Source organism: Bufo gargarizans, chromosome 6, assembly GCF_014858855.1.
Source record: "Bufo gargarizans isolate SCDJY-AF-19 chromosome 6, ASM1485885v1, whole genome shotgun sequence".
Lineage (NCBI taxonomy): Eukaryota > Metazoa > Chordata > Amphibia > Anura > Bufonidae > Bufo > Bufo gargarizans.
In genome coordinates, this window is record NC_058085.1 from 287603978 (window position 1) to 287745478 (window position 141501).

The window sequence follows — 141501 nt, forward strand, 5'->3', positions numbered from 1 at the left end:
GCAGATTCGGTTATATCTGACGGCTTGACTATAGATGATGGACTTTTTAATATGTTTGGGGTGGAAGCTGTCCCATTTGAGGTATGTAGGCCGATCAATAGGTTTTCGATACAGGGATGTCTGTATTGAGCTGTCATGAAGTTTTATGGTGGTGTCCAGAAAGCTGACTTCTGTGTGGGAATAGTTGAGGGTCAGGTTTATGGTGGGATGGAATTTGTTGAATTGTTCATGAAATTTTATCAGTTCATGTTCAGCTCGCCCCCGATCTGCTCCTGAAATATGCCTAATATAGCTTAATAAATGACCCCCCACAGTTTGCATAACGAGAAATATGTCAATCTCATCTCAAGTATACGTAAAACTGTCAGTTTAACCAGTACATTTCAACATAAGTGGCCCGCACTTCAAAGAATTGTGCCTTTCATTTCTTTTTTTTAAAAGTGTTTATTTATGCAGTTTTAAAGGTCATAACAGAACATTAGAAAAGACCAAACCACAATAGATACAGACTCATCTCAGTGCATTAGAAGAATTACAGTATACAATTCCAATATGCGGGGAATACATTTCCGCGAATGCAAAACGTACTTTAGCATATTCCAAGGATCAAGTGATATCTTCCACATATATGTTTGACTGAGAGAACACACTCACACACACATTCACTCACCCTGTGATACCAGAATCCCCCCCCCCCCCCTTTTCCAAAGCCAGGAGTCTCAAGTGGTCGCCTGTGCCTGAATCCATAGCCCCCAAATAAGGTCAAACCGTCCCGGAACCCCTCTGGCTGCGTAGGTCAATTTGTAAAACTGGAGATCTGCATTAATCAATTGCACCCAGGAATCCAAGGAGGGAACCTTAGGAGGCTTCCAGTGTAGAAGGATAGTTTTCCGTCCATAAAACATTAGTAGACGCAGAAGCATTCTTCCATATTTAGATGGGTCGGCGTCCCGCACCAATCCCAGCAAACACACTGATGGAGACAGAATCCCGGGGAGCCCCAGCCTGGACACCATAAAATCACAAACTTTCTGCCAAAAGCAATATATAATTGGGCATTCCCAGACCATGTGAAAGAAGGTGCCCCTTTCCACCCCGCATCTGGTGCAAGAGGGGTCTGGAAGTTGAGCCATACGGTACAACCGCACCGGGGTAAGATATACCCTGTGCATCCACTTCAACTGGATTACCTGGTCCCTCGCGCTTATCACAGCGGATTTCCATGTCCCCGACAGTTCCTCCAAGTGCACCGCTTCGAGCTCCGGAATATCAGCCCTCCAGTGCTCAAACGAGCGAGAGAGCGGAGATTCCTGCATTGTCATTATTTCTAAATAGAATAAGGAAATGGGCTTAAGCAAATGTACCCTTCTAGCCACAGATTCCAGCGGGCCGCACTGTAGAGCAAGAGTCAGAGACCGGAATTGAATAGTGCATGCATGTCTCAACTGGAGATATCTATAAAAACACGTATTTGGCAGGTTGAACTGTCTCCTTAAGGCCACAAAGTCGCTAAAGACCCCATTAACATACAACTGGGTGAGATACTTAAGACCCGCCTTGGCCCAGAACTCGAAGTCCGACAAATGAAATAGCTCCTTCAAACGGTTATTCTTCCACAAAGGCATATATGGAGACCAGACTTCTCCCTCATCCTTTTCCCAATGCGTCACCACCCATCGTTTCCATATAGACACCACCACCGCCATAGCTTTAGTATAGTATAGGACCAAGTCACCTCCCCCCCTATACACCAGATTGGCCAGAGACTCGTAAGATCCCGCCAAGGCAGCCTCCAGTACCACCGCTGGGTTATTCGCGTCTGCTCTTATCCACCATGCAGCATACACCAACTGTGCAGCAGCATAGTATACCCGGAAGTCTGGGAGTCTCAGGCCTCCCCGCGTGTACAGGGTCTTCAGTGTCCGTCTCGCCAGTCTAGGAGGTCGGCCACCCCACAAGAAGGGAGAGATCAATCTGTCCAAATGGTCAAAGTGAGATTGCGGCAATGTCACCGGGGCCGCCCTATAGAGGTATAGAAGCTTGGGTAACACAGACATCTTTACCAAATTCACCCTGCCCATCAAAGTGAGAGGGAGACTAGTCCACACATCCAGCTTTCGGGATACTTGCTGGACCGCCGGCATAATATTCAGTTGGTAGAATCTGTTTGTATCTCGATGGACTCTCACACCCAGGTAGACAAATTGTTCCACCACCCTCAGACTCGACAGCGGAGAAATCCCCTCCCCCGCTTCCTCATCAACCAGACAGAGGCTGGACTTACCCCAGTTCACTCTGAGACCGGAGAACCTCCCAAACCCATCTATAATGTCCAACAGGGCTTCCAAGGAGGGACCCGTATCCGCCAGGTACACTAAAAGGTCATCCGCATATAGCGATATCTTCTCCTCTATCCCCGCAATTGTCCACCCTTCTATTAGCTGAGAGGCATTTACTAGTCTCGTCAGGGGCTCCATAACTAGAGCAAACAGCATTGGGGATAGAGGACACCCTTGTCTGGTCCCCCTATGAAGGGCAAAGGATTCCGATAAATACCCGTTCACCCGCACTCGGGCCTTCGGGGCCTGATATAACAACTTAATCCATTTAACAAAGGAGGACGGGAACCCCAAATGGTCGAGCGTCTGCCATATAAAGTGCCATTCAACCGAGTCAAACGCTTTCTCATTGTCTAGAGAGGCGATAGCTCGAGACCCTGCATTGTCATGAGTAACCTGTAGATTAGTAAAGAGTCTCCGTAGGTTAATGTCCGTCGTTTTCCCAGGCATAAACCCCGACTGGTCCGGGTCAATTACAGACAAGATAACCTCCCTCAATCTTCTCGCCAGAAGCTTAGCTAGTACTTTTACATCCACGTTAAGCAGGGAGATCGGTCTGTACGAGCTGCAGCTTTCCGGTGGACGCCCCGATTTATGTATAACCACAATCGTGGCTTCTATCATGGAGTCAGGCAATTTATTACATTCGAAAGCATGTGCGAAGAGCTTATACAACCTCTCACTCTGCTTTTCCAGATCCAACTTATACCATTCCACCGGAAGCCCATCTGGCCCAGGCGATCTGCCCACTGACATACTCTCAATCGCTGCCTTAACTTCCAGCACATCCAGGGGCATGTCCAAATAGGCCTTGTCCGTCGGTGAAAGAGGAGTGACCTTAATCTTCCTTAAGTAATCCCTTATATCTCCTTCACCCAAGGCCAGTTTACTGTCATACAAGTCCGTGTAGTACCTAGCAAACTGCGAACAAACATCCTCCGGTCGAGAAAAGGACTCCCCCTCGTCATTAACAATACAAGTCACCACCGTCTGTGGGGCCTCAGTTCTGGCCAGGAAGGCTAAAGTTCTCCCATTCTTGTCTCCCTCAGCAAATACTACCTGCCTCTGACACAGTAACCTCTTTTGAGTAAACTCAACTAGGTGAAGACGGAGATTACGCTGCGCCTCCTCCCATCTAGTACGATTATCAGACTTGGGATCCTGAGAGAAAACCATTTCAGCAGATGTCACCTCGTTTTCTAGCTTATTCCTAGTAGCCACCAGCTCCTTTCTATGTGTCGCAATTGCCTGCACTATAACTCCCCTTTGAACCGCCTTGAAAGCGTCCCATTCAGTCAGCGGGTCTGAGGACCCCCCATTAGTCTCCCAGTATTCCTTTGCCCCTTCCGTAGCGGCCCAAGACACCGGAAGTACCTCCAGCCAGCGCGGATTAAGACGCCAGAGTTTAAAGGGAAGCCCAACCGGGATTCTCAGGGACACCAACAGCGGGGCATGGTCAGATATACCCCTGGGAAGATATTCCACCTTAGACATCCACGGCAACAAATTCCTGTCCACAAAAACAAGGTCAATCCTAGACAATGAGTCATAAGAAGCTGAATGGCATGAAAATTGGCGAACCCCGGGATGTAGGTGTCTCCAGACCTCAGAGAGAGCGTTTCCTTCCGCCCATTGAGCCAACGCATTACTATGCGAAGCGTGGGGGTACAGTCTGTCCAACAAAGGATCCAGGACTGAGTTAAAGTCGCCCATAATGAGCAAGGGAGCAACAGGAAAGGTCGCAATCTTGCCCATCAGGTCGTCCAAAAAACTTCTCTGAAACGGAGGAGGGACATAAACCCCAGCCACAATATAGTCCTTACCTCTGATAGACGCATGCACAATGACATACCTCCCCAGAGGGTCAGTCTGGACCGCATGTAACTGAAAGGGAACAGATCTAGCCACCAATAGCGACACCCCCCTTGCCCGGTTGCTATATACCGTGTGGTATGACCAGCCAATCCACGGCTTCTTCAACGCCAAGGTTTTCTGTCCCATCAGGTGCGTCTCCTGTAACAATAATACATCTGGAGAAAATTTCCTAAGAAAGTTAAAAACGAGAGAGCGTTTGACCTTATCATTGAGCCCTCGCACATTCCAGGAGATAAAAGTACAGTTAGCCATCACGTGACAGAACCTACCTCGGGCGGCGGAGGGCGACCAGGACCACAGGGCCAATCATGCTCACATACACACCACAAGACAAAACATACAAACAGAAACATTGAAAAAGCAGGTTCAATTAGGTAACCCACTAACTGGTAATAAAGCCCCTTCAACAACATTCCCCCTCCCTGCCCAGACCACCCAACCTATCTGAGCCCAGATCCCCAACTAACTAACAGTAGCAGTCCGTTGCTAAATTAGAGACGTGGAACAGTCTCGAAAACGCACTTCAAGTGCAACAGAGCCAGAGATGAGATAAGGGACTAAGCGCCCCAGCTCCGGCCATTATAAACCAAGGAAAGAACCGGCATCCGTGAAGTCACTAAAGCTGGACCCCACTTTTAGCAGGCCTAGTTCATCCCAGACCGTCCAACCACTCCGAAGCCTCCTCCGCCGTTGTAAAGAATCGGACGGATTCCCCATCCTGCACACGCAGCTTTGCCGGGTAGAGCATGGCATACCGGATTTCTTTGCCCCTCAGGCGGGCCCTCACTGCCGTAAATTGCCTTCTCTGCCGCTGAACCTCAGAGGAGAAGTCCGGATAGAAGGACAATCTGGAGTTCTCAAATCGAATCTCCTGCATTCTCCGCGCTGTCGCCAAAATTGTATCACGGTCCCGATAATTCAAGACTTTCAGGATAAAAGGACGCGGAGGAGCTCCTGGAGGCGGAGATCTGGTAGGGATCCTGTGGGCACGTTCCACCACAAACGTCGAGGAGAGTTGAATAGGGTCAAGACATTTCTTGATGAATTGCTCAGCAAAAAGTTCTGGTGTTGTCCCTTCTGCCTTTTCAGGGATTCCCAGTATACGGATATTATTCCTTCTATTGCGGTTTTCGGCATCATCTACTTTCGCCATCAGTGATTTGACCTGCTGCTGCAGGGTACGCACCATATTGCTGCCGGAATGGGCCACATCTTCCACCTCACCTAGTCGCCTTTCTACTTCTGTGGTCCTCTCACGGATCTTGTCAATGTCCTGTCTAAGGCAGGTGATATCAGACTGCAAATGGTCAATTTTGATCGTGAGTGTGGATTGGCAGGTTGTAATGGCCGCCATTATTTTACTCAAATCAACCTGTTCTCTTTCAGGGTTGTTCCCCACCCCCTTTTCCTCCGTCTGGCTCATTGCGTCAGCAGACAATTTAACCAGTTGCGGGTTACCAGCACCCCCGGTTCTCCGGCCCATGAAGAGTAGTAGTTATAAGGCCTATAGGGTTCTGATGCAGGTTCTCCAGGTGGAACAGGGAACAGATGGAGTACAGAAGGAGTTAATCCCGGCACCCCCCCCGCGCTGGGCTAAAGGAGGGTCCCCTTAAATGGTGTATAAAGGGGTAAGGCCCAGTGGCACACTGAAGGCAGGCAGAGCCCCGAAGGGTTAATCCAGGCGCCCTTTCCAGCTAAGGAAGAGTCCCCCTGAGTACTGAACCCTGGAGTATGGCACAGGGCGTCACAGCAGTACCTTATCGGTGAGTTCCTGGGGTTATTCTCTTCCAGAGCTTCAGGTGGGATCCCTCTTTAATTCACAGCAAAGGAGCCAGAGCCACAGCCGCAGGAGTCCAGTGATGGGAGAAGAGCCGGAGAGCTGCAGAGCTGAGCGCCCGCCCCCGACCTGCCGACCACCGGAACAGAGAGGGCCGCCCTGCCCTGGAGAGACACAGGCCGACTCACCGAAGACGCCGCAGGGACCCCGGCCAGGTAAGTGACCCACCGCTCCGTCGGCTTCCTCTGCAGGCCAGTCCCGCTCCCAAGATGGCGCCCGCTCACCGCCGCAGCCGAGGACCTAGGCCGCACCGCCAGCCACCGGGGAGGATGAAGACGAACGAGGCCCAGAACAGCTCCGGAGATGGACGGCCACCGGAGGGACCCACCGCTCTCCAGAAGTCTTCACGGTGGACCAGGATGCCCAGGATATCACACGGATGGAGCCGGAGCTGAAGGGAAGCACGTCCTCACTCCATGAAGGTTAGGCCACGCCCCCGTGCCTTTCATTTCTGCATGCTGATCGCAGAGAGGGCTGCCTGAAGTAGGTGAATCCCGACCCATTCATTTCTATGGGGCTGTTCACATGAGCGGTGATTTTCACTCATCACTTGTGCGTTGCGTGAAAATCGCAGCATGCTCTATTTTGTGCGTGTTTCACGTAACGCAGGCCCCATAGAAATGAATAGGGCTGCGTGAAAATCGCAAGCATCCGCAAGCAAGTGCGGATGCGGTGCGATTTTCACGCACGGTTGCTAAAAGATGATCGGGATGGAGACCCGATCATTATTATTTTCCCTTATAACATGGTTATAAGGGAAAATAATAGCATTCTGAATACAGAATGCATAGTAAAATAGCGCTGGAGGGGTTAAATTTTTTTTTAAATAATTTAACTCACCTTAATCCACTTGATCGCGCAGCCGGCATCTTTTCTGTCTGTCTTCCTTTGCTGTGTGCAGGAACAGGACCTGTGGTGACGTCACTCCGGTCATCACATGGTCCATCACATGATCCATCACCATGGTAAAAGATCATGTGATGATCATGTGATGACCGGAGTGACGTCACCACAGGTCCTGTTCCTGCACACAGCAAAGGAAGACAGACAGAAGAGATGCCGGCTGCGCGATCAAGTGGATTAAGGTGAGTTAAATTATTTATTTATTTTTTTAACCCCTCCAGCGCTATTTTACTATGCATTCTGTATTCAGAATGCTATTATTTTCCCTTAGAACCATGTTATAAGGGAAAATAATACAATCTACAGAACCCCGATCCCAAGCCTGAACTTCTGTGAAGAAGTTCGGGTTTGGGTACCAAACATGCCGATTTTTCTCACGCGAGTGCAAAATGCATTACAATGTTTTGCACTCGCACAGAAAAATCATGCATGTTCCCGCAACGCACCCGCACCTTTTCCCGCAACGCCCGTCTGAAAGAGGCCTAAGTCTCCGCCTACTATAACCAAGTCCCCGAACATACCGGAGGACATAACGGGAGAACAAAGTGGCGCCCAGGGATAACAGTAGGTACAGTGAGATCCCTGGGCGCCGCTGTATATGTCAGGATACTTAGTTCACAATGTTTTTCAAGGTGAAAGGTCCTCTTTAAAGCATAGTATTGAGGATGTGCGATCCAGTTTCATTCTTATATTGTACTCTACATGAGTGCTTTATTTCTCCCGTATTATGGACCAAACACCTGAACCTCCTGCAGTTTATCAGAAAATGAATTGAGCTCTATAACTCTGGTTCTGATGAACCGCAGGAGGTCCAGGTACTGCATCCATAATATTGGCACGAATAAGTCCCTGTTTTACACTCGTCGAAAAAGCGACTACTGTAAATCCATTTTTTTTTTTTTTTTAAATACGATAATTGAAAATATTCATTTATGGTGACAGTCAGTAAGTGAAAATGTCTTTTTGACTGATGAAAATCTTTTTGTCAGTGATTTTTTTAGATTCTTCTCTCGTGATAATCCTTATCACTATTACTGTAGCATGTAATGGGTATCACTAGAAGTGGTTTGGATATTTTACTCTAAAGATTAGATATGGACAGGATGGAAACAGTGTAAACTGTAAACTTTATTGATTGTTGTGTGTTTGGTCCTGTGATACTGTACGTACACTGGTAAACATCTGGGTCATGTCGTCAAAAAACAATCTAATTAGACACAGAGAGGTGATTAGATGAACAAGTGCTCATCTCCTTTTCTGGAAATAAGAACCTCCATATGTGACAGAGAGCAAGTATGCTTTCTGATTGATGGGGGTGATTGATAACATGAACAGAAGTCCATCTTACATCCCCCCTTGAGTCATGTACAATTATACAGAGAAAGAGGAGGATCTGTATCTCTCTACTCCTGCATCTGTCAGACTAGCCCCCACTGCTCCCGTCCTCCTTCAGGCTGGCTGAGATCACACATCTGGCTGAAGGGGGAGTGTTGTTTTTCCTGGAATTTTTCAGACTGTATAGCAGCTAGAGATGTAACATTCAAAGCTTTAAAACAATACCAGGATATCAATGTTAGCTGCTATACATCGGGAGATACAGCCTTTAGAAATCGGGTCGTGAGTGAGAGCTGCAGGTGTATGCAGCTCTCACTGGGACCTGTTTATCTTACCTGTAACTCGCAATGTATTGCAGCTTCACAGCTAGCTCCACGATCTTGGTATTGTTTTATTGTTAAAAAGCCCTGGTCGTCGTCATCTTGTGGTGTGTATAATAGCCTTGGAACCCTAATTTTAGACTGCTAGTTTTAAGCATATTCAGTACATTGAAAGAACTGCAGAAGTCAGATTATTTCACACGCAATAGTTGTGTGATGGTTGTCACATTCTTAGACATTCCACAATGCCTTTCCCCTTAATAAACATGGTGGTCAGAATACACAACTTCCTTTTCCCAGTAGAAAAACCTGAATCTAAACAATGCTAAAGACCCAATGTTTGTGTTCAGCTGTCTACAGTTGTGTTGATCACAAAGCCTTTTGAGCTAGTGCATTATTATCTCAAAATACATTTGCTCTGATTTGCTATCTTTTTTTAGGTTAGGAAGCTAATTTGCTGTTAAGAGTGAGACCATTTGCAGAATAGCTCATTACTTTTTGGCTGCTACTGATCACCCAGACTTAAAATAGGAAACCCCCCTGTATGTGTTATGCCAAGAAAAATGTGCATACAGATGGCTATGTGTGGACCTTTAGCCTATGATAATCACTAACTACTAGCAGTCAGGATGCAAATTTAATGATATCAATATTTTTCTATGATTAAGTAGGGAAGCAGGAGTGGAGACTAGTTTAATCATATCTCTGCAGTGTTGACCACTGTTATCTCATCTTATTGTTATGTGTCACATTGTTTCAGGCTTTTGTTTTCAAACATTTGTAAAGATGGTGATTTGCGAGCTGCTTCAAAAGAAGAGGGGAATATGGAGAGGAATAACACAACTGAAAAATCTGACTACACAAAGAGTTTGCATTTGCAGTCTGTAACCATGGAGACAAATAGATCTATTTCTAACCTGTAAAACACCAGGTTGCCTATAAGCCCTTATTCACACGTCAGTGTTTCGGTCAGTGATTTCCATCAGTGATTTTGAGCCAAAACCAGGTGCGGCTCTAAACACAGAACAGGAGCAGATCTTTCCCTTATACCTTATGTCTGTGGAGTCTCCACTCCTGGGATTGGCTTAAAATCAATGATGGAAATCACTGACCAAACATTGACGTGTAAATAAGGCATAAAGCTTGTACAGAGCTGCTGTAGAAACGCAGCTTTAAGTGGTGATTATAAATCCACCATAAATGCTATTTTATTATTAGAATTTAGCATTTTAGCACTACTGAATTAAAATATTTGAACCGCTCTTAGTCTTTTCATGAGGTCTACTTACCCAATAGATTCTACAATGCCAGTTTATAGGAAATGGTACCCTGGTAAGGGCTTGTTCACATCAACGTTATGTATTCCGTTATGGTTGTCGACAGGACTTTAAGTTCAGCATAACGGAAACCAGACGGATCCGTTATGCTTGCCCATGTACTTCTATTATGACAGATTAAAACGGAATGCCTCTAAAGGTTTCCATTTTGATTTCCGTCTTATGGATTCCGTTATAACCATGTTATAATGGAAAGCCATTACGGAATGCGGTGATGTGAACAAGCCCTAAGCTAGCAAAACATGCTCACCTGCTTATTATTGGTAGGATTTTTTTAAAACCTACATACAGTTTAAACCAGAAGTTTACATACACTATATAAAAAGACACACATGCATGTTTTTCTCAATATGTGACATGAAATCAGAATAAACCTTTCATGTTTTTGGTCAATTAGGATTACCATAATTATTATTTGCCAAATTCCAGAATGATGAGAGACAGAATGCTTTGGTCCGACATGTGCATATCAACCCAAGAACAAAAGCAAAAGACCTTGGGAAGATGATTGCAGAAGCTGGTAAGATTGTGTCAATATCCACAGTGAAACGAGTGCTGTATCAACATGGGCTGAAAGGCCACTCTGAAGCCATTACTCTAAAAGAAACATAAAAAACCCAGATTAATGTTTGCAACTTCACACAGGAACAAAGACCTACATTTTGGAGAAATGACCTGTGGTCTGATGAAACTAACATTGAACTTTTTGGCCATAATGAGGGGACCCCGGACATTATGGAGGGGGACGCATGGCCATACTGGCATTTGCCTGATGGCTGTCTGCCCTGTGGGATTGTCTGCCCGGTGACAGGTTAGTTATTTTGGGAGGCAATTTTGGCGGGAAAAGGGTTTCCCGCTCTTGTGGGATCACTGGGCAGAGGAATATTTTTGCCCAGTGAGTGTCCTGCAATTGGTGGGATTTTTAGCCTATGTTGTCCCAGGGTTTCGGGGAAGGTTAGCGGAGCCCTGGAGACGAAATCTGATTGGCTTATTGGAATGTTGGGGGGCTATAATTGTCCGTGCTCCGCAGGCTGGGCTTGTCTTTGATCTGAACCCTCCTGTGGAGCCGGATTCTTTGTGCGTTTTACCTTAGGATGGATTTCCTGATGGAAGAGCTGTCATCTCGAGCTGCTGAAGCGGGTGCCCACGGCGTGGATCCAGGATTGTTTGGTGAAGCTGCGTGCCCCGGTGTTCCAGCCAGCGGAGGAGGCATCGGTGACGGCTATCGAGTGTTCCCAAGATGGAGGAGAAGCTGCGGTGTTCGTCCCTACCGGCGAGGTGCGGAGTAAAGTTTCGGAGCTGCCGGACCTGAGGGGTGAGGCGGTGGCGTCGGGTTCTCGCGAGAAGAGCCGAAGACTGAGGTCCCAGAAGAGGAAGTTCTCACCAGCCACTGCGGAGCTTGCGGGGCTGAGGCGGCAGGATCGGAGGTGTGCCGGTGGTAGTCTCGCAAGAGGAAGCCGTGAGATTACGCCGGGTGTGTCCGGAGCGGCAGGAGCGTCGGGTCAAAGTTCGGCAGTGTCAGGGGACAGCAGAAAGAGCCGCAGGCCGGTTTCTAACCCCTCTCTGCAGACCTGTGGTATCGGGTCGCAGGGTCTGGGGGGACCGGTGGAGCTTGTGGGCAGCTTTCTTCAGGAACAGGTGGATTCTGCTTCGGGACCGCAAGCTGGATGGACGAATGCTGCTGCAGCACCTCAGCCTGGATCGTCGGCTATGTCGGGTGAGTGGTCAGCTGCACAGCTTGCCCCTGTAATGTCATCCTCGTCTAGAGTGCTATCTTCTCTTGAGGGTTTGTTACCTCGGTCCTCTGCTCCCCCCCTTCCTCAGATCTCTGATGCTGAGACGGTCCTGCATAATGTTGCTTCTGCCTGGCTCGCAGCTGAGGGGTTGGGGGGTAAGAGAGGCTGACAGTATTGTTGAGCCGCTTACGGTTCAGCGTTTACCTGTGTTAGACAGAAGGGGAGGTATTGCTGAGAATTGTTTGAAAGAAGTCTTGCCTTGTTCAGTATCTCCTTTAGGTTTTCATTTATGTTTTCCTGAGAGATGTTCGGGATTGTTTCAGCATGTTGATATTGTGTTAGAGGCGTATAAAAATATTGGAGGTTTTGGTTGGTTCCAGTACGACGAGAATTTTGGGCAGAAGTTGGCGGTTTATCCACAGCTGCAATGGGGCACCAAGGATGTTGGCTTGTGGCTGAATCTGTTGGTGCCCCAGAAGCCGCCGGTAGTTAGTCAGAGAGTATCTCCGGTGGGTGGTGCTATGAAGAGGGGTCTTTGTTTTGCTTACAATGAGTCGCAGTGCAAATGGCCTGCCTCATGTAAGCATAAGCATGAGTGTGGTTTTTGTGGAGCAAGTCTCCCAATGTTGCGGTGTTTTAAAAAGGCTAATTTGCCATCACAGCCGCTGGCAAAAGAGTTTCTTTTTAAAAGCATCGACGCCGGTAAATCTGGCGAGAATGCTTCCTTGGCTAAACAAGTTTCCAAATCGGCAGATAGCTGATTTGGTGGCCAAAGGGTTCGCTGATGGTTTTGTCTTGCCTCCTTTCTCTGGAAAGGGATGCGTGCTGGTAAAGAATTTACCTTCAGTTCAGCAATTTCCGTGGGTCACTGAATGATGAAATTGATCCGTCTTTGACTAGGGTTTGTTAGACTACGTTTGATACAGCTGTTTCAGTGGTAAGGATGTTTGGTAGGGGAGCGTTAATGGCGAAGGCGGATGTGCAATCGGCATTTCGGCTCCTCCCCATTCATCCGGCTGCGTTTAGCTCGTTGGGTTTTTATTTTCAGGGTTTGTTTTATTTTGACCGGTGCCTTCCAATGGGCTGTTCTATTTCTTGTTTTTATTTTGAAGCCTTTTCCACTTTTCTTGAATGGGTGGTTGCAGCACGGGATATGAAAGGTGGGATAGTTCATTATTTGGATGATTTTTTGTTTGTTGGTCCGGCTAATTCTTTGGTTTGTGCGGAGGTTTTGTCTGTGATTGTAGCAGTTTGTGCGGATTTTGGGGTTCCATTGGCTGAGGAGAAGACTGTGTTGCCTTCTAGATGTATTGAATTTTTGGGTATAGTGATAGATACTGAAGTGGGGAAGTTTAGGTTACCATTGGATAAGGTTAGGAAAGTGTGTTTGTTGATTAAGGGGGTTTTGTTGCGTCAGAGTGTTACAGTTAAGGAAATGCAGTCGTTGTTGGGTTTGTTGGCGTTTTGTTGTAGGATTATGCCCATGGGTAGGATTTTTTGTAGGCAGTTGGCTCTGAGGGTAGCTGGGTTGCGGAATCCTTGTTTGCATGTATCTTTGGACAGGGGGATGAAGGATGATTTGTTGGTTTGGTTGAGCTTCTTGCGGGATTTTAATGGAAGGTCGCTGTGGCAGGAGGAGTTTGTGGACGCATTTCAGTTGAATCTGTTTTTTTGGCGCATTCTGGGACGGTCGGTGGTGTGCTGAAAGGTGGCATGTGTCTTGGGTGGAGAATTCGGTGTTGTCTAATTTAGTTTTGCTGGAGCTTTTTCCAGTGGTGGTAGCCTCAGTGCTTCGGGGTCAGTATTTTCAAAATAGACGGATTCGTTTGCATACGGATAACAAGGGAGTAATGTACGCGGTTAACTGTTTATCTTCCAGATGTCCATTGGTTCTTAAATTATTAAGGCATTTGGTTTTGTTGTGCTTGAAGAGGAATGTGTGGATCAAGGCTGTACATATCCCAGGTTGTAATAATGATGTGGCTGATGCTTTGTCCCGTTTGCAGATGGATCGGTTTCGCAGTTTGGTGCCATCGGCCGACGCTTTCGGGATTCCTTGTCCGGAGCATCTGTGGGGGCTGATCTGGAGTTAGCTCTGAACCTGCTGAGGCGGTCAGTGGCGGTGTCAACATGGCAAGGTTACCTGTCTGCTTGGTTGCGTTGGGAACGGTTTACGGGAGGTTTGTCGGTATCGCCATGGGTTTTGAATGAGTCATTGGCATTGTCGTTTTGTTTGCATTTATTTGAGGAAAGATTGGTGCATAGCTCGGTTTGTCGGATTCTAGCAGGGGTGTTGTTTTTTCTTAAACTGTTTGGGTCAGGGTTATTTGCGGAGTATTTCTTGATTAGGCAGTTATTGAAGGGTTATAAGTCTGTGGGTCATTTGCCTGATGGGCGGTGTCCCATTTCCCCAGAGTTGCTCATAAGGTTGTGTTGTGTTGCAAGGTCGGTTTGTTTTTCGCAGTTTGAGGTGTCATTATTTTGTACGGCTTTTATTGTCTTATTCTTTGGGGCTTTGCGGATTGGGGAGCTTTTACCTCGTTCTCGGTGGGCTAAGGGAGGTTTGGCTTTGAGGCAGGTGGTAGTGCAAGAGGCAGGGGTATCTTTGTTTATTGAGAAGTCTAAGATGGATCAGGCGGGTACGGGGTGCTGGATTAGATTGGGGGCGATTGAGGACAAGAGGATTTGTCCGGTCTTGACAGTGGGGCAGTATTTGGCGATTCAGCCGGAAGGGAGGTTGGATTGTTTTCTGGTTCATGATGATTTATCCCCCCTGTCACAGTTTCAGTTTAGGGCAGTGCTAGCTAAATGTTTGGGCAGGTTGGGGTTAAGTGCACAATTTTTTTCTTCTCATTCATTCCGTATAGGAGCTGCGACTGCGGCAGCACAAGCTGGTTTGAATGAGTCGGTTATAAGGGGGATTGGCAGGTGGTCTTCTAACAGGTATAGGTTGTATGTAAGACCTCATTTGTTAATCATGTGATTTATGAGTTACAGGTGCTACAGTCTGGATTCTGGGCCATTCTTTTGTCCACTGGGCTGAAAAGAGGGCTGCAGAGAGGTGCTACGGATCGAATCTATCGTTTTCAGCTGAGGCCGTCAGGATATACTGGGCCGGAGTTAGAGGACTTTGTTGGTCAGGTTTGGTTGATTTGGTGTTACATTTGCATGATGTTTTTCCTAACCCAAATATTATCATTGTTCACTTAGGAGGTAATGATATAGGTTGTTTGGACACTATGGAGTTAATTTTCCAGATGAAGAGGACATTTTCGGATCTGCATCGTCTGTTTCCTGATACTCGCCTGATCTTTTCGGAAATCATTTGCAGACGCTGTTGGTTAATGTCCCCGGAATTAAAGTTCAAGGAGAAAGTGCGGAAGAGGATCAATCGGGCGATGTTTAAGTTTATGCCTAGGTCGGTTTTTTTTTTCATTCAGACATGTTGCTCTAGAGAGTGGAGAGGCGGGCCTTTACTTTCGAGATGGTGTGCATTTATCAGTGATTGGTTGTGATATCTTCAACCTCAACCTTCAGGCTATGATTGAAATAGCGGTTGGTGGGGTGGGGCCCGCGCCGCCTTGTTAAGGCGGGTTTGGCCGGTTGGGTGAAGTAATGATAGTCGTCCTGTGATGGGATGGACTCTGATATATAGATATATATATTTATGGTATTGGAGTCTGAGTTTATGACTAGGCTCTTAAAAGTTTAAGTTAAGTTGTATTTGGTATTTGTTTAATAAATCAGGCTTTGGCTGTTTACCTCCACTCTCTAGTCAGTGTATTTTTATTTGATGGTATGCATGTTTAATAGTTTTGCAGGTTGGACATAATATGCCATGTATTGCCATGAGGGGACCCCGGACATTATGGAGGGGGACGCATGGCCATACTGGCATTTGCCTGATGGCTGTCTGCCCTGTGGGATTGTCTGCCCGGTGACAGGTTAGTTATTTTGGGAGGCAATTTTGGCGGGAAAAGGGTTTCCAGCTCTTGTGGGATCACTGGGCAGAGGAATATTTTTGCCCGGTGAGTGTCCTGCAATTGGTGGGATTTTTAGCCTATGTTGTCCCAGGGTTTCGGGGAAGGTTAGCGGAGCCCTGGAGCGACATCTGATTGGCTTATTGGAATGTTGGGGGGCTATAATTGTCCGTGCTCCGCAGGCTGGGATTGTCTTTGATCTGAACCTGCCTGTGGAGCCGGATTCTTTGTGCCCCTCCCGCCCGCCCTTATGTATGGTAGGTATTTGGGGCCGTGCCTGATGTTGGGTGAAGTAATGATAGTCGTCCCGTGATGGGATGGACTCTGATATATAGATATATATATATTTATGGTATTGGAGTCTGAGTTTATGACTAGGCTCTTAAAAGTTTAAGTTAAGTTGTATTTGGTATTTGTTTAATAAATCAGGCTTTGGCCGTTTACCTCCACTCTCTAGTCAGTGTATTTTTATTTGATGGTATGCATGTTTAATAGTTTTGCAGGTTGGGCATAATATGCCATGTATTGCCATGACCATCGTTACGTTTGGAAGAAAAAGGGAGAAGCTTGGAAGCCTAAGAACACCATCCCAACTGTGAAACACAGGGGTGGCAGCATCATGTTGTGGGGTTGTTTTGCTGCAGGAGGGACTGGTGCACTTCACAAAATAGATGTCATCAGGAGGAAAGAAGATTATGTGGAAATACTGAAGCAATATCTCAAGACATCAGTCAGGAAGTTAAAGCTTGGGCGGAAATGGGTCTTCCAAATGGACAATGACCCGAAGCATACTGCCAAACTGGTTACAAAGTGGCTTAAGGATAACAAAGTCAATGTTTTGGCGCGGCCATCACAAAGCCCTGATCTCAATCCTATTTAAAATTTATGGGCAAAGCTGAAAGGGCAGGTGCGAGCAAGGCTATCAACAAACATGGCTCAGTTACACCAGTTTTTTTAATAGAAGGAATGGGCCCAAATTCCGACCAACTATTGTGAGAAGCTTGTGGAAGGATATCCAAAAGACTCAAGTCATACAGTTTAAGGGCAATGGTACCAAATATTAATAAAATGTATATAAACTTTTTACTTTGCAGAAAGTAATAAAAATGCCTTAAAACATTCTATCTCTCATTATTCTGGTATTTGGCAAAAAAATTATAATTATGGGAATCCTAATTGACCAAAAACAGGAAAGGTTTATTCTGATTTCATGTTAGATATTGAGAAAAACATGCATTTGTGTCTTTTTATATAGTGTATGTAAACTTCTGGTTTCAACTGCATGCATACACACCAGCCATAACATTCAACATTGTGTAGGTCTACCCTGTGCCACCAAAACATCTATGACTCATCAAGGCACAGACTTCATAAGACCTCTGAAGGTTTCACCTGGTATCTGGCTCTATGATGTTAGCAGCAAATTCAGGATTTTCCTAAGTCATGACGTAAAGTCATGATTTTATGAAAGACAACTGAAGAAAAAACCATAAGTGTAACCATGGTAACAACTCCACCCCCCTAGCCCCTATATAAGGAGCATCACTGGTCGGACACCTCCTCTTTCTTTGCAGTCTTCGACCGGCGAGAAACCTGGAACGGTCAACAGCAGCCTGAACCTCGGCTGCGGAACAACAAAGCGGGACTGCAGCAAGGTGAGTACCCGGTAGCAGCAGACAGGAGGCGATCAACTTAAAAGGAAAAAACGACACATCATGGGAGTAAACTACGAATTTTTAACTCGGACAATTACACAAGCATAATTATTCTACGTGTATTAAAAATAAATAAATAACTAACATAATACATTATTAGATAAACGATAGTCAAGAGACACCTCACAGACCAGTTGGGAGGGCAAATAAACGCAACGGGTGGGAAATACTCGCCTCTGTGTCTTTCATAAAATCATGACTTTACGTCATGACTTAGGAAAATCCTGAATTTTAAATCAAGACACGGAGGCTCATATTTGCAAGTTTAAAGGTGAGAAATCACAGAGGTAAAGGCGTGAGGAACAGGTCTGAAATAGAACTCCCGGACTCAGGACCAATCCGCCAATTTCATGACATCCTCCAAGCGGGCACCGGCCACGGACATAGAGGTAGCCGCTGCCCCACGCACCGAATGCGCGGTGAATATGGAAGTGTCAATACCCGAGAGAGATAAGATCCACTTAACCCAACGGGATAGGGTAACGCTGGTAACTGGGGAAAAAGGGCAACGGAAGGAAATGAACAGCTAAGGGGAATTCCCAGAGCGGAAGGACTGTGGGCGAGACTCGTACTCTCTTAAGCAAGCCACAGGGCATAACTGAAGGGAAGAAGGAAAAGACGGATAAGAAACTGACTTAATGCCAGTCTTAGTGCGTCGAGAGATATTGAACATAACACCCTCCGGTGTAAAATAACGTGCGTCAATGTCCAGAGCCCGGACATCCGAGACGCATTTGCATAAGATTAAGCAAAGAAGGGTCACTAACTTGGCCGAGAGCTGCCGTAGGGACAACATAGAGTTGGGAGGCCAACCTTCCAGAAACCTGAGAACTGTCGCGACGTCGCAGGTGGAAGAGAAACGAGGTCTTGGAGGGCGTGCCAAACGAGAGCCACGTAACAATCTGCACACTAAAGGATGCTGGCCGGCGGGACAACCGTCAAAACCTGAATGTCTGGAGGAGACAGCTGAACGGTACACGTTTAAAGTACCGTAAGCCTTTCCCGCTTCAAAGAGCGATGTGAGGAACTGAAGGATTGCTGTTACAGGGGCCTGTACGGGATCCAAGTCCCGTGAATCGCACCAACGAACCCAGACATCCCATGCAGCTTGATAGGCTCGTCTAGTGCCTGGAGCCCATGCAGACTCCAATAGCTGTCTAGTTGCTGCTGAAAAATCCGAGGAGTCCCAGGGACCCCCGAAACTCGGCATGCGAGAAGATGAAGCGATCTGAAGCGAACCATGACTATGTTCTCCAGCAGGGAACTATCAGTACCATCTGCGCCTGTTGGTGACAAACCTGAGCGAGCACTCGAGGGATGAGTGCGAAAGGAATGAAGGCATAGTGGAGGCAGCCGCCCCAGTGCTGGAGGAAAGCATCCACCACCTCTGCTTCCAGGTCTGGACGCCAACTGAAGTATCTGGGGAGTTGTGCGTTCAGACGCGACGCGAATAGATCGATGGATAACGGGCCCCACAGAGATAAAATATCTTGGAAGACCGTCGAATCCAACTTCCAGTCGCTGGAATCCGAAATGCAACGAGAACTCCAGTCGGCCAAAGTGTTGTGGAGGCCTGGTAGGTATTCCGCCACAACAGATATTCCCCTGGATAGACAAAAGTCACAAAACTCTTTGGGTAGAGAAGACAGAACCTTGGATCGAGTCCCTCCCAAGCAGTTCACGTAACGGACAGCAGAAACATTGTCCATACGTAGGCGAATACACGCTCAAACCGAACCCTGTGCGAAGCTGCGGATCGCAAAAGATCCCGCTAAGAGCTTGAGAGCATTGATGTGAAGATGTGATTCTTCTGGGGACCATGCTCCTCCCGTGGAGACTCCCTGACAGTGGGCTTGGGCTCCCCATCCCATAAGGCTGGCATCCGATTCGATGACCAGGTCTGGATGTGGGTTGAAAATGGCTCGGCCGTTCCACACAGACAAATTGTGGATCCACCACACCAGTTCGTGTCTGGTCTCCGTATCTAAGACAAGAGTGTCTGAGTATGAGGCTCCGGCTCTCAGGTGAGCAATCTTGAGCCTCTGTAGGGCTCGATAATGGAGGGGGGCTGGAAATATCGCCTGGATGGACGAAGTGAGAAGTCCGATAAGGCGAGCCAGGTGACGGAGAGATATCTGTGGGAGAAAGAGAGAATGATGAATTTCCTTGCGGATCGCATTGACTTTGGCTAAGGGTAGGCTGAGCGTTTGATCCAAAGAGTTTATGGTAAAACCCAGGAATTCTATGGTAGTGGCTGGTATGAGGTATGTCTTCTCCATGTTGAGAATAAACCCTAAAGGGATTTGGCCATCTCCAAGTGACCAAGCAGAAAGGGCGGATCCTGGGCCATGATCAGGATGTCGTCTAAATAGATGATTAGACGAACTCCCCTCGCTCTGAGCCAGGCCACCACCGGTTTCATGAGTTTTGTAAAACACCATGGGGCGGAAGAAAGGCCAAACGGGAGGCAGGTAAAATGCCAGGTTTGGCCCTTCCATAAAAACTGGAGAAGATTTCGGGACGAAGGAGCCACTGGGACCGTGAGATATGCATCCTTCAGATCCAATTTGACGAACCAGTCCCCTGGTAGGAGCATATCTCTTTATAGATGGATGCCCTCCATCTTGAAATGTCTGTAACGAACGAAGACATTCAAGTGTTTGAGGTTTATGACCGGGCGGAACTGGCCACCTTTTTTCTGTACAAGTAAGATACTGCTCAGTACCCCCGTGTGAGGATCGGGAGATAACTCTATTGCCTCTTTCAGTAAGAGGGGGAGTGTTTGGGTTTGGTTTGAGAAAAAAACCCCTTGGTATGAGCGGAAGGTCCCTTGGGGTGGATACCAATTCGATGGTGAAACCCTGGACTGTGGAGAGGACCCACTGGTCTGAGGTGATCCTTGACCACGCATGGGAAAAGAGACGGATTCTTCCCCCAACCCGCTGAGAAGTCGGATACGACACACAGAGATGACTTACCATATGAAGGTTGGTTGGTACCTGGGGTCCTGCAGTGACTGGCGATAATTAAAGGAGCCTCGGCCCGTGCCTCTGGGCTGAAAAGTGGATCGGCCGGACAGTCGGCCCCTGAGACTGCCGGCCCTGGAGGAAAAACGTGACTGGAAAACGCGGCGCATGGAGCTTTGCGCCTTATCAAGGGCTGTAAAGGCACCGACATATTTCCCCAGCTCCTTAATGAAAGGATCTCCAAAAAGGAGGCCTTGCGCTTCCTTGCCAGATTCAGATAGGGACAAATTAGCCAATTTGGGCTCTATCTTCATCAATATGGCCTTCCTTCTCTCGATGGCAATTGATGTGTTCACATTGCCCACCATACAAATGTCTCTTTGGGCCCAACCCCTGAGATCCTCAGGGTCAACTTGCGTGCCTGCCACTTTAGCAGCTTCAGCTAAATCAAAGATTTTTGCCAGTGGGCTGGTCATGTCAAGAAGTTTATCTTGGCAAGCTTTTAATGCGAAATCCAGCCCCTTGCGCGGGTTGAAACCTGATTTTGGCAGGAATTGAACCACCTTAGGGTCCACGCTAGGGGTTTCACATATCCTATTGGGGATAAGGGGATGAGGGAATTCCGCCCGCAGCTTGTTGCGAGCCTGTTTGGAGAGAGGTGTATGGATCCTCGCTTCTAAATACTGAGCCACGTGGGTAGCGGGGAGCCATTCTGAGGACCTCTGGTGATGTAACTGGTCAGGGTTAAAAAGAGGGTCACCCATGGGATCTATGATTGCGTCTTTGACGTCCTCCTGTGGCTCTAACCTGGCACCCGTTAACTGAGACGGGTCTTCAATGGCAGGGTCAACTGCTATATCAATCAAATCATCCCCTGAATGGTTGGACCAATTATCAATAGCCTCCTCAACAGACTCTGCGTCTCAATCAGATACCGGATCCGGTAGTGACCGGGCGGTTTTCCATAATCGTGCCCTTTCTGCCGGGCGCGGGTTAGCTCTTTTACGCGACTTATTCACGCAGTCATCGGATGGACCAGAGCCATCATTCATATGTGTTCTGAAGGCAGGAGGGGGCATATCAGAAGTAGAATGAGCCCTAAGGGCCTGGGAGATTGATTGTGTCAGGGAAGCTGACATAGATCCCATTGCAGCAACAATAGCATCTGAAATGGACTGCTGTAGGTTTGGAGCTTGCACCACAGGAGTAGGGGTTTCATTAACCCTGTGAGGAGAGGTGGGTGTTACATGACCTGTGCGTCTCACCTGGACAGAACCGGCAGGAGAAGCAGGAACACTGGACATGGTAGTATATATACCTGGAGGAGTAAGTCACCCCAACAGATAAGATAAAGAACAGCGCTGAGAAGTAAGCTAAGAGGACACAGTGGGTATCATTGTTAGAATGGCACTGTAAAAACGGAGAGAGAGAGAGTGGCTAGAAGGGAGCCTCCTCCTCCCTGCTGTAACTGCCAATAAGCTTTCAGCAAGAAGAAGATGGCGACCGAGAATCCCACAAAGCGCCGCAAGATCTCGGCGCCAGGAACAAGAAACAAAGATGGCGCCTGAAAATCCCGGTACCAACGAGATTACAGAAGAGCAAAGCCCGGGAAACCGAAGCGGGAGGAAGGTAAGGATGGCCGGAGGGCATCAGAAGCAAGAGACACCAGAGGGGGAACCCGATAAGGATATAAGGGCGGCGTAGAAAGAGGGAACAGAAATGCGCAAGTGGGAAAACAAGGGCAAGCAGATTTAACCCAAGATGGGGAGAATAAGGAAAAATGAAAACGCCACAGAAGGGAGCTGTGGGATCCAAAACCGGGCAGACTAAAGAAGAAGCAAACAAAACCTAAGGGTACCGATAAAGTACACCCTAAAGCTATAGAAAAAAAGTATATGTATATCAAAGCACAGTATAACTTTAAAGCTACTTATCTGTGTTGGAGCAGCAAAGAAAGAGGAGGTGTCCGACCAGTGATGCTCCTTATATAGGGGCTAGGGGGGTGGAGTTGTTACCATGGTTACACTTATGTTTTTTTCTTCAGTTGTCTTTGCTGCTATATTTTCAGTAAAGAAAGAGTTAAGCAAATATGAGCCTCTGTGTCTTGATATAAAATTCTGTATGTTGCGCAGTACCGCCTCTGTGGATCAGACGAGCATCAGTGAGCCTTTGCTTTTGCATGACCATGTTATCTGTTCACTAATAGTACTTCTTTGGACCACGTTTGGTAGGTACTACTAACCACTAGCAATCACAATTTGGCTGTTGTTACAGTGGCTCAAGTCCTTACACGTGCCTATTTTCCTGCTTCCTACAGATCAAATATACTGCCAAATATAGCTCACCCCTGTATAGGTGCCATAAGTCAGTCAATGTTATTTCACTTTACATCTCAACAATTTTCTGTTTTTGCTTTTTACTCCCTGCCTTCTTGGAGACATATCTTTTTTATTATTTTGTTTAAATAGCCATAATGAGGGCTTGTTTTTTTGCGTGACAAGTACTTTCTAATGGCATCATTTAATACTGCATAGGATGTAGAGGGAAACTGGGTAAAAAAAACTCAAATTGGAGTGGAATTGGAAAAAAAACGCAATTCAGCCAGAGTTTTAGGGGTTTTGTTTTTATAGCGTTCACTATGCTGTAAAACTGACTTGTGCCCTTCATTCTCCAGGTCAGTACGATTACAGCAATACCACATATGTTTAGTTTGTCTTGTGTTTTGATACTGACCCACATAACTTTTTTAAAGTTACATCTACACAGCTGTGTGGGGGCTCATTTTGTGTGGGTCAATCTATACTTTTGATCACTTTTTATTCATTTTTTTTGAGGAGAAGAATCTATGAAAAAACAGCGAATTGGTCATTTAGATATTTTTTTTTCTGTTATGCCATTCACCATCCGGGATGAAAAAAAAATATATATTTTTATAGTACGGGCATTTTTGGACCCGGCAATTCCTATGATGTTTACCTTTTTTATTATTTATTTACTTTTCATTTTAGGAAAAGGGGATTATTTGAACTTTTATATTTTTTTGTTTTAAAAACTTATGTTAACTTTAGTCTAAATGACTATAACAGGCAATCACTGTATTGAAATTTGTAGAAAGTTATGGAATTTTATCCATTACAATATACAAATATTGGTATATTCCAATGTAGTGCTGCCACCTGCTGGCCTACATTGGAATATAGTTGTAAAAGGCATCTGAGTCTCGGCAGGCCCTGGCCTTTCAGAGACAATGTACGGCTCCCCGATTGCAGCCTGGTGGTGCTGTTCCAGACCCAAAGTGCAGCATTTCCAGGTTTTGCACTCTTAGATGCCATTGTTACATTTGACCAGGGCTTTTTAGGCAAAGTTGCCAACAAGAATTTTTCTTTTTTCTGGACAACTTATCCCAAAATCACAGACAGTCAATATTTTTTTACGGACCAATTGGAATACCATAATGATTGATAAAGATAAGTAATGCAATCTGACTTTTTTTTAATACAAAGTCAGAAATAAGGGAAAGGATGTTACAGCAGTATAGCGCTGGCAGATATCACAGAAGGGAGACACCCCTGCTTCTAAGTGAAATACATCTAGCTTTGCAGCTGAGACAGGGAATAATTAGGCTGAAAAAGACATTAGGGAAGCCCAAACAACCTGCTCTTTCACAGTTATGATTGTAGAAAGAAGCACAGCCATATGCAAACCTTTTTTTTTTTTTGGAGAACTCAAGTACACTTTAAATGTGTGTGTCATTAGCATAAAAGTGGTATGAAAGCCATGAGACTTTATGAACTGTCCAAGGTTAAAAGTATATATGAAGAAGAGTAATGGTCTGAAGACTGAGCCATGAGGGACAATGAGAAGTGAGGTGAAGTGAGTTGTGTGAGTGGGAGACAGTGAATGTTTAGGTTGGTGAGGAGATCCAGGAGCGGGTCATACTTGTGATGCCAAGGAAGAGTTTGTATCAGGAGGGAATGGTCAACTATGTCCAAGGCAGAGGACAGGTTGAAAAGGAAGAGCTCATATGATGTTTGGCGGTTAGCAAATTATTGTTGACATTGTTTAGTGTAGTTTCAGTAAAGTGCTGGGGTCAGAAACCAGATTGTATCTGGTGAAAATGTGAGTTGGATGAGAGTGGAAAGGACAGTTTTAAGTGGACATGTGTATTTGATGCAAATGGGAGAAGTGAGATAAAAATTGGTGTAATGGTTACATGTTTAAAAGAAGAGAAGAAACCATTGGTTAGTAATTGAACAGACAGGATAGGTCTGGGATAGGCATAGTAGAAAGATTAGGGAGGAAGTGGGTGGGTTTTGGGTCAAATACAGCGAGGTAAGTTGCAATTTGGAGAGTAGGCTGGAAGCTTTTAATCAGTGATGGTGGACAAGCAGGATGTAGAGAAAGAGCACTGAGTACTTGTGTAGAGGGTTGCAGGGGCTGTAGGTTGAAACTTCCTCTAAAGTTGTCTTGTTTTTTAAAATAAGAGGCAAAGCCCTCAACTGAGTTGAGAGATGTTGGAGGACCAGAGGATAGAGTAGGGAGTAAAAAGTATTGTTAGAGTTTCTGACAGAAAAAAAGTGAAAGTACTGAAGTACTGCTTATTTGTATGTCATAAAGTTTTCAATAGAGTGGGTATATAGTACATTCTACAGTATATAGTAATGTTTGTAAAATTGATAGAATGTGAAAGTGCTTGGAACCAATGTATCATTATATTAAGAATAAGTTGCAGAAATAGTTAAACCCCTATAAGTTTGACAAGTTGGCTGTCAAGTCCCTTAAATAATTTATTTTGTTTTAATAGTCAGTTGTATGAAAAAATGTAAATAAACACAGGTAATAAATAAAACTTATAGCATAAAAGCTGTATGTTTTTTTACATAAAAAAAAAAGTAGTTTACATCTTATTCTAGCTGTCAGTCATGTTTTTAATGTTCCTTATTGCCATCTAAGGCTACTTTCACACTACTTTCAGGGCTCTCAAAAGTGGTCCAAAACGGATCAGTTTTGCCCTAATGTATTCTGAATGGAAAAGGATCCGCTCAGAATGCATCAGTTGGCCTCCGTTCAGTCACCATTCCGCTCTGGAGGCTGCCTGCAGCGTTTTGCTGTCAGTCTGACGAAGCGGAGCCAAACAGATCCGTCCTGACGAAGCGGAGCCAAACAGATCCGTCCTGGACTGATCTGTTTTCCCTGACACAATCTGGCACAATAGAAAACAGATTGACTTTCAATGGTGTTCAAGACGGATCCGTCATGGCTATAGAAGACATACTACAACCGGATCCGTTCGTGACGGATGCATGCGGTTGTATTATTGTAACGGAAGTGTATTTGCAGATCCATGACGGATCCGCAAAAAACGCTAACGTGAAAGTAGCCTAACAATGTATAAGTAGCGTTTAGTGAAGACCACATTTATTCTCCCAGATATTTAGGGTATATTGTATTGTCATTTGTGATTTCTGTCATTTTCCATTACACTTTTTTTTATGCCTTTGTTTATCATGAGTGTTTCCTTTATTTTATTAACTTTCTGGGGTCACCGCTATCTAGCAAAAATTACAGAATGTTCTACAGATTTCCCCACAAAAGGAAAACAACAGTGTCCCATAGCGTATTTTATGGAGCATTTCCAGCAGGAGGTCATTCTGATAGATATTCTCTTTATTGGCTAACGATCAATTATAAGTAAAACTTATTTGTATAAGAAGTAATTAAAAGTAGCCTGAAATAACAAAAGTTTTTTTTGTCTTAAAGTGAGTTCAAGTCTTAAGTCAGATTCAATTTTTATCAGGGTGAGTTTAAGGATTTAATAAAAGATGGGAGCTGAGGAAGAAAGTTTATTATTGCGCTTCTATGTCAGATTGAAGAATCCGGGTTGATAAACTTAGTAGCTCATGTTTTGTATTCTGAATCATGTTATTTTAAAAGGTTTATCTTTCTACATGATATACAGTTATTAGAGGAGCAGCGCCTATTGGTGTTCCTTTATTTCTTTATTTTAATTCCATGTAAAATTGTGTAATTCCTTGATATTCTTATAGAAATCTTGAATTTTCCTCTTCAATCATGTTCTGTTCTACTACTAAAGCTTGCTTTCATTGAATGATACTGAGATACAAAACCCAAGACACAGCCTAAGAGCCAAGAGGACTCTTTTGGGGAAAAAAATATAAAAAAAATCTACATACAGGGTGATGACAAAACAATAGTCACAAATTATAGCCTTGATATTCCTAACTGAGAGAACACAAATTTATTAACATGAAAATACACTATGGGGCACACTTATTAGGACCGGCATTTTAGACGACGGCCTTTATAAAGGCCCATAGCTGGCGGTGCATCCGCTGAACTTATGAAGAGGCGCAGGCCTCTCCATAACTTTGGTGTAGAAAATGGTCTAAATCTAAAAAAGCTCGGATGATCCTCCGCCAGCTCTGGGGCTTTATTAAGAACAGCGTCTAAAGCGCTGGTCTTAATAAATGTGCCTCTATGTATTTCAGCACAAATTTGAGCGCTGACAGGGCAGATTCCCCTTTACTACAGGCACCATCCTTTTTTAATCACCCTGTATATATATTTTCCCTTAATCTCAGACAACTCCAGGAAAAGCTCTGTATAAAAACTGAGCCTTGATATGGCTGTGTACATGAGCCCTTATTTCTGTGTTTCGACATTGACTTGGACGTCAGCTACCACTTTGGTGTCACCTCAAGTTTTTCGCCGCTTGAGCTGGACTTGGCCAACTGGGTCTCACTTTGGGAACAAAACAAAGGGATGCAGCTGTAAATACAGACACAGGAACCTTGTGGCTTCCAGTACACAGGGAACCAGCTTTGTGAGTGGAAATGTTTGCTATCCAGAGGAAGCCAACACACTAACCCATAACGCAGAACCTAAACTAATATTTGTTTTTCTTCCTGTTCTGTCCTGTCTCATCCAAGACTAAATTTCCTGGCATGGAGAAGATCAAAACATCACCAAGATTCACAATGGGGAATACAAAAATAATGGAAAATAGATATTTTTAATGCATATTTGTTTATTTTAGCAGCAGCAGCCTGTGTTTTTTGCCACGTAGAGATACAAAATGTGTAAAAAATAAAAAAGAGTCAGACTTGACATCTGCCAATTTGTAAATCAAATGAAAACATTTCCAGCATCCTTTCTGGGGGTTTTCATCATTTTGCCTTGGAAGATGCACATATAAATTGTGTTGGACTCACATTTCAGAGCAGCACTTTTGCTTCTCAATACTGACCTACACAGGGTTTGGTACATCAGGGTTAACAACTGTTTTATATACAGGTATGGGTAGAGAGATGGTTGGGATGACTATCAGATCTGGTTTTGGGTGGTGGTCTGGGTCAAGTACAGATCTTAGTAAATCCGTCCTTTACCCTTTATTACACAGCATTTTTGAACATTGCTTATTGTTCTAATAACACAGCTGGTAAGAAAACAAGCAGATGCTTCACTAAAGTGAACTTTGGACATGATCCTTGGACATAGTTGACTCTGTTTCTGGAAAAACAGACCCTCCATTCCAATTAAAGGGGCTGACCCACAAGTAATTTTATATATTATCTTCATTCTTACGCTGTTTAAGAATTATAGACTCCCCTCTGTGTTAAATAGCAATATTCATTTAAAGGTGTTTCCGAGATTTTAATATTGCCGACTAGTGATTAGTGAAGCAGAATTCGATCCATAGTTTAGGAAAACTTAAGATTCTCAACTAATCTGAATTTCTTCGCGCTTCGTGGTAGCGAATCAAGTTTTCCTAAAATGGTGGCTGCGTGTGTTACAAAGCGAAACTAAGTGTAGAGGAGACAAGCCCGGGAATGCAAGATCACCCATAATGCTATGCAGCCAACCAATCCGCAGATAGCCATCTCCTGTGATGTCACCGCCCTATAAAACCCTCATCCCGCGCAGTCTCCGCCACTGTCCTGTGAGCTGAGCATAGGGGGAGACATGGCACTTGCTCATGCGCTAGGGACAGTGTTGCTGAAAATGATTAATAGAACAATTAAATACCAATAAGATGGAATACATTATTTTTCCAGTGCCCAGCATGCCAACCAACACCACCCAGTCTAAACCCCTTAGGTGGGCCTAGTCTTAATGATGACCAATGTCATCTTTCGCTGGTCTTACTTCTTCCAAATCATCCTTCAAAGTCTCCATGTCCTAGAAAAAGCAGCAAGATGCAGAGAGAGGAGGGGCTGGATGATCCTGATGACATATTTTCATCGATATTAGATGATGTGGAAAAGGAGGAAAAGCAGATGGCAGAAGAAGGGCTCCTACCTGTAGGGCAGGACAGCGCTGGGGTTGGAGAGGTGGTTATGCCAGCATATTATGCCCCCACCTAACCAGCCAAACTCCATACCAGCAACAACCCCTGGTTAAAGGTGAATTAAGGGGGCTGCATATCCTTTAACAAAGAAGAAGGACTTTACAGTGCGGTCTTCATTATGAAAGGCAACTGTGGGCTAATTGGCCACGCAGTTCTTCACCACAACATGGCCGCAACCTCTCCGCAGCTTGGCCGCTCCATGTGGCCGTACAGGCAGAGTGGCCTGGGTATACCTGATTTATAGCGATTCGTGACAAATTATAATTCGTAACAAATGAAATTTGTTGCCAAATGTCGGCAAAGCTGCCTAATCAAATTTTTCAAACCTTTGCTCATCTCTATTGACAACCTATCCTCAGGATAGGTCATCAATATCAGATTGGCAGGGGTCCAACTCCTGGCACCCCCGATGATCAGCTTCTTCCTAGACCAGTCACATTCATCTGTCACGTGGCCTAGGTGCAGCTCAGTCCCATTGAAGTGAATAGGGCTGAGCGGTAATAGCAAACAGTCGCTATCCACTGGACTGCGCTATACTTGCTAAGATGCAAAGAGGCCGCGGCCTCCTCAAACAGCTGATCGGCGGGGTATCAGACCCTTGCCGATCTGATATTGACCTATCCTAAAGATAGGTCATCCATATCAGAATCTCGGAAAAACCCTTTAAAATTCCTGACTTTTCTCCAGATGCCAACTTTATTCTCATAACCATAAGCACCTATATAAATAGCCACTTCCCGCTAATGGCTAAAGAATCCAGTGGCACAATCACTTCTGTGAATATAGTCCGCGCTGATAAGGAGGGAACTGGTATCAGTCAAACACACACAAAAGAGGGTCTCTAATAAACAGACCTGCTGAAGGGTTTTCCAGGGCCCTCAACAGGAATCTTATCAGGGACTGCTTTACTGTAAGTTGTGTCATTGCTTGAATGTTTTGTCAGAGTGCTGCTGCTTAGTAAAACTGGGAGTATACACTTGATTTATGACCCTGGACTCATAAGTGTTTAAATTATTCTATAAGATAACATTCTTTAAACAAATTCCTTTGGTTATTTTCAGTCATTATTTTGGAAACCTGCTCAGGCTTTCCCTTTGAGCTGTTGATGTTCTGCTGTCCTCTGTGACCTGCTGCACAGGCAGCCGCATGACGGCCAGTAAGTTATTTATAATGTCCAGCTGCGGAGGACACACCTTGTCCGTCTCATCAGCAGCTTTAAAAAATTCTGTGTACAGCAATTCCTCTGCAGATGTTTATGTGAGCAGATTAGCCTACAAAGTTATTATTCTGTTCACATATTTTCCTGAAAGAGTAGCTTTAGCTTTTAGTGAACCTTTAGGAATGATAGTTTTGCTCCTTTGAGAAGGAGGTCAGTGGGCTAAATAGGCAGAGTATGGGCTGCTATATGGCCGTCTAAATTCTGCTAAAGGAACTATGTTTTTTAATATGGTTAAGACAAAAATGTACTGTCATATAATGGCCATTCTAAAGTGCAATTCTAAGTCTGGATAATAGAAGTAGAAGGGAAAGTTTGCATAATATATCGACTAGCAATGCTAGTGAATTGTGCAGCTCATGTGAATTCCTATGCATTAGAATGTAAAAACGCATAAAAGGAATTTAAAAAAGGCAAACTATAGTGATTGTGTTGTTGACTCTATCACACATACCCTGAATGATCTTTGTGCAGATCATTACAGCCGCTGTAATGGCTCCTGAACAAAAAACATAAATTGAAATTACTCTTCAGGTCATAAAGGACATAGGTAATGTGTACACACAAGATAGCATTCCACTTATTCAACCTAATCTACAATACCAAAAGATATTTCATCAGTAAAAAGTGCCTACCACTTCTATCACAATTTTATGGGGGCTCTGGACATTGCTGTATGTAGCACAAAAAAGCCACTCACCTGCCCCCTACTGCTCTTTTTTCATTGTTGAGGGAATGGATCAGCGGAGAGCAGGTGAGTGGCTTTTTTATGTTACGTACTACTCTGGGACCATATAATATTGTGATAGAAGCGAGACAACCCCTTTGCCTGAGCTCTGCTAGGTCTTTAAAAAAAGAGCAAAGCTTCGCCTGCAAGATGAGGAAGAACAAGCTTTTTTAATTCCTTATACAGTCATGTGAAAAAATTAGGACACCCTTTGAAAGCATGTGTTTTTTTTGTAACATTTTTAATAAAAGGTTATTTCATCTCCGTTTCAACAATACAGAGAGATTAAAGTAATCCGACTAAACAAAGAAAACTGAAGAAAAGTCTTTTCTGGATCTTCTGTAAATGTCATTCTACAAAAATGCCTATTCTAACTGAGGAAAAAGATAGGACACCCTTGCCCCTAATAGCGAGTGTTACCTCCTTTGGCTGAAATAACTGCAGTGAGACGGTTCTTGTAGCCATCTACCAGTCTTCAACATCGGTCTGAGGAAATTTTACCCCACTCCTCAATGCAGAACTTTTTCAGCTGTGAGATGTTTGAGGGGTTTCTTGCACGTACAGCCCTTTTCAAGTCACCCCACAGCATCTCAATGGGATTCAAATCTGGACTTTGACTTGGCCATTCCAGGACTCTCCATTTCTTCTTTTTCAGCCAATCTTTGGTTGATTTACTAGTATGTTTTGGGTCATTGTCATGTTGCATGGTCCAGTTCCGCTTCAGCTTTAATTTTCTAACTGATGGTCTCACATGTTCTTCAAGCACCTTCTGATACACAGTAGAATTCATCGTGGATTCTATGATGGTGAGCTGACCAGGTCCTGCTGCAGCAAAGCAGCCCCAAACCATGACACTTCCACCTCCATGCTTCACAGTTGGTATGAGGTTCTTTTCTTGGAATGCTGTGTTTGGTTTACGCCAAACATGTCCTCTGCTGTTGTGTCCAAATAATTCAATTTTGGACTCATCTGTCCAAAGAACATTATTCCAGAAGTCCTGGTCTTTGTCAACTTTATCTCTGGCAAATGTCAGTCTGGCCTCGATGTTTCTCTTGGAAAGCAAAGGTTTCCTCCTTGCACACCTCCCATGCAAGTTAAACTTGTACAGTCTCTTTCTGATTGTAGAGGCATGTACTTCTACATCAACAGTAGCCAGAGCCTGCTGTAGTTCTCGAGATGACACTTTAGGGTTTTTGGAGACCTCTTTTAGCATCTTGCGGTCTGCTCTTGGGGTGAACTTGCTGGGGCGACCAGTCCTGGGCATGTTGGCAGTTGTTTTGAAAGCCCTCCACTTGTAGACTATCTTCCGGACAGTGGAATGGCTGATTTCAAAATCTTTTGAGATCTTTTTAAATCCCTTCCCAGACTCATAGGCTGCTACAATCTTTTTTCTGAAGTCCTCTGACAGCTCTTTTGCTCTCACCATGGTGCTCACTCTCACTTCAACAGTCAGGAGCACACCAAACTAAATGTCTGAGGTTTAAATAGGGCAAGCCTCATTCAACATGCAGAGTAACGATCTACTAATTATGTGCACCTGGTGTGATATACCTGTGTGAGATCTGAGCCAATTTAAGAGGGAATACATGTGAGGGTGTCCTATCTTTTTCCTCAGTTAGAATAGGCATTTTTGTAGAATGACATTTACAGAAGATCTTGAAAAGACTTTTCTTCAGTTTTCTTTGTTTAGTTGGATTACTTTAATCTCTCTGTATTGTTGAAACGGAGATGAAATAACCTTTTTATTAAAAATGTTACAAAAAACCACATGCTTTCAAAGGGTGTCCTAATTTTTTCACATGACTGTATCTTCAGCTTGGTAGGAGCTGGAGATGTGGGCCTGGTTTGAAAGCTCATAGTCTAAGCTTAAAACAAGACCAGAATAGAAGCATCAGCTCCATTAGGAGATACAGCCTTTAAAAATTAAGTCAGAAGTGATAACAACTGAAAGCAGGTTTCAGCTGATTTTACTCCTAGTCCAATTTCTAAAGGCTATATCTTCCTACCTACAGAAGCTAATCCTGGTCTTATTTTAAAGCTTAGCTTGTTAGCTTTCAAACAAGGCCAGACTCACATCGCTAGCTCCTACAGAGCCCAATATAGGAAGGGTTTAAGCAGCACTCCTGTCTCATACTGTCCCTACTTTTTTTTATTTTTTTATTATATTTTATTGATTATAGTACAAAATTCATATCCATATAACATTTATAATATTATAAATCCTTAAGTCCGTAGGTTTCTAATTTATAAACATGGTTAATAATAATTTCATACAAATACCCATGCTTATGGGGATAATACAAGTCGAATGGAAATCTCACTTGCTGAGAGGAGAGCGGGATTCGCCCGACATCAACAGCCTAATACCGCAAACACACACAACATCTCAATGTCGGAAGGTCCCGCCATCCTCCAGCATTCCTAGAGATACTCCAATGCTCAGATGTAGCTTTACATCCTTCACCAATTACAATGCACATAGAAAAACCGGACTAATAAGATCATCCCCAGACCTCCCCACCTATCCCCCCCCCCCCACCTTGCAGGGAAAAAAAATAAAATATGTATAATAAAGAAGAAAATTCCAGATTAATTAATTAGCCATGTCCCAGTCTTCCCACAGTTTGCCCCACTTTAAGTAGGATCCTCTTTGTCGTACTGTCCCTACTTAATTGCACGATCCGCCCTAATTGACGGCCCACAACTGGATGGCAGTCCCTTCATAAATAAGTCCTGGGCCCAAATCATGAAAGGTAAAGCAGGAAGAAAAAATAAATAAGACTAGTGACAGAATGCCACAGCGGACAGAACACACCCAAAAACCTACCAAGCCGAAGCCAATACCAGGAGAGTTCAAACCAGAATCAGAACCAGTAGTGTAAACCAGGGGTAACCAGAGATCAAAACCAGGAGATTATGTCAAATCCAAGGGGTCAAACACAGGTCAGAGTCAGGGTACAAGCCAAGGTCAGGAATCCAATAGCAACTTCACAGAAACAAAACGCTAGTGTGGTAATCCAGTAGTTAAAACCAATCACAGGCAACCGGTGGCCAGCAGGTTGTCTGTATGAATAGGCTGTGCTTCTGGGTCACATGATGTGGCAGGCATCACATGACCCATGACGTTAGTATTCTCAGGAAGCGCCACCTCTATTTGGTCGACGTTCCCCCTGTTGGATACCCGACCCGTCCCCTAACAGCCAGATGATCTTAGCCAGCCTGGAGGAGGAGAAGGGAGGATAGTGAGGTAGCTGACAGGTTGCAGGGAGGAGAGGAAAATAAAACTCGTTCATGACTCCAGGGGAAGATTAACATGGACTTCTGTGTGTGTTACCTATCCCCTTCTCTCCATCAATCAGAGAGCACATTTGATCTATGCTTGGAAAATATAGGGGTCTCATTTTTCCAGGAAAAGAATGAGAAGATGAGGGCTTGCTCATCGAATCACATCTCTGCGCCAAGTTAGGCCAATTATTGATGCCATGACACAGACATTTACCAGCGCCCAGATCACAGTGTCAAATAGGTCACACCAAACACATGTACCTCCACACAGTAACATTAATAAAGTTTCCATTTTACACTGTCGCTCCTGTCCATAACCTATTACCACACAATGCGGACCACTTCTCTAGTGATACCTGTTACACGTTACAGTAATAGAGAGGAATCTAATATATTAGCCCTCACATATTTATGTCCTCAGAAAAATGAAAAAAATGTACTGGGTCATGGAATGCAGGGACACAAATACAGATTGTTTTGTAAAAAAAAAAAAAAAAAAAGTGTTTTATCATGCAAGTATTAGAATAATATAAACTACATAAATTTGCCATCATAGTCATACTGAACCACAGAATAGTTACCATATTACTTGTACCACACAGTGAATGGCATCAAAATAAACAACTCAAAATAATGTTAAAATTGCTGCTTGTTTATCTTCCTCCTAAAAATAAAATAATACAAATTATTTAATTCACTATGTGTACCCCAAAATGCAAGGTCTTGGGTATAAATCAAAAAGTTATAACCACTGGAACACAGGAGGAATAGAAATGTTACTGGTCCTTAAGGCTAAAACTAATTACGTTAATAAGTTGTTAAAATATACTTCAGTCACTGAAGTTCTGTGCCAACTATATTTACTTCAGACATAAATTCAAAATCTACACTACATTTTAAGGAGGGCTTTTTAGATTTTATGTGCCTGTTTGGGGGAGGGGGGGGGGGGGTTTAGAGAGATGTAAAATGATCTGCTTTTGGTGCTAATTTTTATGGTTCCTACAGACAGATCAATACAATGCATGTGCAAACAAAGTCCAATACTGACTTGTCTTTTGCTTTTTTTTTTTTTTTATAAAATATTTATTTTCTCCATGTACTGAATGTTTGTAAGAACTTCGGTTGTTCAGCCTACAGTTACTCCTTCTGTCCCCCCATACTAAAGCATGTTCGGTAGAGCCTGCATATGTACTCAATAGGCAAAAGGAGTAAGTTCCTGAAAAACACTTCTGGCAGCGGCTTATCTTCCTTGAGAACAAAGGATAAGGCATGTTAAAATCTCTTCTTTCTTACATCTGCCAATGGCCAGATAAAATATATATTACAAAATTGCTGTCACAAGTATAAAAGCTACGAATTGGAAATGTGTCACCAGTGCAGAGTGGTAGAAGGTTTCCTCTTTAATCACACTCGAGCAGTGAACACACTGCAGACAAGGGAAAATTCCTTTTTTTGGATATAAGATATAAATTGTCTCATCTTTCCATTAAACATTGCCTACATCTGCCCTTACTATCCTGTCTGATATTCCACAATTTGTGGATAGGATCTAGAGTGTTCCAATGGTGATTGAACACGATCTCACCTTATTGACCCATGGGTGATGCTTAACAACAAAATGGATGAAGGGTTTATTTCCTTTTTTTGAGATATTTCTCCTTTTCCCCTTTGCGTTTTTAGTAATCACTCGAGGTAAACGGGTTTACTCTCCGTGTCATCGGGATTAGTGACAACATGCCTTACCCTTTGGTACTCATCTCTGAGAGAAATTCTATGGCAAACAAATTTTGACTGATATTACAGTGTAGTTTTATTCATTCTTTTTGAACACTTTGTGTCACATTACATCCAAAATTATTTCAAGCCATAGCATGCGATTATGTACAGTTGTCCCGACGTTTCGGTCACTAATGACCTTTATCAGGGGATCTGCAATCCGTGCGCCCCGGGAGAGAAGGGATGTACTTTGAATATGGAAGAGATCTTTTTATTTGGGGTGGATGATTACTTGTAAATTTCAATAAACTATTCTGGTTTGTTGTTTTAATAACTAGATCTGTGAATAGACCACCACCTACTTGTTTTATGACCCTTGTATTCAAAAAACTAATTCTGTTGGTGTCCTAATGTAATGTGAATTGAAATTCATCCCAAATAAAATTAAAAAGCAAAAAAAAAAATCCATGAGGGTCGTAATGTCGCTGTCACAGCCAGACATCTGAGAAGCTCTGATAGACTTTCTTCAGAACCTCCTGCCTGAGGTTCTTTTGTTTTGCTTTGTCATCTCGTTTCCCTCTCTCAGCTGTCATCTAGTTGCACTGATTGCATCCCTTTAAATCCCCTCCCATACTCCATCATTTTGCGGTTTATACAACTTCCTGGAGTGTGCTGATGCTAGAAGCTGTTACTGCTGCATCCACAGATAAGTCTGTTTTCTTTATTTCTCTTTGCCTGTGGGCTTGATCCTAGGTGACCCTGACTCCCTCCGTATTAAGTGTAGGGAGCCGGTGGTCGTGTCCCCTCACTATTATAGGGTGTTCAGGTGTCATACAGTCGAGGAACGAGGGTATGCAATTTTCTACCATTGAGATTTTTGCATAGGCTGAGCAGTAAGGGAGAGAGCTAGGGCTCTTACAGGGCTTACCCTCCTGTTCCTTAGTTTTGGATCAAGTCAGTCGGATCTTCATTTGTGTCTTCTAGTTTTCTGTAACACCATCCGTGACAGTCACCCCTCCACACGCAAAATATATTGTCTATCGCCCCTCCACACGCAAAATATATTGTCTATCAAATAACGCCAAAAAATACAATGTGTAGTATATAACTAATTCGGATATACAAATTCCTTCTCAATCCAGGCCATATAACCATTTGCGCATATGGCGGGGGCGACATTCGAACCCATTGTGGTCATCTCTTGCCATTGATAATAGGTGAAATAGCTTAAAATAAGAAATATTTCTGTTATAAAACAATGGTAAGCAATTAAAAAACGTTTTCTCTAAACTTTAGAGCCTGTGGGTCTGAAACGTAAATATAAGTTGTAGCTTTTTGTGATTATATTTCACTTATTTTTTTCAGAGAAATCATGACAGATCTGATGATCAAGGAGCAAAACAAAGTACAAACAAAAGTTGGATTCCTTTACGTATATTATGGAATACGTCATGTTCTGATTTGATTCATTTGTTTTTTCCTCTTTATGCTGGTTGCTATGACAATGTAATATCATCAGTAGGTGTCAGGCGGGCTATTTAAAGGGAACCTGTCACCAGTTTTATGGTGTCCTAACTAAGTGTCACAACCAGACAGCTGAGAAGCTCTGACAGAGGCCTTTCAGAACTTCCTCCTTGAGTTTCTGTGTTGTGGTATTCAGCTCCTCCTCTCGTTAGTCTCTCTCAGCTGTCATGTGTTGGACTAATTGCTTCCCTTTAAATTCTTCCCCAGAAGGCTTTTCTGGGCGGCTTATATTTCTTCCTGGAGTATGTGTGCATGCCCATCTGGTTCTCCTCTCCTCTACAAAGTTAAGTGTTATACTGTTATCTGTTATTTTCTGTTTGCTGGATCCCAGGTGACCCTGACTCCCTCCGTGTCTGGTGTAGGGAGCCGGTGGTCGTGTCCCCTCACTATTGTAGGGTGCTCAGGGGTTACATAGTCAAGGTACGTGGATATGCATACCTCCACCATTCAGATCTATGCATAGGCTGAGCAGCCAGGGAAAGTGCCAGGTCTTCTACAGGGGTCTCCCTTTTGTTCCTTAGCTTTTGGATCCAGCGAGTCATTTATGCATGTTGTTTTGCCTTGTTACCTGTACACATTCCGTGACACTAAGGGCAACATAAATAAGTGACTGATTCTTTTAGCAAAATGCTGGGTCACTTTCTTTAATTGACCCAGTCAACATCTTGTATTGAAAAGCTCCAGCTGATAATGATGAGTCATGAATATTCATGAGCTCCTGACTCTCCCCGCCCACCTGCTGCTGAATGACAGTTTTTTTCCATATGAATCAGCAGCAGGTGGGCAGGGGAGTGGCTATAGCTCTGAATTAAATATACGCAGGACTCAATGACATCACGCCGGACTCAAATCAGCTCATTAGCATGCGGCAGCTTTGTGTGTATATTATGAGGTAACCATCTGTCACACCAGTAAGTGAATACATCTAAGGCACTTTTTAGTAGTTAATGATTGTATATAATTAGTTAGATTATAATCAAATATCCACATGACAGGTTCCCTTTAAATGTCTTTACCGTATGGAGGGGCTGTGCTTTAAAAAGGCTGGTATTGAGCTGAAACGTGTCACATGTTCTGATACAAATGTCGGAATAAATCAACTGTAATACTAAGATATGGTGAGTGCCGTTTTTTTTCTCTGCTGTTGTTTTATGGGATACTTTCCCTAAACACGAGCACCACGTATCTGAACACCTCGTGATGGCATGCTCACCTTAAAGACATTTTCCTACATGAACAGTAATTCTAACAAATTTCACAAGTGCAAAGCATATTTTCTAGTAATGAGACTAGCTACGTAATTAATCCACATAGTTATTGGATGACCTCAGCCTGGTGCACATTATTGAATGTATTGTTATGAGGCTGCTTCCTATTTCCTTTTGTTGCCCCTAAAAGGACATTGTACTCCTGACCTAATCCATTTTCTCAGCCTACCATCACGGCTTCCTATGGAAGTAAGTCACTTAGTATAGACTATAATGGCATTTCCCATTATTTCCTTTTGGAAGTCTTGAACATGCAGTTCGTGCACACCAACAAATGTTAGTGATTTAGTAGGTTTTTTTTTCGTGCTCATGTTTCCAGTTCCACCCCAATAATGCAATCCATTAATTGTGGACGACCCGTACTGTAAATAAATGAACTTGAATAAATATAATAATAATCATAAAATTATGCATTTTTTCTTTTGTCTATATTTGAGGTATTGCTATAATTAAGCAGTTATAGAAAGTTATATGATAAATAGCCATGAGACAGCAAATGAGTGTGTGTGTATACACGACTACCTTATGGCACCTTATGGCACGGTGCTCCATTGTGCTGGAAAATGCATTGTTCTTCACCACGACTGGCCAAAAGTTTTGAGAATTACACAAATATTAGTTTTCACAAAGTTTGCTGCTAAACTGCTTTTAGATCTTTGTTTCAGATGTTTCTGTGATGTAGTGAAATATAATTACACGCACTTCATACGTTTCAAAGGCTTTTATCGACAATTACATGACATTTATGCAAAGAGAGTCAGTATTTGCAATGTTGGCCCTTCTTTTTCAGGACCTCTGCAATCCGACTGGGCATGCTCTCAATCAACTTCTGGGCCAATTCCTGACTGATAGCAACCCATTCTTTCATAATCACTTCTTGGAGTTTGTCAGAATTAGTGGGTTTTTGTTTGTCCACCCGCCTCTTGAGAATTGACCACAAGTTCTCAATGGGATTAAGATCTGGGGAGTTTCCAGGCCATGGACCCAAAATGTCAACGTTTTGGTCCCCGAGCCACTTAGTTATCACTTTTGCCTTATGGCACGGTGCTCCATTGTGCTGGAAAATGCATTGTTCTTCACCAAACTGTTGTTGGATTGTTGGAAGAAGTTGCTGTTGGAGGGTGTTTTGGTACCATTCTTTATGCATGGCTGTGTTTTTGGGCAAAATTGTGAGTTAGCCCACTCCCTTGGATGAGAAGCAACCCCACACATAAATGGTCTCAGGATGCTTTACTGTTGGCATGACACAGGACTGATAGTAGATGCCCCAAACAATCGGAAAGAGGCTTCATCGGAGAATATGACTTTGCCCCAGTCCTCAGTAGCCCATTCACCATATTTTCCGCAGAAGATAAATTTGTCCCTGATGTTTTTTTTTGGAGAGAAGTGGCTTCTTTGCTGCCCTTCTTGACATCAGGCCATTTTCCAAAAGTCTTTGCCGCACTGTGCGTGCAGATGCGCTCACATCTGCCTGGTGCCATTCCTGAGCAAGCTCTGCACTGGTGGGACTCCGATCCCGCAGCTGAATCCTCTTTAGGAGACGATCCTGGCGCTTGCTGGACTTTCTTGGACGCCCTGAAGCCTTCTTAACAAGAATTGAACCTCTTTCCTTGAAGTTCTTGATGATCCTATAAATTGTTGATTGAGGTGCATTCTTAGTAGCCACAATATCCTTGCCTGTGAAGCCATTTTTATGCAACGCAATGATGGCTGCATGCGTTTCTTTGCAGGTCACCATGGTTAACAATGGAAGAACAATGATTTCAAGCATCACCCTCCTTTTAACAGGTCAAGTCTGCCATTTTAACCCATTCAGCCTGACATAATGATCTCCAGCCTTGTGCTCGTCAACATTCTCACCTGAGTTAAGAAGATGATTACTGAAATGATCTCAGCAGGTCCTTTAATGACAGCAATGAAATGCAGTGGAAAGGTTTTTTTGGGATTAAGTAAATTTTCATGGCAAAGAAGGACTAAGCAATGTATTTTTTTTCTATATTGCTCATTTTTAATATGTGTAAAACCATAATTTCATTATAAATTTGCCTACATTTGCCTACAATCCAGAAAAGACTTCAGGGAGACACATTGTCAGTGCTCTCATTTAATATATATAATGCTTTAATATATGGGTCAAATTTTAAATTCTAAAACGTCCCCCGTCTTGTGCCTTTGAAGAATGACTTTCCCAGCCCCAGTGCCACCTATGAGTATCAGCCACAGTGACATAAATATGTGACTGTCACAGTTCACCCTATTTTAATAACAGCCAAAGTGTCTCTCTGCTTACATGGCCACTGTCATAATACGACTGGTGGCAGTAGGGACCAGTCTTAGTCCCTGCTGCCTGCACTGTATCTGGTGCATACTGGCACATTCACTCACTAGAGTATAGGCACACCCTTGTCACCCCTTTTTCCAGGAGACAGAAAATTAGTAAGGATGGGTATGTCTAATTAATATGTATGCGTTGGAAGATATATGCAACACGTAGTATTAGAAAAAAGGGTGCCAGTAATGAAAAAGTTGAAGAGGATCTGTTAGCTTAATGTGCTGTCCTATATAATATAGCCTCCTATAATGTGCTGTCCTATATAATATAGCCTCCTATAATGTGCTGTCCTATATAATATAGCCTCCTATAATGTGCTGTCCTATAAAGCAGCCTCTCAATCACCACCCTAAGGGACAGGATGAAGTGGACAGAACGCTATCCTCATGAATAAGGCTACTTTCACATTTGCAATTTCCTTTCCAATTTCAGCTTCAGTTTTGTCCCTATTCATAGTCAATGGAGACAAAACTGAACAAACCTGAACTGAGTGCACCAGAATGCATTCCCTTCCAGTTTGTTAGACTCTGTGACCGGTTTGTGACTAAACAATGTAAATCAATGGTGCCGGATCAGTTTTTTTTTCCGGACAGATTGTTCACTTTCAATATAAAACAACCACATCCTAACGGAAGATTGTATGAAAGGCGTTGTCCGGGTTCAGACGTGAACCCAGACATATCCCCCTTTTCACTCCTCTGGCCCCCTTGACATGAGCATCGGAGCTTTTCATGCTGCGATGCTTTCCCTTGCCCTGCGCTGGATCGTGAAGGGCAAAGGCTTGTTTGTTTATATTTTCACACTGGTAGGAGAAGATTTCAGCCTAGCAATGTTGCCAGTGACATCACCGGCACTGATGGGCGTGCTTTAGCGCTGCTCTAGCTGTTTTACAGATGAGGGCAGCGCTAAAGCCTGCCCATCAGTGGCGGTGCCGGCCTCACTGCTGGGCAGAAGTCTCTGCCTAGTTTACCATATGGAAAGCCCGGTATGTCACTGGATCTCCATACAAAGGCCTTTTCCTGCGCGATTCAGTGCAGGGCAAAGGGGTGTTGCCTGGGTGAAAATAGGGATATGTTCGGGTCCAGCTCTGAACCCGGTCAACACCTTTAAATAAAACTAAAGCTTGTTCCTCCAGTTTTCCTCTGCCGGATCTGAAATCCAGAAAGGAAATCGCATATGTGCAAGTAGTCTAAAGTGGACTCTGAAATGATGTGTTGGCTATTGAGAGTAGAGACGTCTGGTTGGAGTTTGTTGACCTTACATAGGACAGAATATTTAAGTTTTTTTCTGGCTTAACATATTGATGATCTATCCTCAGGATAGGTCATCAATATCCGATTGGTGGGGGTCTAACTCCCAGCAACCCACCGATCAGCTGTTCCCTGCAGCCTCCGGCACCTGAGCTAGCAATCTACATGGAGCTGGAAGAGCAGCTCATTCAGAGTGTAATGGCCATGTCGGGTTACTATTCAAGTGAATGGGAGCTGAGCTTCAGTAACCAGAACGACTACTACACTTTAAGTGAGTGTGCTTCCTGCTCTATTCAAAGTGACAGTTTCGGGCGCCGGAGTGGGGGTGCTTGGTGTTGGATCTGACATTGATAGCTCATCAAAATAAAGGACCCGGAAAACTCCTTTAAGCTGACAGATCTGCTTTATGGCGAAATGCCTTCTACAAATAATTCTTTATAATTCTGTGTTTTCTTGTTTTTGTCAAACACTCTTCTACTGATTTCCTCTAATAGTATAATCTTGAACTTCCTGCTAGGATAATGGGCCCTTCAAACTATTGAGCAATGCCTCGTTGAGATTTCTATGGGAATATCAAAACCCATTGCTGTTTGGCAGAAACGCTGAAATGTCTTTGATGATGGTTGCGAGCTTTGATCTGTTGCCTTGCACAATCCTCCAAGAAGCAGGCATTTCTCTTGTTCATATTTTGCATCTTCTTTCCACATGAATTGCCCATCTTAGTAACATTACAGATAACGGAAAAGAAATCCTATACAGTGAATGGCCTTATACAATCTCCTTATTATAGTTCTCTCCCACCACAGAAATAGTAGATTATATGTATTCACTTCAGTTACATTTTAGCTGTGCATTCCTTCCAATCCATTATAAAGATCAGTATAGATACACTAGGGCAGGGATGGCCAACCTGCGGCTTTCCAGCTGTTGTAAAACTACAACTCCCACTATGCCCTGCTGTAGGGTGATAGCTGTAGGCAGTCTGGGCATGCTGGGAGTTGTAGTTTTGCAACAGCTGGAGAGCCTCAGGTTGGCCATCCCTGCACTAGGGCCACACGTATGATAGTGTCGACAGATAAGTCCCTATACTCCTTTAAAGGGGTTCTGCCATGATTGATATAAAAAATGAATATCAGACATTATATAGTACATGACAATCTCTTTCTAACAAAGCTAGAACCAGCCCTGTACCTGACATGGTGGATCCAGAGATCTCCACATTCACTACTCCAATTGCTCTGCTAGATTATCTTCAGTTTGGCAGCTCAGGGGGCATGTCCTTTATGCTGCAGCTCTCTCCCTATAACTGCTACAGCTTCTAGCAGAATATATGGCTGGTGGCTGTTGAAGATTTAAACTGAGCACGTTCAACCATCTCAGCGAGACGGACAAGAAATAAGGAAAAGAGCAAACAGCAGGTGGCGCTATACAGATACATTTTATTGAATAGCTCACTGGCTAAGCAAAATTTTTACATGCAATTGCAAAAGTATTCAGATCCAGGTGCTGGTTTGAAAAATGTAGAATATGCTTTGTCACACAATCCCTTTAACTGCCGGGGATAACACAGAATTCCCCTGTAAAATAAGCTCTACTGTATGTTCTGTGCAGTCTCACTTGAAGTTTGCATTGCCCATCCCCAGTGGGCATGAAGACATGGCTCCTCTGGACATGCATATTAAAAAGTGTAACTGTCAATTTTTTGTTTTATAAAAAAAGATTCAGTAAAACTTGTACTTTATTAATTTAAATCTCTGCTTTTTCTCACTTTACTTGTACACAGGGAAAGTGTTATCTGTGATTGATAGCTTTCTCTGTGTAAGTGTATATACACAGTCACTGATAGCTACATCCAGGAGTGGTTTTAAAGAGGACCTGTCCCCCCTCCTAACATGTCTGTTTTAGTGACCACTTGCATTCCCCATGTAATAATAATTCTGGAGCATCTATTCTTACGGCTCTGTGATGTCTCATTCCTATATTATTACTGCTAGAAGTTTACAAATAAATTGTCAGCAGTCTGCAATAAAGGTACTGCTGGGTGTTACCAATAGCGGGTGCGTCTGACTCTGTCCAATCAGTGTTGGTCTTCTCAGACTGTGCAGGGACACACCCCAACTGGCAACACCCATCTGTACCTTTACAGAAAGCTGCTAGCAATTCATTCCTAACTTGTAGTAGAAATAATTAAGGAATGGCACATCACAGAGCCATAAGAATAGATGCTCCAGAATTGTTATTACATGGGGAATGCAAGTAGTTACTAAGACAGACATGTCAGGAAAGGTGACAGGTCCTTTTTAAGTTTAGAAAAAGGAGAGATATAAATGTATAGATTACAGGTGTTACTGAATCTTTTCCTATATATATACAGTATTAATCTGCTCAGCTCATCCTGCTCTATGACATGCTGCTTGTAGATTGTACTGCATTTTGTTGTGACAGGTTCCCTTTAAATTGTCAGCATTTTCTAAATTCTGTGTATGTTAATGGAAGAGTGAAACCAACTAGCTATTGTAACAACATGAACAGAATGAGGAACACACAGTTGTTTTTTCCCCAGTTTTCCCCAAAATGTCTCCTTTTTTTACAAGTTCCTCATAGAATCACCCTAGGTATTGTGAGATTTATAGGAGAAAGGTACAAAAAAATCGAAAGAAAGGTATGCTTATTGGGGGTTTCTAGGAGTGAAATGTGTATATGGAATCAGAACCCATTAGTAAAAATATTCATGTGATTATGCCACACGACTGCATAGACATGAGAACCTTCATCCGCAGTCCTGTTGTTAGGGGGACATTTTTTGTCATGAATTCTCAGCTCATTTCTAAGGGTAGGTTCACAAATGGTGGATGCCCTGAGGATTTTTTTGCCCATGTTTGCAGGTGGAAAATCCACTGTGTATCAAGTAAATGAGATTTTAACAAATCTCATACACATGCCATGAAAAAAAAGTCAGACACGCAAAATCCTGTCTGTGTCGACATACCCTTAAAGGAAATGTGTCACCAACAATTTTATGTACCAGAAAGCAACTCCTATCCTTTTTATCTAATCTGTTTTTATTTTCTGATTACAGATTTTTTATTCTATTTCCTGAACAAGATTATGGGGACAGCCAACATGTCTGAGCTGTTCTTAACAGCATTTAGAAAGCATTAAGAAAATTGCTTTACGGCAGCTACATGGTCCATAGACACAATGATCAGGACGGGACCTCCTTGACTTCTATGGGAGAGTTTTCTAGGCGTGTCCTGTGACCTGTGCAGAGGTTATTGTACAAGGAAAGAATAGATAAGTTCTAACAATCCTCTATTGTGAATGGTGGACCTGTCTTATCTATACACAGAGGTGATATCATTACAGGCAGGACTAGAACGACAAATGAGGAGATAACTGCAGTAAAGTGATCTGTACAGACCAAGATGCGGCGCCTATTATTGGGCTTAGTGGCCAGTGTGAAAACTGCAGGATTTTATGGTTTTTGTTTAAATATAGATAGTAACATGGAAAATTAAAAATATCAAGATCAATTCTTAAAAAAATATGTTAAAATGTGATTTAAACAATATGTAATTTTCTGATGACCTATTCCCTTTAAGGAAGGTATCTATTTAACTCCTGGAAAACCCTCTTAATACTTAGTTGCATCATCTACAACAGCTAAATGTTTGGCCTAAGGACAGGCTGTTAAATTTCAAATAACCCCTTTAGCTTTGGAACATCAGAAACATAAAAAAATATTTTGCTGAAGAAGTAATTTTATACCCAAAGACAACCTTGTAAATAGTGATGTATCTATAGGGGCTGCAGATGTAAATAATATACACTTTATTAATTCATAATAATTTTATGCAAATAAAAGGCCATAGTAAAAAAAAATACTGCCTCTAAATCAAGGACATATAAGTGGTATATACAACTATAAACAAAATAAATATACGTCAGTAATCACAAACCTCAGTAGGAAACATGGTACACTACGAATTATGGGGCACATTTAAAGACCAGTGTTTTAGACGTCGATCTTAATAACCCCTATACCTGGCGGTGGATCCGCCGTAGTTATGAAGAGGCGCCTCCATAACTTCAAAGCATCCACCGCCGCTTCTAAATGTAAGACAGCTTCCGAGCTCTCTTACATTTAGACCATTTAATACAACTAAAACAGGCATAGAAAATGGTAAATTTGACGCACCTACTGGCCCTTCTCCTTCCCCGTTACACCCATTTTTTGAGACCTGGTATGAGCGAGAAAAAGTTGCACATTGCGGCGCAAAGGACCTTTGTGTCACAATGTACCCTAGAAATACGCCTAATTTAGGCTACTTTCACACTTGCGTTCAGAGCGGATCCGCCCAGACGGATCCGCTCACATAATGCAGACGATGGGATCCGTTCAGAACGGATCCATCTGCATTATATTGTAGAAAAAATTCTAAGTGTGAAAGTAGCTTCAGACGGATCCGTCCAGACTTTACATTGAAAGTCAATGGGGGACGGATCCGTTTGAAAATTGAGCCATATAGTGTCAAATTCAAACGGATCCGTCCCCATTGACTTACATTGTAAGTCTGGATCCGTTTGCCTCCGCACGGCCAAGCGGACAACCGAACGCCGCAAGCAGCGTTCAGGTGTCCGCCTGCTGAGCGGAGCTGAGGCCAAACGGAGCCAGACTGATGCATTCTGAGCGGATCCGCATCCACTCAGAATGCATTAGGGCTGGACGGATGCGTTCGGGGCCGCTTGTGAGAGCCTTTAAATGGAACTCACAAGCGGAGCCCCGAACGCAAGTGTGAAAGTAGCCTTAGTCATATTTTTATTTAATAAAATTAATATGTATTTTGCAGGACTAGAGATCTAGTACAGCGGTGGAGCACTGCTGCATCCAACATGAAAAGGTATGGACTGGACACAGAGCCGCATTGCCGATACAATACCCTTGAGGTAAGCGCCTATTCACCTTGTGAAAAAGGGAACCATCGCTCTTCCAAAGAATACCAACCCATAGAGATGTATTTCAGCGACCACACTAGAGCACCACTTTACTACCTCAATGCATGTTTCATGATCAGCTTTCTCAAGGGGTCAAGATTCAGATGTAATAGTTTTACCTGGTGCCACAGTATCGTCTGCCACATAAGAAGACACCCGTATTATAAATAGCACGTAGTATGGGGGCTGTGACAGAGTTTGCATTGGGGCCCGGTAGTTTACACCTATGCTTACAAGTCAGTAAATGAAGGGTGTACATACCACGTTGGCAGACCATGCAGCTTCTGGGTGGTAGTTGAAGATAGGAGCACAATTTATGCAGGACATTGTTTATTGTTTGGACCTTGTTGGAGGCTTTGGGCCAAGGGACTGAAAGGGTGTGGAAGGGAGACAAGTAGCAGACTTATGTCCTGGATGGCAATATTAGGCACTGTATTTGGGAGCCTTTTTGATATTTGAACTATTGGACTCTTCAATTGCTCTGCATTCAGTATTGTCTTGCTGGACGACAAACAAAAGAACATGCCATTGCAATATCCCTTTGCTTTAGGTACTAAATGCATTATTATCCATTATTCTTGGTTAGGTTTACATCTGTTCGGTAACAGAGCAGACTACTGGGGTTAGCGTATCCAGCATAACCGGCATCGCTGGTTCCCCATTCGCTGTATTGGGATTCATCAGGAATGCAGGATACAGTAACTCCGGTAGTCTCCCCCTCTGCCGGAACAAACTACCGGAGTTACCAAATGTAGATGTGAATCTACCTTATGCTTTTACAACAATATTAAAGAAGTTTATTTCACTTGAATTGCTTTTTATTCTTACATATTTCTTGGCTATAAAAATATATGATACCTTATGAACGAGTGTCATTGGAACATTCATAGGACAATACTCTGCCTTTAGACTTTATATCATTTTCCAGAGTATAACATAATATGTGGAAGCCATGAAGGTCTTGTGCTTTGAGGTTGTAGCAGTTATGACATTTACTTGCTTTACAAATATCAACATTGTCCTGAAATCGCACATATGTCTATTACATTGTAGTTAAAAGACAGAAACATGCAATGCGACAATAAACTGCAATATAGAGTACAAAATTGCATAATAATAACAACAAGTGCTACACTATAAGTGCGAGATACTTGGCAAATACAGGTCCTTCTAAAAAAATTAGCATATTGTGATAAAGTTCATTATTATCTGTAATGTACTGATAAACATTAGACTTTCATATATTTTAGATTCATTACACACCAACTGAAGTAGTTCAAGCCTTTTATTGTTTTAATATTGATGATTTTGGCATACAGCTCATGAAAACCCAAATTTCCTATTTCAAAAAATTAGCATATTTCATCCGACCAATAAAAGAAAAGTGTTTTTAATACAAAAAAAGTCAACCTTCAAATAATTATGTTCAGTTATGCACTCAATACTTGGTCGGGAATCCTTTTGCAGAAATGACTGCTTCAATGCGGCGTGGCATGGAGGCAATCAGCCTGTGGCACTGCTGAGGTGTTATGGAGGCCCAGGATGCTTCGATAGCGGCCTTAAGCTCATCCAGAGTGTTGGGTCTTGCGTCTCTCAACTTTCTCTTCCCAATATCCCACAGATTCTCTATGGGGTTCAGGTCAGGAGAGTTGGCAGGCCAATTGAGCACAGTAATACCATGGTCAGTAAACCATTTACCAGTAGTTTTGGCACTGTGAGCAGGTGCCAGGTCGTGCTGAAAAATGAAATCTTCATCTCCATAAAGCTTTTCAGCAGATGGAAGCATGAAGTGCTCCAAAATCTCCTGATAGCTAGCTGCATTGACCCTGCCCTTGATAAAACACAGTGGACCAACACCAGCAGCTGACATGGCACCCCAGACCATCACTGACTGTGGGTACTTGACACTGGACTTCAGGCATTTTGGCATTTCCCTCTCCCCAGTCTTCCTCCAGACTCTGGCACCTTGATTTCCGAATGACATGCAACAGTCCAGTGCTGCTTCTCTGTAGCCCAGGTCAGGCGCTTCTGCCGCTGTTTCTGGTTCAAAAGTGGCTTGACCTGGGGAATGCGGCACCTGTAGCCCATTTCCTGCACATGCCTGTACACGGTGGCTCTGGATGTTTCTACTCCAGACTCAGTCCACTGCTTCCGCAGGTCCCCCAAGGTCTGGAATCGGTCCTTCTCCACAATCTTCCTCAGGGTCCGGTCACCTCTTCTCGTTGTGCAGCGTTTTCTGCCACACTTTTTCCTTCCCACAGACTTCCCACTGAGGTGCCTTGATACAGCACTCTGGGAACAGCCTATTCGTTCAGAAATTTCTTTCTGTGTCTTACCCTCTTGCTTGAGGGTGTCAATGATGGCCTTCTGGACAGCAGTCAGGTCGGCAGTCTTACCCATGATTGCGGCTTTGAGTAATGAACCAGGCTGGGAGTTTTTAAAAGCCTCAGGAATCTTTTGCAGGTGTTTAGAGTTAATTAGTTGATTCAGATGATTACGTTAATAGCTCGTTTAGAGAACCTTTTCATGATATGCTAATTTTTTGAGATAGGAATTTTGGGTTTTCATGAGCTGTATGCCAAAATCATCAATATTAAAACAATAAAAGGCTTGAACTACTTCAGTTGGTGTGTAATGAATCTAAAATATATGAAAGTCTAATGTTTATCAGTACATTACAGAAAATAATGAACTTTATCACAATATGCTAATTTTTTGAGAAGGACCTGTAGTTTTGTACAAAATTATTTGAGCCCGTCTGCCGAGCGTCAAGGCGATCTCTGTTAGACGGGTTACTACTCTAAATTCTACCTGTTAGGTGCCATGACGGCTACCATACACTTCAGGGAGTGCAGGTTACACAGTAGGCCCACTCCACAACACCACCGGCGCCAAACGGCTACCAAGGATTGCAGTGAGAGTCCACAAACTATCTCACTCCTGGTGCCATGGCTACATTGTAGTTCAAAGAATCCATGCAGAGGGATGGAATTTTTTAATGTTTTGTAAAAGACCACAGGGAAGCTCCTGACATCTTCTGTTTCCCTATTGTAGACATTGAGAGATGACACAGACAGAGCAGGGCTTTTGTAACGCCCTAGAGGTGCATTACCACCTTTATACACCTCCTCGCTATCTCTTATGGTTAATATGATGTCATCTATGCACTTATTTCTAGGTCCTGCATAATGTGTATATTTATTTTCTATGCAACTGTTATGTTATAATGTAATGTGCCTGGTTCACCAGCAGATGGCGGCAACAATGGCAAAGCTACAGGGACAGAGGATAGAACCTTCTTTCCATTCTCTTCTCTCCCTCTAGGGAGAAGTTTAGTTAGTGAAGGTCAGTCTGGCCTACCCCCTGTCCAAGGGAGGTTGTGCTGCGTGGAGCTAGTCCCTGCTGGGCGAGCCCTGCCTTAGCCAGCAGAGCACCATCAGCTCTGTTGGACTTGGAGGCCCAAGCTACAAGCCTCAGGAGCCAGGGAGAGAAAGTTCCCCTGGATAAAGCAAGACAGAGACAGACCAGATGACAAAGTTAAGTTACAGCATAAAGCAAAGGAAAAGTTCCTTTTTAATCCTGACAGCAAAGCAGAGCTAGAGAGCAACAGATGTAGTAGAGCCGAGTGTGTTTGCCTGCCAGAATTTATGCCAAAGCCTGCTGGTGACCAAGATAAAGTTGGAAGATTGTTGCCTGATGAAAGTAAAGCTGTTATCAAGTTCATCACAAGGTCTGAACTCAATTTATTTAATCATCACCACTATTCAACTACCCTTTTTCTGCAGCGGACGGCTACGCTTGTAGTTCCAGTGGATCCAGGTAGGAGCACTGTGACAAGTGCAACACCACCAAGTGACATTAGGCCACTCTACACCACTCTAGCATTCCTATCCTGGGTACCCCCATATTACAAAAAGAGGGCCCTGTGCCCTTGTTGCTGCAATGCAACTGGCGTCACGACAAACACTTACACCATCATCTTAAAGGGACCCCCGATAGTGCCGCCGTCTATGTTGCACTTTGAATTCGAGGGAATCACACCCTTCACAGCTGGGTGTCTGTCTGTCACATATTTATGCTGGCCATAACCATAAAATATCGGGCAGGCGAACACTTGTTTGGCTGAGGGCTATCTCACCCCCCACACACATGCATGCTTGCATGTGTTCTGAATAAGGAGAGTGGAGTAATGCTGGGTTTACATAGCCCAATTGATAAGTAGATTATCGGGGACGAATGTTCCTATGACCGCTCGTTCCTGACAATCTGCACGTCTAAAGGTGCAGCCGATCACCAGTTGTTTGTACAGGCAAGTTTATTATCGTTTGTGGGCAGCAGACTGTGCAGTCTAACCAGCACTCTACACCCAGAAGAAGCAATGCAGCTGTATTAGTATGAGCGATCGCTTGTTCTCATATTGTGGAAGTGATTGCTGCATGTAAATGCAGTTCTTCACCACTACTGAACGAGCAGCCGACTGTCGGGAAGGAACGCTTCCTTCCCGATAACTGGCTGCTCCTTGGGCTCTGTAAACCCAGCTTAACCCATTGCTGGACTCCTCTGGTTGTTCCTTATCTACCAAGAACGAAAGAAAATCAAGCATGCTGATTCTAACAGCAAACTTCTTTTCCCTTATATCTGTTGTCTTGTATCTATAGGAGGCTCCCTTATCCATTATATGGCCAGCCAGTCACATATCTAACGTGTATAACCAACTTTAGGCAATTGGTTCTCAAGTTGGAAGTAGTTGCATGCAAAGAATAGGGAAGTTTATGGTCAAAAATACTAGAACCCCAACAGAAACCCCGAGCTACCCTATTAGGACAATGGGATGTGTCTGGATCAATTTGAAAACAGATCAAGCATACTGTAGCTGTCTTGGCTCCTTTATAAATGGTAACCAGGTAATAAGAATGCAAAAGAGTAATAAATGAAGAAAAAATGCCTGTGCCAGAGATATCCAGAGCCTTAACCCTACTCACTGGAAACAACATATATTATTATGGGACCTGGCACTAGAGGGGAGAAGTCACAGATTGTGGCGTAACTAGCCATTGTGCCACAATCTGCGCCTTAAATACGCCTAATATATGCGTATTTCAGCTTAGTAAATGACCTCCTATATCACTATTATATTAGTCCACTATAAACGGCACATATTATTAATTAAACATCTAACAAAGACTAATTGTAAAAATCTAAAAATACAAAACCTTGTCTGTGTAGAAAAAGATACATAAAATACTTGAACAGTCTAGCAGAATAAAAATAGCTTTCATACCTGTAAACAATGCTAAAAATATTCAGCTAAAGTTGCTTGGTCATCAAGGCCAACAACCTTCGCTTATTACAAGGCTAAGTATTATTCTTTATGGTACACTATAGACAGATACTATGCATATCTTGTTTTTATTTTCATTATAGTCTATGGTATCTTTCTTTGTATATGATTGTCAGATTCACATGCGTTTTTGTCCAAATTCCCTTTCGTTATTTCTCTGTGTTGTCTCTGCTGCATTTTCTTGGCCAAATTTTACATGAATGTGATGTGCAAAAATTTCATAAGTAGTTAGCATTTTTGTAATTTTTTTTTAAATATTTCTATCATTGTTTAATTTTACCCCGGTGAATCCTGTTGGGTGAAATGTGAAAAAAAATTACAGTTTGTATTTGCAATATGGTTACTCGTAGAAGAAGTGCTTCTATAGAAATAAAAAAATTGAGATTGCTGTGGTTATTACTGTGCAGTTTAGTTGTGACTTTGTGCCACACCTTAACCCTTTCCTGAAGAGGCAAATTCTAGTTTTCTGCGTTTTTTTCGTTCCCTGTCTTCCCAGAACTTTTTTATTTTTCCGTTCACGTAGCCAAACCAATTAAGATTACATAGGATGTAGCGAGAAGTGGGAAAAAAAATTCCAAATGGGGTGGAATTGGAAAAGAAAAATGGGGTGGAATTGGAAAAGAAATGCAATTCTGTCACAGTTGAATAGCTTCTTTTTTTTTTTTTTTACGCCGTTTACTATACAGTAAAACTGATAGGTGCTCTTCATTCTCCAGGTCAGTACGAATCCAGTGTTACCACAAATATATATCGTTTTTATCGCATTTTGATACTGATTTTTTTTTACAAAACGTGAAAAAAAATATCTATTTTTTTCGTCATTTTCTGACCCCTATAACTTTTTTGTAGTTATGTGTACAGAGCTGTGTGAGGGCTAATTTTTGTGGGGTGATCTGAATCTTTCATTGATACCATGGGGTATAGCCGACTTTTTGAACACTAAGTTATTTAATTTTTTGTGGGAGGAGGGGCAACCAAAAAATGGCGAATCGGCCATTTTAACACTTTTTTCATTTCCCCTTTTTCAGTATGGGATAAATATTTTGATAATATGGACGATTTCACATGCAGCAATACCCTTGATGTGTATTTTTAAATTTTGGGGAAAGGGGGGGTGATTTTAATTTTATAATTAAAAAAACAACAACTTTTTTTACACCTTTTTTATAGTTTCCATATGGAACTATAACAAGCAATCATAGGATTGCTATTCTCATAGACTCCAATGTTTCAGTAGAGCAATGCAACAAACAGAGGCTCCGTAGAAACTACTATGCAGCAGCCTCCTGTCTTTCTGAATAACAGGGGCTGCCAAATATATGCTCCAGCTCCTCTGATCACTACACGGGGGAGCCAGAGCATACCGCTTCTGGGTTTTCACGCTCTCGGATGCCGTGAACCTTCAAAAGGAAGATGACTTACCTGCTTCCCAGCGCCAGCTTCCCGCCCTTTCTCTTGCAGGCCTGAGATGCTCCGCTGGGCTCCAGCGATGTCAACATCTTGTTTGACATCGCCACAGCCAATCACAGGCTGAGACGGTGTCTGCCTCCCCTTGCATCATCACAAATGGTCACATGGTTGCAAGGGGATCTGGACACCACCGCGGCCTGTGATTGGCTGCGGTGATGTCAAACCAATGCAGCAGAGGAGCCCAGGCCTGCAGGAGAAGGAGCTGGGAGCCGGCGTCGGAAAGCAGGCATCTTTTCCTTGCAGGTCCAGCGCTGAATTTACAGGAAATGTCAGGAGCTGTAATCTCAAAACAGAAACCTGGTAAGAGCTGGTGGAATGATGAGGTGAGTTATGCATATTGTTTTACCCATTCTGCCGTCAAATAAAAAAAAGTTTCTTGTGTTTCTTGTAAACCAACCCCTTTAATTGGTGAGATCACATTGCACCGGCAGTGCCTGCTGAGCACGTGCACTCTATAATAAGATTTAGTGACATCTGGCCAATGTTAATAAAAATCTATTGAATTTTTTCTGTACCTAATGAAGAAATCTGATTTTGAAACGCGTTGTACCTGTACATGTGATAATAAAGTATATTTGAAGTTGACTGTCTAAACAGCTCCATAGAGGATCTTTGCTTCATATATGTTTCCAAAATCTGTTGGATAGAACACAAGTCAGAGAATATTTTTGTGTCTCTTTACTTTCTGGCTTCCATCACACTGCAGATTCCTGTCTATGTTATCTCCTTTGGTTCAGCTTTGGATGAATCAGCAAACATGACTTGTAGAATCCACTTTTCTCTGAAAAAATAATGTAGGAAGAGACTAAAGCTGGATTTACATGGCCCAACTTTCGGGCTGATTATCAGAAACTAGCGTAACTATGAATGCTCATTCCTGATAATAAGGCGGAGTAAATGTGCTGCCGACCACCCGATGAATTGGTGAAATACGGGCATAATCTTTTGTGCAGCAACACTCTGCTGCTCCAAAACAATGAATTTGTAGGAGGACATATTTGTATGAGGACATATTTGTAGGAGGACATATTTGTAGGAGAACGAATAGTTACGATAGCCATTTCTCGTCCCCAAACAGTGGAGGTGACAAGCATGCAGGTACCGGGAAGCAACAGTTCCTTTCCAATCATTGCCTGCCAGATGCGGCCATCTAAATCCAAATGCAGCTGAAATGAGGTTTTTGCCATGATCTGGCATCACATGATACAGTATTGCAGGATATTAGCACTTATTACCATATTTACTTTTCACACTATCAGATTGCATAGTCTAGTAGGTAGAAATATGTCATAATGTGATATGAAGGAATGTAGAGCATATGATAAGGTGAGGTTCACTTCAATGCTACCTTACAAAGTCATAAGTGAAACAAGTAATTGTGCTCAAGGAAATAGTTCACTGAACGACAAAGCTGAGCAAGTGCGGTCAGATACTCACAGTTGACATCTTGTCTTCTTGCCATTCTCTGCATCTGTCACAGACCTTCATCAAAATGTCTTCCAGCTATGACTCGCCTGCTGCTACCCCAAGTGTGGTTACTCCTATTGTTCCCGATATTGTGCCTGCTTTGTTGCCCCAAATACATTTTTATAAGGCATGCCCTGCACCCCTGTACTGATATTGCTGCCCCTCTTATACTGCCCCCTGTATGATACCCTGTACCCCCTATTACTGTCCCTTCTACCCCGCCTGATGCCCTCGACTCAATATTCATCTCCATCTCTGTTACAGCACCCTTCTGCTCCTCCAGGCTCCGAGGACAATATTATTGTTCCACATATAGTCCTGCTATTCCTTTACATAGCACTGACACCCCCCAAAACTCCTTGTGACTATACCACTACCTATTTTGTGAAAATTCCCATTGAAATGCCAAGGACTACACATGTTGCCATTCTAGGTTGCAAAATGTAAATGTGATCTTTTACATATCATAACGTCTAAGACGACTGCAGTACACGTGTGTTTGAGCTGCAGGTAGCATGTTATAGAGCAGGAGGAGCTGAGTAGATTAGTAAGCAGTTTTGTGACAAAAGGTTCAGTATAACTTGTCATTAATACATTTAATGTCCTATGGAGTCAGAGCTTTGAAGTCAAAGCCTATGTACACCTTTGGAGTCAATTTTTTTATGATTGCATTCTACTCATTTTTTGCTAAAAATCATATTTTCAATTGGCTTTTATTAAAAATATTGAGCCATTCTGTAACAAAGAGTTAACTGTTCTTCTAGCTGTGTGACTGGTACTTTCACTTTGGGCCGGCCATCTAATAACCCTGATCTCTAAACTACTCAGAGGTCATAAACACTTATTTAAAGGGGTTGTCCGGGCTTTTACTATTGATGTCACTGCTGCTGTCTATGGCACTGCAAGCGGCAGCTCCTCATAAAGCTCATCGGCAGGGGTGCCGGGTTTCGGACCCCCGCCGATCTGATATTGATGACCTATTCTGAGGATAGGTCATCAGTACTAAAAGCCCAGAAAACCCCTTTAAGACACATTCTTATCAGTAAGAAGGATTGAGCTTTAATGTGTGTTTATAAGGTCAGAAAGCAGAGATAATGAGTCTGTCAGCTCCTGGTCTGACAGAATATCCACAGGCAGCTACTACAGCATCTCAGCTCTGTACACAAAAAACGATTCTGTATTTTTAATTATTATTGAAAAATCTATTTTTAGCTCAGAATCATTACAATGCAATAATTTAAAAAAATTACCCCTAAAGTGTACATAGTCTTTAAGGAGAGTCTATCTGTGTATACACAGTCATAGGGAAAAGGCCGCCAATCACTGATAGGACCAACTCCTTGACTTCAACGCTCAGAATCAGCAGGAATTTAAATGGATAAATGACATTGTAACGGATCTCCTAGCACCCAGACCGGGTACCTCCGTCGATAGATGCTTCTAGTGCTTCCCGAGGACTCCAAGCACTCCACTTGACACCGTACGCACTGCAGACCCCACGAACCGCCGCAGCTTGGTTGGGGTCTCACCGTCCTCCACCCACGCTGGACCCAAGACCGGGCTTCAACTTCCAGTGGGTGAACCTCTCCTACAGCCAGAGAGCAGGAACAGCTCTTACAAGAGCTAGTAGTTATGCCAGGGGAGTATAGCAAATCTCCAGCGTATATCAATCCCCCAGTGTTGATCAGTTACCCAAACACCAGCCTCAACATGATGAAGGATAAAACAGGCACACTTTATTGAGGGCTACCCGCCCGTATTTATGCAGGTCCCCATCTGGTGGACACGCCCCTAGGGGACCAGATGGAAGACTATGACACAGGACAGATATGCAGTAATTCAGGATACATAGACACAATACATCCCCACAATGCATCATAGTTTCCTCCTCTCTGCCCTGGAGACACCCGAGGAGTAATTCAATTATCTCTCAGGACAAAGGGAAATCGCCAATACACATGTGGGGACAACAGGACAGAAATCACCATTTAAACATACAATGTCACAACCCTTACAGTAAACACAGATATTTAACATATCCCCAGATAGCTCAAGTCTGAGTGCACATTATTAGGTGAATGGCACTCAGACTACACGAATACACTAAAATTAGCTATCTGGGTACCCTCACATAACATAAAATACAATTCCAAAGACAGATTTAAGCTGTGCGGACGGTCTGTCTTTTCCTTTAAAGTTAGTATAGGCCATAATCCTGAGGCAAGAGGCTGGTAGCCAGGCCCCTCCAAAACCCAGTGGCGAGGTTGGTTTGGCCACACATCTCCCCCTCCCAGGGAAGACTAACCAGATACCGGTCGGTATCTGAGTTAGTCTGGCAGTCCACCCACAACCCAATACTGGACCTGTTGAAATTTGGGGCCTGGCTCTGTTCTGTATGTCCCCAGCTGTTGAGGGGGCATCTGCTACTCCTTGCTTCCTTGTTGCTCTTTAGCTTGGAGCTGTAGGTACTTGGTGGGCAGAGGCCGACTGCACTCTGCCCCGATGCCAGCTCTTCCGCTGGGGTATCCTGTGGGAAGTTCGGCTCTGGAGAAGAGGATAGGGGAGGGCAGAGGCCAACTGCGCTCTGCCCAGATGCCAGCTCTTCCGCTGGGATGTGGTCAGGGAATCCTATCCCCAGGACCTTGTTGCAGATCGGCTGTGGAGAGGAGGAATCGCTTACCTCCTCCTCCTGGCATTCCTGCAGGGTTGGTGGGGGATCTGAACCGGCCGTCCAGCATCCCGGTAGGCATGGTGCAGAGACCGCGGTCCCAGCTGCACCATCGGAGTTAGGGGTGCTGTCCCCCTGTGGTTGGGGAGAGAGATCGGTTGTCTCTTCTCTCTTTACAACACACTGCTGCTGGGGAGTCAGACCGACTGTCTCAACTCCCTGAAACTCCGGCTGCCGTTGGGGATCTGGGCCGACTGCCCAGCATCTCTGTAGGGCCGGTGGAGAGACCTCGGTCCCATCTCCACCTGCCATATGGGGTTCCCCCCAGGACCAGTCTATGAGGTCCCCTACCTGTGTAGCTGGTACTGAAGCAGGGGATACTTCAGTCGGGTCTTCCCAGTAAACCTCCACAATATCCTCCCAGCTGAAGGGCTCTGGACCTGGGTCTGACACTCTGCTCTCTCGCTGAGCCCTCTCAATGGAGTGGAAGAGATCTCTGTAGTCCTGCTCCAGTTCCCACTCCAGGGTTGCTAGGTGAGCCAGGTCTTTCTCTACCTCGTGGGGGTCATCCCAATCCTGCCTAGCCTCCCTCTCTTAAAAGATGTTCTGAAGTCAGGACTGTGCAGGGCTCCTGAAGTCAGGCTCTGCAAAGGACTCCCATAACAAGCCAGGACCATAAAACTCCTCTCCCTCTGGCTTGTCATGCTCAGATGTCCAGGGTATATACTGTGCCATATACCACCAGAGCGCCAGGTAGGGCTCCTCCAAACATAGCTCCTGCCATACCCGGTGCTCTAGTTCCTTCACCCATTCCTCCAGGGGCTGCTCTCCCAGGAAGGGCATGCGCAGGGTCACTTGCTTCTGTAATCGCTGCTCTACACTGGGGAGACTCTCACCTCACTGGTATTGTACATTACCCAGGGCCTGGCACCAGATGTCTTTCCTTAATGCATCCCGGCCATCCAGGTCTTCCTCATCGTAGTGGAACGCTATTTGAAGACTAGCCGATTCCATCCTGCTGTAGCCAGGGGCACTGTACGGATACTAGCGTTGCCCTCAATATACTCCACGAACGGTGTCTCCAAGCTGCTTCTCCTCACACTAGGACGCCATCCCACTGCTTGCCACCAAATGTAACGGATCTCCTAGCACCCTGACCGGGTACCTCCGTCGATAGATGCTCCTAGTGCTTCCCGAGGACTCCAAGCACTCCACTTGACACCATACGCACTGCAGACCCCACGAACCGCCGCAGCAGCAGTGGGATCTGCAGTGCGTACGGTGTCAAGTGGAGTGCTTGGAGTCCTCGGAAAGCACTAGGAGCATCTATCAACGGAGGTACCCGGTCGGGGTGCCAGGAGATCCGTTACAGACATGTTTTCCGGAAGCATTTATATAAAGCTAACTGTATGTATGTGTGTGTGTGTATGTATGTCCGCTAAAGGAATCCGCACCGTAGCATTTACAATCACGAAATTTGGCACACAGGTACATCTGGTGTCCGGGAAGGTTTTAGACTGGGTCTCTAGCACATACTGTTCCTGAGATATTCCCCAAAAATATGGCACATCACATGACCTACATTAGCCAATAGAAGCCTGCAGGTCTTTCTCTTCATATCCCAACTGCCATACACACGGTCACATGTCCCTTATAAGCCAATAGAAGCTCGCAGATCCTTAGTCTCCACATACACACAGTTTTACACCAGGTTTCCATAACAACCCAGCCATTTTTCTTCACTGCTGTAGGTCAGCTTAAAGGGGCAGGGCGCTGTGGATGACACTGTTAAGGGAGCGGAGTGCAGAGGAGGTCACAGTTCAGGGGGCAGGCCACCCTCAAAAAACATACTTAAAAACCCCGCCCCCAAGTTTTGGGGGTGGGGTTTTACCAGGCCACGCCCACTCCACATCCGACAGGGATTGAAAAAAATGAAGGTAAAAATAAATTTCTGTCAGCTGCAGGGGTGGTACGGACGGGGACTTTCTCCCTGCAGCTCACGCTCAGACAGCACAGTGCTGACTGTAACCTATGGTCAGTGTTAAGGGGCGGGTGCTGTAGAGGTCACTGTTAAGGGGATGGGCTGTTGTAAAGGGCAAAGTTAAGGGGGTGGGCTGCTGTGGAGGTCCCATTTTAAGGAGACAGGTGTGGGGGGGGGGGGGGTCAGTGTTAAGAGGTGGGGGGCTGTGGATGTCACTGTTATAGTTGATACTGTCGATATCTTTTACCAGCACACACAAACATTAAATGAAATAGATTATATATACCCGTGCGAAGCTAGGACCTTCAGCTAGTATATATATATATATATATATATATATATATATACATATCAGTCTGCTCCACCTCTGTAGCATGCAGCCTGTAGCTTACTTTGCATTTTCATGGTGACGGGTTCTCTTTGACCCTATTATTATAATAACTAGTGGCTGAAAATATGTTTAGTGTAATGGAATAGATTACAGAACTGTCAATACACAGAAGTTATTTTTGGTCCAATTAGATTAATTTCACTGCTTTCAATTCATCTATTTAGTTTCTCTACTGCACCCACTGAATGGTATCCTAAACCATGGTTGATGGCATCTAAAATGTATGCTGTACGCAGGCTATGGTGCCATTTGGCTTGATTGGCTGAAAGGCACCACGTGACCACATTCAAAGCACTTTTGTGTCAAAGGAGTCATTGACGCAGTCACTTGTTAACTCTGCCAACAAGGCTTAGGGGCAATGTTACTTTCATGGAGCACATTTTAAGCAGGTGCGGGCCCTGAAGGAGTGTTCGTATAACAGCTGAGCTAATGCTAATGCAAAAGCTCCTGTCGAGCATTTAATAAGTTATTGTCCCAGAATCATAACTTATCACCTATCCACAGGATAGATGAGAAGTGTTTGATTCCTGGGGTCCGACCAAAAAGACCCCTATCCAGGATTTTAACTATGATTCACTGAGTCCTATAGCAAAATAAAATGGGGCCCCTACCACCTAGTGTAAGTAAATGAAAACAGCAACACACATTGCAATAATTAAAAATGTGTAAAATAGCGCAATTTATCACAAAACCCACATAATTTCAAAAAGCCGCCATATTGTTATTCTCCACAAAAAGGTACAATTTTCTTGCACCTGACTGGTTCCCCTTAACCTCTGGCCCCTATAGCAAGTGCTATGGCTATAGTAATGCCTATGCCCCATCCATTACAAGAACAGTGTCCCCTATTTGAATGGAGCTGTTGTTGCACATATGCACAGCCATAATACCATTGTGTTCCAGTGGTACACTTATCACTAGTGTTGAGCGAAGCGAAACATTCAAGCAGAAATCGGTTCAAAGTTTAGGAAAGCGATTTGCAATGAATCACAAAGCGATTACATGAAAGGGGGAAGTTCGAAAAACACGACATCACCCATAATGCCGTGCGCCCAGCCAATCCGCAGATAGCTATCCCCTGTGATGTCACAGCCCTACAAAACCCTCATCCCTTGCGGTCTCCTCCATTGTCCTGTGAGCTGAGCATAGGGGGAGACGTGGCAAGTGCTCATGCGCTATGGACAGTGTTGCTGATTACTAGAAGAATATTGGAGAGGGAGAGTGCAGGGAGACTAATTCTGCGTCAGTTTTATTTACTTATCCTACATCAGCCATAAATGTAATTCAATACTAATAAGATGGAAGCCTTTATTATTCCAGTGCCAGCATGCCAACCAATACCATCCAGTCTGCACCTCTTAGGGGGACAGGACCATCCTCATCATTTGCTGGTCTTACTTCTAACAAATCATCCTTCAAGGTCTCCATGTCCTATAAAAGTCAGCAAGGTGCAGAGAGAGGAGGAGCTGGATGTTCCTGATGACGTATTCTCATTGATATTAGATGATGTGGAAAAGGAGGAAAAGCAGATGGCAGAAGAAGGGGTCCTACATGTAGGGCAGGACAGCGCTGGGGTTGGAGAAGTGGGTAGGACGATTAATATTCAGTTTTTACTGTCAAATAAAATCACGGACAATAATGCGCTAAAACAATAGATGCAAATATAATAATATATGGACTAAGCCCTCACCCTAATAATAAAATCTGAGACTCATTGTTTTAGTGCATTATTTTCTGTGACTTTATAAATGTAGCCATGCACATCCGCATATTTACTATCATATTGTGCAGGATGTTTTGTATCTTCTTTTCCTTGATTTTACTGTCAAATAACCTGCAGGCAAGAACAGCAATAATATGCATATTGTCTTCACACCTACCCAACCAAACTCCATACTAGCAACAGCCCTTGTTTAAAGGTGCCCTGCGGCCATTAAAGGGGTATATCGCTAGTATATGCCTCCATTGTCCTATAGGTGTAGTCTTATTCTCTCCTCTTATCGCCTCTTCCCACAATCGACTCCAAGATTTCTCCTGTGCATCCCCCAAACTCTGGAACTCGCTACCCCAACACATCAGACTCTAACCTACAGTGGAATCCTTCTAAAGAGACCTGAAAACCCACCTCTTCAGACAAGCCTCCAACCAGTGACCCTGTTGCCTCTATACCGCCATGACCAACTTTACCCGCACCTACTGTGTCCTTCTCCCATTCCATGTAGATTGTAAGCCTTCACGGGCAGGGCCCTCTCTCCTTCTGTACCAGTTTGTAACTTGTCTTGTTTATGATTAGTGCAATTATCTGTATTATGTATGTATGTATACCTCTTCTCTGTACAACGCTATGGAATAAATGGCGCTTTAATATTAAATATTAATAGGTGCAGGTCCCGCAAGGTGGTGGCTGGAGGACTTCGGTCTGGCCACCACCAAGCCGGTTCCCTATAGAAGTGAATGGGAGCATACCACGCATGCACGGTCCCCGCTCCCATTAGTTTCTATGGGGCCGACGGAAATAGCCAAGCCAGCGTTCGGCTATTTTCCCCGGACACATAGAAAATTAATAGAGGGTGGCTGCGCATGCGCAGTGCGCCCTCCTTCACTTGCGGGGCTTCGTTCTCGATATAGGTGCGGGTCCCAGCAGTGGGACCCGCACCTATAAGACAATGGGGCATATCCTAACGATATTGTCCACGAAGAGACAACCCCTTTAACAATGAAGAATAACTATACAGGTGCAGTCTTCATTATTAAATGAAAGGCAGCTGCGTGCTAATTTGCTGCGCGGTTCTTCACTGCAGCTTGCCGCACCCTGCCCGCAGCACAGCCGCTCAGTGGGGTCGTACCCTAAGGCAGAGCGGCCTGGGTATACCTGATGTATAGCTATATATTAATTTAATAATTTGTGATGAATTCATTTGGAACAAATCTAATTTCTTAGCTAACTTGGCTAATTTTTCAAAACTTCGCTCATCTCTACTCATCTCACCTTTCCTGTGAAGAATATAAATGGCCATTAATGTTTGACATATTTTCCAGAATTTCGGCGGTGTAAAATTGATCTGCAGTGCCAGTTAGGAATAGATTTAATGTAAGTGAATTTTTATTGCATTTGTATTGTTTTGTATCAGTTTCGGAAAAATTATCAAAGCTGTTGAGGTTGTGTGAGGTAAAGCAGAAAATAACATTAAAAACCATGTAATGTCAAATCATAAAATGTCAGCACTAAAACGCTGCTTCCCTCTGTCAAAAAGCAAACAATCTTGCCGGTATCATACACATAGAAGACAGTAAAATAATATTTACTCATGAGCTAATAGTTGGAATCTTTGTTTGCAATAGATTTTACCCTTCATTGCTCCCGTTACTTCAGTCTTTTTTTTTTTTTTTTTTTTTTTTACTATTATTCTATTATGCTGGATGCAGAGTGTGTTCTAAGGTTGTGTAATATCTCAGGCATTTTCAGGGGTTCTCTCCTCGCAGAGGTAGTTTCAAGCCATCTAGTCATCTTGGCTTATCGACCAAGGGAGATACATTCCTAAGGGCTGCTCCCTTTTTTTTCAGTCACTCCTGGCCGGGAGCCACCTACAGTTCAGAACAGCCTCTGAAAGAGCCAGCACTGATTGAGCTTTTAGCTCAGTTTCCTCTGTGGCAGAGACAAGAATCCAGTCTCCAGTTCCTCTTCCAGCTGGAAAGCTGGCTCTCCTTAGATAACTGGCTGTACATATTGCAAACGGGGACCTCGGCGATGCGGACAATCATGGATACTGACCGAGAAGCTCATTACTTTCTAGCTTTCGATTAAGCAAAAGAGGATTCCGCAGCCTAAGTTCCAAGTCCCTGTTTTCTGGAGAGAGACACAAGTGCACGGCAAGCTGCAGCAATCTGCTTGTCAGAGGGGGACAATGTTTAACTGGCACAAAACCTTTTCTATCTTGCCGCATTGGAAGAGAGGTAGGATTTATACTGATATTGCACGCTTTTTAACATCTATACAGAATTTCTGGATTATTAACTTTAAGAAATACGAGTTTAGGCAGAGGCATAGCTAGTATCGGTGTCCATGGCTAGGATACAGTGCTATTAATATGACTTAAGTAGAAAGGATCGGAACTCGACTATCGTCCGCACGAGAAAAGTGCGAACTCCAAATCAATAGCAAAGGACCACGGCTTCTTCAATTCATATGCTTAGCATTTATTCCATAAATCTTTACAGTCTTTACCAAATAAATATTAATGGAATAAATGCTAAGCATATGAATTGAAGAAGCCGTGGTCCGCTGAGATTGCTTTGCTATTAATATGACTATCATAGTAGGAAAAAGCAGTGCGCACAATATCTAGGACCGCAGGAATCACGGGCTATCATTTTGGCCAATAGGGTGTATACCCTATACACATCGTGGGCACCACAGAATGAAGCTTGCACCTCCATAACCACCTGTTACCAAGGGGAAAGCTGAGGTGGAATGGTACATTACATGGCACCACCTTAACTTTATATTTTAATAGGGTGTTTTACTAGTGGTCAGACAGCCACTTTAAAAATGGCATGAGACCTGACCCTAAGCAAAGTGACTCCCCCATCAGACCATTAGAGAGTCCAAAATGTAAAGCGCATATCTTAAAAAAAATTGGTTTGGTATCATCATGATAAAAACTATAGTAAATGTCATATACAGTTCTGTATCCTGTATTATGTATGTATACCTCTTCTCATATGTACAGCGCTATGGAATGTATGGCGCTTTAATAATAAATAATAATAATAATAATTCATGGTAATGATAATATGAAGAAAGTCTCAATGGTTTTATTGCTTGCCAATGAACTGGTAGTTAAAGAATGAGAACACTGCAATAAAATTGCTACAGATTTATTAGGATTTATTAACTATAATTTTTAAGCTATGACCCGTCTCATCCTAATCATGAATGAGCAGAAACAAGGGCAAGGCTTTTGAAATTTTGCATTTTTTGACATAATGGAGAATGTGTGTATGTAATATGTGATTGGCCATTGATCTATTCCACATCTATGAACCTGTATGATGTTCCATTATCTAGTAGCTGCTGTAGCTATATCTGCGTCCCAATAATACAGCCTCTAATTGATCCACTGCCAGCAGCTATACTACAGTGACGGCGGCTATGCCATACCTTTAATCTGGTAAAATACTATTTGACTATATGCAATGAAGATGATAAAGCACGTGTCCATCGCGAAACCTTTTTTTTACACTGTATACGGTATTAAAATGAATCTATATAAATGTTTAGTAACTTTTTAATATATTTTAGGACTTTTCTGCTAGTGCTCCTGGGCTATAACCTGTATAAATAATATAGTACATTCACAATTTCTGCTGATTGTCATTGGAAACAATAAGCAAGCAGTTCTAAAGTCGTTGTGATTTTACAGTGTATCATCTATTGTCTTGTATGGGGTAAAGATAAAGAGGCTTTTACTCCAGGAGGAGTGCCATATCTGATGGGCATTGCAGCTCCTTTCCATCCAGGTGACTGAAGCGGGGGTACAGCCTTTGAACAGATGAGGCACTTTTCTCTATTCCTGTCCGCATCTGTATGCCATTCCTAGGCCCCACAAAAAAAGATGGAACATGTCCTATTCTTGTTCGTTTTGCTGACAAGAATGGGACATTTCTACAAGAGGTGGGAAAAAAATGGCGGCATGCACATGGCCAGTATCCATGTTTTGAAGACCACAAAACACATAGTGTGCATGGTCCTTAAAAGAATATGTCTTTGAACATTGCCACTCTATGGTGGAGAATACCTATGGCATCCGTTTAACACATATGTCATGCATGGGACAAAATTGTGGCGTGAACGCATTCAATGCAGTAGAGCCCCTTTATGTAGCTCTCCCTATTCATTATTGTAAAATATGTTAATAATTCAATGGAAATCAATTAAATAAACACAGGCAGGCAGGTTTATATAGCAGTGATTGTATGATTTTAGTAGTGAGCTTGATCAAAGGGATTGTGGAAACGGCAAGGTGCCATTGTTCAAGTGATGTACATCCTGCGCCCCTATAGCATCTGTCTAAACAGGACTGGAAACTCTGTGATGACAGTGACTCACTCCCTGCCCAAACGCCACAGTCCCATAAATGATCTTATCTTTGCTGGATCATAAGCCATGAATTCTAAAAACAACCTTTTGTCTGAAGCCACAAATTAGGAAAATAATCAGATGAAATCCTTTCAACTGTCTGAAATCACGTTACAGATCAGAGCCCTCTGCATGGGATGTTTTTCCCCAAACACGGCTCTTCATGCTGCCTCTTTCCTTTCAAATTCTAAACACTGTTGACAGGTTATCCTTTAATCTTCTTTAGTCCAGTCTTAACATGCTCATACTGTCTTATCAGGCTTGACACTTTAAGATGTGCATGAGGTCTTCTAATAAATTCCACACAGGATGATCTATAGAGGACACGGGTAAAGGTGAGACATTGTATCAATACAATAGGTAATGATGTGTAGTGGCAATCATCGAACCCGACGCTAACGCAGCAGAGACACACTGCCACATCAACACAGCCAAGTGCCCATTCCATGTAATTGTGAGGTTGCTTGAATGTCGTATCCTCAAGCACTGACCTAAAACTCAAAGAGAACAAGGGATTTATTGGCTAAATACACTGACACTTGTCTCAGATCCGCTGTAAATCCCATTATTGGAACCTTGTAGCACCTTCATCTTCTTTTGGCCTCAGTCTGTCTGGTATATGTCAGTATACTATGTTTTTGTGCTGTATGGAATTGCTCCGCTATGCCATACAGAATCATCCAGTAAAAAAGAGTTTAGTGTGTGGTATACATGTTTTAACATGGGAGCTTATGGGTGACGAATGCTAAAATTGAAGTTGGGCAGTGCTCCAAAATATACCTTTTATGGACACTGTAAATGCAATGTGAATACAGCATGAGCATGACTTGAAATTTGCATATAAGTAATAGAAATGGAACTGCACACCTTAAACTTAAAAGGGTGCTGAAGAGGAAAGAATACAATTCTGCTGCCAATGGGGGAGTGTTAAGAAAAGGGAACAATGCTGCTTCCAGTGGGGAAGGCTTGGAAAGGGAGACTATGTGGCAACCACTGGTGCTGCACTGTATTATTTGTTTGGTGCTGCTGCAAAAGAATGTTGTGTTGCGCTTTGGCATTTCTTTGACTCTTCTGGGGAAGACCTTTGTGCTCCTCTGTTGTAATTTTTGGCACCTCTGGGGAGGTTTTTTTTGTGCAGCACTGTGCTGTTTGGTGTTTCCAGGTAGTTATTTTGTGCTACATTTGCTTGGTGTTTTTAGGGTGCTGCACTGTGGTATATGGTCCTGCTAAGGGTTAATATTCACAGTGGCATATGTTGGTCACAGCTGTGAGGCTAACATGGGCGCTTCCTGGTAGTTTGATGGTGGGTTTCCGGTATTACCATGGCTGATGAGGAGGAAAACATTTGAGAATCCCTGCAGAGATTAATGTTTTAGTGAATGTGGAAATTTATGAACAGGGAGGCTGCAGGCAGGGAAAGAAAAACTATTCATATATTTTCATTTATGAATTACGGTAGGTGCACACTAATGTTTAGGATTATTCATCCTGAGTAATAGTCAGTTAAGTAGATAAGGATGATGTGATTTATGGTACCTGTGTATATTGTGAAAGAATAGTAAACAATGTTGTATTTTACCTCTTCTCTCTCACACTCCCTGCTTGTCCTGCCTTTCTACTCCTGATCCTTTCTTCTTTCTTTCATCACCTCGTCTTTCTCCTACTGACAGGAATTCTACTACCATTTGCTTAAGAGTAAAATTCCCCAAAAATGCATTAGACATCGTGGACAGGGTCTGGCTGCATGGCTTCTGTTCCAGGAAGATTTTGCAAACAGAATGTTGCCCAATTTGTCAACAATTAAAGGGGTTATTCAGAAATTTGATATTGATGACCTATCTTCAGGATAGGTCATCAATATCAGACTGTCAGTGATCCAACTTCTGGCACCCCGGTGGATCACCTACAGTATTGGAAGAAGCTCTATGAGGTCTTTCTAGGACAGCATTGTCACCTTACACATGGCCTAGGCAAAGCTAATTCCCATTCAAATGAAAGAGGCTCAGCTGCAATACCAAGCGCAGTCGCTATACAAGTTTGTGAAGAGAGAGTAGTGCTCACCGGAGCTTCCCTCGATCTGATATTGATGACCTACCTATCCTTGAGATAGGTCATCGATATCAAATTCCCAGATAACCCCTTTAAGGATGTTTAGATCTGGCTCTTTTACTATTTTACTTCCTACAATTTGTCAGGTATTACTATAATAGCGGTTGAAGTCCTGGCTATAACCTGATTTAAATTTATTCACTAATCCTCGAACATTTTTGCCAAAGAACTGTTCGGGCTTTGAGAAAAGGAACTATTCAGCCCAAGCAGACCTCAGGCATTAGGGTGAGATGGTGGGCTACTGTAAGCTTTCATATCTAAAGTTCTGTAGGAGCTAGAGATATTGGGGGTGATTTATCAAACTTATGTAAAGGAAAACTGGCTTAGTTGCCCATAACAACCAATCAAATCCTACCTTTCATTTTCCAAAGGAACTCTGAAAAATGAAAAGTGGAATTTTATTGGTTGCTATTGGCATCTAAACCAGTTTTCCTTTACACCAGTTTTGATCTGCCCCATTGTGTTGTTTGAAAGCTAGCAATCTGAGCTTTAAAACAAGACAGAGATTGCAGCATTAGCTACTCTATATCTTTAGAAATCAGGTTGGGAATAATAGCAACTGCATTAGATTTTTAGCTTTTAAACAAGACCAGGCCCACATCTCTAGCTCATAAAGAGTCTGAGATATGAAGGATTAAAGCAGCTAGCTATGATACTCAGCCAGCCTTGGAATGCAGTCACACGAAAACCGATAATTTTGTAAAAACAAGGTTTTTTTTATTATGCAAGTAGTATAATATTTTTTTCAAAAACTACATAAATTGCAGCCACCCTGAAATGAACGGAGCAGCCGCTCCATTCATTTCTATGGGAATTCAAGAGATGGGTGAACTCTGTAGTCGGCTATCTCTGGAACTTCCATAGAAATGAATGGAGCAGCCACACACAGGTGCGAATGGGACTCTGTTCATTTCAGGGGTCTGCTAGAGGTGAGTGACCCCATTCTCCTGATCAGGGGGGTCCCAGCAGTAGGACCCCCATCAATCTAATACTTATAACTTAATCTAATCGGAATACCCCGTTTCAGGCTAAAATTAGTTATGTCACATAAATTTGTGTGCCAACTATATTTACTTCAGACATAAAATCAAAATCTACAATAAAAAAGTGAGAGTTTGGGAGGGTTTTTCCTATATTAATGTTACTGCTGGGGTGTTGGAGTTAATGAACATCTTTATAATCAGAGAATGGAGGATGCCCAGCTGTACACACCAAGACAGGATGAATTGTATGAAGTGGTGGCTACAAAAACAACAGAGTGTGAAGAGTTAAATGCTAATTCAATAGACTCCAGTATTACACCATACACGTAACTGCAACAGGCATAGTGTGGTGGCACCCAAGTACAGCTGCCCTGTTTACTAGGAAGGATATGGGAACATTTCCAGTCAAAACTAAATTGTTTCAGCTTTTGGCTGGAGAGTAAGTTTAAGTTACCTCTAAAGATAATATATTACATTATTTAGAATCCAATATTACACTGTGCATGTTTTATATGTATATATGAATGCATTGCTTGATTATTTTTTTGATCATAGCCCATTCATTCTAAAGCATCTGCATGGATGCACTAAGGTTAAATACATAATTGGTATACGATTATCATGAATACTTGATATCAGTGCACAGAAGAAACAAAAATAACAGATCCAGTATTGCTTAAGTCTTGGCGTGAACGTGCTGCCATATAATAACCTGCTTGAGGTAATGGGCTGTGGTTTTGTACTTGCTATCTTACTGGCTTCTTACCCCATCATTGTTGTAGCTGGATAAACAGGACGCACAAATTTTGGAAATGTAAATGATACACTGTACAGAATAACATAATTGTGTACTGTAGTAGATGGACTATAAAAATGGAATTTTTTTCCAGGGGATAGAAGAACAATGCTTACTTTATTCATCTGAGCCAAAGATGTTCCTGTTCATTATTGAACTTCCTTTTATTCACTTAACTCACATGGAATCCACTCAATCAATTACTTATTATAAAGTCTGTAATTATATTGCCACAAGAAGGGGCACGTGTAGCTTTCAATGTTACAATAGTACCTAAAAATTAATAATATAGATAATTGAGATGCATCTTCTAAATTACAGCCTTCTCTATAAAATAATCCCCAAAGTACCCTATGGCTACTTTCACACTAGCGTTTTGGCTTTCCGTTTGTGATATCCGATCAGGGCTCTCAGAAGCGGTCCAAAACGGATCAGTTTTGCCCTAATGCATTCTGAATGGAAAAGGATCTGCTCAGAATGCACCAGTTTGCCTCCGATCAGTCACCATTACGCTCTGGAGGCGGACACCAAAACGAAACGCTGCCTGCAGCGTTTTGCTGTCCGCCTGACGAAGCGGAGCAAAACAGATCCGTCCTGGCACAGAATGTAAGTAAATGGGGACGGATCCATTTTCTCTGACACAATCTGGCACAATAGAAAACGGATCCATCTCCCATTGACTTTCAATGGTGTTCATGGCTATAGAAGACATAATACAACTGGATCCATTCATGACGGATGCATGCGGTTGTATTATTGTAACGGAAACGTTTTTGCAGATCCATGACGGATCCGCAAAAACGCTAGTGTGAAAGTAGCCTAAGTCCGCTTGGGAGGAGTTGCCTTAGGCCTCATGCACATGACTGTAACTTTGGTCTGCGTCTAATACGCATTTATATAATTTGTACTGGTCCGCAAAAAGATTCGGATGTCATCCATGTGCTGTCTGCATTCATAAGGCCGCTCCACAAATGATAGAATATGTCCTATTCCTGTCAGTTTGGAGAATAGCCAGTTCTAGTAGTAAAATGCTGCTTGAATAAGGCCAGTATCCGTATTTTGCGGATCCGTGGATTGCATACCACAAAATGGACGCGTTCGTGTGCATGAGCCCTTAAGCAGTTTGTTATCATCACTAGTAGCAAGAACTATTACTGTGCGACTCTCATAAAGCTACTGATTCTACTACAAACCAATTCAATTACTGAGTTTTAATGACTTCCTGACAACATCCATACACATTACTAATTCAGTAGCAAACAAGGTCAGATGTTTGTGTGGCTTTTGAATATTACTTCTGAATTATTTCTTAAGATCAGCAGGTGTGTATTGTATTTACTCTGGATGTGAGAGGAAATTCAACATCTCAGTGCAAGGGAAGGAATGTCTGGCACATTTCATTTTCTTCAAGATGATTTATCACATTGTTTCCATGGGCTCTGGTAAAATTCCAAAGAAAAGGTGCTCATTGAACGATGTTGCTTAAGAAGTGTTTTTTTAGGCTTATTTTGTACAAAACTAAAAGAGAAAGAGCAGTATGTTATAAACAGTGACCCAGATTTATTAATCCCGAAGATGGCGTAAACTTAGATGGGCTTTCTAGATTTATTTATTTTATTCTACTATATTCTGCAGCGCTTTACAGACATTATCATCACACTGTCCCCAATGGGGCTACAATCTAAGTTCCCTATCAGTATGTCTTTGGAGTGTGGGAGGACACCGGAGTACCCGGAGGAAACCCACGGTGAGAACATACAAACTCCATGCAGATGTTGTCCTTGGTTGGATTCAAACCTAGGACCCCAGCACAGCAAGACACCAGTGCTAACCATTGAGTCCCCATTTCCCATAGATCTGCATTTATCACATGCGCTGAGGCTGGATGTTAAATCTGGTGCAGGTATAGACACCTTTCTCTGACTATTAGTTGGCTTAGTTTGAGACAGATTTTTACACCAGAATTGTGGCACATCCATTAATCTCCGACCCCCTTATCAAGCATCCTAGGAAAAAGTGTAGAAGCCCTAGATGCACCAATTTGCGTAGACACATTATTAAATCCGGGCCAATGGTTTTTTTTGGTTTGTTTTTTCATTGCAGCACGCTCTGGTGTTTTTATCCCTATTAACTACTGTGCACATTATGTATGCCATATGCATACACATGTCTTTCCATAGAAACTGTTTTAGGCATTGTTCCACATGACAGTTTTGGTATGGGATTTGAAAGAATTTTATTACCAAAATTGGCAGGATTGACTAGCCACATTCCCACAGTAGAAAACTCTGATCTCCACCATTTATCTGTTTGTTTGTTTTTGGCATAGAAAGACTATATAAATTAGCTCTACTCCTGTCATGACTGTAGATGGGGACAGACGAGGACAGTGACTGCCTGAACTAGAACCCTACCTACTTGCAGTGTAAACCATATATGGAAGAACCGCAACTGGACGACAGTCCCTACACTAGTATAAGTGCAGGACAAACAAGACAAACAGTACAAACAACACAAAAGCTGAGTTGTATGAAATGGGTCAGAACCAGATGGGCTACGCAGTACCAAAGCATGAGACAGAGAGTAGTCAGAAGACAAGCCAGGGTCAGAAACATAGAGTACCAATAACAATACAGGAACAGGGAAACAACGCTATTGAGCTAACAAAGACTATCACTGGAAATGGTCTAATGCAATTAGGGGGTTTTCCCAGTCCACGCATGCTGCGGGGAGAAAGCACAGCATACGCTCTGTAACTATGGACGTGGACGCGTCGCTGGGGGGGTGTGGCTCAGCAGCGCGTCTCTCCCTGCATGCGGGTGCCAGAGCTGAGGATCACGCTGCTGGAGCCCGGACAAGTATGTTTATTACAGCTCCAAAGGGAAGAAATCTACTTTGTACCATTCGAGCTAGAAACTCCTCCTGCTTATTGTCTCTTCCTTTTGGATGAGTCTCTGGTTATTCCTTGGAAGAGAGCTAATTTACATACTTTCTATTCGTGTTGCCTCAAGTAAGTCTCCATACACTAAAGGAACTGAAGGATTTCTTCAATGACTACCAGTACATACAGAAGAGAGAACACAAGGATACTCTAGCAACAAAATAAAGATCAATAAAGACAATTATATTATGGGCTTAAAATAAGATAAAATAAATAAACACATAATATAGAAAATACAAATAAACTGATGGTACAAGAAATAGCAAAAAGAAAAGAAACATTAAATATTATTACATTTTAATTGGAAAACATCAAATAATAAAGTCATATCTGGTAACCTCATAACCCCAAAGTTCAGTACTTTTATTACAAAAAAGTTCTTGTTTTTTATGTTTTCTTGTCCAGCAAAACGCAAAGGAGTGAATAAATAGTAATATGACTCAATTATAAAAATTATAATATTCATAATGTGGCAACTAAAATTAACTTTGGGTTCAGAAGGCCAAAAGTGGGGAGAGCCAGAAGGTGTTAATTGAAACTATGGGTACAATAAATTAAAAATAAATAAATAAATACACATATAGAGCTGTAGCATTGAAGTTGTGAACTATACCACAAAGACCCCTACTGAATTATGTGTGAATGTAGACAGCAATAAAAAGGTCTTCCAGTGTTGGTCTGATGCATTCAACAAAGTGCTAAGGTGGATTTAGACTGCCTGATTCTCTGGTAGATTATCAGGAACGACCATTCTTGCGACTGCTCATTCCCTACAATCTGCCCATCTAAATGTGCCGCCGATCACCCGATAGGGTGACCCTGTTGTTTCTAGGCTTCAGATAGTGCTGTCAAAACAACGATTCTGAATGGGGATTAGTGATCACAATAGCGATCCCTCATTGTTATACTGTGAAATCACTGAACGAGCAGCCGACTGTCTGGAAGGAACGCTTCCTTCCCGACAATCGGCTGTATCATTGTGCGGTGTAAACCCGTCTTTAGGGCGTTAAGCGATAAGTCCAATTAAATTGATTGAGAAGGAACAACAAAGAGAAGATCCACAAATAACCTTCCTTTATTGTTTAAGTGTATGTTCTTCAGTATTTGACAAGTTTTTTTGGTTTTCACAGGAAAGAAAAGTGCCTCACATGAAGGTGAAGTAGTGCTGACACACATGAAAAAGCTAATTAATGATTATGAAAATGACTCGATAAGTACTCACAGTATAAATGGAGATCGATTCGATCACACAGATGCGTGTTCTGATTGTCCGTCTGATGTTCTGGCTAAAGAAAGTAATATATGTGAACTGACAGTGTGTGACCCTCTGCAGCAATTCAAGCGGATATACAAGTTTGAGTCAGAGGATTCTGGGGTTGAAATACCAAGTGGAGCCAACTCACCTTCTACTCCTAAAGGTTCTGCAAAGAGTTTTGTGATGCACAGCAGGGATTCGTCCTGTGATTCTGGGGTGCTTAGTGCATCTTCATCACCCACTGTAGGCCACATGGAAATCAGCGCAGGCGCAACTGTACATGTGACCCATACCTTTATTTCAGATGTAGAACACGTGGACCACGGTAAAGAAAATTGTGATGACAATGAAAATAATGTAGAAGATTTTATTGACTGCCAAGAGGAAGAGCTAGATTTACCGCCATGTGGCGAGGAACATGAACCTTCAGCCATCACTTTGTTTAATACAGAGCTTTCTTCTACAATGGAGGAGGAAACCAAAGCCATGGATGACTTTTACAAAGACACTTTTGATGATATCCAGAATTTGCATCAGTTAAAAAGATGCCAAACAAGTGACAGCCTGGACGAATATATGGAAGAATGCTGCAGGCTTAGTGAGGTGAGGCCATTTCTTCAAATGTTTTGTGGATTTAGGGCCTATGGTAGTTTGTTTTAGTTATAAATGGCATGTTGTAACATTAAAGATAGTGAATTATCTTATCATTATGTTCACTCAGCCTACTCTTATTAAAACAGTTGTGGCGGCAGCAGGGAGCGCACGGCGTCATAGCAACCCATGACGCCGTGCGCTCCTGCACTCAGCAGGAATCCAGGCCGCGGTTCCACGGACCGCTCACGGCCGTGAACAACAGCCGTGTGCATTCGGCCTTTCTCAAATTACTTTGTGGATTGGAAGTGCCTACTGGTTGGGCTTCACCCATCATTTTATTACCTAAACCAAGACCATATGTCTCTCAGCCAGACTAAACAAAGCCAAGTAAACAGAGATGTCTACAGGCTGTGTGTTGTAGCTTAGCTCCATTCACTTTAATAGAGCTGAGCTGCTATACCAGATACAACCCATCGACAGATGTGGCACTGCTTATGGAAGAAAAATACCATGTTTTTTTAAATCCTGGACAGTCCATCTCAGTCATTGTTAACTTTTACTAGCAGTGTGCTCTACTTGTTTAAAAAAAATCATACTCACTTTCCATTAGTGGTCTTCTGGTCCCCATCTTGTAAACTTCTCGACAGATGGGGTCACGTGCACCACTGTAGCCAATTACTGGTCTCAGAGGTGATGTGTCCCTAAGCAACACATTATTGTTGGGTCACATGCTATTTGGAGACACAACACTGCTGAAGCCAGTCATAGGCTGCAGCTGTGCATTTGATACCATCTGTCTGGAGGTCCACAAGGCGAAGACCAGAAGCCTGCTGAAGGGAAATGGAACACAGTAGTGGAGAGCTAGCAAAATCTCAAAAAAGTTGGACAACCCCTTTAGACTCATACAGTTTAAATAGCTATTGGCCGAATACTTGTTCAGTTGACAACTATTCCTCCTGATACACCCATACACTGGTATGCTTCGCTATATGTGTAGATAGTCAGGATACCGCCATAAATATTAGGCCAGTCCTGCTGAAATCGACAGGTTCAGTCGACATCAATCTAAAGTGTATGGATAATTTTACAGCAGTATACAGAGCCCCTAGAGTTCTTTATAACAAAGCCATAGCCACCACATATAGGTACCCTCACACATAGTCTAAAGTTAATAAAAACTGGCAATTTCAACCAAAACAGTTGCTTATTGGGTGTAATTTAACAACAAACGACCATTTTAGCCGACCAATGACAACATTTTAGTCCAATATTTAGACAAAAGATCTTTCCTTATAAGAAAGATGGTTTGTGGACAAAAGATATTTCTTTGAAGGAAAGTTCCCAGAAAGATGTTTTGTCTGTCACTGGTTTCATTGAACAGGTATGGCCAATTTGAACAACTGTAGTGGCCAATATGGACTAAAATGTGTATGGCCAGATGATTGTTTGTTCAACCATTAGCTTACTTGTATTTAAAGTGTATGACTAGCTTATAGCACTTGTTGGTTTATTAACAAGATACTATATTCCCCCCTATAAATAATGATTCCATGGGAGAATACTGATGGCATGAAATTAAACGTAGAAAACTTTGTATGAAAGTTGTATGAAATTGGAGGAACATGTGAAATTGTGTAAAAATTGGAGGTACAGTCTGGGCCCATTGGTATTTCTATGGATTCTGTTTTACATGCATGTACAACATGGATAATCTTGTACATGAAGCTTTATAGATGTCTTACAAGCATAATTTTTGTTCATCTGAGGACCTTCATAGCCTTACAGGATAACCAATATGCCTCTTAGATGGACTGACCCTGGTCAATAAATGAATAACTATCAACAATATACAAGTCATTTGGTGCTCGTTTAAAGTGCCATTCACATAACTTTATGCAAAATAAAAGGGGGGAGAACAATACCTTACACAGGGGCAATGTGCTACTGACAAACCGGGTACCGCATGAAAGATTCAGCTCAATTTTGCTCTTTTGTTGAGTGATCATTAGAATTTTTACACGGGCCAGTTATCAGGAAAGAGCGTTTGTAGGATAACTAATTCCCAATAATTGGCCCGATCCTCAGCCCATGTAAAAGGCCTTAAGGTTATGATTTGGTGTAGTGGAGATACACCAAAAAAAGTTCAATGAAGATCTGTAATGCGATCAGTGATGCAAATATCCTGCAAATGCACCATAGGCTTGGTTCACATCACATCCTCTGCCACAACAGACTATCCTAACGGAGATGTAAATGAAGCCTTGACTGGTCTAGTTCTGATACATTGTCTGTCGATCGCACATTTGCAGTTAAAGGGGTTGGGTCATCTCATAAACTGATGGTATATTGCTCGGATATGGCATCAATTTCAGATAGCCCCCATAGTGATGTATGGAGAGCACAATGCGCAGCATGCTTTCTTCCACTATAGCGGCTCCATTCTAGAGAGAGGAGCAGGTTCTAGAGGTGGGACTTGTTGTAGAAATATTAATAGTAGAAATCTGCTCTCATCAGACTTTGTGTAAGGACAGGCAAATCTCTCAACCGCAGTCAGACACAGGTGTTTTCATGTTCAGTTCTGCTGAGCAACTCCCCTGCTCCCGCCCAGTCTGTACACTTTACTATTGGGCGTAACAATAGAAAAGAGGCTGGCCCATCACCCGACCACTTACTTCATGTAACAAGGATGCAGGAAGTGATGACATAGAAAGATAAGACACCATCATTTAGAATAACCTAGCCAGCTAACAAACACATGTATCCTATAACCACTGGAGTTAATTTTATCCAGCCTTGCTCAGTGATCAATGCCAGATAAAGTTACTATGATCCTCATGCATGTTTATTTACAGGACAACGTCATTATCTCCAGCGGCTGATCAGGCGCACTAGAGACAACAAACGCACGTTCCTTTCATATATTGTTCTCTTAACGAATGCATCCACGCCAAGCCAATAAATCCGCGTCTTGCGCGGGGGCCCTAGCCGGCGTCCATACATCAGCCAACAAAACACTGCTCTGCTGAACACATGAGTCCCCCCCCCGGCCCACAGCCCAGTGCTTAGCACATGGACCATTCGCCGACGGAGACCTCTGCGCCCAACAGCTGTGACAGGACATACACGGGAAGATATCCACTCCAATGGTTTACCCTGACACTGAGAGACATGATGACAATACACAATATATTAGAAACGCATCCTAATAAAATTTCCACAACAGACTTAATGGTATATCCTAGCAATATGCCATCAATGTGTAAGACGAGCCAACCCCTTTAAAGGGTATTCACTACACAGCACAAAGCTTTGTAAAAAATGAAAATTGCCACTTTAGGAGAATAAAGTTCCCCCAGAGAAATATCCTTTGTCTAATTCTGAAAGAAGCAAAGAACATTTCTCTGATATTTCTGGTAGCAGGGAGGGGTTGGCCAACAACTTAGCAGCTGATATAGTTGATCATTGACAGGTGGTGCTATTGAATATGTGTGTTCTGGAGAGCTGACTTTTTCACAAAGGAAAATATTTGAACTGCCCAAGTATAGTATCCAAACCACTAAAATGTGGCGGAACTTTGTGGTTAACGGAGGTTATTTTACTGACCAACTAAACCTGTTACTCAATGCCTGTTTACTGTATGAAAGCCAATGTTGTACTAAACTACAAAGGACAATTCTTTTGATATAACTCACTAATAAAGCAAGTGCAATACAATTCACTTATCCTAAAACAACTGATAACAAAGAGGAATAAAGATTTTATTCTATATACAACATCAACAGTGGTTTACATAGAAGAGAGGGGGGTCCATAGCGAAGATTAGTATGGGCCCTTTATTATCGTTACTTATGGTAATTTTCCATCTAGAGGTTCTTACTACCAAATAGATAGCAGGGAATAGAACTAACAAGCCTCTGCCCTCTCTTCAGTGTCCCCATTGCAGTTGCAAGGTCTGCCTTGCTGGTATGTAAGCTCTTTAATATCAGTCAATGTAGACTTTTACAAAGGCATTTATGACTCAAAATAGTAGACCTTGTATGTGATTTAATTGTACCTAAAGGCTATAGACACCTTCAAGTGTATTTTTTTATTATTATTATTTCATTGTACAAATTTTTCGATAAAAATATTTTTTTCAATTAGCCTTTTATTAAAAATTTGGAGCTCCTTTCTCTGTACAGCATTGAGATTCTCTAGTAGCATGTACTGTGTTTTACTGTGTTCTGACAGGCAATTGAAAAAACGATTTTAAGCCCAAAATGAGTAAAAATGCTATCCTAAAAAAAAAATGCCCCTGATGGTGTACATACTCTTTAAAGGGAACCTATCACCATGAAAATGCAGTGCGATCTTCAGGCAGCATGTTTTGGCACTGGATGAACTGAACGGATTTATATATAGTTTTATAGGAAACAATTCAGTGTAACTTGTAAAAATATACATTTAAATCTCCGCTTATTTGAAGCTTAGGAGTCATGTGGGCAGTCCTAACCAGTTATTGACAACTACCTTTGTGTGTAGAGGCATACAGAGTTAGCTGTCAACAGGACGACATGACTCCTAAACTCAGAATAAGGAGAGATTTAAATGAATATTTTAAGAGCAATACTGAAGTAAGAGCAATACTGAATCTTTTTCTTTAAAACTATATATCAGTCTGCTCAGCTCCTCCTGCTCTATAACATGCTGCCTGAAAATTGCACTGTAGTTTCATGGTGACAGGTTCCCTTTAAGGTAATTTTGCATGCACATGTATTATTTCTATTTATTAAAGTTAGCAAAGGAAAAGGGACTGGCGATTGTTAGCGAATGTTGAAAAGTATACCATATGCTACTTTTTAATAGATGCCTCTGTACGGAATAGCAGTCTATGGCACTTTTTCAGAAAGTAGAAAAACAGTATCACTGATACGGTATATACGACCTGAATAACTTAATCTTACCTTATGGCCTCTGTGGGTATAATGGGAGCGTTCTCAGCTTATAGGGAAAGGCAGTATGATGGAGTCTAACTAAAACCTGTGAGTCCCAAAAAAGTTTCCATCTCTTATCACATCAATACTCTATAACAGGCCCTTTACTAAGCATATTTTTTGTATGACTATCACAGACCTATATACACAAGGAATGATCACATACTGTGCCAATAAAACCTTAAAGGGTTTTTCCCATCTCAGAGACTTATGGCATATCGCTAGGATATGCCATCAATGTCAGATAGGTGCCGACTCTTGAACCAGCTCCTGCCTCCAGACTAGACCCCCTGAAGTTAAGGTAGAGCAGCCATGCATGCGCAGCCACCCTCCATTCACCAATAAGGGAGTTCTTAAAATAGCCAAATGCTGGCTCGGTTATTACTGGCAGTCCCATTGAGGTGAATGAAATAGTGGCCATGAATGACTGGAGTGCTCTCCTTTCACCGCTATGGAATTTACAAAAAATAGCTGAGTGCGCTCACTCGGCTATTTTTGGAACTCCATTAGCAGTGAATGGAGGGTGCACTGTGCATGTTCGGTGTGTTCTCCTTTATTCCTATCTCCAGAATGGGGCCGCCTACAGTGAAGGAGAGCACACCGCATCCTGGAAAACACTTTTAAAGAGAGTTTTTATTATCAGGAGTAGTATGAATATAAACATTTATTCTGCCAGATTCTGCTCCTGCAAGCGCTCAGACGGTGGCACTTCACTGTGAAATGCTTTCTGTATTAAGCTGCTTTACAGCCCCTCCCCTCTGCTCTGAGTGATCCGTAGTTGTCTCCCGGTTGGGTTCTAGGCCTGTCACTCAGAGCAGGGGAGAGGGGCTGTGAAGCAGCTCAATGCAGACTGCACTTCACTGTGTAGCTCCTCCTCTAGGGTCTTTTGAGAAGCAGAATCTGGCAGAATAAAAGTTCATATTCACACTACTCCTGATACAATCTCCACAAAATGTAAGTCTGTACTCTTCTTACTAGCTCTTGTGTAGTGCTGTCAGCAGTTTAGCATTGCAGATTCCTCTAAAATACCAATGGACATGATATTATAAAGAATCCTTTAAATAAATATTTACCCATGCATGCTATAAGAGAATGGATGTTTGCTGTCACTGATCAGTGGCATAGCTTTGTAGAGCCAAAAGGATTAAGCGGCAAAAAATGGGTCTTGGTTTCTTGTATATTGACTTGTAATTATTAGGCTGTACACATCATTGTTCCTTAGGCCCAACTGTTCTTAGCTAATGGTTATGAGGCATTCCAGCTCTGTACGTGGCCCCTTAATTAGCAGTCATTGGAGGCCACACATGACAGACAAGCTGGACATAGGACACAGAACACCCATTATATAATACTTAAAGATGATTGTCCATGCAGCCCATGAAGAAGGCATTTCCTTTGTCCAGCCTTGTAACATTTGCATGGTACAACAAGCTACATTTTTCAGCACAGGTTCTACATTGATTAGATTATTTATGTTTCCAGCCAATAAAGGCATCTTTGTTGAGCGAGGCATTATAAGCGGCCTGGCTTCGCTCCAGCTCCCGTTACTTCTATACTTCAGAAGCTCAGGTTTATCCTCTGCGCTGACAGATTGTTGTTTTCTGTTCAACGTGTATCATCGCCGGGCTTTAAAAGCAATCATGTCATTTATCTCCAGAAGAAAAAGAAAACTGTGATCAGAGATATTGCGCTTTGTTAAACATTCATTTAAAAGGACATCAATCTCGCTGGAACATTGTAAACACTGAAATGAAAATTCAACTGTATTAAAGGATTGGACGATGTGTTTACTCTGTTCCGCAATGAGATTACTCCTAGCAGGTCACAAATCAACCTTTCAGAGCAAGAAATCTGCCTTATGCAATATAAAAACTCCCAGCACCCAACTTTAAAACTCCTAGCGCCCCTGCCAATCAGCTGTCTGAAAAGATGGTGGCGCTCCGGTTAGCGTCTAGGCCTCTTCCTTGGCCAGTCATGTCACATTCATTGGTCATGTGGCCTAAGGGCAGCTCAGTCCCATTCTAGTGATTGGGGCTGAGCTTCAATGCCAAGCACAGGCACTAACCAATGGATGGCACAGCTGCGAGAAGGACACAGGACTTGCCACAGCATGGCTGGGGTGCCGGACCTCCGCCAATCTGATATTGATGACCTATCCTCAGGATAGGTCATTAATATCAGAGTCTCAGAAAACCCCTTTAATTCTGGCTGTGGTAGAAAAGTGTCAAAACACGATGCGCACAGGTTGTTGTGCATGGGGCGACCGGTCAGAGAGCCCATGGTGGCTTCTGTCCACTGCTGGATTCGCCTACACAACTGTACCATGTAGCAATGGAAAAAGGTGCCGTAGTCTGATGAATCACATACTGCTGGGCAAGTGTGTATTGCTTACCTGGGGGTGCAATGGCACCACAATGCAATCAAATGTTACGTGACATGCACCCTCTACCAATACATTGTTGCAGACCAAATAATCCTTGATGGCAGTGGCTTCATTCAGCAGGGTGACAGGGTGTTAGTTTGACCTCCAAATTCTCAAGATCTCAATCCAATTGAGCATCTGTGGGATTGGTTGGAAAACAAGTCAGATCCATGGAGGACCCACCTCATGGAGGGGACCTGTCACCTCTCCTGACATATCTGTGTTAGCAACTACTTGCATTCCCCATGTAATAACAATTCTGGAGCCTCTAATTTTATGTCTCTATGTTGTGCCATTCCTCCTTTATTGCAAACTGCTGAAAACTCATTCATAACTTCTAGTAGGAATAATATAGGATTGGCACAACATAGTTAAATGAAAAGATGCTCCAGAATTGTTATTACATGGGGATGCAAGCAGTCATGTCTGGAGGGGATGATGGATCCCTTTTAAAGGATCTTCTGCTATATACCACAGGACGCCTTCCAAGGTCACGTGAAGTCCAAGCTTTGAGTCAGAGCTGCTTTGGAGGAAGGAGGGGGACCTACACAGTATAAAAGGGATGGTCCCACAAAAAATATTCCAGTTTTGAAACCAGAACCTGGATCTGAACACTTTTCTAATTGCATGTAATTAAAAATATATTATAGCTACTGAGTTATTCAATGAAATCTATCTGTATGGCGCCACCTGCTGTTTGCTCTTTTTCCAATTTCTCTGTCCTGCTCACTGAGATGCACATGCTCAGTTCCATCTTTCAACTGCCACCAGCTGCAGCAGAAAGAATATACCCTCTGAGAAAGGACACGCCCCCTAAGCCGACAGCAGGAAATCAATCTAGCAGAACATTTAGAGCAATGAATGGGGAGATTTCTGGATCCATGTGTGGTACAGGGCTGGTTGTAGCTTTACTAGAAACAGGTTGTCATGTAGTAGATTATGTATGACATTATTCATAGGATAACCCCCTTTAATGTTATGGTGGATCAGAGTATAGCATTGCTACAAACTAAGATTTTCAACAAAATAGTAATTACACTTAAAACAACATATCCTAGAGATTCCCCAGAATGTAATAACTCATCCTTTATTGGAAACTGAATAGAAGTATTGGCCCTTGCCTTAGGCTGTTGTCTGGGTCAGTAAAAACAAAGGCATGGGGAACATTATAAGACTGACTGCTTTTATTTTCACATCTTTATCTGCTGGAACTCATATTCACTTAAAACCATCATTTCCTGTGTAGGAAACGGCCAGCGTACTGTTATTTCAGCAAGAAGACTAAAGCGGCGTTACAGCATTATGTCAAACATAACGGGTGCATTGTAGCTTTACATTGTAGCTCTATTCAATCCATTGTGCAATATCTATATATAATATGCATTCTAGGATACAAAAAAATAAAGTAAGCAGCTGGAGCATGAACAGACCCTGAATATTAGAAGATTTACCCTTTAATGACCAGGCCTGAAAGGGCCTTAAAGGGATTATGCAGGCAGTGTATAGTGATGACCTATCCTTAGAATAGGTCATCAATATCTGATCGGCGGGGGTCTGACATTGATATGTTTTTAGTTTCATTTGGGGAAAACAGCAAAGAAAGTAAAAAAAAAAAAAAAAAAAGTTCTTTTTTTTTCTCCAACCTATAACTCCTTATTTTAAAAAATATACAAACTGACCCCAAAATAAATTATTAAAATGGGTTTCCCATTTTAGCATTGGTCATTTTGATATATAATATGTGCAGTTTTTGGTGCATGGGGCGACTATAGCCACTGGTTCAGTTGATGTGGGCTTTTTTTATTTTCTTATATATTTTACTTATTTTTTAACTATATGTCAATAAAAGACCTCTTGGAGACACTATGACATATTCAAAGAAGCTCCAGTTACAGGGGAAAATAGCCCTCTGTAAGGACACTGTGAGAGCTGATCGGAGTGTGCTAAGACCCAGCAGCTCTGTTCAAGACACCCGGTGATCACATGATCACTGGGTACAATAGAGGAAATGACATAGCCTCTGGATAGAGCATCAGTATCTGATCAGTGGGGTCCAACACCCAGGACCCCTGCCAATCAACCGTTTTGAGAAGGCACTAGCACGCCTGTGAGCGCCGCTGCCTTCTCGCAGCTTCTCTAGCACAGCGCCGTACATTGTATAGCAGCTGTGCTTGGTATTGCACTCAGCCCTATTCACTTGAATGGGGCTGAGCTGCACCTAGGCCACGTGACTGATGAACGTGTGGTCACTTGGCCTAGGAAAATCAAAGAGAAAGCTGCAGCGCTCACAGGAGTACCACTGTTTTCTCAAACAGCTGATTGGCAGGGGTCCTGAGTTCAACAGTATTGCCATCCTCAGGACTATGATACAGTTTCATACTCTGGCATGGATGTCAGTATTTTGTAATGCATTGTGGTATTGGGTCTGCTGGGGCGATATTTTATGCTGCACTGTGGTATTGGGTCTGCTGGGGCGATATTTTGTGCTGCACTGTGGTATTATGTTCTGTTGGGGCAGTATATTGTGCTGCATTGTGGTATTTGGTTCTATTGGGGCGGTATTTGGTTCTGGCCCCACCTACTTCTGTTGTCCCGGCCTACATGTGTTGCTCTGTCTTCTGTCCGTTTGGAAGCTCCTACAACATTTTAGTTTTTTTCCCAGGGCTGCTTTAAGTTCCCACTCCACCCCTGTGTAAAATGTATACACAGAGGTTGTTTGATATGTAACCACTACCGATTAAAGTATCTTTGGATATGTTCAATTAAAGGGATTCTGTCACCAGATTTAACCCTATTCAGCTAGCTGACATTAGCAATGTGCTAATGTCAGCTAAACCTAACTAGCCTATTCCTACTTTTATCTATGCCCCCATTGCGCCAGAAATATAACTTTTATAATATACTAATTAGCCTCTAGAAGCGGGGGGGGGGGGGGGGGGGGGGGGGCGTTGTTCCTGCTCCTAGAGGCTCTGTTCTCCCACCTTTGTCGCATCCCTCCAAGTCCTGATGTAGTGCTCGCATCTATCTGCCAGCCCTGTGCTCTGGTGAAATCTCGCGCTGTTTAGTATTCGGCGCAGGCGCGGTGAAGAAGCTGGCAGCCTGCGAGCGAGCGTCTTTCCCTCACCGCACCTGCGCCAAATGCTGAACGGCACGAGATTTCACCAGAGCGGGAGGGAGGCGACAAAGTTGGGAGAACGGAGCCTCTCTGAGCAGGAACAACGCCCCCCCCCCCCCCAGAGGCTAATTAGCATATTATACAAGTCAGATTTCTGGCGTAATGGGGGCATAGATAAAAGTAGGAATAGGCTAGTTAGGTTCAGCTGATATTAGCACATCGCTAATGTCAGCTAGTTTAATAGGGTTAAATCTGGTGACAGAAACCCTTTAAGGCCAAGTTAAGGCGAGGTATTTGGTCAGTTATTTCCATCAGTTATTGTGAGCCAAAACCAGTAGTGAAGCATTCTCAGATCTTTCCAGGTGTAATGGAAAGATTTGCACCTGTTCTGTGTTTTTGACCCGCACTTGGTTTTGGTTCACAATAACTGATGGAAATAACTGACCAAATAACTGAAGTGTGAACTCAGCCTAAGAATTATTCTAATTGCTGCACGTTTCAACATTATTCAGTAAACATGAAACTGGAAGACTATGTGGTGAATTGTCTCTCATCTGGTCAGATGTTTCCAGCTAAAAGATTGTAAGATCAGGATTTTCTAGCACATCCTGTGCCTCATAGTAGAGGAAGCTAAGATCAAGAGAAGGAAAACCATGCTGTGAAGTTGTTCCCAGCTGCAGACTCTATTTCTGATCACTAGGATGTTATTCTAAGAAGTTCACCAAATAGACAATGCCTTGCACATTCCTCAGGGAATTGGGCTCTACGCAGGTTTGTGGATTTTAAGGGGAATTTTGGTTCATCTTTACGTCACCTTTGTTTTTTGAAGGAAATCAATTTTCAGGTGACATTAGACAGTTGTTGGGAATGCTTTGAATGAAGTTAGCAGGAGGTTCATTTTTCAAAGGTTCAGGTCATTTATCATAGATAGATATAGAAAGTACTCCAATTGTAACGACAGAAAACACCTGACATTTGCAGACGTTGAAGAACAATGGTTAAATAAATCCACTGTACAGGGTATATTTGCCTATTTCTTTGTGGTTTAGTGATGTGGAAAAATAATATATACAAAAGACCATAACTCAAATTCCACACAACCTGCTGATCCAGTCACCGTAAAAATATAACAGAGAAGTGAAGGACTTGTGCCCTTCCCACCAGTCTAGCAGCTATTATCCCATAAAGGTCTTCACTACTAGTCTAAACATCGAATAGTTGCGTATGATGCATCGATTATATCATATAAGGGTCCATTCACACGTCCATAGAATGGGTCCGGATCCGTTACGTAACGTTGATCCAGACCCATTCATTCTCTATGGGGCCGGAAGAGATGTGGACAGCACACAGTGTGCTGTCTGCATCCGCATTTCCGGAGCGCGGCCCTGATTTTCTGGCCCGCGGCTCCCCAAAAAAATAGAACATGTTCTATTCTTGTCCACAAGAGTTCTATGGGGGTGCTGGACGGGTGTATTGAGGATCCGCAATACATTACGGAGGTGTGAAAGGACCCTAATGGTGTTATCAGACTTCGCTGACCTGTAGAGATTAACATTCACATAAGACATTCAGTTCCCCCAGTATATAATTTCGACATCTCTCACACACAAACACCAGGATAGTTTCATAGGATGGACAAGTATGTTTTTTGCACGCAGAGCAATAGAAACTGGGCTTTGTGAACCTTTGGCTTGGCTCTCAGCTGTACTATTTTACCTTGTGGAGATCTCTAGCTGACATCGGGAGTCTTACACACAATGATCCTTGGGAATAAGTATTAGCTCTCCTCCAGAAGGAAGAAAACTGTCTCTCTAAAGCGAGTCCCTATACATATATCTAACCCTTTAAGAGCCTTGAAATATGACAAGAGATTGTAGGCAAGCCAGAGTCCCATCCATGAAGAAGATAGACCCACCTATATACACAGATGTTTTGGGGTTCTTGGCTGAAACATATGTGTCAGTTGCATGTAAATATTTCCATGTATGTTTTGTGAGGCATACATGAATTATATAAGATCATATAATACATAACAAAAGTTACCATGGGGGAAATAGTAATTAGGTAGGAAAGACAAGGGCTGGTAGTTGACAGATATGGTGCCTCTTATCACATGCTAGAAGGAAGGGAGACACATAATAGAAGTGCCTGTCAGAGAGGAGCCTAATAGTGTCTTGAAAGCCCTCATACACATCCTAAAAAATAAAAGGAACTGCCTAAAGGCCCTTTTACTCGGGGCAATCATCGGGAAGGAGCATTCCTAGGAATGCCCATTCCCGATGACTACCATGTGCAAAATTGTCACCTATCACCCGATGATTCAGCAAACGCTTGTTTATCCGATGAAAGCTTTGTTGGTGCGGACATCAATTTCATTGTTTCTGGGCATCAAATTGTGCGACGTAAACAGGGATCTGCTGCCCATAAACAATGAATCTTCATGAGAGGGAGCGATCACTGTAGCGAAAGCTTGTCCCCTCTGATGAGGAGACAAATATTGGGAAAAAACTGTTTGTTCCCAATAATTGCTTTCTGAGTCAGCCTGAATAAAGCAGCCAATCTTGTCCATGAGATGTGTCTGGTATTGCAGCTCAGCCCTATTCAAGTATACGGTGCCGTATCTGGAAATAAGTGACCCTCTCATGAGACACATTTTTTACAAATGAAACACATCCCCAATTTGAAACTTTGAAACTTGTCAGTCATGATTAAAAATGGTCACCAGACGCTTATAACTATCTTCAGATTTATAACTTCTCATCAATGCAACCCAGTGTCCTGTCCAATATGTTACATTTTTACCTATATTTTTCCTTTTAGGAAGTTTTAAATCTAAAGAATGGGAATGTTGCTACCATTAATGGAAATTTATCTTTCATAGAAACTAGACAGCCAGATATCACTAGGACATCGTATTTGACCAGATAAATAAATCATGTTTCTGAGCCTTAAGTGGAGCTCCACGCTCACAACATTCTCTCTGCTCAAGAATATAGACTACTACATATTGGTGGTACCTGTGTGGATGCGGGTCCCTGATCATCTCTGCTTGTAGAAGGTTAAAGGGGTTTTCTCATCTCAGACAATGGGGGCATATCGCTAGAATATGCCCCCATTGTCTCATAGGTGCACCTACACTGAGAACGGAGGCCCAAAAGTTGTGGAGGCTGCACTGCACATGCGCAGCTGTCCTCCATTCATTTCTATTGGGCCGCCGAAAACAGCCGAGCGCTGAATGGGAGCGGTGGCCGAGCAAGCGCAGTGCACTACCATTCAGTACTATGGGGAGAACGTTTGGTGGCGGCCGGACCCGGTGACACCCGGGGTCCTCCGGCCACCACCTTCCCCATTCTGTTCTCCGTGTAGGTGCGGGTCCCAGAGGTGGGACCCGCACCTATCAGACAATGGGGGAATATCCTAGCGATATATACCCCCATTGTCTCAGAAAGAAATACACCTTTAATTTCACTAAATTCTTTACATGATTGAGTTGATGGGACCCCAATGATCATGACAATGATAAGGCAGTAGCACATATTAGTCCCCTTCTAAGTCTTCACTGCAGATCAGCGCTCTTAGGCTACTTTCACACTTGCGTTCGGGGCTCCGCTTGTGAGTTCCGTTTGAAGGCTCTCACAAGCGGCCCCGAACGGATCCGTCCAGCCCTAATGCATTCTGAGTGGATGCGTATCCGCTCAGAATGCATCAGTCTGGCACCGTTTGTCCTCCACTCCGCTCAGCAGGCGGACACCTGAAGGCAGCTTGCAGCGTTCGGGTGTCCGCCTGGCCGTGCGGAGGCAAACGGATCCGTCCAGACTTACAATGTAAGTCAATGGGGACGGATCCGTTTGAAGTTGACACAGTATGGCTCAATTTTCAAACGGATCCGTCCCCCATTGACTTTCAATGTAAAGTCAAAACGGATCCGTTTGCACTATCATGAACAAATGCATGGTAATGGTAATGCAAACGGATCCGTTCTGAACGGATCTAAGCGTTTGCATTATAGGAGCGGATCCGTCTGTGCAGACACCAGATGGATCCGCTCCGAACGCAAGTGTGAAAGTAACTGCAAGGAACTGAAGTTTGTACTACTATTCATTTGACCGGAGCAGCGCTGCAGTTCCCTGCACAGTTCGTGGCCTGGGCATTGCGCTACAGCCCCTTTATTCTCAGGTTCAGTGTGGGCCTCAGAAATTGGACCCTCACCAATCATAAAATGATGGTTTCTTCAAGCAATATGCCATCACTTTATGAGATGGGAATTTTGCTTTAACCTAAGCAACCACTTGACATTCAACAGTAGTTACAATTTGCTTAGCATTTGTTTTGTTATAATTTGTCTCATCTCCCATGAGAAATTTACAGTAGCTTGACGTTCACTGGTAAATCATACACTGAACTATCACGTGGCTAATAATTTATCAGTTAATGCTGCTGGATCAGCAGCACATGAAGATGGAAAGTGTCCAGAGTATTAGCCTCATCTCTCCCATGTAGTGTTCTGCTTAGATAAGCGTAGGTAGGAGCATCAAGATACCTTATAGTGAGTGAGCTGGATAATGAACCGGGCAAGTTAATGCTGCTTACGTAACTACAAAGGTTATGCCTTCTTCTCTAGGTTACTGAAATATTCCAGTCTTGTTTTTATATGTAGTTTATGTAGTTTTATGTAGTTTATGCGCTCATTTCACTTCAAAGAAATATCTATTTATTGACCAAAGGCAAAAATGTACTGCTGTTCTGCCAGCTGCATGTCCTCAGGAGATTACTACAGCAATAGGCAATTTTCCTGGTGAAAATCAGACATATGGGAACAAGACTAAGGTGCAGATAAGATACATCAGTGACCTGTGAAGTCAGATGGCATCACCCAATGCTCTATGTATTAGATATATGAACAACCGGCAATTCACATTCTAGTAGAATATCTTGAGAATAATGTATAGGAAACACAAAAATCTTAGGGTTATGTGTATTCAGTGGCACAATGTGGGGCAGATATTTATTATTGTGTGTCATAATTTTATTCAGCGGCACATTATGGGGCATATTTTCTTATATTTTTATTCAGTACATTGTTAGACATTTTTTTCAGGAGACAAAATGTGGACCTTGATTTTATTCATGAAGTACATTTTGGGGCATGTTTTTATTCAGGGGCATATTGTGTAACATTTTTTATTTTTTCAGCAGGCCCTTTGTTGGACATTTTTTATACAGCTGGCACGTATGTAGGATATTAGTTTTTTTATTCAGAGGCAGAGTGTGGGGAATATTTTATTCAGGCGTACACTGTTGTTTCAGGGGCACACTGTGTAGATGTTCTGCAAAAGTGAGAAGCAGAAGACATCTTGCAGGTAGACACTGTTGTAGCAGGTAGAGGTTGTCATGATGGTCTGGATCAGATGGAGAGGAAAATAAAGATAATGACTCTAATTAGATGTCTCCTAAGATTCAATGGGTGTAAATATATATTCCATCATGGAACATGTCTGAAAAGTACTATACACTGTATGGTCTGCAGGCCATGTAACGGGTGGTAACATTCTTGTTTGTGGAATGACAAATCCCAGGATACTATGACCATTGTTAAGGTTGTACTGGGAGGTGTAGCTTCACATGGTAAAAACTTTGTACTGAGCTTGGTTCTGCTATAGTATTAGTGTAGTGAGCTTGGATCTGGTGTGGTATATATGTACCAAAGTTGGTTCTGGTACTCTATTTATGTTATGTGGTTGGTTCTGGTGCTATATTTATATAGCTAATGGCACTGGCTGCCATGTTGGACCGGAGGAACTGGGAATCTGCTGGACATAAGAAAGAGGCCAGCAGCAGAAGTTAAATTTCAGGGTTTATGCCCTTTTATAGAGACAAGTCTCTAGCCTCTCAAATAATTAGGCAGCGAAGAAATGCCCACATGTATTAGATTTTGAGTGGATCTTAATTAAATTGGTTGAGTTGTTGACGTTAAAGGGAACATGTCACCATAAAAATGCAGTACAGTCTTTAGGTTGCATGTTATAGAACACAAGGAGCTTAGCAGATTATGTATAGTTTTATGGGAAATGATTTGGTATAATGTGTAATTTATTCCTTAAAATGTCTGCTCTTCCTGAGCTTAGTAGCCAAGTAGTCTTATCAGTGATTGACAACTACCTCTGTATACACACTTCTAAAGGGAAGGTTGTCAATCACTTGTAAGAGTGTTAACATGACTACTGAGCTCAGAATGAGAAAATTAAATGAATAAATTACAAATTATACAAAATCTTTTCCCACAAGCTATATATCAATCTGCTCAGTTACTCCTGCATTACAACATGTTAACTTGTAGTTTGCACTGCATTTAATGGTGACAGGTTCCCTTTAAAACTGTCTCATAAAGACAAACTCTGACCTTATGTCCTATTAGGACATATGAACAGCATAGAAGAAGAGGTCTCATGATGGAGACCCATCTCCTTGAGCCAAAATTTGGTAGGAGAAGCTTCCATTCTGGTAGGAGCAGACCGTGTATGCATTACATGAACGGCCATTCGTTTTATTGGCTACCATGTAATAGTACGTTCCCCTTGGTGATAAAAGCTGATCTCTATTCTACCTTCCATTTACAAAGATGCTGTTATTAGACACTTGGCGGGTATGGCCCCTTTTGAATAATGTGTATGGCCATCTTAAGACTGCTACAGATAGATTCCTTTTACTTCAAAACTGTAGCATGCCTTCATGTCCTCACTATCTGGTAAATCCATAAAAGTCAACTGGAAAATGTGAATCCCTGATCGTTCTAATTTTACTTTGAAACACATAAACTTGGGAAATGTATGCAGTCACGGCAGAAAAATGTCTTAGGTGTGGTCTTTGTTCTACATTGACACAATGAAAAAGTAAAAGAGTAGACATTTCTTTGTGTGGTAGATACATCAGGAAGGTTACCATATACTTCCACCCATAGACCGGAACTTGTGCAAATTATAACGATATAAAACATCATCGGAAATCTTCTGCATTCATTTAGCGCTGTTGGTGGTTATTGTTGAACATTGGATCTCCACACTGGTCCACACATAAAGGAATGAACGGAAAGTCATTGGTCTGGCATTTCCCTTATATTGCGTTTGTTATGGGAAAGCTTTGAGTTCACTTCCTGCTTTTGTAGAGGGGATGAAAAGTGTAAAGAAATGAGCACAGCTTGTTTCCACAAATCAGACCCTTATTTTTACAAAGTGATGACAGTGGCAGCAAGGAAAAGGCTGATGTGCCTTCGGTAAATGAAACAAGTATCTAATGTAGGTCACAGAGATGATGGTGGTGACCATTCACAACATGTGCTGCATTTTCATATTTTGTCATACTGGCATAGTGGGGAAAAAATTCTAAATTTATTTTTCTTTTAATTATGATTTTTGAGTACATTTTACGGAAGTATCACTGATCAAGGCAAGACTTAGAGATGCAAACTACAAAAAAAGGTAGAGGGACCAGGATATTGCTGCATGGATTCACTTCTTCATCCTGCATGTTTTTTTGAAGATTGAAAGAAATCTATACAAAGTTTTGAGTCCATAGCCCGATGCAAAAGCAGAGTCCCCATAAGGCACTTCCTTAAAGGGGTTGGCCCACAATTTATTTTTTTCCTCTATCCACATATTAGGCAATAAACAGGGGTGGATGCTAAATGACACATTAATGACATACACATTAGCAGGGGTGGATTGGCCATAGACCTTAGGCCTAGTTCACACGAACGTATGGCTTTTTCAGTGTTTTGCGGTCCGTTTTTCACGGATCCGTTTTTCCAGTTTTTTGTTTCAGTTGTGTTTCCGTTTCTGTTCCGTTTTTCCGTATGCCATATACAGTATACAATAATTACATAGAAAAAATTGGGGTGGGCATAACATTTTCAATAGATGGTTCAGAAAAAACGGAACGGATACGGAAGACATACGGATGCATTTCCGTATGTGTTCAGTTTTTTTTGCGGACCCATTGACTTTAATGGAGCCACGACCCGTGATTTACAGCCAAATATAGGACAAGCTCTATCTTTCAATGGAACAGAAAAACGGAAATACCGGAAACGGAATGCATACGGAACACATTCCTTTTTTTTGCGGAACCATTGAAATTAATGGGACCGTATACGGAACACAAAAAAGCGGCCCGTACACTCGCAAAAAAAACGTTTGTGTGAACTAGGCCTTACAGGGAAGCTTCCTGGTGGGCCGAGGCTCATGGGCCCGCCGACCTCCCCCGGGACTGGTACATAATGAGCTCTCAGCAATAATTAACGCTGTGAGAATCAAGTACTCATGTGACCTCACATGTCCTCCTGAATTCAACTATGGCCTGCATCTCACCTCATAAGCCCCCTGCTCCATATCTTAATCAGAGACAACTGGAGGAGGAGAACAAAAAATGGCAGCTATTGATGACCACCACAGAGGGACAGCTTTTGTTGCCTCATCTCCTATCAATGTAGACAACCCTACAACTTTGGGCCAGTTTTAGTTTTTTTTTCCAGGGCCACTTTAAGTTCCCAATCCACTCCTGCACATTAGCCGCTTTTCTCAGCAAGTTTGGCCAACAGTCTTATGTGTATAAGGAACTCCCAACTATGCCAAACAGATAATGTGAGGGAGAGAAGGATCTAAATAAATGAATATGTTAACTAGAATCCTTTCTCCTTCTCCAGGAGATAAGACGTTTTCAGAGGTGTCCGAGGCAGAGGCTTTCTTCTCAACCCCCCCAATTGACAACAAATACACTTGACCAAAACAAAAGTGTATGTTTATTGGGGATTTTAAAGATCTTGGGACCAAGTCATGCCTCATTTACATGTCAGTGTTTTGGTCAGTGATTTCCATCAGTAATGTGAGCCAAAACCAGGTGCAGCTCTAAACACAGAACAGGTGCAGACCTTTCCCTTATACCTTATCTCTGTGAGGCTCCAATCCTGGTTTTGGCTCACAATCACTGATGGAAATCACTGACCAAACACTGACGTGTGAATGAGGCTTGAGAAGAGATAGTCTGATGCTGAACATTTGGCAAACAGCTATTGAATGTGTATGGCAAGCTTGTCAGTAAAGGGGTCCTGTGCTAGGCCTCCTTGCCATTCAATGTCAAAGGCAGTAAACAATGCTATGGTCACTGGCACATGACACACCAACCACAACATACTAGACTTCTGACAGGCGCACGGCAGGGCGCAGAAAGAAAGGATTGGCACATGGTTTTTGGAAGCCAGATTTTGCTGGACTGGTTTTTAGACACCATGTCCCATTTGAAGCCCCCTGATGCACCACTACAGTAGAAACTCCCAAAAGTGACCCCATTTTGGAAACTAGGGGAAAAGGTGACAGTTTTATTGGCACTATTGTGGGGTACATATGATTTTTAATCACTCTATATTACGTTTTTTGTGAGGCAAGGTAACCAAAAAATGGCTGTTTTGTCACTTTTTATAACGTTCATCTGAAAGGTTAGATCATGAGCTATTTTTTTAAAGCAGGTTGTTACGGACGCGGTGATTTCAAATATGTCTACTTTGTTTCCAGTTTACATGATAAAGCATTTTTGAAAAAAAATAATTTTTGTGTCTGCATTTTCTGAACGCCATATTTTTTTATTTTTCTGCTAATCATCTTGTGCAGGGGCTCATTTTTTGAAGGAAGAGTTTACGTTTTTATTGGTACAATTTTTGGGTACATATGATTTTTTGATCATTCATTATTACACTTTATGAGGCAAGGTGACCAATAAAATTGGTTGTTTTGGCAAAGTTTTTATTTATTTTTACAGCGTTCACCTGAGGGGTTAGGTCACATGATATTTTTATAGAGCAGGTCGTTACAGACGTGGCAATACCTAATATGTATACTTTTTCTTTTTTATTTATTTAGTATTTTTGAAAAAAAAAATATGTTTTAGTGTCTCCATAGTCTGAGAGCCATAGTTTTTTTTTTGACCGATTGTCTTAGGTAGGGGCTTATTTTTTTTTGCGGGATGAGATGACGGTTTGATTGGTTCTATTTTGGGGGGCATACACCTTTTTGATCGCTTGGTGTTGCACTTTAAATGATGTTAGGTGACAAAAAATGGCTTTTTTGGCACTGTTTTTTTTTTGTTAGTTTTTTTACTGAGTTCATCTGAGGGGTTAAGTCATGTGATATTTTTATAGAGCTGGTTGTTACGGATGCAGCGATACCTAATATGTATACTTTTTTTATTTATTTCACTTTAACACAATAATTGCATTTTTTAAACCAAAAAAAATATGTTTTAGTGTCTCCATGTTCTATTTATCGTGTTTATCGGACTGGGTGGATCATGTGATATATTTATAGAGACGGTCGTTACGGACGCGGCAATACCTAATGTGTGTGGGTTTTTTTTTTTTTATATAAAATCAGGGGAAGGGGGATTTTTTTCTTTTGTACTTGAAACATTATTATTTTTTAATTAAAAACTCTTTTTTTGTTTTTAAACTTCATTTCTGTCCCACTCTGGGACTTTACTTTTGGGGGTCTGATCCCCTCTGCAATGCATTACAATACATCTGTATTGTAATGCATTGCCTGTTAGTGTATTACACTAACAGGTTGCCTAGGAGACCCAGCCTGAGACTGGATCTCCTGGGCACCCATAGAAGGCAGGTCCTGATGCAGTGCAAGGCATTGGGCAGCCTTCTCACCCATCGGGTCCCTGCCACAGCAGCGCTGGGACCCAATAGGCTCCATCACCCGCCGCAAATCCCTTCTATGCCGTGGTCAGTGCTGATTGCGGTATAGAAGGGGTTAATCCACTGGCATCGGCTTGTACAGCAATGCTGGCGGATACAGCAGGGGCCCGGCTACCAGGGACTGCGGGGCTCCTTGCAGTGATCGGGCGCGCACCGCTCCCATGCCTGCCCGATCACCATGACTTAATAGTAAGTCAAAATGCGGGTACACACCTGCCGCCATGACGTACTATTACGCCATATGTCGGGAAGGGGTTAAGACATAGGCCCCCACACCTTTACTTGGTTTGCATGGCTTGGCCATATATGGATTAGCTATTTTCCTTATTGTGTTCCAAGGCTTGTTAAAGTTGAACATCGACTCATAGGGAGCCTCTTCCAATAGGTGGCACTAGCAAGACTGTTCTCTTTGTCTGGAAGATACCTCCTAGAATAGAAGCCCTCGCGGGCAGGGTACTCTCTCCTTCTGTACCAGTTTGTAACTCGCATTGTTCATGCTTAATGCAATTGTCTGTATTATGTATGTATACCCCTTTTCATATGTACAGCACCACGGAATGAATAGTGCTTAAATAAATAATAATAATACCTCTTAGCATTCCTTTTTGATATGGAAAAATATAAGAAGACATGTAAAACAAGATAGATAAAATTCCTAGGCATTTATAGGGAAAATCCCTTGGGCTAGGGATTACTATCTGTTAGCAGCAGATTAAAGGTTAAAGGTGACAACACATAGTGTGTTTGACCCACACAGCACAGAAGTAAATCTTGGTTCTTCCCAGAAATCTGTCATGGGGTCAGTCATGCCATGCATCATTTCACATCTTTTGTTGATGTAACCTTTTAACACTCTTTATCTAATTAAAAGCAGCCAACCTTTCCTTTCCTTGTAACTCTCAGAAACACCTTGTTGTAAATCTCAGTTGAGTGTGAAGGGCAAATGTTTTATTCACATAAAGGAAAATGGTTTGATTCTTGAAGGACCTGGAATGGTTGGTTGTTCCTTCTTCTATGTCCATCGATTGTACCACAGGTGGCTAATAATATGAGACATTACTTAAAGTGAATTTTCACCTGATATAAATGCATATAAATGTAATATGTAAGCCTCCAGGTAGCAAACGTCCTTCCTTTAAGATCTTTAAAATCCTGTCTGATGGCAGCCATGATAGCTTCTCTACAGGTTGTCACCTATTTTTCTAGATGCATGGAAGGATAAATCTGCCTAGTTACATATTTGCTGTTCTGGGATGGTGTCCAGTACAGCAGCAGTAATAGCTGCCATTTCCAGATGTCACTTTTTGAAAGCAACTTTTATTACTTTAGAAAGTAAGAAATGACCGGACAGAAATGAAGAAAAAAATAGAATAGAAGAATATGTGTACCATGAGGAAAACATAAACCTAGAAGAAGAGAAAGCCCGTCACAGGACAACCTCATATGCCACCTCTATTCTGTATACCTTTCTGTATGCTTTGTAATGATTATTTCAAATTTCATAGTTGAAATCATTTTACAGGTCAACCAGGGAGCATCGAAAGCACTTGGATCAGGTCTTGGATATTTGGAACACATTTGTCAACTAATAGAAAAAATTGGACAACTTCAAGAGCACAATCTAAAACTGCAAAAGCAAATCTTTACATTACAGAAGGAAGACAGAGTAAAGCAAATGAAAGAGGTAAGAGGCCTAAGGCTGCCTGCACATATTAGCTATCAGCCAAGTCCCCGCTTGTCTGACAACTATCTCTCCCGAATACTCCATACATATGCCCGCTTGGCTTGGCTAAGCATGAATGTTTCTGACTGGGGAGAAGACAGCTGCTAGACACCTCTGGCAGTGGCTTATTTCTCCAAGAAATAAAGGATCAGGAAGTTCAAATGCCAGGAGGCCACCATACATGTTAGATCAATCCAATAAAAGCAGGTTTGGCCAACAACATTATATCCCATAGTGTATTGACTCACCAAAGGTGTATGATTAAATGGCAAATAAAACTAAATTGTTGAGATACTACAGACATGTGCCATAAGAGTACAGCCACACGGTCAGGTTTTCTGATGCAGTTTTGGAAGCCCAAAACGAGACTGAATTTAAAAAAGAGGAGACATCTTATATGTCTATTATAAGTTCTCTCCTTTTATGATCCACTCCTAAATTTTGGCTGTGAATAACGCATGCCGAAACCTGACTGTACCCTAAAAGCCTTAGAATAATGTCACTTTATGTTAGGGAACCGACCAACCTTCCACTTAAATACAGAAGTTCAACTTTGACTTTTTAAAGCAAAAGTAATTTGCATGCCACCATTTCTATGACAAATCCCAATAAAGTGGTTAGGTCTCAAAAAGGGCTGCGGTGCCATATAAATAAAGATTATTATTATTTTATATTGGCAATTCCTTTATGCCCAAGGGAATAATTGTGAGGCAAACAGAACCACCAGTCCACAACACAGATACCATCTAAAATTATAAAGAAAATTATATCAATTGGCAGACAGCTAGTTGCTCCCTACTTCATACAGTCATGATTTCCATATTGTGCACTGATGAGAGCTAACAGGCCCGAATCAGGTGAGAACACATGGTCTAGTACAGTGGTGGCAAACCTATGGCCAGGGTGCCAGAGGTGGCACTCAAAGCCCTCCCTGTGGGCACCTGCAAAAAAGTCTAAGCTGTACCAATATGCCTTAGACTTTTCCTGCCATTCATCAGCGCAGGGCGCACTATGAACAGCACAGTCAGCACACTGAATGTAGGCAGGCTAATATAGCTAAATGATAAAGTGCATGGAAGATATACAATACTGCACTGTAGTATTCAGGTACAATTGTTGCATTGGCACTTTGTAATAAATAGGTGGGTTTTGGGTTGCAGTTTGGGCACTCGGTCTGTAAAAGATTCGTCATCACTTGTCTAACAGTGAGCGTAAACTGTGCATCAAATCAGCAGTTATGGGTCATCTTTCATGATACCCAGTTTTAATTCTTGATTATTTATATAGATGATATATTCAGAATGCAGGCTTAGAATTCATGGATATGTCACTTTTACAGCCATTTTGCATTTAACTGAAGAATTATTCAAAGGGTTTGTGTTGTGTGAGACTTTGATGGCATATCGCTATGATATGCCACCAATGTAATAAAGGTGCTGGTCCCACCTCTGAGACCCGCATCTATCTCCATAACGGGCCTCCAGTAATTTTTATGGGATTTCCAAAAATAGCCAAGAGAGCATGCTTGGCTATTTTCGGCAATCCCATACAAACGAATTAAGAGCGCACTGTGCAAGGGTGGCCACCTCTCCATTCACTTCTGTGGAGATAGCTGAGCCAGCATTTAGCTATTTTCACTAGTCCCATAGCTATGAAAGGAGGTTGGCCTTACATGCACGGCTGCTCTCTGCTCACTCCGGAGTCCTGTTCTGGAGATAGGTACAGGTCTCAGAGGTGGGATCCACACCTGTTTGACATTGGTGGCATATCCTAGCGATATGCCAGCAATGTCTCAGATGAGACAACTCCTTTATTCCTGCTATGTACCATCTGCCAGTGGCCAAAAATGTGTGGATTGTTATATAAAAGTCTCTTCATAAAGCCACTTACTACAGAAGTAGTACAGAAGTGAGATAGTATGTTTAAGTAATCAGTTTATCAAATACGGAGCCTGTTTGCCCAGAGACTGTATGAAGAAAATGGTAAGTCAAAGATCCAGGAATTCCATTAGAAGGGGCTTAGTTTTGGAATGCTAGCAATGTGGGCATATGATATCACTGCACTGACTGGAAGACTTGAGATGTAACATTTGCATGACTCCTTTCTCCTCTTGGTGTAGGAGTACGTTGGACAGCACTGCTCCTGTGGAGCAGCGAATGTTTTCCTCAATCCGTACCAGGAGTCTAAGAAACATTTTCCTGTAAGGAGGAACCGGCCGCATAGTATGTTTGTACTAAGTGGAAACCAATCTGACCTCTCCATGATCCCAGAAATTGGCATTAACTCTGAAAAGTTTGGCTACAAAGGTTGGTTTCTTATCTCAATGTGTCTGTTTTAACACACCCTGATAAAATTCATAAGCACAATAGTACAAAGGATGAGTTTTATATGGTCTGAAAACAAAAGCCTGTTTTACTTTAAAGAACCTTTAACACGGGCCGAGGATAGGAAAAATCATTGGGAATGAGCGTTCAGGTGCTGCTGATGACCCAACTAGCGATGAGCGAACCGATTCATATGAATTGATGACTTCATTAAAAGGAGTTCTTGAGTAGAGAGGGGCTGTTCCTGCTGCTCAAAACGCTCCCCCCTGGAAGTCTAGCAGCACATGCACAGTTGCTGCTCCGGTAGCAGCAGCAGATCCTCTGTGCATGCACTGCCGAGATTGTCAGAGCCGGGGCTGTCAATCAAGCGGAAGGGGCTGCCCTTCTCTGTTCAAGAACTTTGTTTGATTAATGAATCAATTCGTGCAAATCAATTTGCTCATCTCTACACCCAGCACACCTCACCACATACGGCTGGTGATTGCATCTTTTCTGCAGCACATAAAATCCTCGTTTATCAGCAGCGCATTGCCCTATGTAAACAGGGGTGTGCTTCCAACAGACACCTTGCATTGCTCGCTACATGTAACTGCAGCTAACTGCTGCCAATGATTGATCCTATGAATGTTCTTGCCCACTTTAAGAAGGCAGGATCAACTCTGCTAAGATATACTGCCTGGTAGCCTTGATCCTGCTGATTAAACACTTGATTTGAGAAAACTAGTTGGGGCATTCCCAAGAAAAAATGATAATATTCTTTATTCAAGGCTTCAGTGCACAGAGGGTGGAGCCTATGCCCTTGGTGCACTGCACCTCCCCAGCCTTCTAGTGCTGGCCACATTCCTCAGTTCACTGGAGCCCTCATTTGCAAAAATAAGTAAGAAACCTTTTTCTCTCGGAAACGCTGCAACCGATTTTCACAATACAGACATCATTTTAATCAGCAGGATCAAACTTACAATATCATGTCGGTGCCCAGTAACATCACACCCCTAATGAGCAATATGAAGCCCAGGCATCTCAGGATTATGCCAGGATGCAACAGTCGACAATCGTTTTTGCCTTCTGGATTTATAGTAATCCAGATAAGGAGAATTTATTGGCACTGTTATATAGGTACCTTGTATCAACCCACACAGGGGTCTTTGTAAAGCATACCACACCCCACATGTGACGCATCCAGTTACATACATATACATATTTATTCCATTAAATATATCCAGTATGAATCCAGTGACATATGACCATCAAAAAAACCATCTGGTTATTTCATATAGGCTCCATTTACATGTCCGCAGTGTTTTGCGGATCCACAAAACACCAGGCCGGCACCCCAATAGAAATACCTATTCTTGTCCGCAGCTGCGGACAATAATAGGACATGTTCTATTTTTTTGCGGAGCCGCGGACCGGAAGTTCGCGGATGCAGACATGAATAGGTCGGCACCCGTTCCGCATAATTGGACTCTTAATCACAGAATGCCATTGGTTAGACTAAGTTAAACTTTGATTGTGTTGCAAATCACCATTATTTCTTGTTCCAGGAAATCTTGCACAGACAGATGGTTGGAAGAGTCCTTCTATATTGGGAGTGAGGAAACCCTTTACGAAATTGAAATGTGATGACAAAGAATATAAGCAAATGTGGGAAAGAAATTGCAGTGACCCCTTAGAACAAGATATGAAAAAGGTATGCAATTTCTTACTTGTATAAGCCTATTTATGTTGATTGATGTTAGCACTGTACCGGGGGATGCAATTTCCCATGACGTCAATCCCTGTTGTCTATTTTAAGAATATTACATTATGATATAAATCTTAGGCTAGTTTCAGCAATACAGTAAGAGATCCGGCAGGCTGTTCTGGCAGAGAAACATTTCTCTGGATCTGGTATTGCCGGACAGTAACGGATGTTTGAAGACACCTTGGCGCTCACTGGACCTTAAGTGAGCGTTGCAGCCTCCACGCAACTTACCAAGCACTGTGCCGTCCACTGGATAGCAGCTGGGCTTGGTATTGCAGCTCAGTCGTAGGGTTCCGTTCCGTGCTTCCATTCCGCACCCATTGAAGTGAATAGGTCCGCATCTGTTATGCGGAATGCCCACGGAACAGCGCCCGTGTATTGCGGATCCGCAAATGCGGTCCGCAATACGGCAATGGGAAGCACATGTTCGTGGAGGCTTTAGTATGTAAATGATTGCCAAAAGATCTGTAACTACCTTATAATAACAGCTTTCATTACTGTTCCTTGTCCCTTTCCACTAGTCCCTTAAAAGACGGTTACTAGGGCTTATCTGTCTTCCCTTTAGTATAAACAGAAGGCAGAGGGGCATTGCAAGCCTGCATTAGGCTTCCTATTGAGGAGGCGTGTCTTTAAGTATTCCAATCTGATTGGCTGGCAGGGAGCTGCTGGCTACAGCAAGTGTGTATGGGAAGTGAGGGAAAGCAGTTTTGGCCTCAGAGAACTGGCAGAGGAGCCATCTTCAGAAGAGCCTCATATTGTAGAGTTCATAACAGCCGTAACTAAGGGAAAAGCTCAAAGAAAACAGTGGTATGTAAAGAAACTAAAGATTGCTTAATGCACAATGCTCCACCAGCAGTAACATATGCTATAAATGATTTAAAGATGCAACACGTGTATCAAACATCGTGCAACATTTCATAAATTTGGCACAAATTACAGCAAAGCAGACTGCTGCAAAACTGACTTTAAAAATAAATAAGAACCTCCGGTCTACAGCCAATCACGGGCCTCAGTGGTCTTGTGACCTGCAGGCTAGCATCACTGCTGAGGCCAATGACTGGTGGTCACGTGGGTATATGGCAAGCCACACTGCAGGAAAATATACAGAGCTTGTCGGGGACCATCAGAGTATCACGTTGGTATGACTGGGGCTTTAAAAAAAAATAACATTTCCAGCATTATATTAGCTTAGTTTCTTAAACTCGCATTACCACTTTAAATACCAGACTGTTATGTGTGACTTTACCTTTAGAATAAAAAGTGGGTCTGTTCCCTTGACAGATGCCTTTTAAAGCAGTCTGAAGCAAGACTATTTAACGTGGGGGGTAATAAAAAATTTGCTGATGATAGCACCAGGTGTGGTGATCACAAAGAAGCGCAGGAATGAGCCGCCGTACCTTTAAGACAATATGAAGTGTCTGCTTTACTACAGCAGCCTCAGGCATTCCTCCAGTATTTCTCAACAAGCCTGTACCTGCTCTCCATTATTTGCTTTTCTACACTGCATGAGTTCTCTGGCAGGATTGGGTTGTTAGCCCTGGATAAGTCCAATATAGCAAATGAAAATAGCTTCCAGCAAGAGCGGCATATCCAGAGAGGGAAATATATTATTATGCACAGGGTAAAATAAGTATCATCAGGACGTGCGAGGCAAGGATAACAAAGTCTGTTTTATTAACATCTTATCATCCATTAAAAAGATAGAATAAAATCTGTTTCTGATTCTAGGTGCTCTCATTATGCTCTCATTATGTACTGTACAAATATTGCAAAGTCCTATCATTATTAGTCTTAGAGGGTCATAGGGTAACGGCTGTGGAAAAGCTGCCATATGTCAGTACCCTATATGTGTTGTGTACATTTTGTCACGTCCCTGTTTTTGTCTTTTAGCTTGATCTTCACCCATGGGGAAAAGTCAAAGATTTTCTGAAACTGACAAAAAATAAGAACCAGAATAAATTGGGATTATCTTCAGCGTCACTAAAAAGATCCTGCCCCCAACTATACAGGTAAACTGGAGTCTATGTTGTACTCATCTTATTAATTTCTAGTTGCTTACACAGTGCCAACATGCTCCTGTCCCCTGTAGGGCTCCTGTCCCCTGTAGGGCTCCTGTCACCTGTAGGGCTCCCAACCAAATTTCAGATAGTAAGGCTAGTTTCATTGGAAGCTATATAAATGATCAATGTGTTTGTGGAAGGAAACCCACACAAACATGGAAAGAACATACAAACTAAAGATGTTGTTTTTGGGCAGATTTGAATCCATAGTGAAAATAGTAACCAATAATCAGTTCAAGCGCCTCTTTACTGTTGATTTTGTGTAGCCGTTGACACCATCATTTTTGTTTCTACTCAATGGCAAAAGAGATCTGACCATTCCACTATAAGCAATTTTTTCAAAAGTATTTTAAGGGCCCTTAGGTCCCTTTCACACGAGTGAGTTTTCCACGCGAGTGCAATGTGTGACGGGAACGAATAGCACCTGCACTGAATCCTGACCCATTCATTTCAATGGGTCTGTGTACATGAGCGTTGTTTTTCACGCATCAGTTCTGCGTTGCGTGAAAATCGCAGCATGTTCTATATTCTGCGTTTTTCACGCAGCCCTGGCTCTATAGAAGTGAATGGGGCTGCGTGAATAACGCATTGCATCCGCAAGCAAGTGCGGGTGCGATGCGTTTTTCACTGATGGTTGCTAAGAGATGATGTTTGTAAACATTCAGTTTTTTATCACGTGCGTGAAAAACGCATCAAAACGCATTGCACCCGCGCGGAAAAAACTGAACAACTAAACGCAATCGCAGACAAAACTGACTGAACTTGCTTGCAAAATAGTGCGAGTTTCACTGAACGCACCCTGAACGCATCCGGACCAAATCCGCAACGCCCGTGTGAAACCAGCCTTAAGGCCTCTTTCACACGGGCGTCATGTTTTTTGCCCGGATAAGAGGCGGGTGCGTTGCGGGAAAATGCGCGATTTTTCCGCGCGAGTGCAAAACATTGTCATGCGTTTTGCACTTGCGTGAGAAAAATCGCGCATGTTTGGTACCCAGACCCGAACTTCTTCACAGAAGTTCGGGCTTGGGATTGATGTTCTGAAGATTGTATTATTTTCCCTTATAACATGGTTATAAGGGAAAATAATAGCATTCTGACTACAGAATGCTTAGTATAATAGTGCTGGAAGGGTTAAAAATAATAAAAAAGTTAACTCACCTTCTCCTCTTGTTCGCGCAGATTCCACTCTGTTCTTTAGCTGTGGACTGAATGACCTGAGGTGACGTCAGATCACATGCTCCAATCACATGGTCCATCACCATGGTGATGGAGCATGTGATCTGACGTCATCAAAGGTCCTTTAGCCCACAGATAAAGAACAGACCGGCATCTGCGCTAACAAGAGGAGAAGGTGAGTTAACTTTTTTATTATTTTTAACCCCTCCAGCACTATTATACAAAGCATTCTGTATTCAGAATGCTATTATTTTCCCTTATAACCATGTTATAAGGGAAAATAATACAGTGAATAGACTGTCACCTAGAACCCATGCGTGAAAATCACACCGCATCCGCACTTGCTTGCGGATGCATGCGATTTTCACGCAACCCCATTCATTTCTATAGGGCCTGCGTTACGTGAAAAACGCACAAAGAGGAGCATGCTGCGATTTTCACGCAACGCACAAGTGATGCGTGAAAATCACCGCTCGTGTGCACAGCCCCATAGAAATGAATGGGTCAGGATTCAGTGCGGGTGCAATGCGTTCACCGCACGCATCGCACCCGCACGGAAAACTCGCCCGTGTGAAAGGGGCCTAAGCGTTTTTCACGCAGCCCAGGCCCCATAGAAGTGAATGGGTCTTCAGTGATAAACGCATTGCATCCGCAAGCAAGTGCGGATGCAATGCGTTTTTCACTGATGGTTGCTAGGAGATGTTGTTTGTAAACCTTCAGTTTTTTATCACGCGCGTAAAAAACGCATCAAAACGCATTGCACCCGCGCGGAAAAAACTGAACAACTGAACGCAATCGCAGACAAAACTGACTGAACTTGCTTGCAAAATGGTGCGAGTTTCACTGAACGCATCCGGACCTAATCCGTCACGCTCGTGTGAAAGGGGCCTTATGGTAGGAGGATTATCTGAGAGCCATTGGTTCATGCTAGCTTTTTGCTGCCAGACATACCAGTTGTATTATGCCTATATAGAGACATGTGTCTGGATCATGGTGAAATGGCAATAACCATGTTTGTAGCCTGAATATCGCTGTCTAAGATGTTGACATCCTCACAAAACATCTTGATTATGTGGCAAGACTACAAACAGTAAAGCCCCTTTCACACGAGCGAGTTTTCCGCGCGGGTGCAATGCGTGACGTGAACGCATAGCACCCGCACTGAATCCTGACCCATTCATTTCTATGGGTCTGTGTGCATGAGCGTTGTTTTTCACTCATCAGTTCTGCATTGCGTGAAAATCGCAGCATGTTCTATATTAAGCGTTTTTCACGCAGCCCTGGCCCAATAGAAATAAATGGGGCTTCAGTGAAAAAAGAAAGTGCAGATGCAATGCGTTTTTCACTGATGGTTGCTAGGAGATGTTGTTTGTAAACCTTCAGTTTTTTTTATCACGCTCGTGAAAAACGTATCAAAACGCATTACAACCGCGCAGAAAAAACTGAACGCGTACGCAGACAAAACTGACTGAACTTGCTTGCAAAATGGTGCAAGTTTCACTGAACGCATCAGGACCTAATCCGTCACGCTCGTGTGAAAGAGGTCTAAGTCAAGCTGGCATCTTTGTGACCACATTTTGGGCATTCTGATTTACATCCTAGAATACATCTTCCATAAGGTCTAATAAGGCTTTGCAAGCTCTTTGCATGGTCTTCTCCTGAGTCTCCCTCCATTTTTCTGAGTTTATCATGGTTTGGATTGCTTCCCTTCCCTTTCTTAATCTAAAGTAATTTCATTTTCCAGACAATCATGTTGAAGTTCTGTTGTCCATTTGCCAGCTCCATGTTGTTAGTTGTTGGCAGTGGCGTTGCTAGGGCTGGTGTCACCCGATGCGGTAGAAAATGGTGTCACCCCCCCTGGGTGACACCTGACAGTGTAGGCTATATGTATATAACAAACATATTTCATATGAAAACTTACAGTTACTTGGCTTGGCCCTTGGGGATCTCGGACGCCACTTCCACACTTGGCCGGGGGCTCGGCGGAGCTGATGATGTGTTTTATCCTAATGAGAAAGATTTCATAATAAGGATTTGGAGAAGGGGCAGAGGGATAGCAGAGCAGGGAGAGGCTGGTGCTGCTACTAGGGGGTCATACCACGGGGGAGTAATAACGCCCACCATAAGGCCCCCCCCAGTAGAAATAATTCTCCTTATAATGTGTCAGTGCAAAAAATACCCCCCTGTAATGTCCCCAGTTGAGCTAATGTCCCCATAGTGCCCACATAATGTGCCAGTATAAAATACCCCTATATAGTGACCCCAGTAAATGCCCCCATAGTGCTCCTCTCCCCCCTAGTGCCCCCATAATGTACCAGTATAAAATGCCCGATATATAGTGCGCCAGTAGATGCCCTCAGTGTCCCCCATAATTTGTAAGCATAAAATACCCCTTCTCAGTGCCCCGTAGTAGTCCTCTCCCCCCTTCCCCATAGTACCCAACACAATGTGTCCCAGTATAAAATGCCCCTATACAGAGCCCCCATATAAAATAACCGTTCTTTGTGGCCTCAGTAGATGCCCCTATAGTGCCACCAATAATGTGCCAGTAAGAAGTGCCCCCATAGATGTCCCCCAATAATGTGCCAGTGAAATGTGCCCTCATAGATGCCCCTTAATCATGTGCCAGTAGCCTAAGCCCCCCATCAACATGTGCCAGTAGCCATAGGCGCCCCCCCTATCATGTGCCAGTAGCCATAGGGCCCCTCCATCATGTGCCAGTAGCCATAGGGCCCCTCCATCATGTGCCAGTAGCCATAGGGCCCCCCTATCATGTGCCAGTAGCCATAGGGCCCCCCTATCATGTGCCAGTAGCCATAGGCGCCCCCCTATCATGTGCCAGTAGCCATAGGGCCCCCCTATCATGTGCCAGTAGCCATAGGGCCCCTCTATCATGTGCCAGTAGCCATAGGGCCCCCCTATCATGTGCCAGTAGCCATAGGGCCCCCCTATCATGTGCCAGTAGCCATAGGCCCACCTATCATGTGCCACTAGCCATAGGGCCTCTCCTATCATGTGCCAGTAGCCATCAGTATTGTACAGAAAAAAAAAAAAAAGAAAAAAAAAAAGGAAAACAACACTTACCTCCTTGGCAGCGATGTGATGCAGGCCTCTTCTGGCCTGTGTCCCGCGCTGTGTACGGCTCAGGGCTCAGGCGGCGCAATGACGTCATCGCGCCGCCTGCGCCGGCCTCTGATAGCAGGGCTCCAGACTAAAAAAAATACCTAGTAGCCATTGGCTCCTGAACTGAAAAATTTAGGAGCCAAATTACATTTTTAGTCGCCAAATCAAAACCGAATGAAAATTTTGGTATCGTGACAATGCTACGCCGATCAGATCGGCGTAGGGTTGTTTCAATACCAAAATTTTGATTCGCTTTCATCACCATAAAAAAGTATTGCGATACCACGCAAAAAAGCCACGTGCATTTTGCATTTTATGAAACGTTCGGCCCATAATAGAACAGTCCTATCCTATTTTTGGGGGCGACAAGGTGACTAAAAAATGGCAAATGCTCACCGCATAGGAGATATTTTTTAATAATTTAATAGTTTGGACTTTTCGGACGCAGCGCTATGTAATATGTTTATTGTATATATTTTTTATATGTAAAATTGGGAAAGGGGGGATTTAAACTTAATATTTTAGAGTACTTTCACACTAGCGTTTTTCTTTTTCGGCATAGAGTTCCGTCACAGGGGCTCTATACCGGAAAAGAACTGATCCGTCATATCCCCATGCATTCTGAATGGAGTAATCCGTCCAGGATGCATCAGGATGTCTTCAGTTCAGTCATTTTGACTGATCAGGCAAAAGATAAAACCGCAGCATGCTACGGTTTTATCTCCGGCGAAAAAAACTGAAGACTTGCCTGAATGCCGGATCTGGCATTTTTTCCCATAGGAATGTATTAGTGCCAGATCCGGCATTCAAAATACCGGAATGCAGGATCCGTCCTTCCGGTCTGCACATGACGGTAAAAATGTGTAAAAAGATACAAGACGGATCCGTCTGTCTGCATGACAAGCGGAGACATGGATTCATTCTTGCAATGCATTTGTGAGATGGATCCGTATCCGGATGCATCTCATAAATGCTTTCAGTCACATCAAGATCGGCGGATCTGGCACGCAGTTCTGACAACGGAACTGCTTGCCGCATCACACTGCCGCAAGTGTGAAAGTAGCCTTAGTGTTTGTGTTTTATTTTCACTTACTATTAGCCCCCTTAGGGGCTGGAACCCTTGTCCTATTCACCCTTAGGCCCCTTTCACATGGGTGAGATTTCTGCGCGGGTGCAATGCGTGAGGTGAACGCATTGCACCCGCACTGAATCCGGACCCATTCACTTCTATGGGGCTGTGCAGATGAGCGGTGATTTTCACGCATCACTTGTGCGCTGCGTGAAAATCGCAACATGCTTTATGTTGTGCGTTTTCATGCAACGCAGACCCCATAGAAGTTAATAGGGCTGCGTGAAAATCGCATTGTATCCGCAAGCAAGTGCGGATGGGGTGCGATTTTCACGCTTGGTTGCTAAGATGAAAGTCTATTCACTGTGTTATTTTCCCTTATAACATGGTTATAAGGGAAAATAATAGCATTATGAACAGGGGCGTACACAGAAATCATTGGGCCCCATAGCAAGAATTTAGATTGGGCCCCCATGCCCGTTCCTAGTCCCTCCTACTATACACCCTGGCTCCTCTCACTACCCTCCCTAACTTCTCCCCTGCCCCACCTCATGCAGAAGTATTTTGTTCTACAAAATGGCACTACTCATGCCGGATCCCAAAAGACCCATTAGGTTACTTTCACACTTACGGCAGGACGGATCCGACAGGCTGTTCACCATGTCGGATCCATCCTGTGGCTATTTCGCCGTGCCGCCGGACCGCCGCTCCGTCCCCATTGATTATATGGTGCACGGCGAAAGTCGCCGGACTAAAAAGTCAGACATGCAGTACATTTTAGTCCGGCAGCTTTCGCCGTGCACCACCATGCTGCACCAGAGCTCCGCCCCCGTTATAGTCAATGGGGACGGAGCGGCGGTCGCGCTAAATAGCCGCAGGACGGATCCGACATGGTGAACAGCCTGTCGGATCCGTCCTGCCGCAAGTGTGAAAGTAGCCTTATAGAGAATGGGATCTGATAGGTCCCGGCAGTGTTCAGCATATATTGACAAGAATCTGGGGCGTTACATGATGTAATACCACCCAACTTTCCTGCTGTCCAGCATGGCACATGCACATGCGCATAGACATGAGAAAAGTTTGAGGAAGCGAGTGCCCCCCTTCCAATATCCTCTGTGTCATGCAGGACAGCTGGGAGACACTGTCATTACTCGCTATCCTGCATGACACATGTGCAGAGACAGGAGTCTCTGGGAAAGCTGGGTGAACCCCTCTCCCCTGCCATTCCATGTTCTTATTATCCGCATTTATGCCTTGCAGGATAGCAGGAAATCTGAGGGACATTGCATGATGTAATAGCACCCAGCTTTTCTGCTGTCCTGCATGGCACATGTGGAGAGACATGAGAAAGCTGAGTGACACAGCTCCCACCTTCCCTCATATCTTCTCCTGCCTCTGCACTTGTGTCATGCAGGACATCAGGAAAGCCGAGTCACATTACATAATAGCACCCAGCTTTCCTCCTGTTCTGAATGACATATGTGCAGAGGAATAGCCTGGGAAAGCTGAGTGACACAACTCCCACCTACCCTCATATCTCCTCAGGCCTCTGCACTTGTGCCATGCAGGACATCAGGAAAGCCGAGTCACATTACATAATAGCACCCAGCTTTCCTCCTGTTCTAAATGACATATGTGCAGAGGAATAGCCTGGGAAAGCTGAGTGACACAGCTCCCACCTCCCCTCATATCTTCTCATGCCTCTGCACTTGTGCCATGCAGGACATCAGGAAAGCCGAGTCACATTACATAATAGCACCCAGCTTTCCTCCTGTTCTGAATGACATATGCGCAGAGGAATAGCCTAGGAAAGCTGGGTGACACAACTCCCACCTCCCCTCATATCTTCTCATGCCTCTGCACTTGTGCCATGCAGGACATCAGGAAAGCCGAGTCACATTACATAATAGCACCCAGCTTTCCTCCTGTTCTGAATGACATATGTGCAGAGGAATAGCCTGGGAAAGCTGAGTGACACAACTCCCACCTACCCTCATATCTCCTCAGGCCTCTGCACTTGTGCCATGCAGGACATCAGGAAAGCCGAGTCACATTACATAATAGCACCCAGCTTTCCTCCTGTTCTAAATGACATATGTGCAGAGGAATAGCCTGGGAAAGCTGAGTGACACAGCTCCCACCTCCCCTCATATCTTCTCATGCCTCTGCACTTGTGCCATGCAGGACATCAGGAAAGCCGAGTCACATTACATAATAGCACCCAGCTTTCCTCCTGTTCTGAATGACATATGCGCAGAGGAATAGCCTAGGAAAGCTGGGTGACACAACTCCCACCTCCCCTCATATCTTCTCATGCCTCTGCACTTGTGCCATGCAGGACATCAGGAAAGCCGAGTCACATTACATAATAGCACCCAGCTTTCCTCCTGTTCTGAATGACATATGTGCAGAGGAATAGCCTGGGAAAGCTAAGTGACCCCCCCGCACTGTCCTCACTAACAACTGGTCACTTACTTCATTACTGGTGGGGCAGTGGCAATCCAGAGAGGAATCAGGCATAATGGAGCTAACAGGCGGGAGGCGGAGCTAGCCAGCGGGAGGCGGAGCTAGGAGGCGGGGCTAGCAGACGGGAGACAGGAAGATAGATGGGCCCCTCTTCCTCACGGGCCCCATAGCAGCTGCGTGGTCTGCCTATATGGTAGGTACGCCACTGATTATGAATGCTTAGTAGAAGGTCAATATAATAAACATTGAGTGCGCCCCCCCAGTATAATAAACATTGAGTGCGCCCCCCCAGTATATCAAACATTGAGAGCGCCCCCCCCAGTATAATAAACATTGAGAGCACCCCCCAGTATAATAAACATTGAGTGCGCCCCCCCAGTATAATAAACATTGAGTGCGCCCCCCCAGTATAATAAACATTGAGTGCGCCCCCCCAGTATAATAAACATTGAGAGCGCCCCCCCCCCCAGTATAATAAACATTGAGTGCGGCCACCCCCCCAGTATAATATACATTGAGAGCGCCCCCCCCCCAGTATAATAAACATTGAGTGCGGCCACCCCCCCAGTATAATATACATTGAGTGCGGCCCCCCCAGTATAATATACGATGAGTGCGGCCACCCCCCCAGTATAATATACATTGAGTGCGCCCCCCCAGTATAATAAACATTGAGTGCGCCCCCCCAGTATAATAAACATTGAGTGCGCCCCCCCAGTATAATAAACATTGAGAGCGCCCCCCCCCCCCAGTATAATAAACATTGAGTGCGGCCCCCCCCCCAGTATAATATACATTGAGAGCGCCCCCCCCCCCAGTATAATAAACATTGAGTGCGGCCACCCCCCAGTATAATATACATTGAGTGCGCCCCCCCCTCCCAGTATAATAAACATTGGTGGCGCAGTGGGAAGTGCCAATGAGGGTTAAAAAAATAAATAAAAATTAACTCACCTCCTCCAATTGATCACACAGCTGCCGGTCTCCTGTTCTATCTTCAGGACCTGTGAAAGGACCTGTGGTGACATCACTGTGGTCATCACATGGTACATCATATGATCCATCACCATGGTAATGGACCATGTGATTAGCTCAGTGATGTCACCACAGGTCCTGAAGATAGAACAGGAGACCGGCAGCTACCGATCAACTGGAGGTGAGTTCATTTTATTTTTATTTTTTTAACCCTCATTGGCACTTCCCACTGCGCTACCAATGTTTATTATACTGGGGGGGGGGGGGGGGTGCACAAAATGTTAATTATACTGGGGGGGGGGGGTTTGCACAAAATGTTTATTATACTGGGGGGGCGCACTCAATGTTAATACAAATACAGGAGGCGGGTGCCGGAATGAAATAGCCGGCACCCGACCTCTATGATAGGGGGCTGCGATCAGTGGCAGTTAACCCCTCAGGTGCCGCTCACTGTCATAGAGGTCGGGTGCAGGCTATTTGATTCCGGCACCCGCCTCCTGTATTTGTATTACAGGTCAGTTTAATTCATTGGTGGCGCAGTGGCCACAGCCCCTCCCCTCCTCCTCCCATCCCTCTTCTCATTGGCGGAGGCAGCGGCAGCAGCAGCACAGGGGGAGGGAGAGAGCCCCCCCCGCCCCCTCCCTGCCTCTATGGAAGTTAGTTAGTTAAGGAGAACTCCGGCGGCCGGCGGGTGACACCCCATCAGACTGGTGTCACCCGGTGCGGCCCGCACCCCCCGCACCCCCCTCGCAACGCCACTGGTTGTTGGAGTTCCATGTTCCTAGTAATTCAATGCTTGGAGGGTGTGATATCCTCTCGTGAACATAATTCATACAGCAGAAATAGTGACAATTTAGTACACGAGCTGAAGGGAAATAACCTATATATATAGTTGTTCTTCAAACATGCCCATACTGTCACGTTAACATCTGTAGAAAACCCCTGATTTCCTTCTATTGTCTGAAGATAATGAAAACCCAGACTACAGCATAATCTGTGCATTTCCGTCGATTTTTTTAAACATAGTTATGCGAACAATTGAATTGCTTTTTTGACCCCATTGTCAAAGAACCGGAGAGAGAAAACGATGCATAAGCGTTCTGTCTCGTCATGTTTTATAATTTATATTACATTTCATTTATTCATTTATTGTTGGTTCTGTTTTCTCCCTGAAGCTGCTTTCACACATGCATATTCTTCACCAGTATTCTGTCCGTTTTTTCCCTGTGCCTAACGCGGCGCATGCATTATTTTATCTGGAAAGAAAGCACCCTTTGTAGTCTATGGAGAGTGAAGAAAATACAGATGCAGATTTGGTCCATATTGCATCATTATGTAATAAAAAATTGTGTCAATTTTTTTAAGTAGCTGTTTCATATAGTTCAGTTTCCTCCTTAGAGCCACTTTCACGTGGTCTGGATGCAGTTTTGGAAGCCAAAATCAGGAGGAGTGAATTCAAAGAAGAGGAGAAGTCCTATGTGCCCTGTACAGGGTGGTCTACGGAAACAGTAGCCCACCTCCAGCGATAGTATGACAAAATGAACAAGCAAGTGGATTGTTTTTTTAAATTACCCACAAGTCACAAAAGACGCTGAATAAGGTCCCCGTTCAGGTCTATGCATCTTTGGGCAGGTCGGATTATGCTGCTTGTGATGCTGCGGATGGCGTTTGTGATGTTCTCCTTGCGTTCCTCCACGGGATGTGGATTGTTAGCGGAAACTTTCTGTTTTAAACTGCCCCACAGATAAAAATCGCATGTGGACAAGTCTGCGAAACGTGGTGGCCGTAGCCCCTGGCTCACAGTTCGCTACAACTAAGACAGATTTACTATTAGGCAGTTTGATTTGGAGATATTAGAGGCAGGCTACTTTTCCGTGGGCCACCCTGTACTTTCTCTCCTTTTATGATCCACTCCTGATTTTGATATCCAAAAGTGCACGCAGAAACCTGACTGTTTGGCCGGACCCTTACATTAGTATTTGTAAGCCTAAACCAAGAGTAGAAGATGCACAGAGAAAACTTATAATGGAGAGATTTGTACCTCTTCTATATTTTGCACCCACTCCGGGTTTTTGGAAATAGTGACACATAATACTGTGGTGTGAAAGTGGCCCTAGAAGTCAGTCCACTAGTATTACCTACCATTGATGCTAGAGGATTTATACATGTAAGGCCTCATGCACACGACAGTATTTTTTCACGGTCCGCAAAACGGGGTTCCATTGTTCCGTGATCCGTTTCCGTGTGTCTTCCTTGATTTTTGGAGGATCACCAGACATGAAGGAAAGTGAAAAAAAATCTAAGTCAAGGTTGCCTTGCAAATGATAGGGAAAAAAACTGACGCAGACGCGGGTGACAATCTTGTGTGCCTCCGTGTTTTTTCACGGACCCATTGACTTGAATGGGTCCGCGAACCGTTGTCCGTGAAAAAATAGGACACGTCATATTTTTTTGACGGACTGGAAACACGGATCACAGACGCGGATGACAAACGGTGCATTATACGAGTTTTCAACTGACCTATTGAAAGTCAATGGGTCCGCAGAAAATCACGGAAAACGGAACAACGGACGCGGAACACAACAACGGTCATGTGCATGAGGCCTAAAGAGGACATGGGTGTGCCCTCTATAGTGTGCTTAATGGAATGTGTGTTATGTGTGAATCACAAGAAATGATGAATGTAGACATATATTCATGCAGCGGGTGTCCAGCACCTCCTGATACACAAGTGGAATCACTGATCATCATGGCTGTAATAACATTTCACATTCACCTTGTTGTTTTATGCTTAAAGATACTATCCGCTTCTTTCTCCCAGGCCCGATATTGCCCATGGTGACATTCAAAGAAGAGACAGAAACTCCATGATTGTGTTTGGACAGAATGTAAGCAGAGAAAACACTTGGTCCAGTCTGTTCGCCTTAAACAGGTAAATCCTACAATAAGGGGTTTTATGGAAACATCGTATAATCGTCGTGTGATGGACTTTCTAATCAACTGTCTGACACACTGGCAGATGATCGGACCAATTATCAGGAATGAACGCTCGTACGAATGCATGTTCCAAATAATTTGCCCCTGTAAATGGTCTGGTGATCAGTCGACAAACAAGCAAACGCTGGTTCGTTGGGTGATCTGATTGTTTATGCGGCACAAAAAAAAAAATCATGGTCTCTAAGCAGCACAATGTGTAAACAGGGATGTGCTACCAAAAAAAAAGATGTAACTGTTTGGGGGGGGACGACGACGACGACGATGATGAACAATCGTAATAACAATCATTAATTCCTATAAAGCAGAGATAATTGCTGCATGTAAAAGTAGCTAACAAGCTGGCAATGATTGGGTACCAATTGTACCAGATTATTGCACAGGGTATCATCCAATGTAAATGGGTCCTTACCTCAGACCTAATACTTCTCCCAGGAAAGATTTGAACACGATTGTGAATGTGTCATGTGTCTTATCCCCTGTGGTGTCACATATTATAGCTGATGGGTGAGGGTCTCAGCAGGGGCACACCCTGTGGTCAGCTTACTGTATTGGAACTTACTTAGCTAACTGGCAGTCATGAGCAGATCTCAGGTAGCCCCTTAAGCACCGGCCCACCAGGAAGTTTGCCTGTAGGGTCTGTGGCCAGTCCGCTCCTGTACAATACTACAGATCATCCTCGGTCAAGGAATTGGAGTTAAAGGGCCTCTGTCAACAGTGCTGACAGATGCCCTTTAAAGGGGTTGTCCAGCAGTTAATATTGATGACCTATCCTCAGGATAGGTCATCAATATCTGATGGGTAGGGGTCAGACACCTGGCACCCCTGCCGATCAACTGGTCTTTACACTTAGGCCTCATGCACACGACTGTTTTTTTTTTCACGGTCCGCAAAAACGGGGCCCGTAGGTCCGTGATCCGTGACCGTTTTTTCGTCTGTGGGTCTTCCTTGTTTTTTGGAGGATCCACGGACATGAAAAATTAAAAATAAATCTAAGTCAAGTTTGCCATGATAGGAAAAAACGGACACGGATCACGGACACGGACGCGGATGACAATCTTGTGTGCATCCGTGATTTTTCACTGACCCATTGACTTGAATGGGTCCGTGAACCGTTGGCCGTGAAAAAAATAGGACAGGTCATATTTTTTTCACGGCCAGGAAACACGGATCACGGATGCGGCTGCCAAACGGTGCATTTTCTGATTTTTCCACGGACCCATTGAAAGTCAATGGGTCCGCGGAAAAAAAAACGGAAAATGGCACAACGGCCACGGATGCACACAACGGTTGTGTGCATGAGGCTTTAGACTCATCTCCCTACAAGTACTCGCTTCTGAGAGGAATTAAGAGGAAGCGGCACTCACATGGAGCGCCGCCTCCTCTTCAAACAGCTGATCGGCTGGCTGCCGACCCCCCACCAAACAGATAATAATGACCTATCCTGATGATAGGTCATCATTATTAATAGCTGGACAACCCCTTTAAGCTACAATACCAATCATAGCTCCTGGACAAGAGTAGTGCTGTTTCTAGGAAAGGCAGAACATTTTTTTAACCCTGGACAACCTGTTATTTGTCATGGTTTTGGTGTGAGTTTATGAATAGAAAGGGCAAAAAGCACATGTCATGTCCTGTCTGCAAGCCCCTAAATATGTATATCCAGTATTTCCTTCTAAGTGCTCAGGAGAAAATGTATATGAACTGTATAATACAATATTTGAGGTAGATAAGATATTATAATCTGAATGTATCTTGTATATTTGCAGGAAAGAAGAAGATATGTGAATACAGAAGTATAACAGAAGGAGGAGATAGAAGACAGATGTATAGAATGTATCAGCATGTTTGGCTAGGAAAAGTGTTATGATAATGTGTGTTATGAAGTTTATGATGATTTTTGTACCTTTCATATTGTTATATTGGAAGCTTGGCTATCTGTAATCTACACTCATGCTGCTATTTATTCTGTATGTGTGCTCCTATGAAGTTCTCTCTCTATTTATTACCTATAACCCTTTTTCTAGGAGGACACATGAAGGCAGATCACATAATTGTAATACAGCTTAAATGTAGAACATTAAGTTAATTAGAAGTGGTGCCAACCCGCCAGCTTCCAGCTACTCCACTTTTCCCCTGTTCTGATAAATTTATCTGATTTATCCTTCCCCATGATAAATCATGAATATCAAGGATCATCTGACCTAGTGAAAGAGACCAAGAAACCTGCCTGTAGATTAAAAACTTCTATATTGCTCATTATATAATAATTATACACATAGGGGGTCATTTATTAAGACTGGTGTTTTAGATGTCCGTTTCAATACCCCTGGTGGTGGATGCGCCGGCCTCTACATAACTTCGGCGAATCCACTGCCTGTCTAAATGTAGATTTAAAACAGGCGTAGAATATGATAAATAATACGGGCCTTTCAGCCTGACTCCATCCCCGCCGATTCTATGCCCCTCTTTTTAAAACCTGTTATGAGCGGGAAAAGTCTGCAACAGATACACGCCAAAAAGTGGTGGATATCTGTTTGTAAATGATCCCCATAATATCTAGCAAGCATATTATTTTTGAGCATAGGCTGCACTTTGAGTATAAAGAATTAGTATTTACATCCCCCACCCATTCATATTCATTAGTAATGATGAAGAGTTGCTTCAGATAATAGCAACATATTCCCTTTAAAGAAGTATTTCTGGGGAAGGTGCCTATAGTGATATAAGGCCCTATTTACACAGATCCATAAATCTGGAATGTATATGGAGTCTTGCCAGAGAAACAATGACTCCAGACCTGCAAAGATGTAGGTATTCAGTCTAGGTGCACGGACTTCTGGAGGATGCGCCTAATTTATGATGAGGCCGGTGTGGCACAATACTGTAGATGTACTCTCTTCTAGGGAAAAATAATAAGGCATCTGAAGGAAAGTGCCATCATTTTTTTCTGTAGGATTCATATGGAATCAGAAATAGATTTTATTATACAGCTTCGTACAACTTGCTTGGTGCATTAATACATGAGTGTAAATGCCTTTTTTGATGAACTGGAGACATTTGCATGGCTATGATAAAAGTGGGCACATATTCTCCTTTTAGTGCATTTCTGCATAAATCAGTTTTAATATTATTGGTAATATTTACCGTTGCTCAGTGAATCTTAAAAGGGTTTCTAAAATAACAATATTGAAGGCTTATCCTCTAATAAGCCATTAATATCAGATGGGTGCGGGTCTGACGCTCAGCATACCCCTACAATCATCTCCTTGACAAGGCAGTGGTGTTCCCTGCAGAGTGTGCTGCAGTCTCTCAATGCTCTACATCACTCAGTACCTAGGATCTCTGTACAATTAGAATTTACCCCCACTGATATAAGGCTATGTCATCAATATTGATATCTCAGAAAAACCCTTTAAGGGGGTTTTAATTCACCCCATAAGTATTGGTGAAGCACTTACCAAAATCTATGATATTATTTAATATTACTGTGTAATTTTACTAGGTGGAAATGTATGTCTGAAGGCAGATTAAATGTTATAGTAGTCCCTGATATATTTAAGGATTGGTCTATAATCTCGGGATCACATTTTTCATTCATGGCACTCCCAGATTATATTATGGACCTGTAATATGAGGCTCAACATTGGGATTTAGAGAGTATGTTTGCACATTGTAAAATGTCATCTATAGCTATATTGCTTATATTTGTTACCAGAATAATTTCCTTTATGAGCGGGAGTGGTCAGATAAAAGAGCAGTTAGGCCACAAGCATCACATTCCCGATGGCTTTCCTGCCAGTCGTCAGCAGACATGATGTATTAGCATGGTATGTGTCTCCTGTGCCATAGATAGAATACAGGCTGCCAGCCACAGGGCAGTCTGATATCCCTGCCGATACCCTGCTCTGATATAGATTATTTCCTGCTCAGATTTCAATAATAAACCTAGTAAACTTATACTTTAAACCACTAGTCATTTTATCAATGAGCTTCACAGATCGGAACTACTGATTAGTATAAAATGACAGTATATAATACATATTGATGTTACTGTACATGATGTATATAGTTACATGTGCATAGGTGGAAGTGTTCTATACAGGTTGACCCTGATAGGAATTTATTATATCTATGCTCATTAGATTCCTTGTATACTTAAATGAAATATATCAAATATTTTGCATCCTAATCTGTTTCCTTTCCGGGCTCAGGTATATAGGTCACCAACATGCATGCTGTACCAAGTGGCAGCAATAGTAAAAATACATTTATAACTAGATATCTGCTAGAAAGTAGAGTTAAGGTGTCCATACAGATTAGTTAGCTGAAACCACCCATTTCGTCAGGTCTGGCTGACTTTCTAATGTGTATCGAGGCGTTCCGACTCTGCCCTAATGAAAGAAGGTTCAGGCATGCCCCAAATATGTCTGATAATATGGTGCCTGAAATATGCAGCACAAGCCCCTTCCTCTGCCCCCAAATCAACAGCTACACAGAAGGGTGAACTCATGGGAGCTAATTTATTATGGCTGCCTATGCCAAAAAGTGTTGTAAAAAAGTTGCAGACCCCCAATTTGCAACCTCTTGAACTCCCTTTGCGAAATGGGGAAGTGGTAGAGCCGTGGTGCGAGTAGGGCAAGCAGTCCCAGCACATTTATTATTATTTTACACCAGTTTATTGGTATAAATGACGATCGAAATCTACTCCAGCTACCGGCTGGGGTACACTTCAATCTAGGTGCATGGACTGCCAGAGGATGTGTCTAAATTATGATGAGGTCTAAAATTAGGCACATCCTCTGGTGGTGTAAGAGATATTAAAGACCGGGGTAAAATACCAGTCTTTGATAAATGACCACCCTTGCATTTGTTATTTAGGCCATCAATATGTATTATACATCTATTTGCTGGTGATGGCACTGTTGATACATGACCCCAGTGGAAATGGTGGTCTGAAAATGATCCTGCTCAGGTGTTTGGGTCGGTATCTGCATATTATAGACACCAAAATGGGCAGAGAGGAAGAGCAGAAGGGGTATATTGCTACCTTGGAATATGGGCCAGGAATATAAATGAAACTTTAGACTGTCCTGTGTGCTAGATCTATCTCCCGGGGACAGTCAGACAGATGTTGTGAGAGTAGAATTGTAAAGTGTAAATGATACAAATCTGATTGGCTATTTGTGTGGCTGAAAAGATTGTTTACCCTGATTATTCTGTGAATAGTCTGACTTTGTTGGCTCGAGCATATGTTATATACAATTGTTACATACTCATATTCCATTTCCTATAATTTTTATAAAATTAACTGTTTCTTCATTACCCTACATGCATTGTATATTTATAAATGTATCGACTTATATTTTTACAAATTGAAAAAAATGTAAAATGTTTAATAAACTTCTACATATAAACTTTATTTGCTGTACTGGATTTGTATACTTAAAGAGCTTACACGGTCCCAAAATCAAAAAATTGTTATGTGCTCCTAATACTGTTCTCCTAATACCCCTCACAAATGCATATATATGCCCCCAATACCTCAATTTCAAGTCTGTGCTTTCTTTCCCCCTGTATGGGCATCAGACACTTCAAATCACATGTGTATATAATCCTATCATGTACAATACAGTCTGCTGAGCCTGATACACTGCCTGTTGTGTGCGATACTGCCTGCTGAGCTGTGTATCTAATCCCTTCTGGTATGATCCTGCCTGCTGAGCTGCGTATCTAATCCTATCTTGCATTATACTGCCTTCTGGAGTTGTGTATCTAAAGCCTCATGGACACAACGATATCTGTTTTGTGGTCTGCAAGTCACGGATCCTGTAAAAAAGGATACTATCCGTGTGGAGTCCGCATTTTTTTGCAGACCCATTAAGTTCTATGCATTTTGAGGACGAGAATAGGACATGTTCTATCTTTTGTGGAAGTGGCATACAGATGTGGAAAGCACATGGATGTCATCCGTGTGCTTTCTGCATCCGTTTTCTGCAAAACATAGAACATGTTCTATTCTGGTCCTCAAAATGCAGACCTTGAGATCTGCAAAAAATGGGGATCATACACAGACAGTATCCTTATTTAGTGGGGCAGCGACTTTCAGACCGCAAACCAGATATGGTCGTGTGCAGAGGCCTAATCCTATGTTTTTTGGTTCTGCCTGCTAAAGGGTTTATCGTGCCCTATCATGTGTGATACACCATGTGATACAGCCAGTCTCTATCTGATCGTGGGGTATGTACACATGAGGAGGTGAGTGCACGACAACTGCCCTGCGGTCAGATACAGACTGGTTGTATCATACATTACTATCATACAGTCAGTATGGGTCAGGGAAGGTACAGTCGGCCGATACATGGACTCTGATTCATGGGCCAATCGCGGTCATTTGCTTGAGGTGTATAACTAATACTGAGGTGCCATAACAGTGACCTCCACAGTGCCCCAATAACAGTGATCTCCACAGTGCTCCCATTGCCATCCCCTTGCCCCATTGCCATCCACAGTGCCCCCAAATGCCATCCTCTGTGCCCCCATTGCCACCCACAATGCACCCAGTAACATGCACAGCATAGCAATCAGCCTCTATACAGTGAATAGACGTCCGGTGGTCCCGTGCATGGGCACAAGTGTGTTGGGACCAAGGAAGGCTAGCAGGAGGCAGTTATTGCCAGTGATGACGCGCCGTCTCCTGCTTCTAAAAGGAAGAGAAGAAGATTGCGAGGGACCTGATGCTGATGGGGGTAAGTATAGCTGCCCTCATCTCTCCACGAGTTAGATTAAGGACACATTTTTCAGGTATGGCTGGAGGACCCCTTTAAGAAGAATAATAATACTTATATAGCGCCAACATATGCTGCAGCGCTTTACACTCAGGGGGTTCAAGTACAAAGAGTCATAATTAACATAGCAACAAACAAGTCAACAAGTAAAACAAGAAGATTGAGGGACCTGCTCACAATAGCTTACAATCTATGAGGAGATAGAGGTGAGACAAAAGGTAACAAGTGCTTGCTTTGTGCATTGGTCCAGCCATCTTAAAACACAATAGAGGAGTAGATCTTGGCTCATTTGGGGAAAATATTACCATATTGCTTAAAGGGTTATCGTGTGTTAATAAATAAATGTATTCCTGGCCTAAACTGTATATAAAAAAATGGGAAACCCCGTTCAGAAGCATGCTACCAACGTTTTACTCTTGCAAGGAATGGTGGGTAAATCCAAATTGAAAGAATGTGCACATATTTAGTCAGGGTCTTTGTTGTGGATTTTGTTATAGCTTCATAAAACACCTAGAATGAGCCTGGCACCATAAAGACAAATAAATGGGAGACATGGCTTACGGTGCTTTGAAGCTGTGTTTTGCAGTGTCCATCTGAAGTACGTCATAAGGATTTCCAATGGACGCCACTGGACGGGTGTACAGTGACAACTGTCACCCATAGGCTCACATATTGTTGAATGCTTCTGTATGCACTATCCCACACAATTAAAAAAATAAAGGCAAAAGGACACTTTTTTTTATTTTCTATGGATACTTTCCTGATGGGAGCTTTCCTGAAGTATACAGCAAACAGATACTGCAAAACGAAGCGTGAAAGCAGTCTTAGAACCTGTTAAGGCCCTCATTCACATTAGGGTATTGACAGCCAAACCCATCATTTTTGGCTGGACCATCCGATAATTTTATGTGTATGCGACCTTCTGACTCTCCCCAACAAATAATGTCAAGAAAAGGATTGGGTGCTTTGGATATCAACAGCCAATCCTTTTGATCTCTCGGGAAAGAGGCTTTCTCCTCTATCCCAACAAAACATACACACTTGGTAAAAATGAGTACGTATATGTATGGAGAAGTTGGAGGATATAGCACCTGGATAAGAGATAAGATAAGATGCCTTTATTGTTACTGTACAATACAATGTAATACAATGTACAATACAATGGAATGTTGTTTGGAGCAATCCTAGATGCCATGGACAGAGGAACAAGAACTGACATTTAAACTAAAGCATTACACTAGAAAAAAAAAAAACATTGCACTAGAAAGCATTACTATTCCAAGTTCACAGCATATATATAGCAAGAGCAAAGTAGGAAGTGCTTATGAGTATATATACACACTGATTCAGACATCACTGCAGACAAGAGATCATCATGGGTTCATGAATACAGCAGTCACTTTCAGTCTGTGGTAGTTTCTATCCTAGGAAGGGGCAATAATCTCCGAGCATTTAGGAGACTGATTGCTTTGGGGTAAAAGCTGTTCTTCAGCCTAGTGGTTCGGGCATGTAGGGCTCTAAGACGCCTACCAGAGGGTAGGGGAATGAAAAGGCTGTAGGCGGGGTGAGTTGGATCTCCACAGATAATTTTTGCCCTGTTGCTGCAGCGAGCAGTGAAGATGTCATCCAGTGATGGTAACTGAGTACCAGTGATTCTGCCAGCCATTCTGATGATGCGCTTGAGGGTCTTCTTGTCCTCAGAAGAGCAGCCGGAGTACCACACTGTAATGCAGTATGTGATAACAGATTCTATGGTGCACCTGTAAAAATTGACTAGCAGCTGTTTTGGGAGTTGTGCTTTCTTCAGAGTCCTCAGAAAATAAAGCCTCTGAAGGCCTTTTTTGGTAATTTCTGTTGTGTTTTTTTATCCATGACAGGTCCTGACTAATATGAACTCCCAAGAATCTGAAACTTTGAACTATCTCCACGTTTCCACCGTTAATGCTAATGGGATGGTGTCCATTTTGTTTCTTCTTCCTAAAATCCAGAATTAGCTCCTTTGTTTTCTTGGTATTGAGTATGAGGTTGTTGTTCTTACTCCATCTCTCTAGGTTCTCAACCTCTTTCCTATAGGCTGTTTCATCATTGTTGGAGATTAGGCCTATCACGGTCGTGTCATCTGCAAAGTACTGATGGATGAGCTATTGCACATGTAAGGGCACCTTTAAAGAGGACGGTTGCAGCCCCTAACACTCTCTGGTAAACATACAGGACCTTTCATATAAGCTTATGAAAGGTCCTACTTAGGCTGGGTTCACACCTGAGCGTTTTACAGCGCGTTCCTACGCGCTGTAAAACGCTCAACAAGGAGAAACCAATGATTCCCTATGGGAATGGTTCACACTTGGGCGTTTTACAGCGCGTACGATCGCGCTGTAAAACGCCCGACGCTCCAAAAAGTACATGAGCGACTTTTGGGGCGTTTGTGGCCATAGGACACTGTAGTGAATCACACAAACGCGCGTCAAACGCGCGTTTACTATTACAAAAACGCGCGTAAAACGCGCGTTTGCGCAACGCTCAAGTGTGAACCCAGCCTTAAGGCCAGTTTACATGGTCTGATGGAGCAAGTGACAACTGCCTGCTCGTCACTGGAGGAAAAAGCCTCCTTTAGGCCTCTTTCACATGGGCGTCCCGGATTTTCTCTGGATGCGTCGTGTGTGCATTGCGGGAAAACCGTGTGAGTAGGCACGCAATTGCAGTCAGTTTTGACTGCGATTGCGTTCCGATGTTCAGTTTTTTTCCGTGCGAGTGCAATGCGTTTTGCACGCGCGTGAGAAAAAACTGAATGTGGTACCCAGACCCGAACCCGGACTTCTTTACTGAAGTTCGGGTTTGGTGTTCTATTAATTTTATTATTTTCCCTTATAACATGGTTATAAGGGAAAATAATAGCATTCTTAATACAGAATGCATACTAAAATGTGGATTTAGGGGTTAAAAAAATGAACTCACCTTATCCAATTGATCGCGCAGCTGGCATCGTCTTGCTTCTTCTTTCAGGACTTGCAAAAGGACCTTTGATGACGTAATCGCGCTCACCATATGGTGAAGGCCGTGAGGTCAGCGCAGGTCCTACTGAATGAAGATATAAATATTCTATCTTCATTCAGCAGGACCTGCTCTGACGTCACCGCGCTCACCACGTGGTGAGCACGATTACGTCATCAAAGGTCCTTTTGCAGGTTTTGAAAGAAGAAAGAAGACATGCCGGCTGCGCGTCAAGAGGATGAGGTGAGTAAATGGTTGTTGTTTTTTTAACCCCTCAAGCCACATTTTAGTAAGCATTTTGTATTAAGAATGCTTTTATTTTCCTTTATAACCATGTTAAAAGGGAAAATAATACAGTAAATTTACTTATCAATTTACTGACATCATCTCCTAGCAACCATGCGTGAAAATCGCATTGCATCCACACTTGTTTGCGGATGCTATGCGATTTTCACGCATCCCCATTCATTTCTATGGGGCCTGCGTTGGGTGAAAAACGCAGACTATATAAAATGCTGCGATTTTCACGCAACGCAAGTGATGCGTGAAAACCACCGCTCATCTGAACAGCCCCATTGAAGTGAATGGGTCCGGATTTAGTGTGGGTGCAATACGTCCACCTCACGCATTGCACCCGTGCGGAATTCTCGCCTGTGTGAAAGGGGCCTTACATGCAGAAATCCCCTCCACTGTATAGGAACAAACGATCACTACTGCCATCACTGATCCCCATAGACAGCCATTGTTTCTGGGCTGCTGAGTGCCGTTTAGATGGCACTATCTGCTGCCCACAAACAATAAATTAGGTGTATGCATGAACGATTGTATCACCTGATGAACCAGCGTTTTGCTCGTGCATCGGGTGATCGGCAGCACCTTTACACAGGCAGATTATCGGGAACGAGCATTCATACGAACGTTTTTCTCTGACAATCTGCCTGACAATCAGGCTGTGTTAAAAAGAGCCTTTAGTCTGTTTTCTATGTTTGTTCTCTCTATCTACTGTCTGCCAGTTAGTTACACACTACATTTAAGTGCAGTCTACAGCCTTTGAACTATAAATTAGGATAATCATAGTTATTGACTGAGGTTCCAAGTTCAGGAGACTATAGGGTGAAACATTCTCAAGTCTGATGGACAGTCTGGGACAAAAAAAGAATCCCACAGGCTAAAAAATCAAGCTGCAACACGAATCTGCACAATTTGAAGTCACTTGAGGAGCCACAGTAATAAAATGCAGACAGCTGATAAGATGAGATGAATGTCATTACCTTTGCCTCCTTAAATCAGCTAATAATATATCAGCTAGCTATAATAATAGTCAGGTAAACTGAAATATAAAGCACTAAGGTTGTACATTAACTGGCTGTATGATGAAACATTAATAAAACATGAGCACGTATAGCACGTCCTAGGAGTTTACTTCTGGCCTACATTCTATTAACTGTGCAGAATGCGTGCCAGCGTATGGCTATATCTACCAGCATCACATGGTGTTAAGAAAGGACCTGGTGGCACTTTCTATTAAATGATTCAAAGACTGCACTGTGACTGCAGGGAGGGGGTGTCTCGTCATATCAGTGGTTAGCATGTTAGGTTAGTTATGTGTGATATTGTGCACAACATACAGAGAGCTAGTTTTGGATAAAAGTTGACTCTAGGAAGAGATTGTGGTGAGAAGGTATTAATCCTCTGTCAGCAGATTTGTACCTATGAAATTGGCTGACCTGTTACATGTGCGCTCGGCAGCAGAAGACATCTGTGTTGGTCCCATGTTCATATATGCCCAAATTGCTGAGAAAATGTAAGTTTTAATATGTGCAAATGAGCCTCTAGGAGCAATGGGGGCGTTGCCATTACAACTAGAGGCTCTTCTCTCTCTGCAAGTGCTGCACCCTCTGCACTTTGATTGACAGGGCCAGGCATTGTAAATATCATTACGCCTAGCCCTATTGATCAAAGTGGAAAAGTTTACAAAGGGCTTAATAAAATCTGTAAAAAGGAGATACAATCACAGCAGGTGGCAAAAGAGTATAAAACAAATCCCCAAGTTCAGAGCAGGTAGGTCCCCTGTACAGTAAACAGTAAAGGGGGATAATCACTGTATATACAAAGAGAAAGGAGCTGATATTGGTAGTGCCAGGGCTGTTAGTACATCCAGTAATATACTCAACTGGCTAACTGTAGATGTGGTCCAAGCTAAGTTAAATGAGTTAAATGTTAACAAGGCTCCGGGTCCAGATGGATTGCACCCAAGAGTTCTTAAAGAGCTCAGGTCAGTTATTGCTGTGCCCCTGTAAAAAAATGTTTTAAGATTCTCTAGAGACTGGTACAATGCCAAGCGACTGGTGCAAGGCAAATGTGGTGCCATATTCAAAAAGGGATCTAGGTCCTCCACAGGTAATTATAGACCAGTAAGTTTAATTTGTGTTGTGGTAAAAATGTTTGAAGTTATCTTAGGGTCCATTTACACGTCCGTAAAACATGGACACCAGCAATGTGCGTTCCGCATTTTGCGGACCGCACATCGCTGGCATATAATAGAAATTGCCTATTCTTCTCCGCAATTGTTCTATTTTTTTCAGGATCGGAATTGCGGACCTGGAATTGAAATGAATGGGTCTGCAATTCCGTTCCGCAAAACGCAGAACGGAATTGCGGACGTGTGAAGGGAGCCTTAAGGAGTATGTGACTGTTAATAATATCATAAGTGATAACCAACATGGGTTTAACCAAAGACAGAGGTTGTCAGACTAACCTGTGGACAGAGGGTAACCTGGACAGAGGGGCAGCTGTGGATGTAGTGTTTCTGGATTTTTCAAAGGCTTTTGATACGGTTTGTGGCGAAACCAACCTCGCCACTGGGTTTTGGAGGGGGCTGTTTAAAAGCCTCTTGCCTCAGGATTATGGCCCATAGTAACTTTTAAACCCCTGAACCTATTCCAGGGAAATTTGGATAGGTTTGTCCCCCAAGTTATACTGTATGTAAGTTATATGTATGGACAATGTAACCTCACAAAGTTATAACAACTTATAATAAGTGTAACTTGTCAGCTTGGGAGGAATATGCTGGGTGTGGTTCTATTGTCCCATTGTCCCATTGTGTGTTTAAATGGTGATGTCTGTCCTGTTGTCTCCACATGTGTATTGGTGATCTCCCCTTTGTACTGAGAGATAATTGGATTGTCTTCGGTCGTCTCCCAGGTAGAGAGGAGGAAACCATGATGCATTGTGGGGATATGTTGTATCTGTCCTGTGTCGCAGTCTCCCTTCTGGTCCTCTAGGGGGCGGGAACGATTGGTTGCTGTATTTACATTGTGTGTGTTGTGAATTACTGATTGGTTGGATTTCAAAACCCTGTGGGCAGTACTATGTTTGGTTTTTATCAATAAAAGAGGCTGTACTTGAAGTACAGTCAGAACACTGCTGACCCTCAAGACGGAGCCTTGTCTCGTTATTGGGGGGATTCCCTGTATGCTGTTGGAGACTGATTGCCAGGAGTGTAAGCTGACTGAATGCTTTTCCTGTTCGTCTGCTGACAGTTATTTGCGAGGTTCCAGTTTGGAGTGCTATTTTGTATCCAGTTCGGGAGGTTGGTGTTCTGCAGTAGCTGTTCCTGTCTCTCGGAAAGGGGCATATCGCCTAAACTGATTTTAACCCCTTGTCTGCTGAAACGGTGCCGTTACACGGTTCCTCATAGACGTTTAATAGGTAAAATAAGGTCTATAGGCTTGGAAAGTATAGTTTGCAATTGGATTGAAAACTGGCTGAACGACTGTATCCAGAGAGTTGTGGTCAATGATTCTTATTCAGAATGGTCCGGGGTTATAAGTGGTGTACCCGAAGGTTCAGTGCTGGGTCTTCTATTATTAAATTTATTTCTTAATGATATCGAGGATGGGATTAATAGCACCATTTCTATTTTTGCAGATGACACTATGTAGATGACTCTATGTAGTACTGTGCAGTCTATGGAAGATGTCCAAAAACTACAAGCTGACTTGGATACTCTGAGTGATTAGGCATCAACTCAGCAAATTAGGTTCAGTGTGGATAAATGTAAAGTTATGCATCTGGGTAGTAATAATCTCCTTGCATCATATGTCCTAGGGGATGTAATACTGGGGGAGTCACTTGTAGGGAAGGATTTGGGTGTACTTGTAGCTCATAGATTAAATAACAGCATACAATGTCAATTAGCTGCTTCTAAGGCTAGCTGGATATTGTCATGTATTAAATGAGGCATGGACAGGGATGTAATATTACCACCAGTCCGTAGAAAGGATGCCCTGGAGCTGGAAAAAGTACAAAGGAGAGCAACTAAACTGATAAGGGGCATGGAGGGTCTTAGTTTTGAGGAAAGATTAAAATAATTACATTCATTCAGTCTTGAAAAGAGACATTTAAGGGGGGACATGATTAACCTATACAAATATATAAATGGGACATACAAAAAAATATGGTGAAAAGCTGTTCCATGTAAAATGCCCTCAAAAGACAAGGGGGCTCTGCCTCTGACTGGTGAAGAAAAAGTTCAGCCTCCAGAAGCGCCAAAGCTTCTTTATTGTAAGAACTGTAAATCTGTGGAAGAGACTTCCTTAGGACGTGGTCACAGCAGAAACCTTGGACAGTTTTAAAAAGGGTTTAGATGAATTCTTAAAAGTAAATCACATTAATTTTTACGAAAATGTGTAGAAATCTGAGTCACTTCCTTACTGGGATTCGCGTCCCCACCCATTCCCTTGGTTAAACTTGATGTACTTATGTATTTTTTCTACCGTATTAACTATGCAACTATAAAAAGGTGTGGAAGTTGCAGAGAAAGCAGAAACTCTAGGAGTAATGGCAACGCCCTGATTGCTCCTACAGGCTCATTTGCATAGGATCAATAGATGAGAATTTAGGGGCCTGTTTACATCAGTAGACCATTGGACCAATTATCGTGAATGAAGGTTACTACAAATGCTCATTGCCAATATTTGCCCCTTGTAAACGTGCCGCTGGTTACCCAAAAGACTAACAAAGCACTTATTTGTGAGTGATCTCTCTTTTAGGTGGCACATAAAATTATTGAGCGTTGGCAGCACATCACCTTGTGTAAACAGGGATGTGCTCCCGACAAACAATTAATGGGCATGCACAAACTCAAAAGGAATGGTTGCTGTAGATGCAGCACATGCAAGCGGGGAATGATCAGGAACAAACGTTCAGTTCTGCAAATGCAAACAAACCCTTAGGGCAAAGATCGGGAACCAACCATTCAGTTCCAATCACTACCCAATCTGCAATCAGCATGCAACAATCATCCCCACTGCATGGGGAAGAACGATTGCTAGTACAATTGTTCGTCCCCATACACAGGGCAATATGAAGCTGGCAAACAATGATGTTAAGTGCCGCATAAATGATGGATCACCCAATAAAAACGTATTTTGCTCATTTCTCAGGTGATTGAAGCACATTTACATGGGTCAGTGTCCACATCTGTACCCAATGGTTGGCCCAATGATCTGCCCATGTAACTGGGACGTAAGTTGATTTTCCTTCCAGTGGTAGCAGCTAAACAAGTAAACTACCAACACCAAGAACTCTAAGCAATCAAGTTCCCCTCTTCTTACAATTTGGAACAGGGTTATCCAAAACATACGCCCCTTTAACTAAGCACCAGATGCACAGATAATGAACTGCTCTAAACTGTCTTCCTGTGAGGCTTTACTCAGTTATATTGAATTCAGCAAAATATTGTTTTTGTCAGATTTCCCAGAAACCTAAAACAATAAAAACTGAAAACCAGATTATTCTCTGCCAAATAAATTGAGATTTTACACTGGACCATTGCCAAAGGGTCTTCCAGTGTAGCACAAAACTTTCAAGGGTCAAAGGGTTACAGATAAGTGAAAATTGGCATTTAACCCCTTTCAGACACAGCCATTTTTCACCTTCCTGACCAAAAAAACGATGTCATTTTATGTGGTAATAACTTTGGAATGCTTTCACTTATCCTAGTGATTCTTAGCCTTTTTTGTGACACATCATACTTCATGTTAGTGGTAAATTTGAGTCAACACATTTCACCTTTTAAAAAAAATAAAAAAAATCCAAATATTTCAATTTTTCTGCTTTTAAAACAGATAGTGAAACCTCATAAAATAATTTATAATTAACTTCACCATATAACTACTTTATATTGCATCATTTTGTAAATGTAATTTTAGAAGGCTTAGAATTTTAGACGCTATTTTTACATTTTCAAGAAACTTTTCAAAACCGACAGTTCAAACCCTCAAATTATTAAAAACTGATTTTTAAAACTTTGTTAACCTTTTTAGGTGTTCCACAAGAATTAAAGAAACATGGAGGTATAATTTAATAATTTCACTTTTTGCAGATTTTCCATTTCAATCCATTTTTCTTGTAACACAGAAAGGGGTAACATCAACACAAACATCAATAATTATTACCCTGATTCTGCAGTTTATAGAAACACCCCATGTGTAATCATAAAATGCTGTATGGGCACACACTGCAGGGCTCAGAAGGGAAGGAGCGCCATATGATTTTTTGGAGTGCAGATTTTGCTGGAATAGTTTTTGGGTGCCATGTCACATTTGAAGTGGTACCATTTTGGAAACTACACCCCTCAATAAATATATCCAGGGGTGTAATGAGCACTTTGACCCTATGATAAATAACCCCCATAGCAACCAATCACATTTCGCCTTTCGTTTTCCAAAAGAGGTCTAGAAAATGAAAGGTGGAATCCGATTGGTTGCTAAATACACCTGAAAAAAACATGCTACAAAGACCACAGCGAAGAACTCAGGTGCCAAAAAAAACACAAGTTATAATTGCGGCATAGGAACAGCTAGTAAAGCAATAACAGTCCAGCTCACCTGCTTAAGGGCTCATGCACACGGCCGTTACCCGGCTGTGCTCGTATTGCGGCCCGCGAGCAGTGGGTCCGAAGAATATATGGGCAATCCGGAAAGTGTGGTGCAGAATGGAGGCACAGAACCGCACGAAAGCACTACAGAGTGCTTCCGTGGGGTTTCTGTCAGTGCCTCTGCACCACGTAAAAGTAGTGCATGCGGTGCGGACCGTCAAATGCGGATCGAGGACCACATTCACGTGCTCATGCACAGGCTCGCCGGCACATGTTCGTGTCTATGAGCCCTAACCATGTAGGATGCACAGAAGGGTGGAGGAATCACGCAAGGGCAATTGGTAGCAAAGAAGGAAAAATGACTATGCTGTGCACCACAGAACATGGATATACATAGCTGTAGAAAGCCAATGGGGCACATTTAATAAGGGTGTTGATTTTGATCTAAAACCATGCCTCGTATGAATATATGAGTTTGTTCTAGGACCTTTGAGAGGAGGAGGTAAAGGAGAGTTGATTGGCTGGGAGAGGTCATGTGTCGTTCTGAATTAAAGTAGGTGGGACCTGTAAGGTAGCGGTCTATAATTGGTTGTGACGTTTTATGGGAGTGGATCTATATGAATGAAAATTACTACGGAGTTTTAGTACAACTTTATGATTTTATACAATTTTTTTGGCTTATGATGTAATGTAGATCAACTTGTTTTATGTATGTATTGGACTTTGTTTAATATATTTATTGTGGCCAGGGGCGTAACTATAGGGGAAGCGGGGGAAGCAGCTGCTTTGGGGCCCTGACCCCGGAGGGGCCCATCCAGGAGGAGGAGGACTAAAAGATTTTGTCAGGGCCCCCTCAACAGTATTACAAAATGAAATTATATACAGTGACAGTATAGACAGTGTAGAAAACAGATGGAACAGCTGCCGGCCTGGTCTGAGAGAGCGATCTTTACTAGCCACAGGAATGGGGGCGGCATGAAAGGAAGGGGTTGCGAAAAAATTACTGGGGGAGGGGGGCCCCATTAAAAAATATGCTGTGGGGCCCAGTCATTTCTAGCTACGCCACTGATTGCGGCTTGAGAGATGGAGCATACGCCCTCCTGTGATCTAAAAAGACCGCCCTGGAATGGGCGGATCAGATGCCCCTGACAAAGCTTTTCAAAGCAAAACCCGGGTTGCGTGTATGCAATTTTAGACTGCTTGTATTCTATTCACTTTTGTGAGTATAATAAATACTGTTATTCTGTTTATGTGATGGTATTTCACTATTGTGGCTATCCTTTGGTGTCTGACAGAGGCGAATGAGGGGAGACTCTGCTGCTTTCTGTGGCCTTTTGCTTCGCTATATCCGCGGATTATTGGAAGAAGTCTAAAGTGGTGTTTTTCCTGCCTTCTAGAGCAGCACGGTCCAAACTAGAAAAAGGATTGAGAATTATGTGAACTGTACCCACTTCACGATTGGGACCTGCAACGTACCAGAGACTATTTTATTTATTTATTCACATTTATTAAGTCGCATGTCCCTTTTTAACCAGCCGTGTTACAGTATTTAGTCACATGGCTGGTTTTATGTTATGTTCGACAGTTGGGTGGGATGGGGGAGGATAGGGGGCATGTCGGGGCCATGCCAGGACTCCAGCCCCAGCAAATTTACTAATATTTACACCTGGAAACAGGTGTAAATGTCGGCAAAAAACTACACCAGCCAGGGGCTAGCATTGTTTTTTCGCCAGACGCAAAGACTGCCATAAGGTGTACCTAATTTATGAAGAAGCGCACGCCTTGTCATAAATTAGATGAGTCTTAGGGCTGTTTCACACGAGTGAGTCCATTTCGGGAATCACGCTCCCTGTGTGAGGGTGATCCTCTGCTCTGGACCTGCAGGAGCACACGGCATTATCATGATTTATAATGCTATGTGTCTCTGCATGGCCTTTTTCCACAGAATCATAGTGACATAAAGCTGTCAGTATGATTCTGTAGAAATAAGGTCAAGCAGAGGCACATAGCATTATAAATCATGACAATGCTGTGCGCTCCTGCAAGTCCAGAGCAGAGGATCACACTCACACACGGAGTGCGATTCCCTCAATGGACTCGCTCGTGTGAAACAGCCCTTAGGGCAGCGCAAGGGGGAAAGGGAGACGAGTCTTAGGGCAGCTAAAATCTAAAAACAGTATGAATAAGGCTGCTTTCACACTAGCGTTTTTTGCGGATCCGTCATGGATCTGCAAAAACACTTCCGTTACGATAATACAACCGCATGAATCCGTCATGAACGGATCCGGTTGTATTATGTCTTTTATAGCCATGACGGATCTGTCATGAACACCATTGAAATTCAATGGGGGATGGATCTGTTTTCTATTGTGTCAGAGAAAACGCACCACATCGCGGACAGAAAAACGCTGCTTGCAACCAAACGGAACAGAATGCATTTTCGTGCACTCCGTTTGGTTCAGTTTTGTCCCCATTGACAATGAAAGGGGACAAAACTGAAGCGTTTTCTTCCGCTATTGAGATGCTATGACGGATCTCAATAGCGGAATTGAAAATGCTATTGAGAAAGTAGCCTAAGTAGGAAGACATCTTAATAATGTAACATTAAATCATGTTTTTTTTTCATACCACGCAGATGCAGGTTTTTAGCTGAAAACGCCAGAAAGACTCCCCGTTAAGGAGCTTTATCCTATAATTGCCGCCCCAATAAGGAGCATTAACCTGCGCAATCCCTAGTACTACTGGTGAGAAAAACATCGCCTCCATGTATTGTAACAAATTGTAGGGTGGCTGCTAAGATAATTCTATTTTTAATCTGAGGAATGCGTAAGACGTGAGAAATGTCTCAGCAGCCACCCTACAATTTGTTACAATACATGGAGGTGATGTTTCCTCGCCAGTAGTACAAGCGATTCAGCAGATTAAAGCGGTTTTCCGAGATTGTTTAACTGATTCAAAAAAATAGGTCATCAGTATCTGATCAGTGAGGGTCCGACATCTGGGACCTCCGCCGATCAGCTGTTTGAGAAGGCACCGGCACTCTGCAGTAGCTTTGCGGCCTTCTCCCTGCTCACCAAGCACAGCGCCATACATTGTATAGCGGCTGTGCTTGGTATTGCAGCTCAGTCCCATTCACTTCTTTGGGGTTAAGCTGCGCATAGGCAAGTTCAGTCAGTTTTGTCTGCGATTGCGTTCAGTTGTTCAGTTTTTCTGCATGGGTGCAATGCATTTTGATGCGTTTTTCACGCGCGTGATAAAAAACCTCAAGGTTTACAAATAATGTCTCCTAGCAACCATCAGTGAAAAACGCATTGCATCTGGATCACTGAAGCCCCATTCACTTCTATTGGGCCAGGGCTGTGTGAAAAACGCTGAATATAGAACATGCTGCATTTTTCACGCAACGCAGAACTGATGCGTGACAAAAAACGCTCAGACCCATTGAAATGAATAGGTCAGGATTCAGTGCGGGTGCTATGCGTTCACGTCATGCATTGCACCTGCGCAGAAAACTCGCTTGTGTGAAAGGGGCCTTAGGGTACGGTTATGCGGTCAAGTTTCCTGATCCAGTTTTGGAAGTCACAACCAGACGTGAATTAAAAAAAGAGAAGTGGTATCTGTCCTTTATACGTTCTCTGCTTTTATGATCCCCTCCTGATTTTGGCTTCCAAGACTGCATCAGGAAACCTGACCGTGTGGCCGTACACTAACATGTGGAGCACCACAAACAGCTGAAACCTCTGCAAAACACATGTGCTATAGGTGACTATAGGCATTTACACTGCATTGTGCAGGTGTACCAAGCTTCCCTTAGCACTGGCTAGATAAATCATCTGGTTGACAAAGCCCAGAGGCAGTTCCTGACTTAAAGGGTTTCTACCACTTGAATATCACATATTTGGTGTTCAGACACTAGCGATTCGCTAGTGTCTGTTCTTGCCTACAAGCTAATTATCACATTAATCCGGGCTGCCGATACCTCAAAAAAAGCACTTATATCTTTATGCAAATGAGCCTCTAGGTGCTATGCAGGCGTTTTTCTAAGCACCTAGAGGCTCCGTCTACCTTGCATTTTGCCGCCCTGCGCCTCGCTCCAGCACGCCCATCTCTCACTGTAATCGATCCTCCCCCTGCTTCAGCCTTCCGAAATCCCGCGCCTGCGCCGTCCGTCGCGGCATTCGGAGGCATTCGGCGCAGGCGCAGTCAATGTCTGACCGCTTGCTGCTGGGCTTCGTCTGTCCCACGGAGCTCTGTGACGTCATCGGCGCAGGCGCAGTTGAAATGTCTGAGCAGGGAGCGGTCAGACATTGACTGCGCCTGCGCCGAATGCCTCCGAATGCCGCGACGAATGGCGCAGGCGCGGGATTTCTGAAGGCTGAAGCAGGGGGAGGATCGAATACGGTAAGAGATGGGCGTACTGGAGCGAGGCGATGGGCGGCAAACTGCAAGGTAGACGGAGCCTCTAGGTGCTGGAAAAACGCCTGCATAGCACCTAGAGGCTCATTTGCATAAAGATATAAGTGCTTTTTTTGAGGTATGGGCCGAACGGATTAAGGTAATAATTAGCTTGTAAGCTACATCAGACACTAGCGGATCGCTAGTGTCTGATCACCAAATATGTGATATGCAAGTGGTAGAAACCCTTTAAATCACAACATTTAACTGATCCACTGGGGCACTGCACTTAGTAGAATGAGGAATGTCTCTACACTAGCAGTATGTTATGACAAAGTTATTTTGCTGATGAATGAATAAACCGTGTTTCAATTGTAAAGCAATAAATTGCAAGAGACAGTGTATCAACTGACTGGTTTGACTTTGGGCTAGTCCTAAGGACGTTACCCTGGTGATTCTCTGGTTTTCACCCTTTAACCCCTAAGTCTGGCTTTGCTGCAGGGAACCCACCAAACCACTACCTCTTGTAACAGTCCCGGTGTAAATGGCAGTTGACCCATGGTGTTCAGAGACAGTGCACAGCACCAAGGGGTTATACAATACTCAGTCCGTATACAGGCAGAGGTCAAGGCAGGCAGAGTTTGTGCAAGTCTGTGAAACTAATCCAAGGTCAGGCCAGGCAGCCAAGGGTCAGTATGGTAAACAGGCTAAGGTCAGGGCAGGCAGCGGAGTATCAGAGTCGGTAAACAGGCAGAAATTTGGTGCACAGGTAGACAGTCAGAATAGCACGCCTTCACTAAGCTGAGGCGAGGAGTGAGAGGGCAGCCCAGCATTTATAGCAGAAAATGATTAACAATTAGAAGGAGCAGTGCAACTATAGACAGAGCAAGAAGAGGAAAGAAGTGGTGGTGATGGCAGTAGTAGTAGTTCAATGAATTAACAGAAGTAGTGGGGCAGCATTAGAGACAAGCTGTTGATGTAACATTAATATATTAATGCATCCACTGACTTATAATGTAATGGAGCTTTGGGCTTGCTCAAAGCCATTACAACATAGAGTATTTTGAGGGGATCTACAGTGATGTGGGCACACAAATAACTACAGAACAATAAATTATTTAAAAATATGTTAAAATGCTTCATTCATTGACATTATGCCACTATTTTCGACACAGAACACCCGACAGAAAAACCCAAGGCCTGTGATTTATACACATTCAGTGACAGGAGAGCCAGAACAGTGATAAGATTGGTATAGAAAGAAGATAGCAGGATGCTTGTTTTGTTTATTTTATGCACTTATATATTCTGCAGCGCTTTACAGACATTAGCATCAAGCTGTTACTAATGGGGCTCACAATCTAAGTTCCCTATCAGTCTGTCTTTGGAGCGTGGGAGGACACGGGAGTACCCGGAGGAAACCCACCGGGAACATACAAACTCTATGCAGATGTTGTCCATGTTCGGATTCAAACCTAGTACTTCAGCGCTGCAAGGCACTAGTGCTAACCAGTGATGGTCAATTAGCAGTGTTCGCCACCAAACACATGTGGGCTGCCATCTTGACTCACCCGTCCGGCGATGCACAGGTAAGCCCTTACCTGTTCCAGGAGCCGGTCTGAAATCAAATGCGGTCACCGGGAGCAGGCATTTCCGAGAACAGCCCGATGAAGGGCCCCGGCGGCTGTTCTCGGAACTGCCTGCTCCCGGTGACCGCATTTGATTTCAGACCGGCTCCCGGCACAGGCACAGGTAAGCGCTTACCTGTCACCGCCAGTTCTGTGAGAAGGTTTGACAGACGTTCTTCTCTACCTCTTGTATGACGTTCTTTGTTTTGGTTTCACTTTGTCATCTCCTTTCCTTCTGCCAGGTGTCACTTATTTAGACTAATCGTCTTCCTTTATATTCCCTCCCATACTGCCTCACCTTGCGGTTTATACTACTTCCTGGATGAAGTGTTCACTGCTGAAGGCTGCTGCTGCTGTTTGCTCAGATAAGTATTTTCCTTTATTGTGTTTCCTTGCTGGCTTGATTCTAGGTGACCCTGACTCCGTCCATATTAAGTGCAGGGAGCCGGTGGTCATGTCCCCTCACTATTATAGGGTTTTGAGGTGTCACACAGTCTTAGGTACGTGGGCATGCAATCGTCTACCATTAAGACCCTTGCATGTGCATAGCAGTCAGTAAGAGCTCTTAGGGTTTTAAAGGGCTCACCTATATGCTCCTTAGTTTGGGATCAAGCTAGTCGGTCATTTATTTATAAAGTTTCAGCTATCTGCAACTTCACCCGTGACACCATGTCCTGTCCACATCAGTATGTCCGTTTCATTGCTCCGCAAAAAAATAGTGCATATCCTATTTTTTTCTAGTTTGCGGACAAGGATAGGCATTATTACAATGGATCCGCAAAAAAAACAGATGTCATACGGAACGTCATCCGTTTTTTTAGCGGATCCGCAATTTGCGGACTGCAAAACACATATGGTCGTGTGCATGTAGCCTTATTCGCATTTGATAGGGATTGCATTTTTTTCAATACGCAGCATGTTCCAGCAATAGAAGTCAATGACGCATATTCCATGTTTGTTCCCTTTTGTTTTTTCTCCTTTTTACAAATTTTTTTAAAAAAATGCTAATCCTTCAACAAACAAGTACAGCTAAAAAACTGCGAACACAACGAGGAACAGAAATGGATACATTATGAAAACAAAAACAGAACAAATGGTAGAAAAAAGATCTGTGTAGTGCGTTCTTATTTGATTATATGCAAGTGTGAACGAGCTCCAAGTCCTATTTAAAATACAGTTTTCATATACTTCTGTGGCAGAAATCAGTAGTGTAAAAAAAATAAAAAACTGTGAAACTATAGTGCCATCTAGTGGAGAAAAATAAGGTCTATTCCATAAGATTATTCAAACTTTTGTATTAACACTTTTTTTTCCCCAAAAGTATTCTGAACACATTTTCATAGACATAAAGCATACAATGCATCCCTTTTATCTCATTTTTCCCCAATCATTTTTAAGGGGGTTCATGTATATAAAGCTTAAATGAAAACTGTTACAGCTTTTACAGTTTAATGCCTCATTCACACGTCAGTTTTGGTCAGTGATTTTTAGCCAAAAACAGGTGCGGCTCTAAACACAGAACAGGATACAGGATGCAATACATGGGCACCGGCCGTGTTCACCCTGCATCACGGATGCGGACCCATTCGGAATGGAGGCATGAAACCCCATGGAAGCACTACGCTGTGCTTCCATGGGGTTTCTCCGCACCGCAAATGTTCTATAATTTTTTTGTGGAGCAGACGGCTCATGGGCCCATTCAATTTAAATGGGTCTGTATCTATCTGCGGAATCCGCACGGATCTTGCCCGTGCAATGGGGAACGCAAATTGTGGTCCCAAATGCACGGAACGGCCGACCAACGGCCGTGTGCATGAGCCCTTATATCTTATGTCTGTGGAGGCTCTAATCCTGGTTTTGGCTCACAATCACTGATGGAAATCACTGACCAAAACACTGACGTGTGAATGAAGCTTAAGGTCCCTTTCACACGGGCGAGATTTCCGCGCGGGTGCAATGCGTGAGGTGAACGCATTGCACCCGCACTGAATCTGGACCCATTCATTTCTATGGGGCTGTGCACATGAGCGGTGATTTTCACGCATCACTTGTGTGTTGCGTGAAAATCGCTGCATGCTCATCTTTGTGCAAGCAAGTGCGGATGCGGTGCGATTTTCACACACGGTTGCTAGGAGACAATCGGGATGGGGACCCAATCATTATGATTTTCCCTTATAACATGGTTATAAGGGAAAATAATAGCATTCTGAATACAGAATGCATAGTACAATAGGGCTGGAGGGGTTAAAAAAAGATAAAAATAATTTAACTCACCTTAATCCACTTGTTCGCGCAGCCGGCATCTCTTCTGTCTTCTTTTGTGAGGAATAGGACCTTTGATGACGTCACTACGTTCATCACATAGTCAGTCACATGAACCATCACCATGGTAAAGGATCATGTGACGGACCATGTGATAAACGTAGTGACGTCATCAAAGGTCCTATTTCTCACACAACAAGACAGAAGAGATGCCGGCTGCGCGAACAAGTGGATTTAGGTGTGTTAAGTTATTTTTTTTTAACCCCTCCAGCCCTATCTTACTATGCATTCTGTATTCAGAATGCTATTGTTTTCCCTTATAACCATGTTATAAGGGAAAATAATACAATCTACACAACCTTGAACCCAAACCTGAACTTCTGTGAAGAAGTTCGGGTCTGGGTACCACATTCAGTTTTGTTATCACGCGCGTGCAAAACGCATTGCACCCGCGCGATAAAAACTGAACAACGGAACGCAA

The 141501-nt window shown here is 43.1% G+C and overlaps 1 protein-coding gene across 1 annotated transcript; it reads left to right on the forward strand.

Moving 5' to 3' along the window:
• Positions 1 to 63878: 63878 nt before the first annotated feature.
• Positions 63879 to 121495, forward strand: LOC122941208. The gene is made up of 8 exons (XM_044298272.1): positions 63879 to 64296; positions 74441 to 75168; positions 97942 to 98103; positions 100262 to 100448; positions 102011 to 102156; positions 104101 to 104219; positions 115901 to 116011; positions 117843 to 121495. Exons 1-8 carry the CDS (start codon positions 64248 to 64250, stop codon positions 117859 to 117861), a joined length of 1521 nt encoding a protein of 506 aa, XP_044154207.1. The 5' UTR covers positions 63879 to 64247; the 3' UTR covers positions 117862 to 121495.
• The last annotated feature ends 20006 nt before the right edge of the window (positions 121496 to 141501 follow it).

Coding starts and splice junctions, on each gene's coding strand:
- LOC122941208 (XM_044298272.1), top strand. CDS start 64,248: ATGTTTAACTGGCACAAAACCTTTTCTATCTTGCCGCATTGGAAGAGA. Junction 64,297..74,440: donor CTTGCCGCATTGGAAGAGAG/GTAGGATTTATA, acceptor TGGTTTTCACAG/GAAAGAAAAGTGCCTCACAT. Junction 100,449..102,010: donor TGAAAAGTTTGGCTACAAAG/GTTGGTTTCTTA, acceptor TTCTTGTTCCAG/GAAATCTTGCACAGACAGAT.